The sequence below is a fragment of the Chaetodon trifascialis genome, chromosome 16 (assembly GCF_039877785.1).
Source record: "Chaetodon trifascialis isolate fChaTrf1 chromosome 16, fChaTrf1.hap1, whole genome shotgun sequence".
In the NCBI taxonomy this organism is placed as follows: Eukaryota; Metazoa; Chordata; class Actinopteri; order Chaetodontiformes; family Chaetodontidae; genus Chaetodon; species Chaetodon trifascialis.
This window is the reverse complement of record NC_092071.1, coordinates 1,788,337-1,889,446: the sequence shown is the minus strand read 5'-3', so window position 1 is coordinate 1,889,446 and position 101,110 is coordinate 1,788,337. Positions and strand designations below refer to the sequence as shown.

The window sequence follows — 101,110 nt, the reverse complement described above, 5'->3', positions numbered from 1 at the left end:
ATAAAATGAAACATTTACAGACCTCCTCCGGTTAGTAATTGTTCATTGGCGAATTCATTAATGAATCATTAGCTATAAAACAATAAAAGTATAGTTCATGGTCATCATAGATCTAAAAAAGCTTTAAGCACCAAATCAGGAAATAGTGCATCAGAATTATGCTTGATGCAATGTGCGCTGTGCTAAAATCAACACCTGAGCCATAAAGATAAAGGTAAACCATATCTCACCACATGAAAATGTTTAATGCTTGCTAATGGGCTCAAAGTTACTTCATCAAAGATATTTTTAGAGTTCAGCTCACCTCCTTGAACCTCAGTGACGTACACATAAGGAGCGCCAATGCTTTCTAAATGTCGCACAATATTAACATTTTATTTATTTTATTAGTTTTATTGAATTTACATACAAAAAAAAGAGAAAGGTAATGGCAACACACCAGACTGCCTCCATCACCTGGACTTGTTACGGTATCGTGTGGCAAAAACACAGCCAGGACCAAGGATGCAGAGACTTTGTAGCACAGTTTATTAAAGAACTCAAAGTTCAAACAAAAGGCAACGAACATCTCCACAATGTGGGGAAAAGGCAATGTTGGCTGTAAAAGGCTAAACTAAAAATGCAATACTGCAAGTCCAAAAGGATAACTATAGAAAAACACAAAATCACCAATACCGGGAAAAACTCGAATTACTCTAGGAACAAAAAAATCACCTGAAACAGGGAGAAAACGGTTCAATAAAGAATGACTAGAAAAACTCGAGAGACACAGGAGCTTGAAACGAGGAAGGAGGCGAGGCAGCCAGCGTGGTGAGCCACGTGTGAGCAGACCAAGAAAACCTGCACTGAGCAGGTGGAAGAGCTGGCTGAAGTAGCCAGAGGCTGATGAGTTGATGCCACTCAGGTGTGTCTCCAAAGTGGCCAGGAGATTGACCCCGCCCCCCTCCACGCTCCAGCGCTGCAGGGAAGGAGAATGAGAGGAGAGGGGAGAAACAGAGGGAGGGGGGCAAAACACCAAAACAGTGCACAAAATCAAGACCACGACAGGACTGATTACCTGAGTTTTGTTGCTCACTTGGTAAAAATTGGCAGCTATGACTCTTCCACGCCGTATCTGTGGAAACAGCAACTGTTTTTTGCTATGGATCAATGTTGATCGATCGATCGATGCTAGCTGGCTAGTTTAGCAAGCAAAGCCAAAGGGAGAGCTGTTCACTTTGTTTATGTAAACGAAGGCCTTGAATGTATTCTTATACATTTCTGGGGGAAGTACAAGGAGAACTATGTTCTGACACGTTTCCTCTTTGGTAAAGGTTTGATTCGGTTAAGGCACAAAAGCTTTTTGGGGAGGGCTGCACAAAGACTGCGCTCGCTGTTAAATGAATCTAATACTGACTGTTGACAGGAAACTGGACATGAAAGCTTTGCTGAGCCAAACATCCACCCCGACTTTACATAAAATAATATCATGTTACTTCCCCTTTTGCTTCTGAGACATAAAAGTCATTACTTATGCAGCAACAAGAGGTTCCAGTAGGGTCAAGGTAAACTGACCAGCCATTTTTCTCTCAGTTTTGACGTTAGGGTACGCTTCATCAGGATTGGCTTTTCATTAGGTTTTGATTATTTATCTTCCTGTTAAAGATGGTGCTGAAGAAGCGGAGCCAGCTTCCCATCACGCTGCCCACACCCCTACCTCCACTTGCTCTCACGCATCATGAAGAGATGTACTCCCTGACCAATGTCTACTGGGTGTGGCAGTTAGTGCGCCATAAAATCCAAATTTAGCCCGGTGGTAGCATTAATAAGCCTTTTAAATCAATACATGCATTGTGCTCCAGGGTGAACTGTGGAGACGTATCACAGCGTCAACACACATGCCAGTAAACATGGGAGGGCGGGAGATGATTGGATTGTGTGATAAAGAAGTGATAAAAGCAGGTGTTTGAGAGTCTTCTCAGGACTTCGGGGAAAGCAGAGCATCACCGACAGCCACTCAGGTGAGTGACATTTTCTCAAATCTGTTAGAGATAATCTGGCAGCAAAGATAAATCTCACAAGCAGGTAATCTTCGTACCTTCGGATAATCATGTACAGTAAACATCTTTTATGGTAAGTGGCTGTAGGTCCAAGGAATCTGTTCTATATAGATATAGATACTGTATGACCACAAAAACACAAGATTCAGTGTTCTGTACTTTTTTGCTGTATATTTATTGTTATTATTTTCTTTTTTGTTAGTAAGTTTGTTTGTTTTGTTTTTGTTTTTTTGTTTTTTTTGACGTGACAATGTGCAGAAGTGGGTTTAACTGATGTGGTCTGGGAAGCTCAGTGAAGTCACACCTTAATGAAAGAAGCCAGAACGTATTGCATGTCTGCCCATACAAAGGCTAATCGAGTCTGTGTGTTTGTGTTTCCGTGTTTCAGGCAGCTCAGCTCACCACCCAAAGAGCATCCAGCAGAGTTATCTCGTTTTTCACTCTTCACTCCAGAACGATGAAAGCCCATCTTCCTGTACTGACTCTTTGCCTTCTTGGCCTAGGTAAAAACGATACCCATGTTCATCCACAGCCTGTTTAAAGTATTCCTAATCAGTTATAAGCCTTTATTAAGAACAGGTTTGTTCCCAGGTTGTTAAGGTTTCTCACTTTCTAACAATGTGTGTAAGATAATAAGTCATTAATAAAGCATTTGTTAGTGTTGAGTTAAATTCTCAAACAGTGCTTAGAAGCAATAAACAAAACATTATAGTGCGACCCAATTATTTTCTACAATGTTGTCTCTAAGTGGAAATGATATCAGACAACTAAAAACTGGTCATTTTAAAGAAGCACACATGACATTTTGAAAAACAAGTCCCAAACTATCAACTGAGGGTTTGACCTCAAATGTGGGAGAAATCAGCCTGACATCCTGAAGCCGAAGTGTGTGCGGTGCAATAAACTGTGAAGAGGAAATGGCAAATAAATGTGTGGAGGTTGGGTGGAGTAAAATTGGATGTGTCCCTTTATCTTTTATCTTTCCTACAGAACGTTATAACGAAGAATTTTTTAGTTTATGATAATATGAAATTGTTCGAATTCATTAAAAGTTGAAGCCTTACCATGAATGTTTCATTGTTCTAAGCAACACAAACCTGTAACTTTAAGATGTTGTGCTTCATTGAGCTCAACCATTAGTTAACCTTTCGTTTGATGGCAGGATGATTAGTCATTTCAGTCGACAGGAGTGCAGTCTATTTCACGGACAGATGGAAGTCACAGGTTCAGAGTCATAAATGTTGATAGTGTTTGTTAAAAGGGTTTGTCGCCGTCACGTTGAGCTTTTTTAATTGGGTCAAAGATTAGAAGATTAGATTTGGTCTTAAAAACACTGTTATATATACTGTTAATTATTAGGAACTAAAAGGCTTCATCTGAACTCACAGAAATCATTTCCGCATGTTATAGATGAAAGCGCTGAAAATCTTGTGGTGAGAGTTCATCAAAAAAAACATGAGATGAAGTCAGTGCTTGTGTGTAGTTGTGAAATGCATTTATGGACTGTAGATCTAAATATAATAAAATATATATAAACATTTTAATCACACTGTATGTGGAACATTTTAACGATTCTCCTTCAATTCCCTTCCACAGTTGCACCAACAGGTGGTACTACAACCGCTGCCCCCACGGAAACTCCAACAGCTACACCAACAGGTGGTACTACGAACACTGCCCCCACGGGACCTTCAACAGTTACCTCAACAGGTGGTACCACGAACACTGCCCCCACGGGACCTTCAACAGTTACACCAACAGGTGGTACCACGAACACTGCCCCCACGGCAACTCCAACAGGTTCGACAGTTACTGCTACAACTGGCACTAACACGGCTACAACACCAGATCCAGGCACCACAGGCAGTGTCACAACAGTAAATCCGGAAGCCGCCACTGATGCACCAGCGGGTGAGCCACAGTTTTCACCAGGCGAAATAGCCGGCATTACCATCGGCTCTATTGCTGGGGTGGCCGTTCTTGGTGAGTACGATAAAAGCACACCCTTTACATAACAACTCTTTCCTCCTCCTAGAAAACATACAGTAGCATCCTGCTGACAAGGATTTGACATGATATCAACCTACCAAGACACACACACAGAAACTGGGGTTGTCGTCCTGCTGTCGAAGTCCACTCTCACCAGGACAAGAAAAAAGAAAAGAAAAGTTACGAACGACAACAATAAAATAGATGATTCAAAGCCAAAATTATGAGACATAAGCAACTTGAATTTGAAACGTTGACTTCCTGTTGTATTCTGTAATATTTCCTCATGTCATAACTTTTGACACAATATATCCACAGATTATTTTCATGTCAAACCGCAAGCAAGCACATGCAGTAAATTCTTGCACATTCATAAATTAAGCCTAATGGTCCAAACTGCACCTGTGATGAACCTTAAATGCATCTCTCTTTCTTCAGGTGGTGGTGTCTTTGGTGCACTGAAGTACACCGGGAGGATCTGAGACCAACATGAAAGGTTCTGGATTCTGAGCTCCAACAACATCCTCGAGTCAGATTAAATCCTGATCCTGTTAACCAGACAATGAAGGAGTCCGGCTGTGTTGTCTGGAAGGCTTCAATCAGAATAAAACTATATATATGTATGTATGTATGACATGAGGGTGATGTCATGGGCCAAGAGGATGACATAAAGGTAATTTTGACTACTTTGCTGTTTGATTGGCTGTAGGTGAGGAAGCGATCTTTAGTTGATCAAAAAAGGTGGTGGTTGAAAATATATTACAAAATATAAATATTATATGTTTTTTTATATATAAAATATATTACATTTTCATGTTTTTACTTATTAGCGGATAAAAAATGTGAAGTGCTTTTAATTTGAAGGAGACTCGGCATCTCCTGGGTTGAATGGATCACCAGGAGTGTAAATTACTCTTTTGGATTTCAATAGCATGGATTTGGTTTAACTATAATGAGCCAGATTTAATAATAAGAAGGGTTTATTAAACAATAGAAGTCTGTGGGGTGTGTGTGCGTGTGTGTGTTAGAAAACAACTTTGTAAATTAACACAGACTTTATTTTTAAGCAGAGTAATTTTAGTTGATTGTTTATTATATTCTATTCTAATATATTAAATATTATTATCTTGAAGTGGGCCTTTGAACCCAGGTTCTGTTTCCACTGAGACAAACAGCTTTGAAACCACTGTGTACATTTAATAAAATCATTTTTCCTTGACTGACTTCTGTCATGTGTTACTGCATCTTTAGAATTTACCGGTAGATCAGGATGTGCAGGTAAAGTCCAGGTGTTGATTAACTTTCCTGTAAACTGAGTTGTTTGTTCGTTTTATGAGCAAACTGAAGTTACAGTATAATAAGAAGAAAAGATGTGAGATAGAGGTGTCATCAGTGGTTGCACCATGTGATAATCATGTGCTAATTTAAAACAAACTGGTCTCAGCTTGTCGCTTTAATTCACTGCTGTCGTGGTTATATTTCACTTTTTATCTGTGCTTATGTGCGTTTGTATGTTTTCTTTTAATGTGTTTTATACGCCATCGACCGATCGATCAGCTAATTTACTTTACAAGTGCTTCCTGTTAAATTAAAAGCGTCTCACAGTTAACGCTCGGAGCTCCTCTTCATGATAATGTACCTGATCAAGTCGTATTTAAGTAAAAAATGAGACGATAATTGATTGATTAAAGCTCGATTGCTGTCTACCTGTGCACTGTATCCTCCAGGTAGCGCTTTAGGCCTCTTTAGGTCAAAAAAGTAAATGGATTGACTTCCTGTACTTGTCGTGACCTGTTACTCAGTAGACTAATGTTTCGCAGTAATGGATTACTTTTTGAGTAAAGACTACCATCAGCTAAAGCATTTAACAGTTACTGAGTCCAGTATTCTTCATTACTGCAACACTCTGGGAGGTGGGCTTGTCTTACCTTTGAGGGCCAACATCAGGGTTCATTGTGGTCCTGGACATTATCTTGGTGCAGGGAGTGGAGACGGAGGACAAGGGTTAACCAAGACGACGAGGAAGAAATCCTTTTATTTGTCACAGCACACAGAGAGTTACAGGGAACTGCACACGACATGCAAGTGAAGTTCTTTCTCCGCTTTTAACCCGTCCTGGAATGTCGTTCCTCCGCAGCAGACCAGGAGCGGTGGGCTGCCAGCCGACCGGCGCCCGTGGACCCAGTTTCCTTCCATCACCATTGGTCAGGTGGTGGTCTTCTTGCATGTTTTTAGTGGGGGTATTTGTATGGAGGATACCTCAGGTGTACATGGGGAGAACATGCAAACTTTCCTCGAGCAGCAGGCACTGAAGGCATGGTGGAGGACACGCCACCAGCACCCAGCACCCACAGCAGGATTCGAACCGGGACCTTCTAGCTGTGAGGCGACAGTGAATGTACCTTTAAGTCTTAAAGGTTAAGGAAGCAGCCGGTTAGCTTAGCTTTACACAAAGACTGAAAAAAGCCGGCGGCCTAGCAGCACCTCTAAAGCTCCCAGCTCACATTATATGTTGTTTGTTTAATCTATACAAAAAAATTTAAGTGTGAAATATTTGCTGGCGCTTTGTGCTGGAACATTTGTTGACTGAGACCAGTGACGTCCTGGAGCCTCCACTGGTTTCCTGGCAACTGATCTGAGCCCAGAAAGTAACACAGCCATTTTGTTTTTGCTAACAGCATGGCTGTGAGTCAAACATGCTGCCAGCAAAAACAAATAGCTGTGAGTTCGCTAACAATTGCCTTTTTACACATGCAGCAACATTAACATGAATTAGCTGCCCACCTGAAAGGGTCCATTCGTTCTCCTTTTGGCTCTGTGCTGGTCCCCACTAGCTTTAGCTGAACTCAAACTAGCTTGCTCAATAATCTAAGTTCTGAACAGGTAGTGTATCGTGAGTTTACAATATGTCGCCCGTTACAGTCATATGTGGAGCTTAAAGTAATTCTTAACCAGCATCAGTGAGAAAACAGAAGTAGCTACATCGAAAATTCAATGCTGAGTTAATTTTCAACAAGCAACGCCTTATTTATGGGACTGGTGAAATACAACTTGTAATAATCAGTTTTTTAAGAGACTGGAGTTTGTGACAGCTGATATAAACCACAGGGCAGGGCTGGGTAAAATATAACTTGTAATAAAGGGTCCGTTGGTCTGATGTTTTGGGTTCAACATGCTGGTACAAAACGCACTGATTGACTGCTGTAGATTGTGGTAACTGAGGGCAATTCACAATTTTATTGATGAGAGCAACAGAGGAGGGATCCTGCTGGGATGGACAGATGGATAGATCTATGTCGCAGAATTAAAATAAAATATGGATCCGGGAGAAAGCAAATCAACTTCTACATGCAGCTGACCAGATAAGACCTGAAGCGCATGACCTCCCCACCAGGAAACAAGCCAGATTAAACAAACACAGAGGAGGCAAAGATCAAGCACACCAGTCAAACAGATATGAGGGAGGAAGAGAGAGAGAGAAAGAGAGAGAGAGAGAGAGAGAGAGAGAGAGAGAGAGACAAAAGGACAGGCTGAATGTCCTGGGGGACGAAGATCCAGACCCTCAACATCTGGAACCAGGCAGATGCTGGTCCAGCACAGTGAAAGGAGAGGACAAGGGGGAGAAACTAGGCAGGAAACAAGGAGACAGACAGGTTCAACGTCTCATACTTGTGGGAAAACAAACAGTTATAGAGATTAAATGGATAAAGTCATAAAGTTTACAGTTTTCTCATCCGCAGAGCAAAATGTCAACAAGTACGAGACTTCAAAGATCCCTCGAGACAGAGACCAACCCACCGAAAGGAAAATGGTAACACGTACAAGGCCATTGGATTTTAAAGGCCTCAACAGAGTCAGACATCAGCAGAGGAAGCTGGTGTCAGTTTTATCAGGGTTTAAGAGCATTAAAATATGCGACAGTACAAAGAGAGAAAAGCAGAGGATCAAGACCAGAGCCCTGAGGAACTCCATATTTCACATTGTGTGATTTAAGGAGACAAACCATGTTCTTTCATATAAGTAAGACTTTAACCATGCGAGAGTCAGTCCAGGAGTATGTCCATCTATGTCCTGGATGTCCTGTCTATGGTGTATGGTGTCAAAAGCTGCACCAAGATCCAAATCCATAAGTAGGAGAGGATCACTCATCACTTCAGTATATGTCATTAACTCTATTTCAAAAAAGGATGCTAACAGAATGACCAGCCCTATTCTGCCTCTGATTGGCTTATCCTGATGGAAAAAAAATGGCGGGGGTTCAGGTATTAAGAAATACAGAGCCAAGAGTCAAACCAGGTCACTTAAAAGAACAGGTCTTCTCATCACTAAAACACAGTTGAATTACTGACAATAGATAAACCTCTATGACGCTGAAGTTGCTAAACAACATCATGCAAAAACATATGAGTCTGCATTACATAACATCCACCAAAGACAAATATTAGTGCCACGCCGTCCAGAGAGATGAGCATCAGGTCAAACTCCCATAATGTCATGATTGCACTTTAATGTGGACTTCAGCCCTCCTGAGGCTTCCCGGGTTTATGGTACGGTCATTAGCCGTGGCAGTGTCAACACGACCAGCAACAGAAAACAGCACTGCTCCCATGCAGGCAAATAGCTGTTAATGCCCCGAGCTGTGTGATCGGCCCATATGGTGCGCATGAGAGCCAGAGGGACTGTGTGGACGCTGGGGGAGGGGACGGTCCTGGCAGGGTGGATCTGCAAGGATGAACAAGACATGAAAATCACATCGAAACTCATTTGATATGATTCCATATATTCATATTTCTAATTGTGTCCACACAGCCAAGATATTGAATTAGCCCCACCCGTCTCTCCTCCTTTGTCCCAAACACACGTTTTAAGACATGAAAATAATCTGATGTCAATAATACTTTGTTCTATCTTCTGGTTAAAATTACATCGACTCTGTTCTCATACAGTTCTGGCATTGGTGCTACAGTTTTCAGTTAAAAAAACAAATAAAAAAACTTCTCTTGCTCTTTGAAGCTTTCAAATCTTAATATCTATGTCTATCACTGTATGGATAGGGTCTGGGTTCTTTCATTTCTTCTACATAAACTCCTAAAGCGTGTACTGTCATCATACTAAGTATATAATTATTATTATTGTCATTATTAAGAAGAAGAATGGGGATTTTACCACTATTGGAGGCATTTTACTAAAAATTACAATTATCGACCTCACGGTGGCGCTGTGGGGAAGTCAGTGGATCACATATTTCTGCAGGATTCATCCTCTGGGAACATCTGGACAGACCTTCTTTGCAGTCCAACCGATAGTTGTTGATATTAAGCGTTTATTCAGTTAGCATTGATGCTAGCTAAAAACATGAATGAAACTCAGGAGATATTAACTCAAAACAGTGAGATGATTCTGGACTCAGTCTCAGTATGCCAGCAAAGTGCATCATATTTTTAAATGGATTTAACTGATTGGATGATGACGGTTTGGTTTATAATAAACTGATAAACAGCAGCTGTGTGTGCTCTGACCCCCCACCCCCACCCCCACCCCCCCACCACTCAGTCAGTGTCACAGCTACAACAACAATCGGCCCGCTCCCGTCAAAATGGCCTCCTCACCAACAGATCATCTGTCTAAGCCCCGGAAACCTAATCACACACACACACACACACACACACACACACACACACACACACACACACACACACACACACACACACACACACACACACACACACACACACATCTTTTCCATCCGGCATTAACAAGCTGAGGCTCAGTGATAATCAGAGGGAGGAGAGAGGGATGCTGGGAGTGGTGTTCCCAGTAAACCTGCACTGGTTTGATGGGATGATGGGACCAGTGTGGCCAGTACTGAAACTTCAGGGAGCATCTCGACGTTTTCTACCTGACATGAGAGAGTTTCCTGTCTGACACTCAGTTTGTCTGATGATATGGATTCATGTCGAGCTACTGACCATAAAACAGCAGCTTTGACAAACACACACACACACACACACACACACACACACCTCCTAACCGATGCACACAGCTCCCTCTGGTGGCCGCAGTGTGAAACTGTCAGGCTGCCTTGTTTTAAGTGGGTCAAAGGTGTTTCTGACATAAATCCAATCCGACCATAATCTGCTCATTTAACCTGAAAGTTCACAGACGCACTCGCTGACCTCTGCTTGGTGTGTCGTAACAAAGGAAATGACACATTTTTACCTTTTTGTGTTGTTAATCCTGCATGAAGAAACCCGTTACGGCACATTTGAGTCAATGCTATTATTACACAATTAGCAGCATTATGTCCCTTTATGAAGCTGCTGGTAATCACATTATCCACAGGTTGCATATCTTTATCTAATAATAAATCAATAACAGGCTTTGCCACATTCCTTAATAAGCCTTACAAGTGCTACAACCTAACACTGCACTAGTTGATATGTCTTGTATTAAAATCACCCAGCTATCACCCTCAGCTTTATTTAGCCTCTTTCAGCTCGTTGTTTCAGTTTTCCAGAGCTGAAAAGCTTTGATTCAGTTTTTTTCCACATTTAAAGCTTCTGTTGATGTTTTCAAATGAAGCTTTGATTGTCTGTCATCACATTTCCCAGTTATCAACCTCACAAAGAAAAAATCCACAGTTTGAACGCGTCTTATTTTCTGTCCAGTCAGCTTTCTTTGATGAATATAAGCCATCAGTTTCATTAACATTAACACATATATTCAGTATATTTTGACTTGTGTTACTGGAAACAGCTCAGTGACACTAAAAATATCAGTGTGGCCTCGTCTTTACCTGCGAAACACCTGGTTTGAACAGACATTAAAAAAAGCTGCACAGCAGTCGAAGTCTGAAACTCAGCTTTTAACAGACGCTCGTCGAGTCTTTCATGAGGTATAAAATGTCAGATGTGGTTGCTGCCCCTGTGTGGTGCCGCTTTAATCTGTTCAACTGAACAGTGAACAAAATATCAAACATTAAATGTTTCACTGCTCTGACCCTCCTCAGCTGTTCCTCCTGAAAAAGGGTTAAATGGAAATGACACACGCGTGGCAGCTCAAGTTAACATTGAATTTTAATCATTGATAGAATCTGAACTGACTTCAGATATAAAGTCAGCAACATTATTGCTGGAAGAAGAAGTGTTGATGCATTTTTACACAGCTGCTTTGGTTTGTCTGGAGTTCCCACAGTACAGGTACATTCACCGCGCTGCGCATAAATACTGTACAAAAATAAAATGTGCTTTGACATAAAACATCCGTCTCCACTGGAGGATTCCCATAAGGCCTTGTTAATGACATATAGAGCAAGCACTTTCAGTTACTGGCATTATGTTAAATACAATAAATTAGATCTTGCAGTTGGTGTGTGAGGCATTTTTCAAGGCTCCTTCAGGTTAATATTCCAGGTTCAAAGTGCATTAAGAACCCACTCGAGGGGGTTTAGATTCAGGTCGAGGCACAGCTGTAAAACGTCTTCTGGAGTGAAGAGAAGACGAGCAGAAGAGCTCAAAAAAAGACATTTTAAGCTCGCCTCACAGCTGAGCCTTGAGCCGAACTTCTACACTTTTCTGGACGACAGAAGAATCATTTTCTCTTGACTTCCACCCAACTTCTGAGCTCAGCTTGTGATCCTGAAGCACAAACGTGCTTCCACGAACACGCCTCCCCCTCAAAAACACAGAGAGGACGCTCGCAGGGCGTCCTTTCACAGCCACTCGTCTTTGTGCTGCACACTCAGTCTGTAATGGCAGCACTCTCTCCACCAGGTGGAGCTCTCTCACAGCAGACAGTGTCTGACTCCTTTTTTAGGCCTGGTCTGGGGCGGCTTATCACCCCTCTGCAGCCTCTACAGCCGGCACGTCTGATATTTGCTGTTTGAGGAGGGGGCCAGTTCGTAGAAGAGGACGTAGGCGTTGCTGCTGCGAACTTGGCTGGAGGACACTGGGCTCACCCTGCACAGACAACACAGGACATACTGGACTTATCACACTGACCGCCACAGAGGACTCGAATTCTTTGATTAAATATGGCCACAGAGATAACACCACACAGCGGTCGCTCCCAGCCCTGCATGCCAACATGCAATCAGCACATTTAGTTTGCCAACAAGCTGATGCACCTTTATACATCCAGAATGAGGTCACTTCCATCTAACAGCAGGAGCGGCTGATAGCTTTCTGCCAGTCTGATAACATGATGATAATACCACGGTACCTGGAGTCGTTGTAGCTGTACCACTCCCCCAGCGCCGGGTTCCTGCAGTAGGCGGTGTAATGGCCCCCCAGAGCGTTTCCAGAGTGGTTGGACACAGCATACAGGTTATACACAGCACGCTCTGCATGGACAGACAAACACTGTGAGTCAACACCAGGCAGGCCTCGCTCAGCAGATCCAGCGGCTCGTCCTCGGCTGAGGCTTACCGCTGCTCTCGGAGGCAAACTCCCGCAGGTCCAGCTCTTTGAGGGGGAAGTTGACGAAAGTGGAGAGTTTGCTGGCTCGAGTGTTTGAGTCGGAGAAACGCTTCAGGTCTGAGAGGAGAGAGGAGTCAAGGAGCCGACACGGGTTCAAAGTAACATCACGCCACTGTCAGTCAGACTGTCGCCATTTCTGTGTCCTATGTATGTTCTACTTCAGAGGAAGCACATGAATTATTTAGACTTATTTACTCCACAGCACCTTATTTTAATCTGTTTTTAAATGTGTGTGTGCATTTAAAGCTGTAATGCTTCATTTGGCCACTTGGGGGCAGCAGAACAAGTCACTGTTGAATTTGTACTCATCCAGCAAACATGACGACTCTTTAGAAGTGCTGTTTCTGAACACCTGGTGGATCTGAGTCCAATATCGACTCCTGAGTGAAACATCTGGCTCTTTGGCTCCTTTATGTCCCTTTTCTCAGAAGCTAATCGCTAACTGTCCACCTGCCATCTGGTGCCGGGCAGGAAGTGGACAACAGGTTTATAAGTTTTATTGCTGAAGAAAGCTGCTGCTGCTGGAATCGAGGTTGATGAGAGCAGATTCTGTCTGAAGACGTCATCGCGTGCACCATAATATTCATTAAAGATCAGATAATGTGCGACAGGATGCTGGCTCACTGAGCAACACCAAAACCACCCACATACTTCTGGTGTATCAGTGACTTAGCGTATGCTAATATGCTAGCAGGAGGTCTGCATCACAGGAAAGGATACGAAGCACGAGGATCTGAGGGAACTTCTGGATGCTGAATCTTTTGGTGCATTTCCTTCTGGCTTTGCATTTGTTGCACGTCTGAGAGGGAGACAGAGCGGGCAGTGAGACGCTGCTGCTGTATAGTTCGTATTTCATCTTTACAAACATGTGGAGGGCGGTGTGCAGTGCGAGGCTTCTTACCGGCCTCTCCTCCCCGTCCAGCACGTCCTCTTTGGTAAACAGTCTCAAGCAGTCTTTGAGAGTCACTTCGCTCGAGCTCTTCTGTGGAGACAGAGCAGAAAACAGCTACAGGAAAGCTCCTTCACACCTGACGCCCGACTTATTTTCCAACACTATTCTACAAAATACACCTTTCTGAGGTGTGTGCGTGTGTTCTGACCTGTGCGACAGGTATGGATAGATCCCAGAATGGATCAAACACGGTGGAGCGGAAGCCACAGACGGTGCAGGTCACAGAGCTCTTCAGCTGTCCAACAAACAGATCTACAGGCACAAACAAGAGGTGGACGGTCACATGTCAGAGGACAACTCAAGGACGGCTTCAGGTCGTTATGCAGCCCTCGAGGTAACTCTCTTACCAACTACTTTGCTGTCTTCTCTCTCCAGGTACATATTCCACATCCGCTTTCCCTTCTCATCATCCCTGTGGATGAAACCAAACAGCAGAGCTCAAGTCAAACGTCTTATTGAATGAAATGTGTCTCTTTTCTGCGGATGGACGCCGCTTTGAGACGCCGTAAAGATTCTTCCGGAGGATGGCCGGTTCAAGCCCAGAAAAGCAGAATCAGTAAAGTGCTTTCATTGAACATATTTGGGCATCAGCTCTTCAAATGGCCACATACAACTACAAACGCTTGCAGGTAATTAATTACGTAGTAATTATAAATAAATACACAGTTTATTTCCATGTTTTCGAGCGTTGCAGCCCAATCAGGCATGCAGCAGAGCTTACTTTGGCAGCACGAAGTGTCAGTAACAGAGCGGGTTATGAGTGACTCATTAGGAGCAGAGGTGATGGGTGGTGCTGGTGGTGCTGGTGGTGCTGGACTTACGAGAGGTGGTCAAAGTCCTCGATGGACACCTTTGGGCGGACTGTCACTCTGTTCACCTCATTATGGAGCCCATCCAATAAGAAGCGCAGGAACTCCTGGGCGTCCTGTTGACTGCACAGACACAAACTGAGTGCTTTTTTATTTCCTGAATCATCTGAATGAAACGGCTCGCGAGCCGGAGGGAAAACTTACTTGCAGCCCACGAATTTGGGAGCGTATCTCTGGATCTGGCTCTTGAAATCTGAGGGACTGATGGCCTCAATGCTCACTGAAGTCCACAGGTTCTGAGTCAGCTTTGCAAACTCTGAGGCAGCAGGCGAAGGGAAGAGAAACAACAACAGAAAATTTAAAGCGGGCTCATTTTAAACAAGCTGGATTTTCCAAGACGTCATTTTGAGAGTAATCTGCCTCTCTGCCTCCCTGAGCGCCTGGATTTTTCTAATAGAGTAAAAAGGTCAATAATGGCTTCATCATCAGCATGCGTGATAAATCTCAGCTCGAAGTCCAGCTTTAACTGCACCTCACCAGCGAATCGGACTGGCTCAAGAGCAATCGTACGACTGTGACATAATGACATTTGTCCAAAGTAGGCCATGCGATAAGGCCGGAGTGATTTCAGCGCTCTGATGAGGAGTTATTACCTCGATGTGTTGAAAGATCTGGAACAGCGGAACTACAGTTGAGAATATTTTGCATTTAAATTACCGCAGACAACAGAGACGTTATGCAAATCATGATACAAAGGACACTAATAATAATAAGAAGAATAAAATAATAAAAAAATGTATTCGTAAAGCATTCTTCATAAAAGCACTGCAGCTCAAAGTGCTTCACATAAAAAGACAGGATGAGCATAAAAACACAGATAGAAAATTAACGATGGAGAATAAAACCCATTTGGCCTTTATGTGCACGCTCGTGAAACTCTGATGTAAACAAGCGTAACAGAGCCTCCCGGTTTCCCAACGGACACAGATTCATCGCCGGACTTGACTAACTGAGCCTATTTCAGCCAAACCCTGAACGTCGTCCTGCAGCTTTGACCTCACTGTGCTGGTTATCTCTGTCACAGCCCAAGCTGCCCTAGAAAAAACACCCTGTTGTGGTGCTGTGGGGGCTATAAAACACAACGCACAGCCTTTTATAAGGTGAATGAATAACATCAGATGGAAATTAAACCCACTGAATAGCAGTAATAAAAAATGTGTCCCAGCAAGGAAATGCAGCAGGAGAGAGGACACAGAGCGATCATGAAGACAGCGACAGAAAAGACATCCTTGAGCTAAATGCTGGGAAAATAAATGACTTTATTCAGACATGCACGCTGGAGGTAGAGAGAAGTTTCTGTGCAAACACACCCTTTAAAAAGCTGTGGAGGTGAGATATTCTCTCTCACTGTGCGTTGCAGTCTTATGTGGTCTGCTGGCTGCAGACTGCAGTGAGTTTGTGTCTGATCTGAGTGCGATGAGAGTGATGTTTTCGCCGACAGAAAGCTGCAACGTGCAGTTTAAAGTGTAGAAAAACTGACAATGTGTGACCTACTGTTGAGCCACAAAGTGACCCAACACGGACCAGGCGCTACAGAGGTCTACGGCGTCCTCGCGATCTGAGTCTTGGTCTACCTTCCATGAGGGCGGCGCTGGTCCTGCAGTTGTTGTTGAGGTCTGCGCGATGGACGTTCCTCAGGCAGTAATCTCTCAGCTCGGGAGTGTTACTCAGACACTGCAGGATCGAGTTCATGAAACACTGGAAACCACAAAGAGCAAAAATCACAACAATGCAGATCCAGACTCAACAGATGGAGGCACAGTGTCAGAGCACGAAGCGACGTGGAGGCACTCACAGTGTTGCCCAGGTTCCTCAGTCCCACCAGGCCTTGAGGACTCTTGTTCTAGTCGAACAGAAAGGGAGGAGATTTAGTTCCCTTGTGCAGGAGTTGAACAGATGAAGTGTGAGAAAGAAACACTTTATTTACAACTCAACAACAACAACAACAACAACAACACTGCAAACGTGGTCATCAGGTCATTGGAACGAATAATAAGAAAGATCTCAGCTGGCTTCACCTGCGGGTCATTCACGGGGTCGAGTTGGGCTACAGCTTTGTTTTTAACATCTTCTTTCTTCAGCTCAGGATTGAGTCAATGTGAGCACTATTAATCACTTTTAGGTGTTTGAGTCCTCCTGAACAAAACTTATCACGTGAATTTAACACGATTTAAAGTCCGAACTGAAACTATAAATGAATCATAGAGGCTGGCGGTCCTCTGGGAGCTGTCGTGTGTGTAATTAAGACGAACTGATGCTAAAGAGACACAATTTTCTAAAAGTGTTTGTATGAATTAAAGCAGGTGATGGATATTTACTGTTTCCTTGGTCAGATGAGCCTGTGCATGCTGTCAGTGTGACGACACTCCTCCAGTGTGAATAAGCCTGGACGGCCCGCGTGGCTTTCATTCACTGTGCAGCATCTGACGGTCGCATTGTTGGCAGCTCTGTGGATGTCAGCTACTGTTCCACGCTTTGTTGAAACAGCACACAGTGTCCTGACTCGTCCCGCACCGACGAGCCACCAGCCACCGCGGTGACATCACACAAGCACGTGATGCAGACCGGAGAGAAAAGCTCTACGGAGAGGCAGCAGGACGCGGCGTGGTGTCGAGTTCACGTGAGGAGTTTCGCATCACCGCCCGAGCTGACGGCCGGCTGGTTCGGTTTTTGACACGTCTGCTGCCACCGTCCAGTACTGTGGTGTTAATCAACGGCAGGTCAGACGGATGCACCACAGGTCTGCTGATGGTGGTACTTTAAGATCGAGACACAAGCAGCTCGCTTTTACAACATTTAGACCAGCTCAGTCATGAATGAAGCCTTTGAAAATGTGTAAACACTCAGATTAAAATGATCTAAATGTCGCTCCATTGGGAAAACACAGTCACTTAAATGCCGTCATAACACAGATAATCTAAAAATATTTCACTTTTAAACTAAGTTTAGCATCTTCTGACCTGCAGATCATTAAAAATGCTTCCTGGGCTGCTTTAATGTGGGCCTGGAAAGTGAATATATGACTAAAAAGTGCTGGTTTCAGGTCAGGTTTGGGCCGTTTTGTCTTCTAAAGCTTCAGGTTTGCATGTGTTTCTGGTTATTTTCAAGAGTAATTAAAGAAGAAAAGGTGTCTCTCTCCATATGATGCATCAAGCAGCAGTTTCAGATATCGGCCTGAGCAGCCGGGTTCAGGTTGAGTCTTAGAGGCACGTCTGAGTTTTAGGCCTTTGCATCGCAGAAGGTGAGAACAAAGCAGAAAAGAGTCCATCTAAAGTTCACCGGCCTAATGAGGATCATCCCTGATAAACACTTTCTGAACTGTTTTTCCTGTAGCGACGCCAGTTTTTGAGTGGTAAGAGGTGACACGTTGACCTGCAGCTCATCCTGAACGAGGGAGCGTAGTAACAGTGTAACACGATCAGTGTGGCACCGTCACGCGCCGACGCCTCTGCTGACGGACGACGAGCTGCACGTGGGAGTTAGAGCGCCGAGGCAGCGACACACCGAAACCTCCACACAAACATGGACGCACACAAACTGTGCACGGCCTCACTTTCTACCTGCGTTACAGCGGCCGGACTCGGTGATACGAGGTGTGGCTTAGAGTGCAGAGCTGAGCAGAAACAGTGTTGATAACGACTTGCTGACCCTTCACATTAGACACCTTGATTAAATGTGAACATGTCGGCGGGAACTGCACGTCCTAATGCGCCGTTATCTCGATCAAGACTGTCAGGTTTAGTGCCTCATGTTGCAAAAGCTTTCCAGCTCTGAAAACAGGCCTGTGACAGTATGAGCGACCAGCTGCCCTCTTGGCTGAAACCTGCTTTCCTTCTCGCCTTTGTGTTTCTCTTCTTCTCTGCAGTATTTGAAGGTGACCATATGGTGCGAGTCCCAATCTGCTGCGCCGCTGAGAATACTGACCGGCGGCACGCTCAGCAGGCGGCTTGTGATTTAAAAGACTCGTCCAAAAACCGGGGAAGTGGTGCGTTCAGGTGCTCCGAGCCACAGCCAGAAGGCTCTCCATTGGTTGGCCTGACTTCAGAGAGACGGACGGAGCTGGAGAACGTGATGTCCTGAATGCAGCTACGCATTCCTGCTTAAGGCCGTGTAACATGTGACTGTTGTCCTGCACTCGAGGTGCCGGCTATGCCTCTCCTTCCCTTCAGCAGCATAAACACTAAACCTCTGCTACATCCAGCAGGGCCGGGAAAGGTCTCAGAATACTCAAGTAGAAATACTAGTACTCTCATAGAGTGCAGTAAATAATACTGACTCATGCAAAATGCACCGTGAGTGAAGTTACCTGAGGAGCGAGGACAAAGGCTGCCATGCTAACAGCTCTGTGAGGCCTTCAGCTGAATGCTAACATGTTCGAAATATTAGCTCACTGTTTTTGAAGCTGACCTTGTTTACATCTTAGTTGAGCATGTTAGCATGCTAACATTTACTCATTAAAACAAAGTGCAGCTGAGGCTGATGGGAAGGTCACTTTGCAGATATTTGGCCATAAAATAAACACTGGACACGCTGATGAAGGCTGACTGGCAGAGCTGCAGATAATCTGCTGTTCTGAATCACTGAAGTCATTTCTCAAGCATAAATGCCAAATTTCCCTGATCCTGGCATCTCATGTGTGAGGAGCTGCTGCTTTTATTTGTCTTATGTGATGGGAAACTGAATATATCTGACAACGCCACTTTGGGCTTTTTGTGATGGGCATTTTTTAACCAAACCGGCCTGATGAGGTACCAAATGGAAAACACAGGAAGTCATGAGGACTAATCCTCTGGGCACCATGAACGTTCAGTGGCTGTGTAGATATTTCTGTCCAGGCAATACGTGCTGACGCTGATGTCCACTAATAACACCCCGTCAGTATCAACAGGGACTCGTGCAGCTGGTTACTTCATCCACACTTCAAACCCGCATGGACACAAAGCTGTGTGGGCAGCTGCGTGCTAACAAAATGCACAATCCCCACGATAAGGTGACAGCCTGAGCACATTGCTTATCAGCAGAGCCCTTTCCCATTATGCAACTCGCGTCACGCTCGAACTGTGCAGCCGTGTTGTGATCCTGCTTGTTTTTTTGTGTGCTTACAGCTCAGACCTCCACTTCAGGCCTGATGAGAGGCTAAAGGTCAGAGCTGGACCTCCGTCTGTGGCCTTCAGACGGCGTCAAAGCCGAACAAGACGCTGAGAAGAGATTTAAAGATTGTTTCTTGGTACATTTTCATGCATGAACTCCTGGCCTGACTCATGATGTTCTGAAATGTTGAATATATATTTGATCGTCAGGCCTCAAACCAAACATGAACACCGAACAAACTTCAAAACACAAAAACGCACAGCTGTCACCAAAGCTTGTAATATATTTGAGTGAAATGTGTATATTTGAAACAAGTGCAAGAAGATTTTTCTCCTCTCTGAAAGTAAAACATCCAAAATCCATTAAAATGGTTTAATATAATGAATGTTTGCGTCCTACAAACACACATCTTAATACACACATGTGAACTTACAAAGGGCCTCTGATGGAGTGTAACTAAGTACAGTTACAGTTACTGGACCTAAGTACAATTTAAGGTACTTATATGAGTATTCTGTACTTTTTACTCCACTACATTTAATTAGCAGCTTACGTTACTTCACAGATTCAGATTATTACTGCAAAACATAAAAGCACATAATAAATGATGGTGTTTTATAGGTTTAGTTACTCAGCAGCACATAAAGTAATCACACTTGGCCGCACCTTTATCAGCTGTGAGGCTTTCACATGAGTACTTCAACAATTACAGTCCGGTCACGCATTAAGTATTATTCTGAAATGAGTCATTTTGCACAATGAGCATATTTTTACTTACTAAGAAAATTTTGATGCTAATATTTTGTACTTTGGATTTTAAATGAAGGACTTTAACGTGTAACAGAGTATTTTCACAGTGTGGTATTAGTACTTCTACTTAAAGATCTGGGTACTTCTTCACTGCTGGTGAGTTCACACACAAAAAGACATTGTGAGTGAAAACAGGTGAGACAGAGCAGAGCTGCAGAGGCGGTGGACTCACCTTGGCCTGGTTGATGATCAGACCCATGAAGGTGGACACCAGCTTGGACCCGGACACCGCCGGACTCTTCCGCTGCAGCTCGGGGTCCTCTCCGGGTAAAGCGGCCGGTTCCTCCGGCACCGTCACCGTGTAGGAGTGTCGCAGAGACGGCATGTTGGCGCTGCTGATGGCTTTCCGAAGCTTCATCCAGTGCGGCTGAAGGACTCAGTGAAACCCGCCGACGGTCCAGCGGTCAGGTGAGAGTCAGTCGATGCTACTTCACCTGCAGACTGTCGCTCTCTCTGTCGCACCTGCACGTAACCGTCCTCTGCTGCAAAGCACGAAGAGGTGGCGCGTGTCGGATTTTTACTGCGTGCTCTGAACGTCCCCTCCCACCCTGTCAGCACGGACGCTGCCTTCGGGGCCTGTAGGAAATATCACAACTGTGGCAAGTTTTGCTCTTGGTGCTTTAAAGAAGCTGTGAAAAAGCAACATGACAAAAGTAAAAGTACTCATTAAGCAGAATGGATCGTTTCAGAATAACAAGTGTTTAATGGATTATAATCATTTCATGCGTTCATCACTTTAATGTTACAGCCGGTAACTTTAGATACTGCAGTGTAACTTAATCTATGAATCTATTAGTTATTTACTAGGTTTGAGGTACTTTTACTGAAGGTTTGAAATGTCTCCAGTTGTTTCCAGTGAAAAAGTCTGAGATATAATCGCCCTTTCAGACTAAATACATACTGTAGTGAATATTTTTGTCACAATATTTAAAAATTATCCCCCAGACGGGCAGCTAAAGACTGAAAGAGCTCCAAAACACTGAGTTTACTCACCTCTTCAGTCAGCGCATGTGCCGATTATGGAGAATCAGAAACTCTTTGAGGGACCATGTGATTGTACTCATTGGTGTGTTTTTTATAAGTCCACCCAACATTCAACAAGATGGCGCTAAGAACAAGGTGAGCCTTTGCAGTTTGCACTTTCACTGCACAGGTGATTTTAAAACCACAGTTTTTCTGAATTACTGCAGAAAAAGATTTGTTTGCTGGCAGAAAGTAAAAGCTCTCATCAGCTTTACTGCACCTTCAGAACGAGACATGCTGACCTTGACTTTGGTCTTTGGACTGTGGCTCAGACTTGACACAGAAATAACCTGATAGTCTGATAAGAAGCTCAATAGCTGCCTTGTAAAGGTCCTTGAACCTTCTACATTTCCTTTAATCTTTAAGCCATAACAGAGAACATTAAAACGATTGAGAACATTGCTTTCACGTCACGTACCGCGGCACGCTCAGCTAATGAATCAGGTTTTATACCCATGTATGTGGTGAAGGGTGACAACACACTGAACAACACGAAAGGTCCTGGAGGAGGATGGACTGAAGTGTGGACGAGAGCTGTTCAGATGTTAATATTATTATCATATTTACTTTGAATATTCATCGTCTCTGCACAATGAAACAGCTTCATTTTGGACACAGTTTAAACTTCCCTAATCTGTAATAAGTTTGACCCTCATGAAGCCACACTGGATCCAAAATATGTAGGAAATTAGGACGAGGTTTGTATGTTTTCACAGAAAATACTAAAAACCACGATGTGTGAGTTTAAAATGTCCAACATTAGTAATGTCGACTTCAGTAAAGATTAACACACAATGCAGCTGACATCAATATAAAAATGACAGGCAGTAAATGACCTCCATGGCCTTTTGTTTAACTCTGTTCTAAAGACAAACCTAAATGAATTATTAACAAATGATATCAATAAAGCTTTTACCTAAACAATAAGACATTTAGCTAAATGTTTATGGACTCGTTGAATTAGGACAGATTAATCTGGATGTGTTTCAGATAAGAGCAATGTGCTGCACACCCTGATAAGAGCTGTCGTTAATGATCACCCCTGAAAGCCACGTTACGTAACCAGAGAACATACATGCAGTAAAAATGATCTCAGACAGATTTCAGGTCGGTGTTGTTGTCAGTGACGGAGAAAATGACTGTGAAAGAACTCACACTGACTCTCCGCTGAAACAAAGACGATCCCTTCAGTCAAACTTTGCTCCTCCACCCTCAGGTGTGAGGGAATACCTGCAGCAGCATTCATGTTTGAGCAAACCCAGGTAATCCTTTTCCATATACAGCACAGTGAGTCACTGCCTTCACAAAGACAAGTGAATCATGCACAAATACCAGCAACATGACAAACAGAGCAGCCATTCACGTCATCATTTATGTACTAACGCCTAATTATTGCAGTTTTATTGAGAAAATGTGTTGTGTTAGATATTCTGTATGTTTTAAAAGGAACTCCTTTGCATTTAGTGCAAATTGTCCTTCATTTGATTGCAAGCTAAAAAAAGTTAGAGGAGAGCCAAAAGGTCCAGATGTAGATAAATAAACATCACATAAACTTTGCTGCTGATGATCTTTCGATGTATTAAACGAGCCTAAAAGTCCACGTCTGGCAGGACTGACACACGTCTTTTATCTGTTTCCTTTGTGCTCCTTTTACTACGGCTGTTTTCACTGTTGATTCATGATTTGGTAGAATTTAGCATTTTCATGATTAGCATACCGCTAACCAAACTAGCCACGATGCTAGTATACATTTTGATAGCTAACTGACTGTCAGCTCTGTGTACGTTTAGCTCTTAATAATCTTTGGGTGCCTTTGTTCTGACAGACCATTATCCCAATTTTCTGCACTTTTCTGGCTTTAGAAAACACAGATGTCTCATTTAATAGCTTTAAAACTGAAATGATGGCAGCAGGAAAACAAACAATACAACAGTTGTTTAGTGAAGCCAATGTTTAGCGTGGGTAATAAGTGATAATGATAAATAAAGTCTGACACACACTCAAACATACACACCCACATATTTTGTAACCATAGATACACAACATGATCAGTGTTAATCACAGAGGAGGAATCAAAATCATCCAATCATGTTAGCTCGTCTTCAGCATCAACACCACGATCACACCTGAGCTGGTTGAACACTCAAACCCTCCTTTTTAATTAATTCATTCATTCAGTGAAATCTTATCATGACACTTTATTTTCAGTGTTTACTCGGTCGGCTTGTCCTCTGCAGCCACTTTGTATTTTGTGTTTCGCCTGAGTTTCATAATGAGGTTTCATAATCTGCTGTAAACTGCAGCTGATAACAGCATCTCTGATTAGGAGCGAGTGTGATAAAAGCTTCTGGAGGACTGTTGATCTGATCCCTGTGTGTGTGTGTGTGTGTGTGTGTGTGTGTGTGTGTGTGTGTGTGTGTGTGTGTGTGTGTGTGTGATAGCAACATTGCTAACTGGTTGTGTGAGAACGTTGTTGCCTTGAAATCTGAAATTGTGTGTTGTTTGTCAGCCTAAACTCTTGTATTACTGCACGTGTTGTGTCAGAACAGTACAGCCTGTGCCAGATGTTGTTAATTATTGTTAATTTGTTCCTTTTAAATGTAGAAAATAAAATAAAACATGATTTTTTAACACGTCTTTATGATTAGCATAGTGCTAACCAAGCTAGCCGCGATGCTACATTTGTGATTGCAGCTTCGTTCTTGTTGCATTGATCTCGCTGTTCTCTGATTTCTCATCACTGTTGTCAAATTTGTTGATTTGTTGGAGAGTTTAGCTCTGCAGACTGTAACTGTGCGCCTACATGTCCCTAACGAGGCCAGAAGACTCGCAAAGGAAGCCTGCCAAGGACACAGTAACCACAGTATTAGCAGTAATTATATAATTTGTGTGTAGCTCATTGAAACAATGCGGCCCAGCCCACTTTCTGTCACCTCGCCTTCAGCTGCCGTCAAATGTCACTGATACCTGACGGATGATGACAGGACACTTGAACGCCTCAGAGGCACAGTCACTGCATGTTTCACTGCGGAAAGAATTTGATTTTGTAACTCTGAAGTAACTGAACACGACAGTGAGGCGTGGACCGAATGACGGATCATCTGATTGATGCTACGTTGCTATGAGACTGAAACGCTGAAACGAGGACTTACTGTGTTCATGGCTGTTTAAATGTTGACGGTTTTCTAAGTGACATAAAGGAGCCGTACCTGCTGGACTAACGTGGTCTTGTCCCCTGACTTCCTGCTTTGCATCAAACAAACATGACTCACGCTGACTTTGAGAACTTCTTCATTTATTAAAGGCCGTGGATGTGCTGCTCTCAAAGAATAAAACATCTTATGTTCTTAAACAACAAAAAAGAAACTGATTATTTAAAAAAAAAGTCATGACATAAACCACCAAACTGACAAGGACTGTACATTTGTACACAGAAGGCAGCACAACAGGTCTACCTATGAAACACTGCTACTCGCTGCAGAACTAATCCAAACTTCAGTCAAGAACACTGAAGTGTTTTATAACGTGTGGTGACATTTATGATGCATAAGGTGCCAAATACAAAACACTGACCGGGGATTGTACTTTAATCTATTAGCAGTGATACCATCTGCTCAGAATCAATTATTGGTCAATATTTATGGCAGGAATGTTATAAATCTACAACTGATTAAGACAGAAATGAATATTTGAATGGTTGATTGCTTACAGGATTTCAAAGCTGAAAACATCAGCCTACGACGGCAAAATGTGACGTAAAAATATCCGAGTTTTCATTTCACAAGGCGCTCTGCTCACACATAAATACTTCATTCATAAACTCCACTTTGACGTCGGCCATGTTTTCAGATTGTTCTCTCCCACTGCTTCCATTATGAAATCTATCACCCAGTTTAATCCTCACAATCTGTCGCCTTTTCGCTGCGAGCTGATGTAGATTTTGTTGGTCAGAACGAGTTTCAGTCAAATAGGAATTAAATGGATCAGCTGGTTAAAGTTAGCCAGTAGATCAACTGTCCAATAGACAGCCAGGAGCCCACCACCCCGCCCGCCGTGAACATGAGATCCGTATCTGCGTATTTTATCTGGATAAAGAAGAAGACGTACTGATGCAAAGCAAACGCGTGTTCTGATTGGATCTCAGTCTGGTGTCAATGCAATCTGTACGTCTGAGCACTTCCTTCACCAAATCAGTCAAATCTGTGCAAATGAACAAAATCAGGGAGACAAAACGCTCTGCTTCTGAAACGTGACCGGTGGCGTTGCAGCCGCATGGAGGACGCTAACTCAGGCGACGTCATGGAGACGCGTCCAGGGGAATTTTGGGGTTCAGGGTGGGAAGCTCAAATATGTAGTTTTACCTTGAGAACTTCACTATCTGAATCAGGAAGCTGTGAAATTCATACGTACGTAAATTTATACATGTCTATACGACATGCAGACTTCCCACCTCGAGCGTGTTGTCAGAGGAAAATGGCCGCCGTGTAAATATGACCTATGCACAGCATAATGTGCTCATAGGACTGTAAAATAAGGGTGTCTCCAACATCAGACACACCTTGAATCCAACATGTGTGCAATTAGAGTATTTCCGACTTTGGCGCCATCTGGTGGTAGTACAAAAAAACATGGCCGACTAACGCATTAATTTCTACGCAAACAAAAACCATCATAATGTTTTTGTTATAAACAATAAAGAAATCGCTCATTGTGGCTTTGAGATGTGCTGATAATAATGGAGGAGGTGAAACAGCAGGATCGGTCGTCCACGTGGTCAAAAACTGACCCACTTTTGTTCAGTTGCCTTCAGGTGCTGCAGGAATATGTGTACTCACACACGCCGGGTTCTGTCTAGTATCTGGACGACTGATCTACTGGCTAATCAACGCTGATACTTTGTGCATCTTCAAGTCTTTTCTGGGTTTTATCTTTTTCACGTGTGTTTCCTTCTGTTGCTCGCAGGCTGTTAGGAGAGGAGAGGATGAGTACGAGCCAGGAGGATGAAGATGACGGCGCAGACGCTCAGCAGAGAAACCGCCGGTGTTAGCTTACAGCTCGAGCTCACCGCTGGAAAAGAAGGAAACATTGATTATAACAGAGGCTCTCAGGTACTTTGTGTTTGTGAGTGTGTGGACTTTTGTTTACTGCTTTTATATCAATTAATCGTGTGAGTGCGACTGTAATGTTTTTTATTTGATAAGATAATGTGTATGTGCAAATTAAGCTGAGGTACAAACAATTATTGTAACTGCACATAGTACTACATTAATACTCAGGCTGACTTATTATGGTGAATTACATGTGTACATAATGTAGCAGGGGAAAAAAATACATCAAAATGATTATTTTCATATTTTTCTATTTAATTTTCTACCTTTTTTTGTCCATGTGTACTGATTTGTGAATATATTTACATATAGCTGTTCTACATTTTGTGTTTTTATTTTGTTTTTTAAATTCGTATTCATTAATCTACAACGGCAGGAGAAATATTCAAATAATGTACTCTTACATTAAGTATTAATACTACATGGTGCAAATACTGAAGGAAGTAAAACTTCAACCCTCAGTTTATCACAAACATTCAACACATCCGGAGATACGTAGTTTTTACTGGACAGGAAGTGGATGAAACAGTAATCTGAGAAGTAAGTAGTAACTGAAGATAAATGTAGTGGAGTAAACAAGTGTAGTACTCGCCTCTGAGACGTAGTGGAGTAGAAGTATGTATTCAGTGGAAATACCTTGAATTTGAGTAAATGTACTTCTTCTGCTTTCATTCATGTGTTCATTTGTGCAGTGACTCACTGGAACGTCTTCAGTGTGTTAAACTTATAAAACCATAAAATCATGATTGATCCGTTTATTGATTTACTCCCTCTGAAAACCTTTTGACACGTGTGGACGACAGTGATCTTCCCCCTCAGCGTCGCCCGGCGGCGGTTAACGTGGTCGAGCTGCTCGTGCAGAGTTTCATTTGAAACTCTATCAGCATCACTCGCTCAGCCGGCACAATGTACACAGTGACCATAAAGACTATTGGGCTAATGCCTTTATCACATCTCGATCAAAGCGTTCCGATAGCTGTCCAGGTGGTGCGCAGTGACACAGTTTGTAGGTTCTTAATGCCTCTGTTAAACATCAGATATTCAGCCGTGTTACTTATTAATCAGCAGACGTCTGGTACGTCCTGGTCCTGTGAAACGTCCACAGCAGAGGATGTGGAGGACGCTGAGACGAGCAGCCTGATGAGCAGCACAAATGAAACCGTTTGAGAATGAAGAGGGAAGCTTTAAGTGTGCAGGGGTTAGCGACATCTAGTGGTGAGGTTGCAGAGTGCAACCAGCTGAACACCAAGTGTGTAGGAGATGATGGCAGCTAAAGACGTGCCTCTCTGAAGCCAGAGTTTGTCCACTCTGGGCTACTGTAGAAACATGCAGCCTGCAGGAAATGAAGCATCTGACACTAAAAATCAAACCATTATTACTCATTTGGAGATTCTGTCCTCATATCCTGCTGATTATAAGTCTAATATTGACTGTTTCTGGCTTTTTAGCTCCATTGTTTTCACCTGCTAACTGCGTCTGTTTGCCGTTTGGTGCAGAGCAGCCAGATTTTAGAGCTTCTTCACTGCTGCAAACGCTGATAAGAGAGCAGTGAGAGTGAAGACAGACCTGGAAAGTAGCTTAACTGTGGTGACTTTGCTCAAAGAGGGAAACATTTAGAGATAACTTAAACTTTAAATGGCTTGTCTGTGCACTGTGTGTGTGTGTGTGTGTGCACTGTGTGTGTGTGCACTGTGTGTGTGCACTGTGTGTGTGCACTGTGTGTGTGCACTGTGTGTGTGCACTGTGTGTGTGTGTGGGTCCTTACTCCGGCAGCTTTTCCCATCTCGCTGCAGCATCCCAGTCACACAGCTGCAGACCGGTCCAGTCGTCTTACTGGTGCAGATCTGCTCGCAGCCTCCATTGTTGTCCTCGCACCAGTCTGACTCTACAGAGAGAAGACTTTGGGATTTCTGTTTGCAGTCAACTGAGGACTCTGATCCAATCAGAGAGGAGCAGAAGGCGAGCTCGCTACACCTGCGCTGAGGTCGTACTCACCTCTTCTTCTTATAGGTCCAACAGTCAGGATGTGCTCCTTATGGTCGCTGTCCTCGGAGTACATTCGTCTCTTGTGTGGACAGTTCTGGATGCACAGCACACACACTTTAATCCAGCGGACTCTGGTTCATTCAGTCTGATTAAAGATGAAGATTTTTCTCACCACTTTGCAGGCGTTCGTCTCGGAGTCGCACAGGGAGACGTCGCAGTGGAGGTGGACCTCGTCGTAATCGCCGATGAACTTGAAGACGGTGACGTGGAAGCGGCAGGTGAGTGACACGCCGTTCTCCGCCATGCCGATGGTGTTGTCCTTAATGTTGGGACACCTGGAGGGAGCAGATGTTAAAGATGACAGTGACAGTTTAGCGGTTGTGAGCTGGTGTGCGGCGCTTCTCCAGCTTACCCTCTCTCTATGATGATATAGCGGAGGCGGTCGCTGCTGTAGCGGGACGGCGTGGCCCAGCACATGTTCACTATGAGGATGAGCTGGTTTTCATCCGCCCCCTCCACAAACACGCCCACGAAGAGGATGTCCCGCGTGCTGAGCACCACCTCCCCCTCCCTGTACGGATGGCGGTACGAGGAGTTCTTGTACAGCGCCATCTTGGTGATGAAGTTTCCCTCCTGGGTCGGTAAGGTGAGGTTTATCACACTGGAGGAGGGAGGAGAAAGGGGAGACATGTAGCCTGCTGTTGTTTGCAGCTGCAGCATGTTATTCTACAGCGACTGCTCCCTCTGACCTGAGCATGGGCTTCAGGACGGTCTCCAGAGAGATCTTCAGGTCCAGCTCGTAGGCGCAGGAAAACTCCACGTTGATGGTTTTATCTCTGGTGATGACGTTGCCGGTGTTGTTCACGCTCTCGATCCACACGGTGTTTTTGTACATGATGTGTGTGCCGTTGGACTGTCGCACAGATATTTAGAAGATTCATCAGGAAACAGAAGCACGGATGCAGTCTGGCATTTTGAAGATAAACCTGTTTTCTATATTACAGGCAAAGTTTAACATCTTGCAGAAAGTCAGATGAGAAGAGAAAGACGTTTGGGTTACGCATCACACAAACAGACAGCTTAAAGGTACAGACACGGGTGTGACAGCTACAATCTGCTGATGCACCTTTAAAATATGCAGGACTGTGACCTTTAAAGACAATCATAAAATTAAAGTAAGCTGTTAAAAAACCCGATGCAGCAGCAGTCAGCGCTCAGACAGGACTGGACTGACCTGGACGATGGAGCCGCAGTGTCCCTTCGTGTTGTTGATGTGGAAGGAGATGAAGTCCTCCCCCTCAATGCCGGCGCAGTGCTCGTCGTTGATCCTGACGTCCTCCCGCTCAAAGCCCAGCTGGAAGAGTTTACACTTGGAGATGGACACCTCCATCTGAGCGTGTTTACAGGTCACCTCCGCCTGGATGATGTCATCATCTGCTGCCAGACACACATCCACGAACGGACACCAAAGTTATTATTATTATGACGATAAAGAGGAGAAACAGTTAAATGAGGAGACATGTTTTAAGACATCTTACTTGGACAACATACTAATAAAATAAGCACTGCAGGAGGATTTTACCAAGAAAAACAGCTGACAGCTGGTGTTATTGGTTTAGCTTATCATTGATAAGTATGAACAGATTGTTGGATTCTTATCAAAAACGTTAATGCTGTGTGTGTGTGTGTGTGTGTGTGTGTGTGTGTGTGTGTGTGTGTGTGTGTGCTACAAATGATTATTAATCAATATCTGCTTATCAGATGTTTTTAGGGAGCTGTCGTCTTTTTCATTTGTTTACATCGTAGCGTGTTGACAGCGTACAGGAACAGGATTAAAGCTGACATCACCATCCGAAGCGCTCACCTCCGGTGCTGGTGGGTAGCTCCGGACAGCCGCACAGGTCACCTCCGTTCTCCAGCTCGCAGGTGAAGTTTGTGCAGATCTCTCCTGCACAGGGGTCGTAGATCCATTCTGCTAAAGACAGGTCCACACACAACGTCAGCTGTCACACACAACGCTAGCAGACACCGAGCAGCTTCATAGTTCATCACCTGAGTCCGATATTCACGTTTTGGTCTCCAGCAGTTCCTGATTCTTTAGCTCTTTAGCTGCTAAACGCCTCGTACTGGCATTTTATTCATGCAGTTCTCAATGATACCACTACCAAAAAGGTGTGTCTTCTTCTATTGTCTCATCTGTTTGTACCTTATTGCATTACAGTGCAGCTTGAAGTGAAAGCATTAAACACACACACACACACACACACACACACACACACACACACACACACACAGCAGTGCTGGGTCCACAGTGGGCATCACGTTTTTTTTAAAACTGCGGCCGACAGCACGGACATGCACAGACAGACGCTGGTGCCTCACGGTGCCCTTACAGCAGTTTTCTTGGGTGATCCACTTGGTGGTGAGGGTGCCCAGGGAGCGGCAGGCCTCTGCGTAGGCGGCCAGCGAGCCACAGACCTGAGCCTTGCGGTGATTGTAGCAGCCGTCCAGGTAGCAGGACTGGTAGAAGGGACGGGGATCCAGCAGACCGTGGCAGGGCTGGAAGAAACCCTTCAGCTGGGTGAGCTTCAGACAGGCGTCTTCACCTTGAAGTGCCACCACCGCTGTGTTGTCACAGGACTGAGCCAGAGCCACGTACTGGGTTTCATCACAACTACAGGAGAAAGAGCAGCATCCAACTGTCAAAGTTACTGATTCATTTTATTATTCATTAGTATTTAATTTGCTTTCTGTCTGCAAACACTGGACAGACTTAAATACATTGGGAGGGAAGACTTTGTGGAGTGTTAATGTTCATTTTTGGGATAAGGTAAATATTCCACCGTGTCTGTCAGCCTCACCCACCTGTTCTGCATACCGTTGGTCTTCCAGCTCTGGGCCAGCTCCAGGGCGCTGACCGCCGGCTTGCCCCTGGAGGTGATGTAGTCGTCACTGGGGTCTCCGTTGAAATTCCCACAGAGGCCACACACCTTGTTCTGAAGCCGCTGGCCCATCGTGATGCTGAGGGTGTTGAAGTGGTTGTATCGGATCTGGATGTCCTGCGGTGTGTCAATGACGATGAAACCTTCGGATGTGGACAGACGTGTCATCAGCCCAGTTAGAAACGGTACTGATACTGGTGTACCATTGACCTGTGGAGACACGAGAGACGGAAATCTTCACATATTTAAGACACACAGTCACTTCACTGACCAGCAGAAGGTCCATTTCTCTGCCCTCACCTGAGGCTTGACCACATTCAGTCCTTTTCAGATGACTACATTGCTACGACATAGTGCCCTAATTATATTAGATTATTTTCTTATGTATTAGATTATTAGAGTTTGAGCTTCAACATGTAAGCTCCATCACCTGGTATGTAGATTTGAGTATCATCTGCATAAAATGATTTCATATTCACAAAGACAACACTGAGGGGGAGCATGGAACAGAACAGAGAGGAGACAGTAATTATTCTGGTGAACCGGACCTGAGCCATTTGAATGCATCACCACTGAGCCACAGTTCAAGGCAATCAGGGAGCCATTAACCATCTCTTTGAGTGGAGTGATATGACCTGGAGGAGCTCCACCGGGCTGTTAGTGGTAATTGGTAAATTGGACTGAGACTCTTTCAAGTGTTCTGGCAAGAAAAGGGAGATCTGAATTGGATGTTTGTTCAGTTTCTTGAGGAGAGGTTTGATAAAGGCGTCTTTGAAGAGAGACGGCAAATAGAGATGATAGATCTATTAAAGTGAGACTAAGGAGCATTTGGACGAAGACATCACACAAACGTCCTCTTACAAAAGAAACTTTGAACAACAACAACAACAACAACAACAAAACATCCCTTCCTCAATGCTACAGTAGAGCAGAGGGATGTGAAGGGTTTGCAGTGACCAGTAGCTTATGGTGGCTAACGTTAGCAAACCTAATAATTTGGCTTTAAAGCAAACAGAGCAACATTTGCACGGACAGAAAACAGCTGCTTCAGCTGCTACAGGCTCCATATGTTCACTCGTTTGCCTTTGTCTTCATCTGGCTGCTGTTTGCTGCTGGGCAGGTAGCATACAGCGAGTTTATCAGAAGGTTTCACTGCCTGCTGCAGCTGATAACACAGAGAGCAGCGAGACTAAAGCTGTGGCCCATAAAACCAAAACAATGAGCTGAAAGACACTAAAACGCTCTTTAGAGAGGAGTGATCTTTGTGGGTTCTTCACAATGAGTAATTCAAGCTAAACTATTACCAGGTGATCATGTTGTTAAAGGGGGTCACAGCTTGTGGTTTGTAAAGCTGAAGTGAAATCACACTGCAGAGTCATAACCAGGTTGGTCAGTAATGTTCAACAGCCTCACCTTGACGGTGCTGCCAGATATGAGTATGTTCTCCTCATTGAGGTAAAGGTAGACATGAGAGATGGTCGTGAGGTTGGGAGTGCTCCATTTATCAAAGTTAGCGATGAGCTGGAAGGAGAGGTCAGGCAGCTTGTGGCAGTTTGTGGACAAGACGAAGGAGCAGGAGGCCGGGAGCCGCAGCGATGCCCCGTCGAAGGTCCTGAAGACGCCGCCGCCAGAGGCCACGCAGTGCTGCGAGCGGCGTGCAAAGCAGCCGCGCACACCGAACCGTAGGGTGCACTCTTCCTCCGCCTTACATCGCCGCGGGTCGCACTGGATCAGGTTCCGCCCAATGCACTGACAGCGTTTGGAGCAGTCGCTGTTCCAAAACAGCTGCTTGGGCTGAGATAAAGAAAGATTTGTGCTAAAGGGCATTGAATAAAGAGCTAACTTTGGCTGCAGGTCACTGGTTTATTCCGCGTGGTGCTGGATGTTGGACTGACCTCGTAGTACTTGCCGTCCGTGTAGCAGCCGCAGTTCTGAGGCAGGATGCAGCTCTTGCCGTTGAGCACATAGCCCTGGTCACACTGGCAGCCCTCCACACAGTCCTGGCTGCAGTCTCTCTGGCCGCGGGCTGGGGCGCACTGCGGCGGGCACACCGACGTGCAGCTGGAGTAATGGCTGTTTGGTGGACAACCCTGGACTGGGAGCAGACAGGTCAGCAAAGACATTAGCAATTGCATCGCATTGTGCACACTCCATGATTGGTGGTGATTTTTCAGGGGTAAAAACTGGAGACACGCAACATTTTGGGGAACACGCTAATTCCTTTTCTTTTAGATATAGAGATGAAAAGATCAAAATCATTGAATACTAAACTGCATAGTATGGAGCTAGAGACAGGGCATGGTTAGCCTAGCTTAGCATAAAGACTGAAAGCAGGGATTCACTTGAACCAAAGCCTCCACCATGAACCAAAGAATACTTCTTCCAACACATGTGAAGCTCACTAATTAACATGTTTTCTCGAATTTGTTTATCCAGACACAAACAGAAATGTAAAAATGTAAAAATGACAATTTGTGGTAACAATTTCCATGCAAAAAAACTACTGCTGGAACTTTACTTATTACTTTGTAATGAAGAACTAGCTATACACAAAGGCTGTAGGGTCCACTACAGCTCTGTTAAAGATGCTGACAGTGTGCTCTGTGGATTATGAACAGCAGATATGTTGCCAATGATTTTAAAAGTATTTCTCCAACACTGTGAACATCACAAATGCAACTCCATTCATCTTAACTGTGTTGTGGTGGAGGCAGCCTGAACGAATAAATGTAAAACTATCAACCTGAACAGAAACCAGTGAAAATACATGTTTTAACTCAAGGGCAGACCTTTGCATTGCTGTGCACACACTTGCACTCACCACACGGTGTGTCACTCCTCCAGCCGGTAAGCGGCACTCCCTGGGTCTGACAGGTGCTGGCGTATATCTGCAGCCAGTTACAGATTGTATCCTGGGCTCCCTGGTCCAAACAGGTGTCCTGCAGGCAGCTCTGATAAAAGAACGCTGGCGCCACCTTACTGTGACAACGCGCAAACACGCCTCCTCGGTCCACAATCAGCCCGCACAGCCTCACGGCCTCAGGCTCCACAAACACATACAGTCCATCCCCAATGTGGAAGCGTATGCTCGTGTTGACTTCGTTTGCTTCGTCGTCACCGTCGTTTGCGTTGCCGTCGGCCACCATGAGAGGGGCGTCGTTTGACATGCTTTTCTCTGCCAGGCCGCAGCGAGGGCAGGAGTCTCCACAGCCCACCTGGCAGAAGGTGTCCCTCTCTGCCCAGGCCATGCCCCAGTCGGTCGTGGTGAGGGTGGGCGGGGATAAGGGCATGCCCTGGCAGAGGCCACAGGTGGTGTTGTAGAGGTCACGGGGCAAAGTCAGCAGGAGGAGAGTGTTCCAGTCAAAGGCCACCTTCAGGCCAAAATCCGTCTCCAGAATGAGCTGCATGCCCAAGGTGAAGACGTTGACCTTCCCTGGACCCAGCTTCAGAGGAAGGTACAGGCGCTCCTTATTCACCTGAGCGAAGAGAGATTCAGTGAAACTGGTTCTACTTTGAACAGGTTTAACTCTTATTATAGGATCAGCACCAGCTCACACACACACACACACACACACACACACACACACACACACACACACACACACACACTGTTCCAACAGAAGCACTTTTAACACCAAGTCATAGTTTCTAATCTAACCGACCTGCATGTTTTCAAAGTATGTGGGGAAACCCAGGTGATGAATGGATAACATGAAGACTCACTGAAAGGGCTTCTATGTGTTTCTCATATAATCTAATTGTATAAGAAAGACAGAAACAGAGAGAATGAAATTAACTCTGTGTGTGTGTGTGTGTGTGTGAGTGTGTGTGTGTGTGTGTGTGTGTGTGTGTGTGCGCGCGTGTCTGTTGGATTATGTGTGTCATTTCTGTTCCTCCTCAGATCTTTCAGTCGGTTTGTGAACCCGGTCCAAATGTCGCTCAGGGTCGGGGTTTTGTCTGAGCCAAATCCAGCCTGATAAAAGATGCCCATTGAAATTAGATCCACCTTAAGCCAATCAAAAGGAATTCACCCTCTGCCTGGTTATTCTATCGGCTTGATTAGAAATAACATCCTCACAAATACAACAACTACGACCTTCACAGGTCATGCATAACACTGCTGATGAGATAATTGTTTAATATTCATGTTATGAGCCTTATTTTAGGTGTTCATGTAATCACAGCCCTTGATTCATTCACTGTTATTCCTATTCATGCACTCACCGTGACAGTGTTTTTATAGCTTCGAGACACTTCGATCTCATAGTTGTAGACCTCCAGCACAAACCCCCTCACCCAAATTGCCTGGCCTGTGTCCCTTTCCTCATTCCGAGCTGCCAGTTTAAACTGAGGGAAAGTTCCACTGATGGTTGCGGGGTCCCTGCTGTCTCTCCCACAGTTGGTGGTGGCCATCCTGAGAGTGCAAGAGCTCTGCAGTTCAAATGGTACGCCCCCAAATGGCAGAAAATGTCCATAACCCGCCGCCACACACAGGGCCTCGGTGCGCGGCTGGCAGAAATACAGGCCGTCATTCTCCTGGCAATACTCCTCAAGGTGACAAGGTGCAATCTGACAGTATACACTGTTGTCAGAGCCGTTGCAGTAGCAGCGCTCCTGGCACTCCCAGTCTGTCCAGAAAGTCTGATTAGTGGCCAGCTGGCGGCCGTGGCTCATGCAGCCACAATCACTGCGTGCCACGCAGAGGCCGTCACGGAGCACGAAGCCTTCCTCACACTGGCACCCCTCCTGGCATGGCAGCGGGCATGGCTCTTCAGGTTCATCCAGGTTGGTGCAGGTCAGAGGGCAGGCGCTGGTACACTCATCAAAATGACTGTTCTCTGGACAGGGAAGAGCTGAGACAGAAGAACGAGGTCAGAGACAGCAAGAGACAAGACCGAATCAAGATGACAAGAATACTCCACCAAAAACGTTCCTGGATAATCCACCACTCGAGTGGCCATCCATACATTCAGTGTGTTGTTTACAACTTATTCATATCTTATTTTTGTTAAAATAGGATTAACTACAAAGCTTATCTTTGTTGCTAGCATGATCACCTGTGTCAGATGAAGTTTTCTTATATGAAAATGTGCCTCTCACCAAGTCTTGTTACATGTCCTAACTATATTTTACTTGTTTATATGTCAATGAATGGAAAAAAAAAAGTTTCACTTTGTTGTTTGAAGGTAGATGTTACCTGTCTGTTACCTGCTCTCTGTTCTGGACACACAGAGATGATTTATTCATCTCATTCTGTTTGATGCCAAACAACCAAAACATCGAGCTGTTCCTTTAAAGTAAAGATAAATCTACTTACGGCAGTTGGTGGCACTCCTCCAGGAAGTGAGGCCTACTTGAGCATCCTGACAGGCGGTGGCATAAGCCTGCAGTGACGAGCACAGGGCTGAGCGATTCCCTTCCTTCACACACATGTTATACAAGCAGTTCCTGAAGAAAGGTGAGGGGTTGACCACCGCATGACAAGCCAGAAATGAGCTATTCCCCGGGTCATTGATGTTGCCACACATCCAAGGACTCTGGTAGAGTCGCAAGTCTGTGCACATTCGATACAGGTCATCACAGTCACCGTTACAGGTGAGGTCATCAGCAATGGACCGCCAGCCCTCTGTGAACTGCTCTGTAGACTCCGCCAGGCGTCCATTTGGAAGGCGAAGGTCATCAGTGGAATTGCTGTTGAAGACACCACATAGACCACAAGTGACATTGTAGAAGAGGGTGGAGAGGGAGATGTTGAGGAATCCCTGCCGTGTGTAGCGCACACGAAGCAGACCGCGGGACTCCACCACTGTAGCATTGCCTGGTGCTCTGTAGATCATCACCGTGTCCATCGGATGGACGTATGGGAGCCCCACTGGTTCACCATTCACCTGGAAGACAAAGAGGTGTCAAACCCATGAGTCCTCAGCAGCTGGAAACAGCTAACAAAAATGTTTTTTGCTTTGCAGAGACAATACTAACCTTGACTGTATCAAAATCAATCCCTCCCATCTGAGCTTCCACATTAGCCACTGTAACTACTACCGGCCTTTTCCAAGAGGGGCCTTTGTTCACCAGCCGCCGGCCCATCTTCACCTCCACCACTGAGCCATTAGCTGGCACTGCACCACACAGCTTCAGCAGGTAGTAGGAGCTGTCATCCGGGAACAGCAGGAAGGTGCCATCAAAGGAGGATGTCACTGAGTTCTGGGTGATTGAGCACACTCCCTCCCTCCGAGGGTAGCAGCCCAGCAAGCCCACCTCCGCCACACACACCTCACCCTCCTTACAGGACTCGTTGAAACAGGAGACTTCCCCTGCAAGCCCACAGTTGCAGTGGAGGGTACATTCACCTTCTTCACCGCTGGGGCCGGCCCAGAAAGTGTTATTGAGCGGGTAATAGAGGCCGTTATGCTCACAGCCACAATCCTCACGCTGGACACAACGACTGCCGCTGAGGACATAGCCTTGGTCACATTGGCACCCCTCAGTGCAAGGGTGAGCACAGTACAGGGGGGCGGTGAGGTCCGAGCAGGAGGCCGGGCAGGCACTTGTGCACACTTGGTAATGGCTGAACTCCGGACAGGACAAAGCTGAGAGCCAGCAAGAGAGAAGAAATTTTGTGAGATGATGCAAGTAAATAAATGTAAGAGGAAGACTCTGCATAAACTGAATCAAACTGAATCTCACCGCAGAAGGTGCGAGATCTCCAGGGTCGTATTGTGACCCCAAGGGCCTGACAGGCGAGAGCATAAGCCTGGATGGCCTGGCAGAGCGTGGTGATATTATCCCTGTTGCTGCACATGTCATATACACAGCTATACACAAAGGCTGTAGGGTCCACTACAGCTCTGCAGTCCCTAAAAGGTCCATCGGTTTTGTTGATGAGGCCACAGTAGTCTGAGCGAAAGTAGAAGGCTTCTGTAAGGGGGTCACAAACGCTGCAGTTCTGGGCACAGCCATCTGTACACCTCCAGTCAGCGTCCTCTGCTCGCCAGCTGCCCCCCAACTCCACAACACTTTCTGCCAGAGAGCCGTCAGGAAGCACAGGATCATCAGCAGGGTCATCGTTATAGTTACCACAAAGGCCACAAGTGTTGTTGAAGTAGGAGCTGGGTAGAGAGATGGATGCATAGTGTTGGCCGTCATAGGTTACCAAGAGTCCAAAGTCTGTTTCTAAAGCAACGGCAACGCCAGACTGATATACCCTGACAGCACCAAGCTGGAGTTGAACCGGTAAAGTCTTCATCAAGCCATCCACCTAGAGAGACGGACAGAGGACAAATCAGAAAAGGAACAATGACGATGGTAGAAAGTGCAGCTGTCTGCCAGTGACAAAACTCTCAAAATGTGCATCCTGTATCATCAGACCTCACTTGGATATTATGGAAAAAAAACATGCATGGAAGGGTCATCCTATGAACCACTCACCAAGAAGCACAGACAATGAAAATATTGTGGTCATTCCCAATTTTAAACCAGTCTACAGATTCTCACCTGGACTGTTCCAAAACTGCCTTTGGGTAACAGGACTCTGTGACCATACACCTCCACTGTGACATCTCTAAGCCAAGAAACAGAAGCAACTCCTCGGTTCTCATTTTTGGCCTCCACACTGAAGAAGGGCAGCCCCGCAACCTCCCAGCAGGGCCGAGCCAGCAGGTAGGAGCAGGTTCCCTGGAAGTGATAGAGGAAGCCGTCGAAGGTGTGGTAATGAGGGTCACCAAATACCACACAAGTGCTGGTGCGGGTTGGCTGGCAGTAAAAGGCCCCTTCCTGCTGCTCGCACGTCTCCAGCTGCCCGCATGGAGCCTCTTGGCACTGCACCTCGTTGTCGATGTCAAGGCAGCGGCATCGTTGCGAACACTGGTCTGACAGCCAGAAGATTTCCCCTCGTCTGTAAAAACGCCCTGGAGGGAACGTAGGAAAGACAAGGGGGGATTTACAAGAACAGCTCTGCACACAGCTGAAGGATTTGATATCAAAATGTCACCGGCTGCTCTCAGGAGGAACCCGCATGGATGCTGGTATCAGGGTTTGACATTTGAACTTGCCATTGTAGCTGCAGCCATTGGCAGGATCTATCAGTTCAGTGTCTACGCGGAAGAACCAGCGCCCAGGTGTATTGACATTGGTGGTCTGCTCAATGTTCACCACATCATTTGACCGTGATCCTGGCAGGTTGAAGAAGTGACCAATGTCTCCACCATTAAAACCTGACTGAAAAGGGGAAAGGTGTGAGGGTCGTGAGGTGAAATGTTTATCGCATGATTACCATAAGAGAAAAGGTCTATCACACGTTAGGACCCGATCTTGAGGACATTGTGAGGATACCTGAGCCGTTGTCCCACCCAGTCCCGTTAGAGGATCTCCACCACTGGCAGTTCCTGTGCTCCATGTGATTTCTCCATAGTTGAACATACAGAAGGATGCTACGCCATCTGAGATCAGTACAGTTTGGAATGTGTTCACCTTTAAATTAAACGAGAGGTTTGAAATAGTTTTACAAAGACAAAAACAGACATACACATAAAACCAGAGGAAGTCAGTTTAGTCTCCCTCACTAAGCATGGTTTTGGTGATTTGCAGATCACAACATGTCTTGATGTCCACATGGGTCAAAACAAAGCTGCAGGATGAGGTTTTTATGCTCGTCTCTATTTCAAAGTGTAATTAGAACCTGCCTTCTCATTTGACACTGTGTTAGTCCGTAAACAGATGTATGCACATGAGTGTCTCTTCAATAACGGCTGCTGAGCTGCAGCTGCTCAACAATTATTTTGTGTGTTTGGACTTTACCGGGGTCGTCTGGCTTCCTCCGTAGAAGGTGACTTGGTGCCATGTTGCAATAAAGACCCAGGAGGCTGTGAAGGTGGGCATGTTTTTGAAGTATTTCCGGACATCTTGCGTCGCCCTTTCCAGTATTTCCGGTTCAGTGGACTCTCGGTAGTACACGTCTCCGCGGATGCCGTTGTGCACATCTGCCCAAAGTGGAGCAATGAATGATCTGCTGTCACTCAGGGGAAAAGCCTCTGGTGTAAACTGGCTAACCTGCACGTTGAAGGAGACCACACCATTGTTGTTGACCTGTGAACAGAACAGACAGGGTTGTATTTTCAGCACCATCGAAAAATTATTTTAAGATTGATGAATAACAGAGAGTTTGGGAGTTTTGGTCAAGGCTTACATAGATGGAACGGTAGGGGACATTGAAGAAAATGAAGTGAATGAGCAAAGAAATTTCAGGAGAACTCCCATCATCCATCTTGGGGGTCTCTAGATCCCTGTGGCCGGGTCCATACGGATACAAGATATCCTGAGTACGAGCTAAAAGGAGAATATTGCAAAAGAGCTCATTAAAGTGACTTGGAAACACTAAAAGATGAAGGAATTGATGTGGAGGATGACTCCAACATGCTCCAAGTGCGTCATACCTCCTGTCTGAACGAAGATGCTGAAGAGGTGGAGCAGAATGACTGGACAGCCTGGCCTGACCATTCTACAACAAACAGAGAAAGAGCATGAGACACCAGCAGTGTGATTAATTTGCTCATTATGTTACCTCCTCCTAAACCCTGTCTGAGAACCTGTTACATTATCTGTGTAGCATTTTGGCTAAAGCTAATGGAAATGCAGGCAGACGTGAGTCATAGGACAGCTTCTCATAAACAAGGCGGTCAGACAAAAGTAGAGAGGAGGGAGAACCAGCAAACCAACGTCACGTTACTTCTTTAAGATCAGGCTCCCAGGTCTCCCCTGAGGAGCCCTGAAAAGGCCCCATTATGCATGCCAGAACAATGTGCCAGGATCACATTTGCCTTACGGTCCCATGTGAGCCGGCAACAGTGGACTACGGGCCTCTCTGTGGCCCGGCTCCCTGCAGCTGACCAAACTGGCTCACTGTGCTCCAGCGTCTCTGTGTCTGAAGCCGCGAGGCTGCTTAGGACCTCATTACCACTTCTGTTTGGGAGCAATCCATGCCTTGTTGGCTAAAGGGAGAGGAGCATAAACACTGGGGCACTAATGGCTTTAAGTGAGCAGGTTTGAATTGCCAAGGTCCTTGCAGTGGCCCTTTGGGGCTGTTCAGTACTTGGCTTGGCATTCTTCCCATTGGCAAAGTAGAGCGTACAGCCAAGTTGGCAGATGTTACCTTCACCATATAGCGCTTAAACTGTTCAACGAAACAGAATGAAACTTCAGAAAGTTTTGTTTGTGCATTCTTTACCTATAAAGTCCCTTCTGGATATCGTCGAACTTATGAGACATTCTGCCATTCTCATCCTTTACTGTGTTTGATGTTTGGACTTGTAAAACAATTTGAGGTCCCCACCAGTATCCCATCATGCATTGTCCATCAATCAGCAGTAATGGAGGACGAACACGAGCCCACAACTCTTAGAAAGTTTGTACTAAAATTTTTGATTTGTCACCAGATTTAGTTTAGTGATTTTTAACCATAAAAGTTTCGTGTCTACTTGAAAATTTGGAGACGGGTTGATGAGCAGCTAGCCGGCCTGCTAGCTACCAGCCAGTCGGCGTCATCTCAGAGAGTCCTTTGGTAATTTAGCAGAATCACTGATGTTTCTTTAAACATAAGATATAAGACAGTTTCTTTTTAAAGGTTCATGTTTTTATTGTTTATTGTACAATAGTGCCGTCTCTGTACTGTTCTTATAGGAAGACTTTTATGACTTTAAAATGATCAGAAGCAGTGTGATGCATGATGTTGTCTTCATTTCTAATATCTCTACACATCACAATCTACATGAAAACAGCCGAAACCTAAACATTAACTGTCCTGAAGACTGTTGATCTGTTGATACACGTGAGGCCGTTTGAATTCTCCACCTAAACCTCCAGAAACTGTGAATCTACTCAGCTTGATGGTAAATTGTGTTCAGGTGTGCCATAGTGAGCACTGCTGAGAGAGGTCTGCTCCAGTGTCATCGGCCCCTCATCACACATTGTCAACACAAAGATTACCACAATTGCTCTTTTGACTCTTGTAGCTCACCATCTTATCTGCCTGCTGTTTAACTCTATGCCTTTCAGCAGGCCATTTAGATAAAGACATGAAAAAGACATGTTTATCTGCATGGTCCCACTCTTTCTGTATGAAGGCAGGCATGCTTTATCTAAAGCTAATTCACACCTGAAGCACATTTATTTACTTTTTCACTTGAGGCTTGAAAATGAGATGAAGTCAGACTAAAATTCAGCTGTGAATTCATGCTTCGGTGAAATAATCGCAATGTTAAAAGTTGAGGAATGACATTAATTATTTCTTTGACAGTCTTTATACAAACATTAGCTCAAATTTGAGTTTGGTCCTAAAATAAATCTGAGGGTTCAGAGGATGATTGAAGTGGAAAGGGACAGACTGATCTATTATTGTTACACAAGATATATTTAGTTTTATGACTTTTCTAAAAATAAAAGTATGCGAGACAGAACAAAAGTGACAGAGCTGATATCCACACTTACACCATCACCACACCCTGTGATGAGGTCAGAATATTAGTTTTTAAGGGGTTAGAAGCCCTTAAATTGAAGTAAAAAATGTTGTAAACACCTGTATTACATATCAGCAACTGTATTAGACCATGAAGCGATAGTGACCATTAGCAGCAGAGAACTGTTTCCTAAATAGACCCCAAATATCTGAGATACACACAGTCCATGTTTGCAGGATCAGAAAGTGACAAGCCAAGTAAGTTCAGCTTACTTTCTGCACACAGTCTGATTAATAATAAGGAAACTGGTGAAATGTGGTGGAGGAGGAAATGATGCACTCACCTGCCTTCAGAAGATGCACATCTAGCACCTCAATAGTCTAACCTGGCAACCTCCTCACAGCAGTGTCTCATCCAGCAGAGGACCATCCAGAGGGTGCTGCTGGTGATGGAGGGAGTAAAAGGAGGCGGAGGTGATGGTAGCTGATGTGTTGAAAAGAGGGTCTGTAGAGGACCTGGATGTCCACACAAAAGAGAACCTCTTGTCCAAGTCCAGATCCACAGGATGAGGAGCAAAAGCAAGAATCCAAAGGTTCGTGTTGAGTGTTTAAACGGTGAAGTCCTTAGAGGAGAGTAATGGAAAAGCACCTGTTGGAGCTGTGGAAGGAGCTTCGCCTAAAGAAGCAGGTGCAAACTTTACCTGGGATAGTGTTCAACTTAATCTGAGATCAGTGTTTGGGCAAGGGGGTAGGTGGGGAGGGGAGGGAAGCTGAGGGGAGGGACAGCATAGGAATCTGAGGAAGAGAGGGAGTGGAAACAGAGCAATATGTACGAGGGGGAGAGGGGAGGTCAGAGATGTGGAAGGGATGGAGAGAAGTGGAAAAACCAAAGAGAATTACTGCTTCACAGACATTTTAAACACAGGAAAAATGAGAGTTTTGAACAAACAAAGACTCTCACACAGGACGAGTGTCGAGCCTCTTGGCCAGGATCCGTCATTTACACCTGCGAAGTGCCAAATGATGATAGAAAATGTGTTTGGTGGAAAATGTGGAGGAAACACTGCAGCCTTTATCTTTTTGGAACAATGACGGTCTTTTTTAATGTTTCCCTCAGCATTGAAGCAGCATTTAAAAATATTTGTTTTTGTGAAAATGGACAGGAAATGTTTCTCTCCTGCTCAGTTATTTGTCTGACGAGTCCTTGGCAGGTGTAAGGTGAGACTGACATTAGACCCTGCCTTTGGATTAGGCCTCAATTGTGGTGAAGACTTTGCCAGGGTTCACTCAGTGCAGTTAAGGCTCAGGGCACCTGAGCACACACACTCACCTAAGTCGTACAGTCTCACTCTGGGGCATTTATGGACAAAACCCAGAAACGCACACACAGTCTGAAACCTCGCTTTTCAGGCTCTGTGGTAGGTAGAGTTACAGAATTAACATGAGTCACTTTGGATACTCTGTGTACCCCCTTTTTTAATTAGGAACAGCCTCATTTACAAGGTTATACAAGACACTTCATTTCCATAGATGCTGGAGAGATAACGAGGGGAAATCTCAGGTGGATCCACACTGATAGGGTCTGGGAAGGAGAGGGCAGTCAGTCGGGTCTTTGTTGCAGGAGGACAGTGGACGTAACTGGAGAGGCAGGGAGCAAGATGTGTGAAAGACTCCGGGGCTGGGGGCAGGCCCCGGGCTCCCATTAAGCAGCACCGACGATCTCTATGGAACCTTCTTTTGTACCTCCCACATCTTGTTGTGTAAATGGACACATACTCTTAAGCAACCTGTGAAAGACAGTGTCGCACAAAGACGGACAAAAAAATCAGCAGTTACAGACGACCTACTGGGCCGGGGCAGCTTCCCAATCTGGGGTTTGGGAAATGTTGAAGATGGGGAAGTGGGAAAGATCGAGATGGGCTGATACACCTGGTTTCTCTTCTCTTCACTGGGGTGGTCAACTTAAAGCTGCACTAATCAATATCTGTAAGTTAGCAAAGCATCAGATCCTTATGTGATTGCTTGAGTGTTTTAGTGTCTTTCAGCTCATTGTTTTGGTTTTACAGCTCTAAACTCTTCAGTTCAGTATCACCGCCCTCACTGAAACTATTCATTAAAGTTGTGATAAACCCACGATAGACCACCTGCCCAGCACCAAAGTTAGCAACTAGCTGGTGATGAAAGTCTAGCATTTAAGAGCTGAATATGGTGGAGACCAAAACAAAGCTGTCAGCAAACTACATGTCCATCCATAGCACTCTCACAAATCAAGCAAACTCACTCTCAGTCTCAGCATGCTTCAATCAAAGTGCTTGTTGGATTTCAGACGCTGCAATCAGGGATGGGTGTGTCAGGCAATCATGGCCATTTTACACAGCGACTGGCCAGCTGTGCAGAGGTATGAAATAGATTAACAGCTGTTAACAAGAGCAATTCCTGTCACTTTTGATGCTGAACGACTGGCCCGAGCAGAGATGCAGATTCAATGATGCTGCAGTGCTCAAGAACTCAGCTCCAAACAGAGTTTCCTCAAAGGCTTTGATCCCTGAAGAGGAGGCAACAGCACGAGAAGTCCTAACCAAACATTAAAAACCACGTCTTTGTAGATGAACAAGTGTTGCAGTATTGATTTGAATAGCACCGTCCTCCCTTGTTGGACACGGGAGTGGCTGAGTCTATCAGTGTGGTGGGTGGGTGGTCCCACTCTGTCTCCATGTGTTTGTGAAGCCAGGAATCACTGAGCCTTGTTGTTGAACGACATCCATAACAGGCAGTAAAATTCTTTCTCACACCACCGTTAAACTTGCTTGCAGGAGACAGAAATTGCATCAGTGCAGATGGAAGGTACTGTGTGGGAACAGGGTCAAAGTATCCAGCATCACAGGTTCTGGAGAATCCATCAAGCCTGACCTTCACAAAGAAGGTCCTGGACTGGATACCCGCTGAGCTCTGTTCGGCGGTCACCTAATCCGTGGAGTGGGCCACTCTAATTCAACCCGTATGCCCAGCGGTTGGCTCTGCCCTGCCCTGCTCTCCTTCCTTTCCATTCACAATGCTGAACCTCCTTCCAGTAACCTAAACCTTCTTACCCCAACGACTCCTTCACCTCAGCACACAATAGGCCCTGTTCAGCCCTCCTGCCCTCAATCCCACTTCATAATGCAATGGGGCAGATCAGGGGGAGATCAGAATAACAACTGCACTTCCAGGTCCTGTTTACACATCAGGGTGTGAGGTGTGATTGACACAATACAACCGCATCTATCCTCTAAACTTAGTCTGACTTTGCAGTGGCGAACAGCGACGGCAGTTTGCTTACAGGCATGTTCTGGGAACGATGCGCTGTTTGTGAAATTAGATTGGGTCCACACAGAAACAGCAGTGACTTTTAAGAAAGGCTCTGTTTCACTTCACACATGAACTCTCTTGACCTCACAGTGAAGAAATTGAATATGAATGTAAGCATATTGAGAAATTTAATATCCACTTTGGTGATTTCCATGTGGAACCCCGCAAAACAGAACTACAGACCTTTAGCTATGCTCGCAGCCCTGAGAGCCTGCACTTGTTAACTTTAACAGTGACAAAGCTGATGTTTAATAAGTATTATGTTTACAAGGTTCACTATTTCAGTTTAGCACGTTAGCATGCTAACACTTGATATGGCAGCGCTTGATGTTCGGGAATCAGCAGATCACCAACGAAAGTTCGGAGGCAGGAAGCAAAGGGATTCATTCATCTTATCAGAGACAGTCAAAGCATTCACAAATATGGAGATACTGAGTCAATAAGCTCATCAAACCTACTGAAGACTGACGAAACTCGAGGAGGATTTTCATTCTTCTAGATCAGGGAAGTCACCACAGTATAACCAGTATAATGTGAAGAGCACCCACGTGACTGGATGGCCTACAAACCTTGAGAAGGGGGTCCTGCTGGTGACGGTGTGTCGAGCGGTGGGTGGCATAGATATCCCACACAGGATTAAGAGCTGTGACTCTGGAGCGGGGGGGGGGGGGGGGGGGGGGGGGGGGTGAGGGAATGCCCCAGAAACACAACACCGCCTGACATGTATGGAATGGACTAAAACACGCCTGCCAGAATGAGAGAAGATCTGCAGAATCCCGTCTCCTCCACAGCCAAGTGTTCAGCCCGTGAAACAGAGCCGTGCATACTGAGCATGTGCACGTTCTGCCAGCAGCACGGCGAAGCCCCATCCGGACTGAGGGGTGGTCTGCAGAAGTTCACGTGGAAGCAAGCCGGTTCTTTCACACAATGTGTTTTATCACTGTACTGCCTTAGTGGTGGTTTGTTTTCCTGTGGCAGTTATGTATAAAGATACTGGTTCATCTGTCTGGCTAACTGGTCCAGAGGAACTCTGGTGTGGACATCCGTGATCCGCAGAGCAGTAATCACTGAGTGAATCTGGTGTCAGACAGGAAACCAGGCAGAAGGTAAGACATGCAACAATGCTCACCGCTGGAATCAAACCAGTGATGTTGAGGCGCTGCCAAGCTCCCAGGGTGCACCGCTCTCATCTCTCCATCCATAAAACCAGTATGAGATTTTTCCCCTTTATGAGAGGCTGAGGGAGAAAAACACTCCAACATGAGAGTTCATATTTCACCACAACATAAACCAACAGCATAAGTATGGAAGCTCTTAGAGGACTAAATAAATGACAGGGCAAACTTGTATTACATTTGTCCACATATTGTCTGTTTTAGAGCAGGTTCAGTCTTTGAAAATGAAAATTAATTTTAATTATGAAGTGGTTGTCAAACATCCATGTAAGTATGTAAAAATGAAAATGCATTTTTAGCTTTAATTTTGACCCAAATAACACAACATAATTTGCATTACCATTTTAACTAAGTCTCCAATGGGCTTCCACAATGATGTCTGAAAGAAAATGGACCGTGATGAACGAGCTGCAAACGATGAATTCTTCCTGAGATGACCCGACGTGACAGGCTGCACGTGGCTGCCTGCCTGAACTCGCTCTCAGATTTCACCTTGTGTATAAAAATGTAACACAGGAACAAGCTGAAATAATAATTAGAATTTATTTCTTTACGAGAAGTGAAAGCACCATAATACAGTACAGGCTGAGAAATGGCATCATGATCTGAGCAAAGAAAACAAGAATTCACCACCGAAAATATCAAGAAACATGAAGAAACCACAGAAAGCTAAGGTGAGATAAATTAAAGCACAAAGCAAACTGTCTCACAGATAAGCAACTATCTTTTATATTTTCTGTCAATAATCTTTGTATTTGGTTCAACTGAGGGATGAAGGTGAGGGTGAGAGGAGCACAGATAATATTTTAAGTGTCAAAATCACAAATGCCCATAAACAACGTTGTTTCCCTGAAATGATACATCGTACACACTTTAAATTACCAAATACCAGAACATGCATATCACCAGTTTACCGCAGTCCACACCAGAAACAGCTTCACGCTCATCCCACGGCCTCCCAGCAAGCCTCGTCATCATATACTGTAACCATGAAGGCGAGTCCCAAAAAGAGATCTCCAGTTATCTACTACGCAAAGTTTGTGACAGAGGAGCGACCCACCTCATCACGCTCAGCAGCACGAGGCTGAACTTCACTTGGTTTGGATGCGCTGAAGAGAAACATCTTCAAGCATAAACTCCCTGTTTGCTTCCACAGCAGAAACGTCTGTGTGAGCGTCTCATTGACAAATGCATGCTTGATTTTGGGCCCTACTTACATTACATGCACGCAATTCACATACTGTGAAACGTTTGAGCCTTTCAGGATCAGGCAGGCTGGAACATATCCCAGCATGCACTGAGAAAAAGGCCGACAAACATCAATCACTATGGGTTAACGGGTTGTTTGTCTAGTCGTGTCTGCGCGAGGTTCCCTCCGACTTCCTCCTGTAGTTTTAAGACGTGCAGGCGGGTTAAACGATCTACAGGTGGTGCTGGTTAAAATGCTTAAAATTCATTAATCATTGGCGTGTTCATGACCTCAACCAATCAGAGCGTCATCTCCTGTTCCCTTTAAAAGCCAGGTGAGTGGGCGGGAATGTGCCGTTCTGTCTCTGCTTTAATTTTGAAAACAATCAGCGCCAGTGTCACGAGCCCACATCCTGTGACAGCGGGCGCTGGAAGTGTCGGGTTTGGAGGGTGGTGGGCGAGGGGCTGTTGCACAAACCCGTTCTAACCTAAATGCGGCGGAAGTGTCGGTGACACGGCGGTCGGTGTGTGGTTACCATACAGGCCAGGCCGGGCCTCAGCGTCTCTGCAGGGACAGAGAGCTGCTCCATTCATGGGCGTCGCAGCCTGAAGACCAGCGGTAACCTGAGCACCAGCGCTCCGTCTATTCTCCGTCCCCGACCCGAGCTCACCTCAGACGAGTCTCGTCTTTCCGCCGGGGCGTCCGGACTGAGCGGCAGCCACCCATGCGCTGTTATCACGACACGGGGCATCAGCGGATGCGGCTTGGGGGTTATCCCGGGATATTTCACTGCTAACAAGAGTCATGAGGACAGAGTGATCTGAGCGGCAGGAAGAAGCAGGAAAAGATCGCTTCCCACAAAGGACGCCAGCAAATCTGCTCTGCTTAGATAACGGTCAACGTGTCTTGGAGTCACGTTAAAATGTAAACCATCGTTTATTGCCGCTCTGTTGGCTTTTAAGGAGGTCGGTTTAGGATGATTTTCACCCAAACTTTAAACTCCGAGGCATAAAAAGTTGCACGGCTCACTGCTGCAGGACGCAGCAGAGTGTGAACACAGTGTGAACACAGCGTGAACACAGAGCTTCACACAGCAGCTGGCATGTCTAAAATCTCATCTCCATTTGAACCTGTGTGTCATCTATGCTTTCATTTCACCCAATTTCAACATTTACACTGCTAAAATAAATACTTTGAGGGGCCATGTGCGGGGCAGCAGCATGTCGGGGAGGGAAGGGGAAAGTCTTCAGGCTAAAATCTCAGATCGAATCAAACACTCTGGTTCTAAAATGCTTTTAGGTTTTAAATCAATGTGCAATTTGTGCATTCACTTTGCACCACGTCTGTGTTTGCATAACGTTTTTCACTAAATGAGATGTAAACTGCAGTCCTAGCTCGAGCAACTCATCGTACAATCTTGGTGAATGTGGAACTCTGTGTGCAAACATACTATCGTAGAAATTTGTTCAGTACGGTGGACAGCAAACATCTTTACATTCATGGTTGAAAACCATCACCTCTCTGTTTAAATCTACAAAAGGCTCAAGTCATAGCTTCGTATCCAGTCAGTGTTCATGATCTAAAACTCTGTCCCTTTCATCCAAAGCCAGAGCGCCTCCCGGCTCACAGGTGTGAGGAGCTGCAGCGGCTTTTCGCTTTGGGCACCACCAGGATCTCGTCCCCGTCTCGAATGCTGTAGGAATGAAGGGCCCGGCTGCCGCACTTCAGCTCCTCGGGCCCCAGCATCGAACACATCTCCCGGTTGATGTAGAAGAGCCGGATCCCGTTGGTGGGCAGCTGCAGCAGAGCCTTCAGGTGTTTCTTCAGGTCGGCCACCGTCTGCTCCAGACGGAGGCTGACGGCCTCCACCCTGTCGCCCAAGCGGACGTCCACCATGGTGCTGCGGGGGCTCAGGTCCACGTCCGCCAGTGGGGCCAGGTGGCCATACTTGGACACTAGGATGTGGTACCTGGGAGAAAGCAGGGCTCATGTCAGGACACTGAAGGGCTTTGCTGCGTTGGTACTGATGTTGTAGCTCAGCTAGCGGCTCCGCTATGAGTCTGTGCTGAGGAGCGTTGGCACATCGCCGCAGCTCGGCTCTCGTCATGGCTGACGTTACTGTTTGTCAGCCCTAAACATCGTGTTAAACTCTAAATATAACACAGTTGCTGGTCGGCCAATGTGTCGTGTTTACGGCTACTGAAGAGGAAGAAATCTAGTTCTTGTCTCTCCATATATGAGGCCTGCTAACGCCTTCAGCAGCTGCTACGACAGCTTCAGGTAATTATCAGCTAATTTTGAGCAGTAAAGGCAGCTTTTATATGCGATGTGTATTTTATTTTTATCATGTGACAACAAGAACCTGCTCATTGGAGTAAAAAACCTTCTCTTTTCCGCCTGTTTCCACTCTCTTCTACGAGCACATTAAGAGGGTGGCAGGAACAGGCAGATGGAAACGTAGCTTGTGTGTTTCAGGGAAACACTGACTTCTCTGCCTCTTACCTGCCGTGAGAAAGCTCTCAGCCTCCTCAGGGGAACGCGGGTTGGAGATAAGGACTGAGGAACGATTAAATAAACTCCAGGAGAAAAGGCCTGTGCTTTCAAAGCTACTGTAACAGCTGGGCCAATCAAAGCAATTTCCCTTCCCTCCTCAAAACTCCCCCACAAAGCCAATCCCCTGGCCGGGGCTTTCTGGCCACAACTTGTGGTCCACCCTGGGAATTCTCCTCTAAGGCCACAGTGCACAAAGTGCCTTTCTAAGAGAGGCCATTTAGCTAAAAGGCTTCATTTAAGGTGGTAAGCTCGGTCTAATGGGGCAAACTGTGCTGCAGGTGATAACCAGTCAGCATTCCGACTGTCTCTTCCAGCATTTTTCCGTAATGGACCGTAAAGTGGCAGCTTTAGCGCAGGAACACAACAACTTCTGGAGCTAACGCGGACGCTATCGAGCCCAGATCTGAGCTGACTTCTCTCCGGCGTTTCACTCGAGCTCATTATCTCATTTTCTTCTGGTTGAAAGATGCTTAAAAAGTGAACATGTTGACTTTGACCTCGGACTCAGATTTCTTTTTCAACCCCGTCCTCTCTTTCACTCTTTCCTTGCAACTAATCCTTCCTGTCCAGCCGGGACGTCTCTTTCTGCTTCCTCGTCCCACAATCCCAAACCCCCTCTCCCGGATTACCCACAATTCTCTGTTCATCTTTTTTAAGAGATCACTGAGGTACTGTATCAGTGCCTATCAGTCTGATTTATGGTTTGAGCTGCGTTTACAGTTACTCAAAGCCGGGCCGTGTCAGGTGTGTTCACCTGAGAGGCTGTGACCCTCCCTGCAGGGCTCTGATCTCTCAGGGTAGCGGGACCACGGCCCCATCCGAAAGGAAAGAGGATAGCGGTGTGTTCACTGCTTACTGAGCGTGTCCGACACCCCATAACACCCACATGAGGCCACGATAATCCTGAACCTCGGACCCACACTGAGACTCCAAACCAAGACCACGATACGACGAGGAAGTGAAGAAACGGACTCGTGGAGCTGAACGTGGAGTTTTGGTAAAATGTGTGAAAATAAGCAGTAAAATGACCAAACTCATCCTGAACCTCACGAGCAAAACACCACTTTTCCTTCGCCACAATCAGCCCGACGATCACAGGCTGAAGTGCTTTTCCAGCTCCAGTGACATCAGAAAACAAATCAATCTCTCAGCTTCGGGCTGAGGCTGACAGAGTGGGCGCATACATATAAAAAATCAACCTGCTACCTCGTGTATCACTTTTCCAATCAGAGAATTCGCAGCACAAAGGACGCATTGAGCAGGGAGAGACTGGCGGCATTGTCTCCCAAAGGTTAGTTTCCCCCCGTCAGGGACTACACCTTCCTTCACAAATCCCTCTCCGGCATTCTGCTGAGGTTAAGTGGAATGCAGTCTGTGAGGAGCGCGAGCAATTATTTGACCGCTGTCGGCCCGACGAGGCCTTTCCAAAATATTATATCACATACCGTGAACGTGTTGAGGACAAAGAGCGGGCTGTTGCCATTGTTACGGCTGTACAGGTGAACACCTGTGGGAGCAATGTCGACACTTCACACTCAGGCTTTTGATCGGTACGAGTGACCGAAGACGGACAGAAATATTCATGAACTTGAGATGCTGGAACTATAAATCTCTGCTAATGTCAAAAGTTGTGGCTGTAGATACAAATACATAACATTAAAAAAATTGTAAATGATCATACTTCACATCTTTGAATTTAATCTTGTTTTAGGAGAAGAAATGTGGAAGACGTGGACAAAATTTTACTTTAAACGTAAAAAAAATGAACTAACATCAACAAGCTGTGAAGAAATGACAGTTCTGTGCATTGTGTTGCAGATATCTGCTGAAGTTAGCATGCTAACCAGGTAGCCGTGGCCCGTCCTGTGCTGTAATACCACTTTATACCTGAGGAGGCGATAGTGTACTCTGGGAGCAGCGAGTCTGCCACGTTTCACGAGCTCTCTCAGTCTAATAAACAAATAAAATAAACTCACAAAATGTCAAGAAAGGAAATATTCTTACACCTGTTTTAAAAGAAACCTTCTGAATTCAACTTTAAACACCAACAGTCGCTCTGAGCTCTCAGCTGAGGAAGACTCCAGCCAGCTAATAGCTACACGGCTAACTCAGCTAAGTAGCTAACAGCAGCTAGCAGCTAAAGCCAAAGAGCCTGGATTCTTTTAATGACTCTTACTGCAAGTTTATTTACATCTTAATGTGAATCTAGGCTGTTTTGTTAATATGAAAAACAGCTCATCCATTGGTGAAATAAAGCGATAAACAGGTGTGAGTGTGGAACAGATGCATCCAGCGTGTCTGAGTACCTCTGAGGAAGCTCCTGCTCCGGACAGTCCTGGTAGTACCGGATGAAAAACCTCTCAGCATCTTCTCTCTCTCCATCCGACACTGCACCTCCATTCAACACCCTGACAGACGGCAGCCTGCAGGCAGGGAAGCACGACGGTCAGTAAGAAAACACGCCGTCCTGCATGTAAAGGACGCGATGTGTGCGCAGACTCACTGTGCTAAGAGGAGGCAGCGTCTCTCGTGGGTGGTGTAAGGCTCCAATAAAGGGATCCCCTTTGCTTTGACTTCCTGCAGCTTAGGGAGGAAATTCAGCCGTTCGACGTCCTCCCATTTACTGAGCCCTGTATAACACAACGTCACAGAGTTTTAGGGCCAAACTGTTCACACCATGCACTCAATGTTGGACACGGACAGCCTTCATCATCCGTCTCAGACCTGTGTTGTTGAGGTTGATGCTGCGCAGGGTGGGGAAGAGGCGCTGCAGTGTTTCCTGAGTGTCACCCACAGAGTCCACGTTATTATTGGCCAGAACCAGCGCGCTCAGGCTCGGGTACATCACCCCGAACTTCCTCACTTCTGCCCATTCCTGCAGCTGGTTGTCTGTAATCTGCAGCAGGCGCAGCGACGGACAGGACGTCTGGGATTCAGACACCGTGTTGTAGCCGTTCAGGCACAGGAAAAGCTCCTCCAGCCTGGACCATGAGGGGAATTAGCTCAGCTTGAGAAACATTTTCAGGCTGAATCTGCTTCATCTGTTAGCTCTTTGAGTCTGAATCTGCTTTAAAATAATGTCATTCTGCAGACAACATGCCGCTCTCTGACTTTTCTATCCTGTTTATGGCACTAAATCTTTAAATACAGCTCAGAAATACAGCTTCAAAACTACTTTCTTCAGCAGACAGTCATGTTGGTTCATTGGATTTGTTGACAGTAATGTTATGAAGACAAAGCAAACTGATTTTATCAAAGTGTACTCTTCCTACATGTTGCTTCCAGCTACTGTATTTCTGTCTTTGACATGATCTCAACGGTTTAATCCTTCTATGAAGAGGACAGAAGCTGCAGTGTATCCTGCTCTTCAATCACTTCACTGCACAATGACTCATGAACCGCTCATTCACGTGCTGCATCACTCACTCTGGCGTGTGGCGTGTGAGCGTGTGCACGGTGTCCCAGCTGATGTGCGTGTTGATGAGGACCAGCTGTCGGACCCTGGAGAAAACCTCGGCCATGCTGGGCTCCAGCTCCACGCCGCTCAGAGGGTTCGTGCTCAGGTTGAGGAAGTCCAGGTGGGGGACGTTGGAAACTATGGTGCAGATCTGGCAACCCACAAGCATTGACATAAAAAAGAAGCAAAAAGAAACTTTGTTTATCTTTATCCTTCTATGTTTTTGTCTCTTTTAAGTTTTAACTTATCTTATCTTAAAGTGAGGAACACATTAAAGGAGCAGTGTGAAGGATTTAGTGACATCTAGTGGTGAAGTTGTAGACTACAACCAAAGGAACAAGCATGTAAATCAAGCCTTATGTGAGAGGTGCTCTCTCGGTTTGTCCTCTCTGGGCTGCTGTAGAAACACAGCGGACTCCATGGTGGAGGACCTGCTCCCTCTGCAGACATAAAAGCTCCTTCTGAACTAAAGAAAACACAGTAATTCTTCCTTCATCCTCGCAGCACCGATAAAGACTCTGGTCCTTCATTCAAACATGTAAGTGATGGTGAAGTCACTGTGAAGAAAAAGGCTCAGCTATCTTCAAGCATCAAGCAAAGTCTGCAAACTCAAAGCTTCAGGGAAACATCAGCGTCAGCAGAACTCCGCCTGTCAGCTGTCTGAGCACCGCGCCTCTGACGGACACCCACCTCCACCCAGTCGCTCAGCTGATTGTGGGACAGGTCCAGCTCCACCACGTGGGCGCAGAACACCGCGATGTCTGACCTGTCGCCGGCTTTGGTGATTCCACAGTGATTCAGAACCAGCGCGCTGGGCAGGAACAGGCGATCTGCAAACAAACTTCACTTTGAGCTGCTGAGATTTAGACGTGAACATGGAACGACGCTCTGCTCACAGGTGACGTCAGTGCTCACTGAGCGCGACCAGTGGAACCAATAATCAATAACACTTACTCACCTTTGACGGGGGATCCTGGCGGGCTGGACAGAACCACCACTCCTTGGCCGTAGGGGAAGTTCTCTGGATTGTACTTCTCACTGATGGCCTGGATGAAGGTGCGTCCCTCCTCTTCATCGGACGACGACTCCATGTTTCCAGGCCTGACGAAACAAAACTGTCAGTTTTTGATGTGATTGACGAATAATAATGATCAACGAACAGGAGCTCTGGTACCAGGATCAGGATCAGTGGGTCGTGTGTTATCGTGAACTCTATGACTCGATGTTATTGTTGACAAATCCGACAAAAAGACCCAAACTGACTTTTCGACCTCCGACCCCAAATCCAGATGTTCCCATTAAAGAAGTCTTTAAAAACCGGTCGCACTGTATGCTTCACTTTAAGGTTCAGCAGTTTTACACAGCAGCTGGGAACTTTAGTTTTTAGCAAACACACTTCGTTTGTTTGGGACTATTTTTGGCTGCAGAGCCGTCGTGAGTATTTATAGCAACCAGGAACGACACGAGGATCAAGTCGAGATCCACCACAGAGAGACAGACAACAGAGCGTCTCACTGATGTGTCCTAATGGTTTCTGAACAACAATGAAGCTCAACGGCTCAGAGACGACACAGCAGCATCAACTGATCATTGCTTTGGGTCTTTTCTGAGGACGCTGACAAACATGCACTTACTGAGACGGATCACTTTACGGCCAACAGACAACACGCATGTTTGCAGCCTCGAATGGCAGAACTGCAGCCGTAAAAGACAACGTAGTGTGTCCATCATATCGGGTGAAGATTTACAGACCTGAACGATGTGACGGTGTCATATCTGCTGTGTTAGACCGACACACCTGCAGTCTGAAGGCCCACACATGAAACAACACCTGTTGGGTGTCTCGAGGTGAACATGGAGGCAGCGTGAACAGATACAGCAGACTTTACAGTCCGCAGCTGCTCGCGTCCGTTTGGGAGTGTATTCAGGCCTTTGGGTCAGTTTAAAGGTCATTTTTCTGGACATTATTAAATAGAAAATGAATAAAAAATGCTGTTTTTCACAGTGTTCTGCACAAATTCAAAGTTTGGAGAATGTTGTTCACAATATTCATTAAAGAAAGAAGTCATCGTGTTTTTCCACCCTGACCCCGTGTCCTCACCTGAGACCGAATCTGACCGCTGCTGACGAGACGACAGCAGTGAGTTTTTGACGTTTCAGTCAGTTTCATGTTTCACTGACTTTGATCAGACAAACACCAGAAACACAGACGAGCTCAGCCGTAGTGTTCTGCTCTGAAAAGATTCATCTGTCTTCTGTTTGTTATCACACACACACACACACACACAGACACACACACACACACACACACACACACACACACACTTATCAGACTGCTGTCAGGGTGAAGCTGAACCTCTCGTATGAACCAGCGTCTGTGTTGAAAGTCCAACATGACGTCACTGCAGGGCTTAAATACTTTTCTTAAACATTTTTTTTCTAAAAATCCTCGGCTTCACTTGAATTATCTCGTTTGGATTACGTCGCTGTGATTAGAATTAGTAGAACTAACAGAAAAAGCTCCTTTAAAAGTAGTGTAATAATAATAGTAAACACAGTTGTAAACTGGTGAAATCAGCTGTTTGAACATTCACACTGACGCTGTGTTAAATGTCGGTTAACACAGTAAATGAACCAGTGAAGAATACAGGGGTGAAGCAGCAGAAACTGCAGTAGTAGTAGTATTCAAAGCAGCAGCAACAGGATGTATTTAGGTCTTTTTTCTGTATTTAACAGAGACGACATGGTCCGCTCAGTGCCAGAGGACCAAAGGGCAGCGGAGACATGCAGGACGTCTGTCTGAAGCTGCATGCAGACCCCTCCCCACACAGGCTTTCAGATCAACACAAAAACAGATAAAACACCGACATAAAACGCATTCAGACCGTCAGTTCAGGCGAACACAGACTGTACATTTTGCCTCCTGCTGCTCCTGTCTGCAGATATTTTCCTTCAGTCTGTTTTTCTGTGTTCGTCTGAGATAAAAAGGTCTAAAAATAACTCGACATCTCCGAACAACCGACAGGACGGAGCAGCAGAAACGTGAGAGGCGAAGCAGCACCGACACACTTCAAGCTGAACCACCTGTTCTTCCTCACAGCGTTTGGATTCATGCAGTACTGCATCGTACAAGTACTGCAGGAAGTAGCCGACAAGTAATTTAACAGAACAATTAGCTGAGACAATACTTTTCCAGTGTGTGGATCTGCAGCTTTCTGTATTTTATGTCACTCTGACATGAATATCTTTGTTTTCTACAGTTAAGCACATAAAAGAAGGAGTTTAAAGACGTCATCTTGGGATCTAGGAGGCTGTGATGGGAAGTTTTTATCTCCTTGGACATTTTAGACACAGAAAACAACTGATTCAGACAATTAATGACCAATTAACTGATACCAAAGAGACAGTTTTAGCTCCAAATGTGTGTTTCACACAGAAGCAGAGAATCAGAGTACAGTTTCTGTGTTTAAATACTTCATTCAGGCATGAAGACACAGGACTGAATCAGTCCAGCTATAAATAATGAAAATACACAAACCATCCTGTCAGTTTGGAAACAGCAGCAGTGGAAGAAGAAATGCCACAAAAAGCATCATTACTAACAGGTAGCAGTAGTAACTGCAGTAGTATCACATCAATGCTCGCTCAAGTCATTTTACAGCTTTAATGCTTAATGCATTCATCAGTTAGTACAAAAATGGTGTTTTTGTTTGTAGTAGTATGACTCTGTGAAGACATCGTCCACATCACAACACAAAACCTGGACCTGCAGAGTCCACACAGAGTCCAGGTGTCCAGGACTCACCGGCCCTCTTCAACCCTGATCAGGACTATCAGTTTCAGACAAACGGGGTCTGATCATCCTCACCTCAGGCCGCCTGAGGAGCCGCGCTCGTAAAACGACTGCTGTCAGATGTTTCTGTCGTGGATGGTCTCTGGTTTCACAGATCTCCTGATTCACAGCTCTGATGTGGTGGAGACCAAAGCAAAGCCTGTTTTCAACAACGCGTCACATCACCTGACTCCTCTCATGCTCAGAGGAAACGACGATGAGCGCTTTGATGAGACAAGAAGAAGAGCATCTGAGAAGGAGCTAAACGGAGAAAACTCATTTACATGCATGCAAATCCAAAACGTCTCTGTGGTCATATGAGAGGAAGACAGCTTTCACTCCACGTCAGAGGGGGTGAAGCAGGTATTATAAGACTGACAAAAGGTAGGCAGAATGACAGCTGGACACCTGGAAGGACCCAGAAAACACCTGAGGACACAGGAGCTACAGTTCAGAGCAGCACAATGGACAGACAGCAGCTTGAAAAAGGCCTGATGAACAGAAGCCAGACTGACAAGATCTTCCATTATTACATCGAGGAAAGCACCCGCTTTAAAACACGGCCATGATATGTTGTCTTTCTCTGGTGTTCAGTTATAATTTCTGGGTATTTTATGTAGAAAATAACTGCTTCTTCTTCAGTCTTTCTTTAAATCACGGAACAATTAACAACTACCTTTCCTATTAAAACTTAAAGCTTCTCACCACCGCCCTCCGCGGTTTGGTTCAGTGGCAACACCACCGAAGTGTTTTCAAGTTTTACCGTTTTACAGAAAACGGGAAATAGCATTCCTTTATATTTTAATGCCGAATTGAAGGGCGAGCCATTACGATTCTTAAAAGGTTCAAAATGTGACTGTACCTGTTACACACATCTGCAAATTATCAAAGCAACATTCAACTGCGCGGTTTCTTCCCCGGGTTCGGCGAACATTCTCGAAGCCGGAGAGCACGACAGGTTGGGGGGGGGGCTGCTTATGACCGAGGCCTGGCTGCTTAATGGTCGACTGACCTGAACAACACACTGAAAATGGACATTTTCACAGCGGCACAGGGGACATTTCACGACCACACAAGCTCACCCCACCGCCGTCAACCTCGAAACAGGGTGCAACACGTTTGAAGTGCGAGCCGCGCAGCCACCTTTACCTTCACGGAGGAAAGGTGCGCAGATTTAGCGGCTCGTCGTCCTGAACTCTCACCTGACGGCACATGAACGACTCACGCCGAATTTCTCTCACTCATGTCGTGTATTTTCACTCACCGTCCCCGGAACCCCCTCGATGTCGCGTTTGTTTTTGTTGTTCTTCGGTTAGTTGTCAGTTTAAGACACGCCCCCTCTCCCGGAAGTGACGTAGTTTAAAAGTCTTGTTTTTTTCCGTCTTCTTGAAGGTACAATATTTTTAGAAATGGAACAGAGAAAGTAATTAAGACAAAAATATTATTTATCTGTTCGTCACATCAACCCTGTGAGAGAAATATAAATACAATTGATAATAAACACCAGAATAAAGTGTGCTCAGTGCAGCAGGCTAATGGAAGTAACTCTGGTTTAGGATGTAAAATTTTAATCTGCAAGTAGTAAAAAGTACAATATTCACCTCTGAAATGATCAATACAAACATAAATGTCTCTGAATACAAATACTCTGCTAAGAGCACTTAAAGTAAATGTGCATTATTAGTAACTGCGTAAGTTACTGTTTTGTGTTTCATGTTTTGCATGAAACATGAATGTTAATTAGATTTACAGTAACAAAATCAGAAAACAACCCATTTAAAATTTGGTACAAATTAAATAAATGGACCTTGTGCTGAAGTCATGTTTACAACAGAAAATAACTGAACTGATGAAGTTCAGACATAAAAAGGCTCTATAAACTACTTATTTCATTGTTTTCATCATTTGTTTGAATATATATGTCTGTGGTCTAAGTTTGATTTATATTTGTATTGATAAATTTTATTTTATTTGCTCTATTTTCTCAATATAAAATGCTAAACAACAGAAATATTTCACTTTAACTTTGATGGAGTTAGTCTGCCATGCTGCCAACAGGGGGCAGTAATGTCAGCCGTGCAGCTGAGCCTCCTGGTTATTTCAGGCTGAGACAAAAAGAATCAGTAAAAGATCTCATTGTGTAAATTCAGTATATCATTATTAAATTATTAGATTGTTAATACTGATGCATCAATGCATCTATCAAGCACCGCTAGTCTGAACTAATTTATATACCTTTGTGTATTACTATACTCAGATTCTTGGTTTTGTATCATAGTATATATAGTTTGTTTACATGTTTACTGAAGTAAACAGTCTGAGTGCTTCTCACTGCAAACAATTAGTTAAATGTAATGAATTTCACAAGGTCGTGAGGCTCAAACAGACGGATCACTGAGGCTCAAACATTCAGGACAGCACTCAAATCACAGCCAAGACTTTCCTCTCGTGTTACATTCAAATCGTAGGAATTTCGGGACACAAGCAGTCACGATGGGATGTTGTTTTTAAATGAAAAGCTCAGTCTGAATTAAGACACAATGCTTGCACTGATTTAGTTTAGCTTTTAGCATAAACAACAATAGAGCTGATTGTTTGTCCACATCATCCACATGCAGTCGATTACGGGTGGCATCACTGCATCAGATGACCTTGTGTGTGCCCCCTCTACAGCGTATAGTGTCCTCTTCATTATTTACAGATGCAAACCATATGAACCCGATCCATAGTCACCTAAAAAGCACTGGATCGGTCGAATTCGTCTGTGGAACAATATATTCCGGATTGCATTATTTCTACAGTCTGAGCTCAAGCGGGAAGCTATACAGTTTCCGATGACATTGAACGCCCCATTGCACTCCATATTCTCCATCTTCCTCCAACTAGGAAAGGGACCAACCTGCGTCTTCCACCCACCGTAACATTTCCCGCTGACATACAAGCAGCCAGGTATCTGAAATATTTCACCGTTTTAAAATTTCTACAACGTTATTGCCATTTTCTGTGATTTCGTGTCGATCAGTGACCTGGCCAGCTCATCACATAGCGTTACATTAAGGTTAGCGTCGCTCCTGTCAGCAGCAACTGGGCCGCTGATCACTTTCCTGATCTGATGTCAGATTTACGTTAATGCCACAACGCTACAAATCACACCGGACTGGAAAAGCTTGCTGATGCCGGTTACCTCACAGCTGCTTGGTAGCGTTATGCTAGTTTGTCGTTATTCGCTAGCTAGCATCGCTCGCCCAGAGGTAGCGTTAGCGCCAGTCAGTGAACTGCATATAACGTTAGCATGCAGTAAGCTAACGTTAGCGAAGCTAACTGAACATCACACCCAGCTCATCATCGGGAATGTCACGACTAATAAAGACTCAGCTGTGATTTAACGAGCGGGTGGATGAGATGAACAGCAGCTGTATGTTGATGTTAAAGCCGTGGAATCGTTTGAGATGAAACGTTAGTGAGTTAGACTTCAGTTTTATGTACGTAAATGCAACTTGCAGATGTAAGTTACGTTAACGTTAGCTAACTTCCGTTCACTGGAATGTGTTTTGTAGTTAGCATCTGGAGTTAATAAGCTTGAAACATATAACCAGATGGTCATTCAGCACAGCTCTGTGGGACTGTTTGAGTATTTGACATTAACAGCATCCTTCAAACTGTACAAAACCGTCCTGTTGGATTTAGAGGAAAATCTCAGCTCCTCAGAGACAGCAGTCAAGAGGCTGAATCCACTTCACGCTTTAATCTGTGTGTTCACTGCTTGTGTTGTCTTCGTTAGTTGTTGATGAACTGGCATCCATAAACAACCTGATGTTGACATAAAGTCCACGGCCACGTGTATATACCTGAACATTTCACCTGTATGTGATTGGTGAATGTCGCTCCAAACCCACGGTCTGTTCCGCGCTGCTCCATCAGCCTCCACCCTGCTGGGACTCCTTTAACAAACCGCTGCGTCAGATCCACGGCTCCCAGCAGCACCAGTGAGGTCAGAACTGGTATTTGGGGTGAAGGTCTGGTGCCTGCTCATCCCAGAGGTCTTGAGGTTGAAGTCACACTCGTCGGCATCAGTCTGGAAACCATTTCTTTATGGATCCTGGTTTGTGCAAAGGGCAGTCGCGTTCAAACAGGAAAGGACCCTCCCTAAATGCTGACAGTTGGCCTAAAATGTCTCTCTGTGTAGGCACGCGGGGGATGTAGCTTAAACTACAAAAATCACTGTTACATATCATGTAAGTTTACGGCTGTCACTGAGCATTCAGCCGGGTGGGAATCAGCCAAACACAGACCCTCCATCAGACCGTCGTATGGTTCATCACTGCAGACACGACGATTCCAGTCCAGTGGTTGTGTTTTACACCACTACAACAGACACTGAGCACTGAGCACTGTGATCATATGCTGACAAGACCTTCTTCTTTCCTTCTGTACAGACGCAAAGGACCACAATCATGACGGACTCCAAATATTTCACAACAAACAAAAAAGGTGAGGAAGACAGGAAGTGATGAACTGTTACACTGTGCTGTTATCTGACTCATGAAGAAGTCAGTTAACCCTTAAACATTCGCTTCAAGTAGCTTTAAGGTTTGAAAAATCCTCTTATTTCACACTGATGGTATATTGAAACTGATTTTTCTTACAGGGGAGATCTTTGAACTGAAGGCAGAGCTGAACAATGAGAAGAAGGAGAAGAGAAAAGAGGCAGTGAAGAAGGTCATTGCTGCCATGACTGTCGGCAAGGATGTCAGGTACGGCGCAAAATTTCACCTCTCAGATAAACCAAACCATTCTATAAATTAATAACCGCCTGTGGTGTGTCCAGCAGAGGAGGGCGGTACTGTCCTAAAATCATATCACAGTATTTCAGAGTATATCTGAGATAATCATTTTCTTGACGATGTGACGAAATACAGAGTTAGTGATGATTGTTGGAACAGTGTTCAGATGAACCAAGAAGGTTTTGGTGAGTTTATGTAGTTTTTTCCACATTTGAATGAAGTGTAAAAAGTATCAGTAATAGATATTCGAATGGTTCGAACCTGTATATTAATAAATGGAGCTTATTGTTGTCTAGTTCTGACAGCCTTAGCACACGTTGGTCTTTAGGGTGATTTATTTCTCACTTTGCTCTCAATATCAAGTCTGACCAAGTCTTCCTGTTCGCTTCCAGTTCGTTGTTCCCAGATGTGGTGAACTGCATGCAGACCGACAACCTGGAGCTGAAGAAACTGGTCTACCTCTACCTGATGAACTATGCCAAGAGTCAGCCTGACATGGCCATCATGGCCGTCAACAGCTTTGTCAAGGTGAGGCCCTAAACGAACTTGTTTAATGCTGCCAAACTGTAACGACATCTGCACTCAGGAGATAAATCTAAATCTGCTGTTCTGTAATCTTTCTCTCGACATGTTTGCCGATTGTCTTTCCCTCCAGGACTGTGAGGACCCCAACCCTCTGATCCGGGCTCTGGCTGTCCGCACCATGGGCTGCATCCGGGTGGACAAGATCACCGAGTACCTGTGTGAGCCGCTGAGGAAGTGCCTGAAGGATGAAGACCCGTATGTGAGGAAGACGGCGGCTGTTTGCGTGGCCAAACTTCATGACATCAATGCCCAGATGGTGGAGGACCAGGGTTTCCTGGACTCTCTGAGAGATCTCATTGCTGATTCAAATCCCATGGTAGGTGTCGCTTCATCTCGATGTCATGCTGTGACAAACGGTGTGATTCAGAGTTTGACTAACCTCCATCCTTCAGGTTGTGGCCAATGCAGTCGCTGCCCTGTCTGAGATCAGCGAGTCTCACCCCAACAGCAACCTGCTGGACCTCAATCCCCAGAACATCAACAAGCTGCTGACGGCCCTCAACGAGTGCACAGAGTGGGGACAGATCTTCATCCTGGACTGCTTGTCCAACTACAACCCCAAGGACGAGCGCGAGGCCCAAAGGTAGCCACGCCCACTACAAACTCCACTCATTGGTTTGATTAGTTTTTAGGGATTTTATGACATTAGCTAGAGCCAGTGTGATGCTAAAGAAGAATGCTAACAGCTTAAACATGTCCGAGCAGACACGAGCCCATGCAGTCAGTCCACCGCCGTCCTTTTTAAAATGAACGATGCCGTGCTTCATGTTCACGTCCCTCGCTGACTCTCACCTTTATCTCCGTCCCTTTCGAAGCATCTGTGAGCGCGTCACTCCCCGGCTGTCTCACGCCAACTCGGCCGTGGTGCTGTCAGCTGTCAAGGTGCTGATGAAGTTCTTGGAGCTGCTGCCAAAGGACTCTGACTACTACAACACCTTGCTTAAGAAGTTGTCCCCACCGCTGGTCACCTTGCTGTCTGGAGAGCCTGAGGTCCAGTATGTGGCTCTGAGGAACATCAATCTCATTGTCCAGAAAAGGTGCGTGATCACAAACAGCAGGAGTTGGATTGACCCCCTCACTTCTGCAGTACAACCCATAATACTACACACTCTCAAAACAAAGCCCTCTTCCTGTAAGAGTGAATGTAAATGTTTGGTCCTCCAGTAGAACTTCCTCTTTTTCAAATGTAACTGTGACATAAAACCACCGTCACGCATTCGATGCTTTCGCCTTCTTGAACTCCACCGCTCCTGACGTCTTCTGTCAGTCTTTTGGATCAGGTCTTCCTGCTGTCTGATGTGTAGTGTGTTGCTCGTGTGCAGGCCTGAGATCCTCAAGCAGGAGATCAAAGTGTTCTTTGTGAAGTACAACGACCCGATCTACGTGAAACTGGAGAAACTGGACATCATGATCCGCCTGGCCTCTCAGGCCAACATTGCCCAGGTACCGAATATGGAACATGACTGGGAGCTTTGTTAGGAGGATACGGATAAGGTGTTCTCTTTACCAGCTATACAGACAGAGACTCTTATGTGAGTGTGTGTAGAGGGTGTATTCAGCATTAAGTCTTGTGTTCATGCTGCTGCGTATACTGAACAGCTGGCTTTTTATTGTTTATGTTGTCCTTTGTTAACAGAAGGTTGAGCTCATCATTTTAACAAAGACGTCAAACTGGACCACAATCTATGAAGTTGTGTTCAGTGTATGTGTGTGTGTGTGGTGTCGTGGACAGACAGTGTAAGTCAGTGCTGCTCTGTCCTTCCAGGTGTTGGCTGAGCTGAAGGAATACGCCACAGAGGTGGATGTTGACTTTGTGCGTAAGGCTGTGCGAGCCATCGGACGCTGCGCCATCAAGGTGGAGGTGAGAAATGCTTGTCACTGATCTCTGACGGCTTCTCATGCACATCGCAGCATGAGCATCTTAGTTCACTTCAGACTGTCAGCAGAGCATCTGACAGCACGGGCAACCACTGAATTTAACTCCACACAGAAAGATTAAAACTAAAAGTCATGATCCAGTGACGAATTCTTCAGGTGTGTCCCTGATGGCGATAGCTTTGCCCGTCTCATCCCTGTGAGGTTACTGAACAGCTGATTCTACCTTTCAATTTAAAGTCTTCTGTTTGTGGAGAAACCACTGAAAGCAAAGTGATGGTGACACGGTGCCTCTACCTGTTCCTCTCCAGCAATCAGCTGAGCGCTGCGTCAGCACCCTGCTGGACCTGATCCAGACCAAGGTCAACTACGTGGTGCAGGAGGCCATCGTGGTCATCAGGGACATCTTCCGCAAGTACCCCAACAAGTATGTTTCCCCCTGAACCCGAGAACAGCTCGACTCATTACGATTAACTAACCGCTCTGACGTGCTCTCATGCTGGATAACTCGTCAATCTGTCGCACGTCACAAGTTCCACTCTGACCAATCAGATCCTGGTGTTCTTCAGGTATGAAAGCATTATCGCCACACTGTGCGAGAACCTGGACTCTCTGGATGAGCCTGACGCCCGTGCCGCCATGATCTGGATTGTTGGCGAATACGCCGAGAGGATCGACAACGCCGACGAGCTGCTGGAGAGCTTCCTGGAGGGCTTCCATGACGAGAGCACCCAGGTGGGTCCATCGGAAAAAGCACACAGCTGGTTTTTACCTGCCAACAGGGCAGCCATAACAGCTTTCCACCTCCCACAGCGAGGATGAGGAATGGGAGGCTTTGTACTCTGAAGGTGTACTAATATAACTGTGCTTTGATTGACAGGTCCAGCTCACTCTGCTGACGGCCATTGTCAAGCTGTTCCTCAAGAAGCCGTCAGAGACTCAGGAGCTGGTGCAGCAGGTCCTCAGTCTGGCCACGCAGGTGAGTGGCTGCTTTCACTCTGAAGACGTTCGGCAGCTCGTCTGTGGTGGTCCTCAAGATCTAATAACAGCGCCAGGAAACACAGAAATATAATTCACAGCATGAGTGTTACCTCTCGTGTCGCTCTGCAGGACTCCGACAACCCCGACCTGCGCGACAGAGGCTACATCTACTGGCGTCTGCTGTCCACCGACCCCGTGACGGCCAAGGAGGTGGTGCTGTCAGAGAAGCCCCTGATCTCAGAGGAGACGGACCTGATCGAGCCCACCCTGCTGGACGAGCTCATCTGCCACATCGGCTCTCTGGCGTCCGTCTATCACAAACCTCCCAGCGCCTTCGTGGAGGGCAGCCACGGGATCCACCGGAAACACCTTCCCGTGCAGCACAGCAGGTCAGACGCTGCTGGAGATCCACGCTTCAGCTCTTCTTTGTTTAAACTCACACGGCTGCGACTGCCTTCAGCCACCTCGCCTCTCTTTGCACTGAAACATCCAAATATTTGTTTAAAGGATATAAAAACTTTGAATCAGCTTAAATGTATTTAACAGCTGTTTACCTGTAATATCCTGCTTGTATTGTGGGAAATTTGCAAATCACTGATTTATGGCAATGTTGGATTTTTATGATTTTGGCAGTTTTCCAGTTGATTTTTGCTTCATCACAATGTGTCAGTGTCACAGTTTGAAATGACATAAATGATGATTTAATCCATACTGCCCACTCTTTCTTAGCAGTGAATGTCCAAAGCCTGACTGAACTGCACTTGTTTAAGTAGTTTTTGTTCACACCAAACAGAACTTTGATCGACACTTTTCTATATTTGTTTCTGAACGCAGGAAGTCTGAGCTTGAGTGTCGGCACATTTCTGTTGGTAGCAGACTTTCTTGTTTCTCACTGTGCTCCTGCGTTCTCCTGTGACAGCATCGATACAGGCGAGAGCCCGGTGAGCGGTGGGCCAGCGGCCGCCATGGACCAGCCGCATGTGATCCCCAGCCAGGGCGACCTGCTGGGCGACCTGCTGAACCTGGACCTGGGCCCTCCAGTCAACGTGCCCCAGGTCTCCTCCATGCAGATGGGTGCGGTGGACCTTCTGGGAGGAGGCCTGGACAGTTTGGTGAGCTTGACACACACACATTCATTTTGCTGTGGAAGGAAAAGACCCGATGAGTCCAACCGGACCGCTGATGACCTGAACGATGGTTTGGCACAAAATCTCCACAGCTGGAATTAAACACATCCATCATCTGATGTTCACACCGCATTTCTAAATCTCCATTTTTTAAATTCAAAGTTTAAATCTGTGACCCATTTTTAAAGATTTTTACATGTTTAATCCCCCACTGGGATGGTCCTGTTGGCTTTGAGGCTGTGGTTTTAAAAAAAAAAAACTACGATTCAGCATTTTGTCAAAAGTTCCCGTTTTCTCCAGAAGAAAGCTCAAATGTGGACTTCCTCCCTCTTGTTCTTACTGTTGAATACAGAAACAACAACTGATCCTTTGGTATGAAGGGAAAGATCGCTTTTATCTTCTAAACGTACAACAGTAAAGATTTTTTTTCTCAGGTTGTGATGAAAGTATATTTATAATTAATAAGCATAAAAATGACGTCTATCTATTCATAGATCTATTTGTAGTTTTGAAATGTCTTAAAAGTTCACTATGCAGGAAACATTTACCATCAGCAGGCGCGCTGGTGCACAGGTATCTGTCGAGGTGTGTGTTTATCGTGTGTTAATGAACCAACAGCTGTGTTAACAGCTGGGTTGCTGCTCTAATTAGCCGTCTTCAGTGTAGCTCGCTAATAGGCAGAGCAGTAGACAACAGTTAGCTGTTATGATAGTAACTACAACAGCGAGTAATGTGTCGAGTTCCAGACAGCAGTCAACAAGCCATCTGCATCATCATCATCATCATCATCATCATCACCACCACCACCATCACTCATTAATTAGTCCTGACCTCAGTGGAGTGCTCTTATTGGCTGGAGGCTGCACAGCCACTGCAGAGTACACACTGTGGAAGTGAAGATCACTTCCTCTGAGTGTGTTCATTGTTTCTGTCCTGCATAGTGAACTTTTAATGTGTGAACATGACGTGTTTTATCCACATCGAGGGTCGGTACGCTTTGCTGTTTTTTCCTCTTTTAACGGTCACTTTTCCACTTCTCCAAGCCGCTGGAATAATCAGACTTCTCGATAAGATTTTAAAGTCTTATTTTAACCGTGTGGAGTTGCTGTTTTCCCAGATGGGCTGCGGTTGCTAAGGAAGCCTCTGTCTCTGTCTCTGTCTGTGTTCTGTGTGTTTGGTCTGTCTGTCTGTCTGTCTGTCTCTGGGGGCCTCTCTTCTCTCCTGTAGCTGGGGGGAGACCTGGGCGGAGGTGTTGGGGGAAGTCCAGCAGTAAGTCAAGCCCCTCTGTTTGGCAGTCTGCATGCTGCATGCTCGCTCAGTTTAACCCGCCGCGCTCTCAAACCAGCTTCTTCAGTTTTCACCTTCAAGTCTTCAAAGCTGTTTCTGTCTCTGTGCGCTCACATACTGTCAGCTACAAGACCAGACGGGGGTTCGGCGTGTTTTAGCCCATTTTCTGTCGGGAAAAGCCGCCGCCACCAACTTCCAGCTGGATAACTGAACAATTCTCACAGTAGGTTTATGTTGTTCCGTCAGCTTGGCATGGCTGACGGTCCTTAAGACTCCATTACCCATGATGCTCGGTCATAGAGAGGTGAGAATCAGAGCGGTAGCAAACTTAAAATGCTTCATCAGTGCAGTCAGTGACACGCAGTGCTGCTATGGCTGAATTTATCCAAAATGTACCCAGAATCCTGAAGTGAATTCTTTTACGCTGCAGAATATAAAATGTCACAGAAACATTCGTTGGTCGGTCCATCACAGGGACGGTCAACATATGACAGTGGACGCACTCTTTAAAATGTGGTAAGTGTTAATTTCTCTGGGTGTTGTAGGGCAGTGTGGGTAATACTGCACATCAATCACTGCTTTATGGAAATATGAGATAAGTCAGTGGATTAGTGGAAAACAGACATTCAAATCTGGCTGTTTGATTCATAAATAACTGCTTTATTAGAGAGCTTCATGAAGCTTTTATTGTTATTTCGTCTGCTGACTGCTCTGAAAAGTCAAAACCTTCAAAATTTTAAAGCCACTCGACTGACTGTGCTGTCTTTATAATAAATGGGATAAAACACACAGAACCTCCCGGTCAGGTCCTTTAAGTTCACGTCACCTTTCAGCTCGTTTACTCTCTCTGTCGTCAGCGCTTCGGCCAATCACATGAGCTTGCTGTAGTTGAGATGTTGTTTTCTTCATTATCGCTGAAGTGTTTTATTGTTTCCTCCTTTGGCCTCAGACCGTCTGTGATTCTCTCTGTAGGTTCATAGCAAAGTCAAGTTGCCAGTGATGCTCAGCAAAGTTACGCCTACTCAGTGTGTGTGTGTTGTGATTGCTTTAGGTGGGACAGAACTTCATCCCCTCATCCGTCCCCAGTACTTTTGCTCCGTCACCTACGCCAGCACCTCCAGCCGTCAGCAGCGGCCTGAACGACCTGTTTGAGCTTTCCACGGGCATGGCCATCACCACTGGAGGCTACGCCGCCGCAAAAGCAGTGAGTTGACGCAGCTTCAGTGTCAGCGGGTGGGCCGGGCTTCCCTGGAGTAATGGATGACGCATTCAGTCTGCACATTGCTCACAGTGAAGGCAGCACCACGGAGAAATGAAGCTTGGCCTAAACAGAAAGCTTTGTGTTGTTTACATCCCAGTGTAGAAATGCAGTGAGTGACGTGTGTTTGTCTGAGGTGTGTGTATCCTTCTTCATCAGCTGATCAGGTGGTTTACGCTCAGCACATGCAGAATTGATTGCTGGTGCTTTTGACAGGTGTGGCTGCCTGCGGTGAAAGCTAAAGGACTGGAGATCTCTGGCACCTTCTCTCGCCGCCAGGGCCACATGTACATGGACATGACCTTCACCAACAAGGCTCTGCAACACATGACCGACTTCGCTGTCCAGTTCAACAAGAACAGGTCAGTGAGATGACTCGCAGGAAAACGACAGCAGAAGCCGCCTTCACGCTGAATTAACACCTCTTCACAACAGTAGAGCTGCTGCACGAGACAGCTTCATTGATCTGTGGATTATATGCTGGAACAGCAGCAACTAAACACTGGGAAAGAACAAAAACACCTGTTTGGATCGTTCCACAGGTAAACAGGCTGATTGGTAACAGGTGAGAGGATCATGATTGGCTACGGCAGGGGCTCAGTCGATCCTAGAGGATGGAGCGAGTTCACCACTTTGTGAACACATGGACTCAGGAACAGTTTGTAGAGCTCAGTAAACACAGCTCATTTGTAATTGATTGTTTTTATTTAGCCTCTAGATGTTTTTGGAATCGTGGTTGTCTGTCGTACCTGAATACAGGTACTGAGAACCACCAATGTGTGATTTTTGGTTTGCTTGTTACCGTCGTGTAGTTTCGGAGTGATCCCCACCAGTCCTCTGCCCATTCACACTCCACTGATGCCCAGCCAGAGCATCGAGGTGTCTTTGCCCATCAACACCATCGGGCCAGTCATGAAGATGGACCCGCTGAACAACCTGCAGGTACAGAAGCAGTCACTCATAAGACGTTTGAACAGGCACCACATGTTCCACACCTGTTAGTCACAGCAGACAGGAAGTGTCAAACCTCGTTGTCTCGTGTTTCTCGTTCACAGGTCGCTGTGAAGAACAACATCGATGTCTTCTACTTCAGCGTACTCATCCCTCTCAACATATTCTTTGTTGAGGACGGAAAAATGGGTACGATTGTTATAGCTTTATAAAACAGCCTCACATCTTTCTACACCCTCACCATCACATCAGTGGTTAAAAAAACCATCCACAACCGTCGACGCCGCAATGAAATCCTGTTTGGAAAAATGTCATTTCTGTAGTTTGAAAACCATCTGTCTGAACTCTTTTTAATGTTTTCAAAGGTCGGTATCAACTTGAACTAAGATTCAAGTGGCGAATTTTCCAAAAGTTGCTCAGATTCAACCTGCTCAAGTTTGGAAATCAGACCTGCTGCATCATGATAGGCTAAAATACTCCCATTGTTTGTTTCTGTACGGATCAACCGTCCAATTGTGTGCTTCCACATCACCAACGTTTGTTTGTTTCCCTCCCTCAGAGCGGCAGGTGTTCCTGGCTACCTGGAAAGACATCCCCAATGAGAACGAGCTCCAGTACCAGATTAAGGAGTGCCACCTAAATGCAGGTAGGAAAGGCTGGCCTGAGTTGTAAATGATGCTTATGTATTTGTGCTATTGTTTGTGACTGCGCTCATATTTCATGCTGCTGGAGACTCTTTGGGTGTCAAACGAAAGGTCAATCAGAACATGATTTTCTTCCTGATGCCTTCATTCCTCACTTACTTGCCACTTGTTTTTCCAGCTGATCTGTCTTAACTCGCTCTGTTCAGAAACACACGATGCTCTAAAGACAGCGAGAGGCAACAAAAAGGAATAGACAGCCTCCTGACTCTGCCTCACGAGTCTGCAGGCCTGACACTGGAGACGTGTACACTCATACCAGTACTGGCCCCAGTATCACTACTGGACTGTCCACCTCCCAGCTGTTCCTCCAGCCACAGCTCAACCTTACGCCTCTGTCTGTTTTCTTTCTCCACCCACATGTCTGTCTTTGGATACTTCAGCTTTTCTTCTTCCTCTGCACCTGAAGGACGCCTCCATCTTCTTTCTCTTTAGGAGCTGTGCCACTATCGTCCTGTCATGCTCTTAGCTGGGCCCAGTGTTGTAGATGAACTGGTCTGAAGGTTGCCAGTCACAGTTCATTAAAGTCTTCGTAGAGCTCATTCTGTCAGTTCCCTGAGTGGCCAGTAGTCGTTTGCATTAGCTCAGGTGTCCGTTAGGGTTAGTCCCTGTCGCCATTACAGTTCCAGTAGTGATTACAGCCGTGTGCGCGTGTGTGTGTGTGTGTGTGTGTGCGTGTGTGCGTGCGTGCGTGCGTGCGTGCGTGTGTGTGTTTCTCTTTGTTCAGTGTGGTGTTAATGGCTTGATCTGGACTCTGGTCTTGCAGACACAGTATCAGGGAAGCTGCAGAATAACAACATCTACACCATCGCCAAGAGAAACGTGGAAGGCCAGGATATGCTCTACCAGTCCCTCAAGCTAACCAACGGCATCTGGATCCTGGCTGAGCTCCGCATTCAGCCCGGCAACCCCAACTACACGGTAGAGTTTTCAGCAGTCTGACAGCAGCTTTTAGAGTTATGCTGTCAGAGTGTTTATTTAAGACCTTTATAAGATGTCAGCCAATAGAATTTAAGACCTGAAGAAGGTCAGAACATGGTAACCATGGTAACCACTACTCATCAGCTGTTTGCCTGTTATAATTGTACCCTGAGCAGTAGATAATCATCCACAACCAGTTTTGTTTGAGGACCTACCTTTGAGTCAGGATCCGTCCTCCTGTATCTTCTCGTCCTGTTTGAGCAGCACCTTTCAGATTGAGTGTAAGTCTCCGTCTCCTCCGTCCCCACAGCTGTCTCTCAAATGTCGGGCCCCCGAGGTGTCTCAGTACGTCTACCAGATGTACGACTCCGTGCTGAAGAACTGACCGGCTCGAACGCTCGCCGACGCTGCTTCACCCTGACAACACGCAGCAGTGTTTTATCATTTTCTGCCGCCTGCAGCTGCCAAAACAAGGGAAGCCTAACAGTGACTGATGGACGTGAACTCATTTGAGGCGTGTTGTTGCTCTGAGAGCTCAATGAGGTAAAAATCAGTTAATGTCAGAGTGCTGAAGGTGATCACCACGCTGCACTTCTGTGTGACTGAAGTGAAACAGCACAAACACTGTTGATGTTTCCTTTATTTTGGCAGTTGAAACATTGTTCAATCCTCTTATTCAACTCTCCATTTTTGATTTTTACCTGCCAGTGAGAACATGTGACCATTCCATCCTTAACGTAGTGTCTTCATGTTGTGAAGGTGTAACTGATGGTGAAGCTGTGCTGAGTGGAAAGAAGTGTGTTTTATTTCGTACTGTGTGTCTGCTCATTTATTTTTGATACTTGCTTTGCTTCACTTGTACCTACAGAATAATGCCAGTGTTGATCTGTTCCTTTGGCCATAAGCGTGCGAAGAGTCGAATCCAATAATGTGTTTGTCTGTGGCTGCTCGTGGTGTCCACAGCAGTTTTGTCTCCTGGACAAGCTTACAGTTCCTGTTTGAGACATCCTAAACGGACAAACGTACATCACACTGAGCGGCACGCGTGTTGCTCTTTATCTTATCACGACTTAAACACGGCTTGTATTTAATAGGATTACTTAGAATTTGTGCAGCATTTAGATGGAAACTTTACTTTTTCCTTCGTAACTATGAAACTTTGTACAGTAATTAAAAAACTTTGAGTGAAATTCCAAAAAGTTGGACAAAGACCAGAGATTACGTAAGTAAACTGACGTAGCCACTGAGTCCTGGCTCCTCACTGCTGCTCCACACCTGTGAATCCTGTCTGTTTTCGTCTTTACTGGCTCTCCACCTGTCTCACCTTCCTCAGCATGTCTGGCTCTTTTAAAGCATTTTCTTTGAGGTCTTTTAATGGTCATAAAACACGTAAAGAAACAGATGATATGGATGCATTAGAGAATTTTAAATGCAAAGAGAAAACAACTAACAGTCTGCAGGCTGAGGAAGTGAAGGGATGCTAAGTGGAAAGCACAGACGTGTTTAAATTCTCCATTATTTTCAGCATCCAGTCTTTGCTCATTAGCTTGGAACCACGAGCACAAACCACAGCAGCGACTGATGATGCGAACACACCAGTGCCACTCCGCTGTAAGAATGAGAAATGCTGACGTCACATGCAGCTCCCCGTTTACTGTGACCACATAGTTGTACACGGCTTGATACGCCTGTATTTTCATTCCTATTTATTGTGCATCTACCTCTGTGTGCTTCTTTTTTAACTGGCTTCACTGTTGCAGTAGCTTCAGTTTAATGTGCTTTAAATGCTTCCAGCTTTTCTTTCCATAATGTTTTTGTAATCTTTCATGCCATTGTTGTTAAGTCAGTCTCACAGGACCAAGCATCCACTCCAGTTTAATGCCAAGCTTATGTCCAGTGTCAATATAATCTTCTAATGATGGCGTTACTCGTCCTATAGAACATTAGACATTAAGGCCCGAGTTGCTCCAGTACAGTCTAGTCCAGTGATGGTGTAGTTTGTGTAGCTAATAAATGAAAAATGTTTGGTATTACCCTGAAAATAAAATGAAACTCAATCTGTTCAACAGAAAAGGCCTTTTCACTGAGTAAGTTGTGCTATTTTCCTACATGGTAATGTAAAAATATATATATATATATATATATGTGCCTGCATGAGCCCATTAATCCTTTGTCATTCAGGATTTGTTCCATTTAAAAACTCCCAACTTCACGTCTGTTATATGTAGATCTCATGCTTTTCAAGCAGCAGCCCCACAAACAAACCAAGCAGGTGCCAGCAGCACAGAATGCATGGAGAGAGCTAACAAAGCATCTGTGCTGTAACCTTGTTGTAAATGAGTTGTTATTGTCACAGTACCACGTCAATAAACTGTTAAACACACGATGCATCGCTGTGTGCAAAGCTAAGCAGACTTCACATTTATGTGGAAATTTAAGCATCCGGTTTTCATGGAAATATTCCCGCCACAAAACTGAGAGACAGACTAACACAGTCCTGATTTTGGCGTTTTCATGGGACATGAACAAAAATAGATTGTCATATTATCTCATGACACATCCCGTTTATGCCACGTTCTCTGCATGCCAATGTTTTTCTTGTAAAGAGCGAAGGTGAGGTCCTGCAGTAAATATGGCCCTGTACTGTACCGGAAATGGACCACATGTCCAAATCCACTTTAAATACTTAATTACTTTACTTTAAACTGGTTTATGCTGTGCTCACATGGTGCATATTACCAGACTGTACTGTGTATGCTGCAGAGTGGAGCGTTGGAGGCAACAGGGTCCACGCACAATGCTCAGAGGGTGGGAGGTGACGGGGGTCAATAGGGGGCCCCTAACAGCTAAGTCCAGCCCTGAATACTGCAAAGGGACTCATTCCTGCACAATAAAGGGGCAAAAGGCACACAGTGACATGCAAACAGATGTTTTTCATGAAGTGAACATTCATCACTGAAGATAAAGGAGAGAAAAACATTATTCTTTATTTGTAATAGAAGGCAAAAAAAACCATCCTACAGATTATTTACTGTTTAATCCTTTCATTTTTTTAATGCATTAAAACGTTTCTATTTTCTGAAGACAAAAGACAGGACTAACACTGGAAATCAATTTCTTTTCCACAGTGACTCTGGCCTACTGCACATGCTGAAAGTGCAGTCGATATTTTAGAAGAATTACAGAGTTTTTACGTAATAAATTTTGACTTTGAGGTATTTCTTCTGAAAGAAAAACAATCATCATCGGCCACGACCAACAGCCATCTGTCTTGCTATAAATTAAGTGTATATTTTATGCTGGAACATTTATTACACATTTAAAAACTACCACATCAAAATCACAAAAACCACAAACTCTTTGTCTATACTGGAAACACACCAACAATGTAAAAAGACATTGTACACCAACTAAAAACACATCCTTCGAGCCGGAATTGAACCAGCGACCTAAGGATAACTGCTATCATCAGCCTACAGTCCTCCGCTCTACCAGCTGAGCTATCGAAGGGAACAAACAGCCACAAATTCCAGCGAGTCGAAGGGACGTGAAAACAGCAAGCAGTGGAAGTCATCGCTTAAACACAGCAAACACCTGCTGAAAGTGATTTCAGAACACCTAAAAAAACAATGACAACCTCTCTTTAACTACTCTGTACACACACCAACGTCGACTGACCAGTGACTTAATGTACAAATCAAGCAATGAAATCCTCGGCTCTGAGAACAACTTGTTTCACATCTGGACAATTGACACACACAGTGGACACCAACTAAAAGCACATCCTTCGAGCCGGAGTTGAACCAGCGACCTAAGGATAACTGTTATTATCAACCTACAGTCCTCCGCTCTACCAGCTGAGCTATCGAAGGGGACAAACAGCCTTAAATCACAGACAGTCGAAGGGCATGAACATGGCAGTCACCTGTCTGACGATACATAACTTATGTAAAAAGTTTTTATTTTACCCAAACAAAGTAAGCAATGGAAGCAACAGCTCTGAAAATAATTGTCTTCACATCTGTCCAATCTGGACAGACACCAAAAAGACAGATGAAAGCTATTACCCTCAAGCCAGAGATGCTTGAATAATAAATGTTTAATATCTGACAAAAGTAAATTCAGAACACCTACAAACACCTGACACAACCTCTATTAAGCTCCTCTGTCAATGCTCCAACGTGTACATGGTCCACTTAATGTACCATGACATGGTCTCCAACATAATGAGACACACCATTGAACAACAACTAAAAGCACATCCTTCGAGCCGGAATTGAACCAGCGACCTAAGGATAACTGTTATTATCAGCCTACAGTCCTCCGCTCTACCAGCTGAGCTATCGAAGGGAACAAACCTCACAGAGAGTCAAAGGGACGTGGACATGACAAACAGTCACCTGTCCTCCTCTGCATACATGCTCGTTCAACACTGGTACATTCATCATCACTTAAAAACAGCAAACACCTGCCGAAAGTGATTTCAGAACACCTAAAAATACAAATCATGTCTCTTTAGCTACTCTACACACCAACATCAATTGACCAGTGACTTAATGAACCACTGGATGTGGAAATCTTTTTCTGTAAGAACAAATCAAGCAATGAAAGCTCTGAAAACAACTTGTTTCATATCTGGACCATTGAAACAGACACACACAGTGGACACCAACTAAAAGCACATCCTTCGAGCCGGAATTGAACCAGCGACCTAAGGATAACTGTTATTATCAACCTACAGTCCTCCGCTCTACCAGCTGAGCTATCGAAGGGAACAAGTAGTTAATAAGCACAGAGTCAAAGGGACTTGAACATGACAAACGGTTACCTGTTCATGCTCGTTCAACACTGGTACATTCATGACAAACTTACTGCAGACTGACGCCAGCCCCTTAATGTATTTTTGTCCAAATCAATCATGATATGAAATTCTCATTTCTGAAAAAATTGGATTGTGCGCTGTGTCACTGTGCTAAAAGTATAGCGAGCCCAGTGCTCTAAACCACAAAACACATTTAAACATCACTGACTTCCTGTGACTGCTTGTGGTTGCTTTATGGAAGCTGTGCAAGGTAAGAATTACATTTAGTGAAGTGGAGCCAGCTCCTAGCCGTTAGCATTAGCTTAGCTAACCCTACTAGCTAACTCTGGCTTCATTCAACATCTCACAAACACAATGATCACATACAACGTCATAACGCATTTCTTCAACATTTCACATGAATAACTGATGACAGCTGGATGATTAATAAAGAATTTTTGCACACATTTGCGTACCTGTGGATCAGTGAAGGTAGAAACGCAGGAAACTCCTGTTGTCAGTTTGCAGCAGAGTTATCCTGAAGTACGCGGGAGCGCGCCTGAGTTTAATATTCCCTCGTTGTCCATGCCTACAGTGCCACCTGCTGTTCAGATGGTGTCATGCCTGACCTTTTTACAAGAGAATAAACAAAAGAAAATGAAAGTATGTATGTAACGGATGTATGTATTTAATAGATTGATTTTTCACCAAAAACCCATTTCTGTTCACATTTAATCGTTTTTCAATGTGTATGAGTATTTCTATGCGTGTATTTTGCGGAGCTTTGCTGTGTTAATTAACTTTATTTTGATGAGTGACCTTTTACACTTCGATGTCGTCACTTCCTCTGTGTTCGCGCCGTTCGGAGTAGGACTCGAGCAGAGTTAAAGTTGTACGAGCACTTATCATTTAGGTAAACAACAAAAAGTAAAACGCTCAACAAAAGTGATATTATTACTGTGTATAGGCCACAAATATTGTGTATTGTTGTTGTAATTTTATTGAAGTGTGTATATGTGTTTAATATTGTGTACAGCACCGTCGTGTAATATGTTAGCTAGCTGACGTAGAGTTAGGCTAACAGCAGAGAGACGGTTTCTAATGCAGTCTGTGCTTCGCCCCCTTTCCCCCAGTGAAAATGTGTGTAGAGAAGCCTTCACGTGAAGTTTGCTGTACACGATATATGTGCCACACACAGGTATGTAACCTCCCTCTTTGTTTTTTGTGAATTTGTTTTGTAATGATTTAATTGATCAAGTATTTTTTTCTTGTAACATACATTTATGTATGTTCACGTTTTAAAGATAAAATTCATGAGAAAAATTGCCACTGGTGGGGGAGAAAATATTTTTAAAGGAACGTCGAAGTCGTAGTCATAGACCATCAACGGAGAAGTTGTCCTTCTCGCCTCACAGGATTTCTGTAGCAACACAGAGAGTTAGACCAGACCGCCTGCATACAACAGCGTTTTGCCTTCGTCCATTCAGCACAACATGCTGAGAAGATTAGGGGGTGTCTGTTTTCCTTGAAGATACAAATAAAGGTCCATTTTCAATGCTCTACATGGACAAGGAAGGAAATCTTCGACATGGAAAACAACTTCTTCCCCCTCTGTCCAGTTAAAACAGACACACATTGTACAACAACTAAAAGCACATCCTTCGAGCCGGAATTGAACCAGCGACCTAAGGATAACTGTTATTATCAACCTACAGTCCTCCGCTCTACCAGCTGAGCTATCGAAGGGAACAAGCAACCACAAATCACAGACAGTCGAAGGGACGTGAACATGGCAGTCACCTGTCTGACGATACATGACCTAGAAAAGGCTTTTATTTTATCCAAAAAAATTAAGCAACGACTTTTATTAAGGCCAATGTTAGCTTCACTTCATTACCACAAAATGTGGACAAACTGTTCGTGTACGAGCAAAGCAAACAATGAAATCCATGGCTCTGAAAAGGATTGCATTAGCAGGTCTCCAACATCATGATACACACTCAACAATAACTAAAAGCACATCCTTCGAGCCGGAGTTGAACCAGCGACCTAAGGATAACTGTTATTATCAACCTACAGTCCTCCGCTCTACCAGCTGAGCTATCGAAGGGAACAAACAGCCTTAAATCACAGACAGTCGAAGGGCATGAACATGGCAGTCACCTGTCTGACGATACATAACTTATGTAAAAAGTTTTTATTTTACCCAAACAAAGTAAGCAATGGAAGCAACAGCTCTGAAAATAAATGTCTTCACATCTGTCCAATCTGGACAGACACCAAAAAGACAGATGAAAGCTATTACCCTCAAGCCAGAGATGCTTGAATAATAAATGTTTAATATCTGACAAAAGTAAATTCAGAACACCTACAAACACCTGACACAACCTCTATTAAGCTCCTCTGTCAATGCTCCAATGTGTACATGGTCCACTTAATGTACCATGACATGGTCTCCAACATAATGAGACACACCATTGAACAACAACTAAAAGCACATCCTTCGAGCCGGAATTGAACCAGCGACCTAAGGATAACTGTTATTATCAGCCTACAGTCCTCCGCTCTACCAGCTGAGCTATCGAAGGGAACAAACCTCACAGAGAGTCAAAGGGACGTGGACATGACAAACAGTCACCTGTCCTCCTCTGCATACATGCTCGTTCAACACTGGTACATTCATCATCACTTAAACACAGCAAACACCTGCCGAAAGTGATTTCAGAGCAACTAAAAAAAACAATGATTAACTCTCTTTAGCTACTCTACACACCAACATCAATTGACCAGTGACTTAATGAACCACTGGATGTGGAAATCTTTTTCTGTAAGAACAAATCAAGAAACAAAATCCTCGGCTCTGAAAACAACTAGTTTCACATGTGGACAATTGAAACAGACACATACAGTGGACACCAACTAAAAGCACATCCTTCGAGCCGGAATTGAACCAGCGACCTAAGGATAACTGTTATCATCAACCTACAGTCCTCCGCTCTACCAGCTGAGCTATCGAAGGGAACATAGAGCCAATGCTTACAGAGAGTTGAAGGGATGTGAACATGACAGTCACCTGTCTGATGATACCTGACCTACAAAAGGCTTTAATCCAAAAAAATTAAGCAACAGCTTTTATTTAGCCTAAACAATGAAATCCATGGCTCTGAAAAGGATTGCATTAGCAGGTCTCCAACATGATGACACACACATTAACAAAAAGCACATCCTTCGAGCCGGAGTTGAACCAGCGACCTAAGGATAACTGTTATTATCAGCCTACAGTCCTCCGCTCTACCAGCTGAGCTATCGAAGGGAACAAACAGGTGTGTAATTCAAAGAAAGAAAGGGACCTGAACGTGGTGGAAACAGCCTTAGAACCAAAGCTGGGGAATATAAGTCTGTTAAAGTTGGTGCGAGGAGGGAGTAAGAGCCAGAAACATTAAGGAAAATGGAAGGAAAAAAATCCAAGGGTTGAATTTGAAGGTTCGAGTCTCACTGCCTTCCTCTTGTCCTCTTGCTGGCAGCTCCATCTTCAGCATCCTTCTCAGTGTGTGCAGCTTGGCTTTGGAGGATGAAGCTGATGATGATGAGGCTCCACTGCCCCTGGCCACGCCTCAGAAAGATGCATGTATTTGAGCAAAAGAGCAGCCTGTTGAGCCTTCGGGCATTTGTGGTGCCACTGTGTAAGCGATGTGGTTCACTTCAATTGGCAGAGCAGCCTCCACACCTGTCTACCTGCCTGTCAGTGTTATGATGTTAGCATGTCCTGCACACAAGCACGAATGCCACCTGCTGGAATACTGCTGTTTGTTCCCAATTACAGTCTGGGCTGTGTACAAACACAGAATGGACAGCGAGCAGACCATGAGGAGATATATTCACTGAACTTTATAACCTTCATGATTAAAGCATTTAATGGAGAGGATGTTGAGAAGCAGGAGTCCTGAATATGAGCCAAGAGGCACAACTTAAAAGACATGAAGACTGAAGGAGCAGAAATACTTCAACACACTTGAGAAATTTTGAGAATTTCACATTTTATTAAAGTTTGTATAAAACGTAAATACCACGGCCCCCCTCCGCAAACATGGCTGTCTCTGTTCTCTGAAATTGTTGTGATTCTGTGTATGGTGGCCAGCAGAGCTCAGCACACTGCAGCTCAAGAAAACAAACTGACAACAAGAAAATCAGCGTGACAGCACATGCACCGCAAAAACAAGACAACCAAATGCAGAAACACGCTGCGAGTAGCGCAGATGACGGTGATATGAAGGTGATTTCTTCACTTTTATCTATTTATTGTGTTCTTTCGAGCTGCAGTGTGTCGAGCTCTCTCAGCCACCGTATGGAAGAACTGAAGTAACAAAATATGACAAACCGCTTCTGAACACGTCACATGTAACAATGTAACAGAATCACATTTCAAACTTGAAATTATTTTTAACTTTATAATTTTTTTTAACATTTTACATTAACAAATTTCATCTTGTGCAGTGAGGATCTTGAATTGACAGTAAAGCATAAAGAGACGTATCTTTATCACATGACTGACATGGCTGGCTGACCTCAGCTTCATGCCTTCACATTTCTCTACAGGCTGTAAAAGCAACTCACCCTCTAAGTTACAGTTTAATAAAAACAGACCAAGTGTAAAACCAGAAAAAAATGGTTTTAAGAGCTCTCACAGACTGCTGGCGGCTGTGCAGGAAGTCGCTGAGTCAGCAGTAAACAGCAGGACGGTCTGAGCCACTTGCCAAGGTGTGCTGAGTTTAAAGTGATGGGCCTTCAGGTATACCTGTGGGAGGAGTGAGCAGGTGACCCCATAGACCGGGTGAGAGGATCGGTGAAGGTGGGGGAACTGGTGTAGCACGGTGGGTTGTCGAGTTCAGAAGGGGAACCGATGCTGTTGCTGGACGAGTCATCCACAGAGGGGTCCTGCAGAGGATTTCAGTCAGTCCAAATGATCAGCCAATCAGATCAGAGCATTCTGTGACACAGATACTGAGCTGGCTCTAGCAGGTTAAATTATGTATATTGCAAAGTCATACTGTAGATTTAAGCTGTTGATTTGGTACAGATAATGTTAATCTAGCAATTGTGTAGTTTTCCTTATTATGGGTTTATGTCTGAAATAACTGCACGAATCCAATAAAAAAACTCAGTGTGTGTTTTTCCAGCCCTGCGTACTGTCTGCAAGGTGTTTCCTTATGGCTGCTACAAACTCCAGCAATAATGTAAGGCACCACCTTCAGATGAAAGTTTTTAGGGAGTCGATGTAGTCCACCGTCTATGTAGCCTGAGAGGCGAAACGCAGGGCAAAAACCAACCCAAAGAAACATTGCTCAATAACTGAAAGAGCCTCCAGGGGATGTTGGTGTTGCTTCAGATTTTGAGCCTCGCTTCCCTTTGACAGCCACAGAGTAATGAAATCACAGAGATATCGGGATAAATACCTTTTGCTGCAGGATGTAAAGTGAAGTTACTGCTTTCACTCCATTATGCTCAGTCATTTTTGGAAGCGCATCATCTGTGGCAAAGGACAAAACATCAGGCTGTCTGTAATATACATTTTTCCACAGAGATTCCAGTTTAATCTCAGATTATCTGATGACTGTTTGCATTAAATGGCATCGCAGTGGATTATTAATTCAGTGCAACAATAACGTACCCGTGTGGTTGAATGGTGAGCGACGAGAGCGGCCATAAAACCTGGAGAGAGGCTTTCTGGATATATGCTTTGGCCTAACAAAGACAGAACGTTCATTTTACTTTAGAATCTTAGTTTATTTCCTCTGTAAAATCTAAAACCTGTCTTGTTATTTTTGTGCTGTTTAGGTTTGATTTAAAAGCCATTTAGCAATTCTTACTTTTTGGGAGGCGTCCAGCAGGCACATATTGTGACCAAGGTGATGAGGAGGAAGATGCCTCCAGTGGAAAGGATGATGTAGAGGGAACTTCTTCCTGGTCGGATATGCAAAAGTACAAATAATTAGATAACGTAAACTGTGAACAGAGTAACAAGAAAGTATTTGACAGTCTATGATTGTTGGATAAATATTTCCAGATTGGTTCTGAGGATGAATCCTCATGACTCTCATGATCCTCTGACTTTTCCTCTGGTGCCACCATGAGGTTGATCCCCCCCCCCCCCCCCCCCCCCCCAATGAATTGTGGTCAGAATTGATCGCATTGATCAATTGTCGTCGTCAGGTCAATGTCCAATACTTTGTTTTTTTGTTGTTTTTTTTTAAATTCCTGTAAAACTAATGAGATTCCCATCAGCCTCAAACATGTTCTTTGTGTTTACTGCTAATAAGCTAATGTCACCATGCTAACATGCTAAGTGAAGCATTGTATTTGTTGAGTATGGGCATTGTTGGCATTGTCATTGGGGAGCTTTGAACACTCTTCTGTGCTCCCCTGATAAACGCATATAGACTTTGTCCAGCATGTTTGGCAGCATGGCTTACTGTAGACCGTCAGTCTGATGGGCAGGCTCGTCATGCTGCCCACGGGATTCTCCACCGTGCAGGTGTAGATGTCGTCGTCTGCCATCAACACCCGTGTGATGGTCAAGAGCTTCTGGTCAGGCGACAACACGAACCTGGTCACATTGGTTAGCGGCTTCCCGCCTTTGAACCACCTGTATGTAGTCCTGGTCCCGTTCTCATGGGAGCAGTTGAGGAAGACGTTTTCACTGAGCTCCAGCACTGATGAAGACTCCATGTGGATGAAAGGCCGGGATATAGACTCTGGATAAACGACAGTGGATATATTAGTTTGATGCATTATGTACGCTGACCCTAAAACAAATCAAGTCCCAAATCTGAAAGTACAACTAAAACTGTAGCGCAGTGTTGTGGAGGTTGAGGACAATTGTTATGTTGTTGTGTCATAGATTTTGGAGGATTCATGACATTTGGCTGATGGAAAGCTTCAGGGATCAGTTGGCAGAGGACGACTGCATTCTCAGCTGCAGAGTAGGAAGACATTGCTGCTCCTTCCTCTTCTTCAGGATACAGGCCTTCACACAGGCGTCTGTGGGCGGGGCTGATGCTTCCACTGTCACATGCACCACTGAGCTGTAACGGGAGGTGTTTTCCACAAAACGTGCTCGAAAGCTCGCAGCTGAGATCTGTCCCTGCTGGAGAGGTCAGAGGTGAGCGTGGGGCCACAGCAGGTCCTGACGCACGGGGTATGAAGATGTCTTCAGGGGGATTCACGAGGTCAGCATTGCAGTTTCTACCACAACTGTTGACAAGTTGTCGTGAAGTGCTTCCCAGAAGACACATGCCCCTCGTGATGATTGATGCTACATTACATAAGCAGCACTCTGGCATGGACAAATGGACCCCCTGTTACCTCGTTATTCCCAGCATGACACCTTCTACCTACAACCTGAGTTCAATCAGCCAAAGTGAATACACCTGTGTGGGTGACCGTGTGAATCTATCAGGCAGGATTTTTTAAAGTTTACTTGAGCCCCAGTCAATGACAGGCATATGCTTTCTGTGACAGACTAAAGAGAAGTAGGTGTGATTACACTCATTTTGGAATCGAACAATAGACTTTGTCCTCCTACCGTCCACAGTGAGAGTGATGCTGCCCTCTCCTGTGAAGGTGTCATCTGTGATGGAGATCTCCACGTCATATGTTCCGTCATCAGAGAGTCTGAGGTTGTGGAGGAGCAGAGTCCCATTCTCAAAGACCAGGATGCGGTCTCGATACTCAGGCCTCAGGGTCCCAATGATGTCCGTTCCAATCGACTGGACAACAGTGACGGACTTCTCCCTCTCGAGCTGCCACTTGATGACCGGCAGGTCGAGGCTGAAGCTGCTGTAGCGGACGGACAGAAGCGCCTCCCCTCCTAATGTACCTCTGATCAGAGTGTTGGGGATAGTCATATTCACTGCCAGCACCCCACCTGCAAATACAAAGAGATGCTCCTGTGTTAGATCTTCATTTTCATGTCTGTACCATTCCAGCAAAGCTCAGTGGGACACAAACTCGGTCTACTGCATGAAATTCAGATAAACCACGCGCCCGTCCACCACCGTGACCTCCACACTCAGCATTGTGCTCTGTTGAGTCATCGGGTATGAATGCAGTGTGGGGGGGTGCTGGGCTGTCTGAAAAAGCTTCAGTTATAATTATGAACATTTCTTGCAGACAGGGAAGGTTTAACTAGTATTCACGAGTCACTGTTCTTACTGGTTTTATTGGTTTTTCTACGACTGTGAGTGATACAGCAGTTAGCTGAAGGCTGGTGTGGCCATCGCGCCCCATCACTGCTGTGCACTGGGGCCAGTCTGCATGGCAGATCCACATCCAGCATGAGCCAACAAAAGTGGGGATTGTTTGTTCAAATTTCCTTCTTGGCAGTTCATGAAAAGAGCACTGGGAGCAATCCAGATGCCATGCTAGCTCTGCAGAAACAGAGCGGCTCAGTGACGCTGCTGCTCGCCTCGACAATGGCCGGACAGTGAGGAGGCCCAGCTGAAAATAACTGAACATCTGAAAACGCTGCTTCTGCTGCAGCCTGTGGGCACAATTACTGTATTACTTACAAAGGGTGGGCGCAAGACTGTAACAGCACCCACGCAGTCTGATGTAACCCAATACCCCGACAACAAATATACCTTTGTGATGCTCGATTTAACTCTGGCTTTTCTGACACCATTGTTTGTGGAGACGCTGACCATGTTTCAATATCATATTTTATACAAAAATAACCATGAGCCTCATTTTAATTGTGTCAAACTCTGCAGATGTTCCAACTGCATTTATATTAAGGCTGCAACTCTAAAATCAGGATCCAGTGAGCTACACAGAGGAGCCTCTGACTGTTGCATCATCAAAACAACAACAAACAAAACTGACAATAATCATACGTAATGAATCAGCTGTTAATTATTTGCAGCAGGGTAAATTAAGCATGAGCATAAACACGCAGGTGAAATATCAAACCACTGTTTGGTAGAACGATGTGCTCAGCAAATTTTAAAGCAAACTGCGAAGTAGAAGATGCGACCTTACCTGAAGTGAAGGAACCAAAACACAGGAGCAGTAAGATCTGCGACGTTATTTTGGCTTTTGAAGGAGCGTCCTCTTCCCTCATTTTGGGTCTGAAGCTTTGTTTTCGTCCCAGACAACCAGCATGATTTGTGACTCTGGGCAGGACGGAGAACAGTCATTCATTCACACTCTGCTGGACTGAGCACATGTTGTTCTCACAAGCCAGAGCTGAACCCTGTGTGTGTGTGTGTGTGTGTGTGTGTGTGTGTGTGTGTGTGTGTGTGTGTGTGTGTGTGTGTGTGTGTGTGTGTCCTTTTTATATGTTTACTCATCTTAAGTTGAAATAATAACTGTTAGAGTGTGAATCTCTATGGAATACACACAGACCACAGAAGCTAATACACCACAAAAATGCTAAACTATAAACAGGATAATGTGCCTCATAGATTCTAAAACTGTGCAGAGTTGTTGCTAATTCACCATGAGCTCAGTCATTACAGGAGAAAAACAGCAGAGTGGTGTTTGGTTGCATCAGAAATGATCGCTCTTTGAAGCTTTACGAGGTTTCTGAGGTGAATTAAGATTGAGACTGTAAGCTGGGGGGTCCTGACAGCTAAAGCCTGGTCCCCTTTGGTCTCGATCCAGGATCCGGAGGAGACATGCCTCCAGCAGCAGCTAAAGAATTTTTAAAACAACAGGTGCACATGTGAACACTGGTACACTTTTCACTTGCTTTAATTATTCCTCCTGTGAAGAGACCTGACATTAAATCAGATTTATTTGAATAAACGTGTTATTTATATGCTGAGGAAACATGTCGCTGTGACTTTAAGGCTCTGCATCATCACCAGCCACCAATGAGGGAAGACGCTGAGTTGCTTAGCAACAGAAACCACACAAACAACAAGTGTGCTCTGTGAAAACAGCTTCATGAGACGAGCTGCTGGTCTGCAGGTGCTTTTCCTTTCTGCCCATGTTCATTTGGATGTTGGTGCAGCTTTGATTTATTTTTCTAGTTTTTTGTTTTCTTGTTGTCATTTTGTTCTGCAATGGCTGACATCGTGATGCTCGAGCCGTTTGAGCTCTACAACCTCCTCAACCAGCGCAGCCGAGCGTCCAGGCTGGCAGAGATCAACTACCTGTGTCTGATTGGTGAGCTCGGCTTCGGCAGCTCGGCTGTGCGAGCGCTGGATGTGAGCTGGATCTGCTTCACCGCTCTGCTCTGATTCACTTTTACTTTGCGTTTTCTAGATGCTCGTGAGACACAGGATTACAGAACGAGTCACATCATAACAGCCAAAAATGTCAAAAAGGTATAGATACCATTGTGTGGTCAGTTTTAGGTCCGTCTGTCCCATCAAGCCCAGACTGTAATGCTCAGTAGAGGTGGTTCAGCGGTGTGATCCACTCCAACAGGAAATCCTTTAAATAGACTCAGGAAGCAGCTCGTGTGGCACTTCAAGATCCTTCAAAACACCTAAAACCCTGATCTGTAGCTATCTTTAAACAGCCCGCCTCTTCCTGAGGAAGAAAACCAGTCCTCCCATTTAGAACAAGTTGACTACAGAGCTGAATTCAGCTTTAATGCATTTCTGGGATCATTGTGTGCGTCAGACATGTTTCTTGGTGACTCTTTCAGGATTCAGGGGGTTCATTCCTCCCTCCAGAGGCCGTGGAGGTGGACAGCATGCAGCACGTGGTGGTCTACGACGGCAACACGAGCTGTTTGCAGGAACGAGGTGATTGTCCGACTCACCAGTCCAACATGACAAAGCGATGCTGAGGAGACAGTTTTCCCTGCATTGCACCAAGTCTCCTGCAGTCGATGCTCCCGGTGTGTCGTTCAGCTGCAGGTGTCTGCACACTGTTAGCATCGCTGCTGTTTTTCAGCTGGTTTCTCACTGTGATCGCAGGCAGAGCAGCTGAATGTGCCCAGGCCCTCGCTGAACAGAGCCTCCACCCAGTGCACATAGTGAGAGGAGGCTTCCAGAGGTTCTCAGCTCTGTACCCGTTTTTAAGGACGGAGAAACTCATGTATACCATCATGGTAAGACATACACACACCTGAGCTGACACCTCATTCGCTCATATTTAAGCTTCATCTCAGTCCTCCAGGTGGAGCCTAAATCACTGGACTGGACTGAACTTATCATTACTTAAAATGTCAGCTGATTTAATGACTTTTTAAAATATTTCTGGAGAATCTCAGGAGCTGGAAAACCTGAAGACTTACCCAGTGGAGGTCATGGCAGGGCTGCTGTATATGGGTGCCCAGGACCAAGCAGAGGACTCCAGCATCCTCAGAGACCTGAAAATCAGCTCAGTCATCAGCATCTCACAGAGCGACACTCTGGGGTGAGGCGGACTGGATGTTTCAAACATCATCCCAGTGAATTATGGAGGTTGTGTGTCATCGTTTTTTGGGTTCTGTCTGATGTAGATCCACGAGGGGGAGGCAGACCGTCCTCCACGTCCCTGCAGCCGACTCTGCGGGGTCTGATTTATATTCAAGCTTTGAAAGAATTTGTAGTTTTATTGGTAAGTCGTCCACAGACGTTACTCAACAAGCTGTTTTAAATCTTTGCAAATATAGTCTCATTTAAAGAAGAAGAGATTTGACTTTCATGCAGTAAGTTTTACAGCTGGTTAAACAGTCGCAGAGCAGAGGTGACATCCTGTGCAGTCTGTCCTACAGGTTTTAATCACTGAAATCATCTGTTGTGTGTTTTCAGCTTCACACATCAGCGCTGGCTCTCGAGTCCTGATAGTTTCCAGGTGGGGCAGAAGCCGCTGCAGCGCTGCAACCACCGCCTTTCTCATGCACCACCTCAAATACACACTGGAGGCAAGTGGGGTTCATGCAGTTTGGTGTTCGGCTGCAGAATCGAACTAAACCTCTGAAGCGTCTTTGTCCCACGTCAGAGTCAGATGAGGAGTTTTTAAAGGCAGTCCACGTCTTGATTATTCTTTAAATGCTTTATCGATGATGGTGAGAATGTGAAACACGACACTTACAGGACACAATGCTGTTGGTTTGATTTTTTCAGGAGGCCTGGAGGTACATGCTCAAATGCAAACCCAATGTTAGGCCAAACGCGGGGTTTCTCCAGCAGCTGTCCGACTGGGAGCTTCACACCTCGGGAACAAAAGTGACCAGAATCTCTGAACTGTGTTTTTAACAAAGGCACCAACACCAGTGACCATTATGTTCTGTTATGTTTGTGGCAGCGATGAAACCTCCGTGATGTGGAGGTGAGCAGCGTTAGAGGGACATCAAAATGACTCTTCAGGATATAGATGGACATAGTCACGAAATGTAAGGAAACAAATGAAAAACAGTGACGCTGGAACATCATTTGGGCTCTTTTTTTCTTGTTTTTGACTCATAAACAGTCATTCATGAAGCTCAGTCCTCGCACGGCTCTGCCCAAGGTACTAACATTACTGAAGATGACACTTTCCCCTGAATGCAGTTACACAACATCGGTTCTAAAAATGCAGGCCCAGTGCTTCAGGTGTGTTGCCCCCTCTGTTACCTTGCAGGGGAAAGAGTGCCTTGCTTGCAGAGAACTGACCGACCGGCCTATGTGATGAAAAAGTCTGTGTTTCTGTTATAGATTGGTCAGAACCAAAGTCTGGAGCCCTAATACCTCCATAGGTCATATGGTCAAATCCTGCTAGTGTGTCGTACTGTTGCCTGCCAGCCGAAACCCAGGGTGAAAATATTACTCGGGCTTAACTCAGGCTTCATACTTTGCGATTCCACAAGTGTTTTTTAAAGGTCCTGGTGCTGATTGGCTGAAAGGAGGAGCCAAAACTGTATTAATCACCAGCTGGACATTTGATTGGGCCAAGCAGATGCAAATTAGGAGCACGACGCACAGAGGGGTTGTCGTCAAGTGTGAGAACATCGTTAGCTGTGACATAAATGGATGTTTTGCGTGAGCTTCAGAATAAAAGCACAAAATTCTAATCTATATCTAAAATTGGACTGTAAGTTATGGGTAAACTTCACAATTCAACTGGTGCACTTTCTGCATCAGGTCACAAAATGGACAGTTTGTCCACAGACAAGCACATTATTCAGCATGTAAGAGGAAGAGTTCACAGAAATAATTAAATGAAGACTGCATTTTTTTTAACGGGTTAAAATTGAGCCGCATCGAGGATATAATGCTTTTATTATGAAGGCTTGACAGGAAGTAACGTTTGTTTCTTCGTATAGTCTTGACAGCGACCCAACTGTTGCACAGCGGAACCTGAACACAACTCCATCAAGAGGCTTCCCGATGTTAGAGTAGAACATGTTGTTCAGTCCGACGGGTTTAACGGAATGTTTACGGGAATGGGAGGATTTAGAGAAGAACTACCAACAAATTCAGGTGAGTGAAACGGCGTGTCTGCTGTGTCCCCTGTGGTCCGCCCGTGGAAATGTGCCCAGCCCGAGGAAGAGAAGCGAACGGTCGGACTCGGCGGGCTCTCAGGCGGCGCTGGGGTCCTCCAGCTGCGGCTAAAGATCGTTTTACTGCGACAAACTGAGAGAAAAAGTAAACCTCAGGCGAAGTGAGACGACAGGACTGTGTTCAGGTGAAGCCGGAACCATTGTCACGTTGTCCCAGCACGGCACTGTTTTGAGGAAGCACCCAGCTAATATCATAAACCTGTCAAACGCACAGTCATGTGGACCGTATGTGAACGGACTGTCCCGGGACTTTGCCGTGTTGTCATTCGGTCGTTTATGTCCTTCAGAAAAAGTACTAACACTACGTTGTACAAATACTCTGTTACATGTAAAAGTTCTGCATTGAAAATGTCATTTAAGTTAAAGAAAATGGGTCCTGTGACTGTTATTCTAGATATTATCATATTACAATATGTTATTACTCATATATTCATATAAAAGCAGGTTTTACTGATAACTATCTTGTATATTCTTGATCAGTACATTTATTTTTTTGGTTTGTGGTGATAAAATTCCCTCACAGTCACCCAAAGTGACTCAAAACACAACTGAAGAAAATCTAAATTATTAAAATAATTAAAAAGAAAGCAGCACATTTGTGAAGCTGGAGTCATGAGATCTCCTCCTTGAAAAATGAATTTTAGATGCCAGTTAATTTTCTTCCGGTGAAATAATCGATTAATCGGCTCTTAATTTCAGCACTGCTTCTATCAACTAGTTTCATTCAGAACAAAACATCATATTTTAGAAACTCTTCATGTGTTTTTTATCCATATATCTTCATTTGTAGAGTAAAAAATGCCCTACTTTCCTCTGAAAGGTCATTAATCAGATAAACAATATGACACCAGTTGTTCAGCATCCATTTTTCCAAACCTTCAACGAAGCGTTTTGTCCCGTCAGGTGTCTCACATTTCTTCATAAATAAAAGATAAAATGATCTGACATGCTCCCGCTCTCACCTGCAGGACACCCATCGTCTGTACAAACAGAAACTGGAGGAGGTGACCAAACTGCAGGACAGCTGCTCGGCTGCGATATCACGCCAGAGGAGGAAGCTGAAGGAGCTCGCCGGCTCGCTGAGAGAGTCAGTATCCATCAGCAGCTTCGTGTGGTGGTGCAGTGAGAAGCCAGCAGCGTGGAGCTGAAACCTCAGCTCACATGTCTGAGCTGCTTCTTTACACTCCTGGAGTTCACAAGCATTTTACTGAGCTCGAGTCCATTAAGTCCTTTGATCCCTGATTGGATTTTATGAGCTTCACTTTCCAACATTTGTGAGTAATTATAGCCCAAAATACGACAACTGGAACATGTCTGATCGCCTTCTGTCGACTGAGGAAGCAGAAATAAGAGTTTTTACAGGACCTGCACCTCCAACCTGGTCTAATATATGAAATGTCTGAACATCAGCTGTAGCCCTCACACAGTACTCTGATTACTGTGTAGAATAAAATGTTCGAGTTTAACGAGGAGATCCTCAAACTGAAGTGAGCCGATCAGCTGACGGCCTCTCCAGAGAAGAGTCTGCTCTCTGTTGGTCCCTGCTGAATGAAGGCATCAGCTGACTGACCAGAGAACAGCCAAAGTCTTCATCACAGACACGATCAGGTTTAGCGGCGCCAAGCTTTTCACTCGAGGAATCTTCTCAGGAATTCTGCTGACAATGAACGCAGTCAGAGAAGTTTACAATTAAAGACGTAAAACATGTGTTTGAATAATGTTGAGTGAAGACTGAGTTCTCAGTCTGAAGGATTTGCTAATGTTAGCCATGATGGAATTAATGTTAACGAGACAATTTCCCATGGGGAAATTTTGAAAGGGCCACGGGGGTTACTGCCGGAGTGTGTACATTATGACAGTGCTAAGCTAAGAAGCTAACAACATTCATTTTGCCGTAGGTTAGCATGTCAGCATTAGCATGCTAATCATTAGCATATTAGCACAACAACCTGATATCACAAGTCACACCTGTATGCACCAACAAGTTCATAGGACCTCATGTTAGCATTAGCTGCTGTTAGCATTGTGACTAATGCTAACATTAGCATGTCAAATAACACATGAAAAAGATCTCAAACACCATTAGAATGCATTTAAGAATCATTTTACTGTAGGTTAGCATGTTAGCATTAGCTAATTAGCGCTGCTGAGCTAGCACAAGAGGTGTGATAAGAGATTCGTTAGCATCTGAGTTTCTTGAATGGGTATTATTCTGACTGGAAACTGGATCAGATCCTCTGACTCCTCCTGGGTGGGACACCGGTGAGGGATCCTGTCCTCGCTGTCAGAGGAGCTGCAGAGCTGTAGAATTAAAAATGTCAGTGTTTCCGTATGTGTTTGCCTGCTGTGTCATAAACACGCTCTGGTGTCTCTTTCTGTGATTAGATGCAAAGAAAATCATCCAACGTCCAAATTAAGTCCGGAGGAGACGGACGCCATCGCTGACATCGAGGACTCCGTCAAAGACCGAGCGGATAGTTTCTCTGAGATGGAAGCGTTTCTGCCAAAGAAGAACGGGTTCGAGTCTCTGTCACGGTTCATCGTCACTGTTTGAAATGATGAAAACGTGTCTGCGTTATGAGCGGCTTCTCCTCTTCCTCCTCAGGTTGTACCTCACTCTCGTTCTGGGAAACGTCAACGTGACGCTCCTCGACAAACAGTCCAAGTGAGTCGCGCCGATGTCGGTTTTCTCTCAGCCCAGAAGCGTCTGTGAGAGTGAAGTCGTGTCAGCATCACCTCTGTTTGCTCCACCCAACAGATTTGCCTACAAAGACGAGTACGAGAAGTTCAAGCTGGTCCTCACCGTCATCCTCTTTGTCTTCTCCTTCACCTGCATTCTGTTCAGCTACAGGTAAAACCACCGCGTTAGCCTTCGCATGACTGAAGCGCATCAGCTGTTTTCATGGATTCATCCACATTCAGTGCTCTGATCAGTGTGATCAGAATGAAGGAGCTGATGCTGCTTTTCTGAGTAACAAATCCAGAAACAATATCCTGTTTCATGTTCTGCACATGTGCACTTAACATAAACACAACTTTTCCATCCTGAACCTTTGAATCTGGTTCTGGAGACTCGAGGCCGATCAGGTCCGGAGCAGATGGACGTCATCATATGTGCGAATGAGGTTTTGTGTTGTTGTTCCAGAGTCCTCGACGCGCTGTTCAACTTCCTGTTGGTGTGGTATTACTGCACGCTCACCATCCGGGAGAGCATCCTCATCAGCAACGGCTCCAGGTCTGATTCGAGCCAGAAACTGCTCTCGTGAGTCTCACAGCACCTCACGCTCTGCGCCCCCGTCACCGTCTGTCCTCCGTGTTGTTTCAGGATCAAAGGTTGGTGGGTTTTCCATCACTACGTGTCCACCTTCCTGTCTGGAGTCATGCTCACCTGGTGAGTGGTTTCACCTGAACGGGACGTCACAGCACCACCCGACCGCTGTCCGTTTGTGCTCCACCCTAACCACATGCTGTGTTTGTTGTCAGGCCTGAAGGCGCTCTCTACCAGATGTTCAGGAACCAGTTCCTCACATACTGTCTGTACCAAAGTAAGACTCTGTCTGTAGAAACTGTTCGTTTTCAGGAAGAACCCACAGTGACGACCTGTCCTTTGTCCTCTGCTCTGTCTCAAAGGCTTCGTCCAGTTTCTGCAGTATTACTATCAGAGCGGCTGTTTGTACAGACTCCGAGCGCTGGGAGAAAGACACAACATGGACCTGACAGTCGGTGAGCGCAGAGTCTGAAATGATAAGACAAGCAGAAGGAGCTCAGACGGTCCACACCAGTCTGTAGCATCGAGCTTGTGTGAAATCTAACAGTTAGTTTATTGGGATCATGTGTTGGACCATCGTCGTTTTCGTCAGCGCTGCATTGCATTGTGGGATATTTGAGTGGTTTAGTTGTGGCTATGCTAGCAGCAAGGTCCATCGCTTTGACTTTCATTGTCCCCAGAGGATAAACTCTGACGTCTTCAGTGACTTCTCATCTAAAAAAAACTCCCATCAGCCTCAGCTGCACTTTGTGTTTACTGCTAATTAGCAAATGTTAGCATGCTAGCACATTTACTTACTTACCTAGCATTGACATAGTGAGCATGTTAGCATGTAGCTAGCAGCAGCTAGCAGGGCTCTTGTTCAGTGTTTCTCTCAGTGCAAACGGTTTGTTTCTTTTTATTTATTTTGAGGGATTTTCTAACAACATGTTTCCTCCTCTTCTGGTGCTTCAGAGGGTTTCCAGTCCTGGATGTGGAGAGGTTTGACCTTCCTCCTCCCGTTCTTGTTCTTCGGCCACGTGAGTCTCCTCCCGTTCGTACACCTGGGGCTCGTTAATTTAGGTTTCAATTAAACAAGAATTAAAATCAAGAATCCAAAATTACAAATACAGAACCATTTTTACTCCAAAGTTATGGTTTCAGAGTTTTTCTGACTGCCGGCTCTTCCTCGTCTTCACAGTTCTGGCAGCTCTACAACAGCTTAACGCTCTTCAAGATGTTTCAGCTCCCAGAGTGCAAAGAGTGGCAGGTTCGTACGCTGGAAACGTTTTTCCGCTAAACCCAGCTCACTGATGACATGATGTCCAGTGAGGATAAACGTCCAGAAACCTGTTCAGAAATCATAAAAAAGGTTTTGTAAGTTCAGATCTTGGCTCATAAGTTAAAGATAATCCAGTGATCCAAACATGTAAACTACTAGATGTGAGTAAATAAAGGTCCAGGCTAAAAACACACGTCACCATTCAGGACCTGACGGTGGACATAGAGGAGACAAAGTTAGGGATCGTCTTCAAAGTGCCTCCAGTATGGCCTCATGAACTTGTCACTAACCTTTGTCTTCGTGGTCTAGGTCCTGATGTGCGGGTGCTCCTACATGGTGCTCTTCATGGGAAACTTCCTCACCACGCTGGGCGTCGTTTACCAGAAATACATCAACAACCAGGAGAAGTCCAAGAGCTTCTAAGACTGGAAGCATGAGGAGGACAGAATCCCCCGAAATCCTCTTTATGAATGTAAAACGAGCAAAGTTACGGCAGCTCCCAGCTTCTGCTCAGAGCTCCTCGTCCACGTTGTCCTCGTGGGCCGTTTGCTGCTTCTAGAACCGACGTTCTCTTGATTTTCTGCCTGTCAAAGCAGCGTGTTGTGGGTCGAGACGCTCTCACTCCGACCTGGAACGCTGTCACTTTATTTCAACTGGATTTTCACAAGCGCACAGCTCCAATAAGAAGGTGTTACTGAAAGATTTGCATGGTGCTGGAGGAGATCTTTGGTTTGTTACTCAGCAGCTGTAGTTTAACTCTGAATAAAACACTCCACCAAACTCCCCGCTGTGTTTCACTTCACTATTTCCTCTCCGAACTCCTCACACGGTTTCTTTTAAATAATCGTTCGAATCTTCAATATTGTACAAAAAAGCAGAGATCAAAGAGGAGGTCGAGGTTTTTCTTCTTCTCTGCCTCCTTAAACATCTCACGACCCCTCAGAGTGAGACACTTCAGAGGGGCCCGACACTGAGGTTGGGAACCACTGGACTGCTAACTGGTTAACTGGTTTGTTAAAACTGGCTCCACTGGTGCTTTGATTCATCAGTATCAATAATAATATGATACAATGATGATTATGAGAATAATGATAACTGAATTCACAGTACTTTTACTTTTGATGACTGAAGTACATGTTGATGCTGATACTTCAAAGGAGCAACTTGTAATGGAGTACTTACACATTGTAGTATTGGTACTTTTAGTTAAGTAAAGGGTTGAAGTACATCTGCTGCTGATTGGATGATTCTGTGACTGAACATTCAGCGTTTCATACCTTCTGATACTGTTTGTACCTTTGATGTGTCTTCACAGTTCTTCTTAAAGATTATGTGTCTGTATGAACACTGAAGCTGATTTTTCATGCTTAGTCATCCTCCTCTTCATCCCTTCCTGCTTTGCTTCATGACTGAATGAAGTTATTTTCTTACTGCATTACACTAAATGACCACAGGGTGGCAGCATCAGTCCAGGTCCCGCTGTGTATGTGAGTAACACTGAGTAGACTTCTTCCATCTTTTCTTTCTTTTTGGACAAACATCATCACACTTGTCTTCCTCTGAAGTCTCGGGGCTGGTTTGTCCAGATGGATCACGTCTCCTGAGCGCGGTCACAGTCCACCATCTGGTGCTGCAGGACTCCGGCGAGGAGGAGGAGGAGGTGTTGAACTGTTGGGGTCAATCTTCAGTTTCACTCAGTGACTGATACTCATGGGAGAGTGGTTCAGAATCATTGCTGCAGATTTAACGAGACCTTAATCAGGTCTCAGCGGGAAGGCTGGACTCAGGACTCAAAGGCCAGGTCCAGAATCAGGACTGGGAAACCCGCCTTCTCAATGCTGAGCACATGAGCTGCCGGGCAGCGACGACAGATGGAAGGAAGAGTTTATTTCTGGGGTTTTTTCTGTAGATTATCTGGTTTTGCTGTCAGTGCCAACATGTACTGTAATATTAAAGGAAACCAGACAATAAACTGCTAATCAGCGACGCACAGTTCCTACCTGAACTCTAGTGCAACCACAACCAAGTCAACTGTCTTCAGTGAGGACAGAGGACTGACCCAGAGTCCTGAGGGGGGCGCTGTTGCTGGTCTCTGCAGAGGTTGGAGCTCATAATGTACACATGCTGTGATCCTGTGGTGGTGGGGGTTTCTCTGGTTGGATGGGGGCAATTTGGAAACCTCTAAATGACTGATAGAAACGTTTACGGCCTGTTTATCGATATTTTCTTTAATATGCTTCATGTGGTGACCCATCGCAGACACTTTCTGAGTATTATTGTTCTTCTTTCATTGTTTTTTGTGATATCTGTTTTTTGCATGTTTGCCTTTGAAGTATTTGGTGAACTCAAAAGCGTATAAATCTATGAATATAGCACTCATGTGTGCACGTGTGTGTTATTTATGCCTTTATTTGTCAGTGGTCAAAAGAGGGAGAACACGCAACAAAGCCTCTCAGCTGGAACAAAACTGCACACTGTGCAGTTAAATGTCATTCACCTGAACTGTTCTGCTACCAGGATGCGTTTTTCATCTGATTCAGCTCATTAAATATCTGAAATTCATCAAAGCATTGATGCAAAACTCTCATGCAACTCCAGTACGACCACACACGTGTCCCAGAACACCCACAGATAGTGAAGGCACAGATTAATGTTCTATCAGCATGTTAACCAGCCCGAGTTCACAGGTGTGCGTCATCATTGACTTCATTCAGGTGACGTGTGACGTGTCATCACAGCTCATCTCCTGCACGTGCACAGGTGTGCTCACACACTCACCTTTACCTGAAGAAGACCACAGCATGCAAAATCAAAGAAGAACGGGCAACAAGACAAAGCTAACCCTTTTTATATCCTGCCAAAGAGATTTATGACCTTAAATCCAGAACGAGGTGTTTTTAATGGACCTGGAACTGGTGCTTTTAATGAAGCAGCTGAGGAAGAAACATGGAATACAGTTTTAATGTGTTATTTCATCCAAATAGGAAAAGAGAGCCGGGTGATCAGTTTAATTGATCTGTGGTGTCGTGTAAGCACATGTGGACAAGCATGACCCAGAAACTTCACGTATATCATCATTAAAATCGTGGATCCTGTAAGAAAAGAGGGTTTCAATAAGGCTGCATTCATTCCTGCTTTATGATTTAAACATCTCAGCCGAGCCACAAAGAAATAAAGTATGGGAAGGAATTTGCACATGAGATCAGAGGGAATAATACCTGAAAAATTTAAAATGGAAACCAGCCTCAGTCCCCATTTATCCCAGCAGAACTTCCCCCACCGCAGCAGAAAGTCTTGGAGGAGTTAACGCTGGAGGCCAGCGAGCGCGAGGCCGGGCTCCTCAAACGGGCCGAGGAGCAGAGTGAATGAAGGAGGAGGGCTGGGTTTTCTCCCAGCCTGCACCTCTTTCATCTTTCTCATTAAAGCCGGAGCAGCGGGGGCCGTCAAGAATGAGCCCAAGGACATGGGGATCGGGGACTGAGCCTGAGCCTCCCATCAGGAGGTGGAGGAGGAGGGAGGGAGCATCAGCAGCGAGCAGACAGGCTGCCATGTCAAACCTTCACCTTAAACTCAGTCCACCTCCTCCTGGGAGTCAGATAAAGACCTCTTATCAGCGCTCACCTTCTCTGCCGACCTGGGGAGGGCGTCTCTGGTCGAGCAGCTCCAAAACACACAAGCTTTCTGTCAGAGGGAAGGAGGAGGCCAGCGCTGATGAGCCTCCATCTGAGACAGGCTGATTAAAAGGGAGGCGAGCGGAGGAAGCTGCTCATGATGGAGGAGGTGATTCTGAAGAAGGAGCCAGGAGGGAGCATGGAGGTCTTTGTCTGGAGAGCTCAACGCTCCGCCGAGGCCTTTGATTTATGTGGTTTTTTATTGTTCTAATGTTCAACTTTACTGTCCAACTTCTCGAAAGTCGAGTATTTTTCTCAAGAAATCAAAAATCTTCAGGTTGAATTAGTTTTTCCACCACAACGTGCTGACACCAAAGAATTTTTAAAGTTAGAAAACACTCGTAGCTTCTCTCTCGATACCAGTGGTAGAAAGAACATTCACTCAAGTACTGCACTGAAGTACAGTTTTGAGGTACTTTACTTTCACTTCCATTTATTGATGCTTTATACTTCTTCTTCTTCTTCTTCTTCTTCTTCTTCTTCTTCTTCTTCTTCTTCTTCTTCTCTACATCTCAAATATTCGACTTGTTACTTCTGTACAGTTACGTTGCAGCTTTAGTTGTCTGTTAATGCAAAACATACTTTCACTTACATAAATCATGATGCATTAGTATGTTAAGATATCTGGCAGCACACTGAGATGAGTAACAACATTAAAGTGATTAACACATTAATGTATTTTAATTATAATCCAATAATATCATTGTAAAATGAGCCATTCTGCATTGTAAGTATTTTTACATTTTGATGCCAGTACTTTTGTTCTTTTACTGAGGAAAAGTTTTGAACACATGACTGTAACAGAGTACTTCTACATTGTGATATCTGAGTACTTCTTCCACCAGTCCTGATACACAACAAAGTGTTTAAGGAATAGTTTGACTTAAGGAAAATGTTCATTTGCTGTCTTTCCCAGAATTAGAAGAGAAGATTGGATTTACTGTTTGTACCATAAATATGAAGCTACAACCAGTAACCAGTTAGCTTAGCTTAGCTTAGCTTAGCACTAACACTGAATGAAGTGGCTAGCCTGACTCTGTCTGAAAGTAACCAGCTGACCAAAGCTAACTGTTAGCATGCTGTTTGTTTCATTTGTGCAAAAATTTAAGTGTAAAAACAAATCTTTTTGGTTTTATGTGGGAGCTGGTTCCTCAGTTGATGTGTGTCGGTGTAAAACTGACGCATCAGCTGGCTATTTAACTGCTATTCGCTATGCTGGTGTGCACTTCACTTTGACTGACAGCGTCGCCATCTGCCCGAATGATAAAACCTGAAGGAGCAGATCCTGAAGAGGTCTGGATGGATCCAAGCAGGTGCGAACGTATCCTGAGGATCTGACCGTGAAACTGAAGCGAGCTTTACTCTGACCCCCAACTGTAGCACATGTGCTGCTGTCTCTCTGCAGAGCAGCCGGGGTCGCAGCCCAGGCCGGCCGGCGTACATGTAGCCAATCAGCAGAGGGGAAGTGAAGTGCATGCATGTAATTCAAGTCATTGATTGAACAAAATAAGGGCTGCATTGAAAACACAGCCCTGCGCAGCTTTCAGATCTTTCCCCTCTTCGTTGGTGAATTAAGTCCCACGACAGCAACTCCTTCACCTCCTGAAAGATGAGCCGAGTGGCAAATTAAATATGCATATTTAATAAGAGGGGAACATGATTACATCCACTTTTTAAATGAGAGCATGAGGAATGAGGAAATCTGAGAGAGTGAGTGAGAGCTTCATGGCCTGCAGAGTGAGAGAGAAAAAAGAGAATTCATCTTTATTTTAACGCGCCTCTTTGGGAGTAACCCTAGCAGGACTTCCCCCACGCTGCAGCGCTGATTACACACAGACTGGCTTTGTGGTGGTTTGCACTGCGGGTTCCTATA

The 101,110-nt window shown here is 45.1% G+C and overlaps 7 protein-coding genes and 9 non-coding genes across 19 annotated transcripts; 3 read left to right on the top strand and 13 right to left on the bottom strand.

Annotated features, from left to right (window-relative positions):
• Positions 1 to 11,086: 11,086 nt before the first annotated feature.
• On the bottom strand, positions 11,087 to 22,440 carry LOC139345171 (ubiquitin carboxyl-terminal hydrolase 2-like). The gene is made up of 12 exons (XM_070983689.1): positions 20,400 to 22,440; positions 16,122 to 16,169; positions 15,901 to 16,024; positions 14,471 to 14,582; positions 14,279 to 14,389; positions 13,805 to 13,869; positions 13,606 to 13,709; positions 13,407 to 13,487; positions 13,226 to 13,304; positions 12,455 to 12,562; positions 12,249 to 12,369; positions 11,087 to 11,986 (listed from the first exon to the last, which is right to left on the bottom strand). Exons 1-12 carry the CDS (start codon positions 20,583 to 20,585, stop codon positions 11,881 to 11,883), a joined length of 1,245 nt encoding a protein of 414 aa, XP_070839790.1. The 5' UTR covers positions 20,586 to 22,440; the 3' UTR covers positions 11,087 to 11,880.
• A 3,776-nt stretch (positions 22,441 to 26,216) lies between these two features.
• tecta (tectorin alpha) lies at positions 26,217 to 40,781 on the bottom strand. The gene is made up of 23 exons (XM_070982602.1): positions 40,718 to 40,781; positions 40,471 to 40,610; positions 40,083 to 40,370; positions 39,618 to 39,755; positions 39,338 to 39,503; positions 38,781 to 39,193; positions 37,974 to 38,544; positions 37,266 to 37,876; positions 36,604 to 37,174; positions 35,511 to 36,139; positions 34,108 to 34,762; positions 33,182 to 33,381; positions 32,700 to 33,080; positions 31,210 to 31,496; positions 30,738 to 31,018; positions 30,209 to 30,319; positions 29,579 to 29,781; positions 29,094 to 29,257; positions 28,757 to 29,005; positions 28,517 to 28,679; positions 28,354 to 28,438; positions 28,124 to 28,243; positions 26,217 to 26,317 (listed from the first exon to the last, which is right to left on the bottom strand). Exons 1-23 carry the CDS (start codon positions 40,779 to 40,781, stop codon positions 26,217 to 26,219), a joined length of 6,591 nt encoding a protein of 2,196 aa, XP_070838703.1.
• Positions 40,782 to 47,782: 7,001 nt separating this feature from the next.
• On the bottom strand, positions 47,783 to 59,609 carry LOC139344943 (tubulin-specific chaperone cofactor E-like protein). Of its 2 annotated transcripts, none has more exons than XM_070983385.1 (8): positions 59,554 to 59,609; positions 55,416 to 55,558; positions 55,148 to 55,287; positions 54,427 to 54,608; positions 53,725 to 53,981; positions 53,504 to 53,630; positions 53,307 to 53,423; positions 47,783 to 50,416 (listed from the first exon to the last, which is right to left on the bottom strand). In XM_070983385.1, exons 2-8 carry the CDS (start codon positions 55,546 to 55,548, stop codon positions 50,071 to 50,073), a joined length of 1,302 nt encoding a protein of 433 aa, XP_070839486.1. In that variant the 5' UTR covers positions 55,549 to 55,558; positions 59,554 to 59,609; the 3' UTR covers positions 47,783 to 50,070. The 2 variants fall into 2 exon arrangements, with proteins under 2 accessions (XP_070839486.1, XP_070839487.1); XM_070983386.1 differs by having other exon boundaries at positions 59,492 to 59,598.
• A 1,502-nt stretch (positions 59,610 to 61,111) lies between these two features.
• On the top strand, positions 61,112 to 74,832 carry ap2b1 (adaptor related protein complex 2 subunit beta 1). Of its 3 annotated transcripts, XM_070982533.1 has the most exons (22): positions 61,112 to 61,238; positions 62,726 to 62,780; positions 62,938 to 63,043; positions 63,466 to 63,601; positions 63,729 to 63,974; positions 64,051 to 64,241; positions 64,474 to 64,695; positions 64,981 to 65,101; positions 65,424 to 65,519; positions 65,845 to 65,960; positions 66,103 to 66,268; positions 66,414 to 66,512; positions 66,644 to 66,903; positions 67,434 to 67,626; positions 68,869 to 68,910; positions 69,980 to 70,132; positions 70,403 to 70,548; positions 70,999 to 71,128; positions 71,242 to 71,326; positions 71,697 to 71,783; positions 72,605 to 72,759; positions 73,070 to 74,832. In XM_070982533.1, the coding sequence occupies exons 2-22, from the start codon at positions 62,744 to 62,746 to the stop codon at positions 73,142 to 73,144; spliced, it is 2,862 nt and encodes a 953-aa protein (XP_070838634.1). In that variant the 5' UTR covers positions 61,112 to 61,238; positions 62,726 to 62,743; the 3' UTR covers positions 73,145 to 74,832. The 3 variants fall into 3 exon arrangements, with proteins under 3 accessions (XP_070838634.1, XP_070838636.1, XP_070838637.1); XM_070982535.1 differs by lacking the exon at positions 68,869 to 68,910 and having other exon boundaries at positions 61,135 to 61,238; XM_070982536.1 differs by lacking the exons at positions 72,605 to 72,759; positions 73,070 to 74,832 and adding an exon at positions 72,222 to 72,352 and having other exon boundaries at positions 61,135 to 61,238.
• Positions 74,833 to 76,180: 1,348 nt separating this feature from the next.
• On the bottom strand, positions 76,181 to 76,269 carry trnay-gua (transfer RNA tyrosine (anticodon GUA)). The gene is given in 2 exon segments: positions 76,181 to 76,216; positions 76,233 to 76,269. It is a non-coding gene; the product is annotated as a tRNA-Tyr (tRNA).
• A 273-nt stretch (positions 76,270 to 76,542) lies between these two features.
• trnay-gua (transfer RNA tyrosine (anticodon GUA)) lies at positions 76,543 to 76,631 on the bottom strand. Its single transcript is given in 2 exon segments — positions 76,543 to 76,578; positions 76,595 to 76,631. It is a non-coding gene; the product is annotated as a tRNA-Tyr (tRNA).
• A 389-nt stretch (positions 76,632 to 77,020) lies between these two features.
• On the bottom strand, positions 77,021 to 77,109 carry trnay-gua (transfer RNA tyrosine (anticodon GUA)). Its single transcript is given in 2 exon segments — positions 77,021 to 77,056; positions 77,073 to 77,109. It is a non-coding gene; the product is annotated as a tRNA-Tyr (tRNA).
• Positions 77,110 to 77,442: 333 nt separating this feature from the next.
• Positions 77,443 to 77,531, bottom strand: trnay-gua (transfer RNA tyrosine (anticodon GUA)). The gene is given in 2 exon segments: positions 77,443 to 77,478; positions 77,495 to 77,531. It is a non-coding gene; the product is annotated as a tRNA-Tyr (tRNA).
• A 1,686-nt stretch (positions 77,532 to 79,217) lies between these two features.
• On the bottom strand, positions 79,218 to 79,306 carry trnay-gua (transfer RNA tyrosine (anticodon GUA)). The gene is given in 2 exon segments: positions 79,218 to 79,253; positions 79,270 to 79,306. It is a non-coding gene; the product is annotated as a tRNA-Tyr (tRNA).
• Positions 79,307 to 79,581: 275 nt separating this feature from the next.
• On the bottom strand, positions 79,582 to 79,670 carry trnay-gua (transfer RNA tyrosine (anticodon GUA)). The gene is given in 2 exon segments: positions 79,582 to 79,617; positions 79,634 to 79,670. It is a non-coding gene; the product is annotated as a tRNA-Tyr (tRNA).
• Positions 79,671 to 80,059: 389 nt separating this feature from the next.
• Positions 80,060 to 80,148, bottom strand: trnay-gua (transfer RNA tyrosine (anticodon GUA)). The gene is given in 2 exon segments: positions 80,060 to 80,095; positions 80,112 to 80,148. It is a non-coding gene; the product is annotated as a tRNA-Tyr (tRNA).
• A 342-nt stretch (positions 80,149 to 80,490) lies between these two features.
• On the bottom strand, positions 80,491 to 80,579 carry trnay-gua (transfer RNA tyrosine (anticodon GUA)). Its single transcript is given in 2 exon segments — positions 80,491 to 80,526; positions 80,543 to 80,579. It is a non-coding gene; the product is annotated as a tRNA-Tyr (tRNA).
• Positions 80,580 to 80,784: 205 nt separating this feature from the next.
• Positions 80,785 to 80,873, bottom strand: trnay-gua (transfer RNA tyrosine (anticodon GUA)). Its single transcript is given in 2 exon segments — positions 80,785 to 80,820; positions 80,837 to 80,873. It is a non-coding gene; the product is annotated as a tRNA-Tyr (tRNA).
• Positions 80,874 to 81,578: 705 nt separating this feature from the next.
• LOC139344318 (hepatic and glial cell adhesion molecule-like) lies at positions 81,579 to 86,775 on the bottom strand. The gene is made up of 7 exons (XM_070982379.1): positions 86,597 to 86,775; positions 85,143 to 85,484; positions 84,031 to 84,312; positions 83,428 to 83,521; positions 83,229 to 83,302; positions 83,014 to 83,087; positions 81,579 to 82,495 (listed from the first exon to the last, which is right to left on the bottom strand). Exons 1-7 carry the CDS (start codon positions 86,676 to 86,678, stop codon positions 82,346 to 82,348), a joined length of 1,098 nt encoding a protein of 365 aa, XP_070838480.1. The 5' UTR covers positions 86,679 to 86,775; the 3' UTR covers positions 81,579 to 82,345.
• A 738-nt stretch (positions 86,776 to 87,513) lies between these two features.
• styxl1 (serine/threonine/tyrosine interacting-like 1) lies at positions 87,514 to 89,788 on the top strand. Its single transcript, XM_070983609.1, has 8 exons — positions 87,514 to 87,727; positions 87,827 to 87,888; positions 88,215 to 88,314; positions 88,489 to 88,622; positions 88,785 to 88,930; positions 89,016 to 89,113; positions 89,308 to 89,420; positions 89,623 to 89,788. The coding sequence occupies exons 1-8, from the start codon at positions 87,625 to 87,627 to the stop codon at positions 89,752 to 89,754; spliced, it is 888 nt and encodes a 295-aa protein (XP_070839710.1). The 5' UTR covers positions 87,514 to 87,624; the 3' UTR covers positions 89,755 to 89,788.
• A 974-nt stretch (positions 89,789 to 90,762) lies between these two features.
• Positions 90,763 to 96,346, top strand: LOC139344319 (ion channel TACAN-like). The gene is made up of 12 exons (XM_070982380.1): positions 90,763 to 90,957; positions 92,006 to 92,124; positions 93,423 to 93,554; positions 93,643 to 93,702; positions 93,796 to 93,888; positions 94,183 to 94,272; positions 94,363 to 94,428; positions 94,521 to 94,582; positions 94,668 to 94,760; positions 95,260 to 95,324; positions 95,486 to 95,554; positions 95,876 to 96,346. Exons 1-12 carry the CDS (start codon positions 90,880 to 90,882, stop codon positions 95,987 to 95,989), a joined length of 1,041 nt encoding a protein of 346 aa, XP_070838481.1. The 5' UTR covers positions 90,763 to 90,879; the 3' UTR covers positions 95,990 to 96,346.
• Positions 96,347 to 101,110: the final 4,764 nt, after the last annotated feature.

What these genes read in the sequence shown, in the direction of transcription:
- LOC139345171 (XM_070983689.1), bottom strand. Translation starts at nt 20,585, where the DNA reads ATGAAGCTTCGGAAAGCCATCAGCAGCGCCAACATGCCGTCTCTGCGA. An exon ending in CAGCGCCGCCCTCATGGAAG is followed by an intron (nt 14,583 to 15,900) that starts GTAGACCAAGAC and finishes CTGCTGCCTCAG; the next exon opens with AGTTTGCAAAGCTGACTCAG. An exon ending in AGAAGACAGCAAAGTAGTTG is followed by an intron (nt 13,710 to 13,804) that starts GTAAGAGAGTTA and finishes TTGTGCCTGTAG; the next exon opens with ATCTGTTTGTTGGACAGCTG.
- tecta (XM_070982602.1), bottom strand. Translation starts at nt 40,781, where the DNA reads ATGGTCAGGCCAGGCTGTCCAGTCATTCTGCTCCACCTCTTCAGCATC. An exon ending in CATCTTCGTTCAGACAGGAG is followed by an intron (nt 40,611 to 40,717) that starts GTATGACGCACT and finishes TTCTCCTTTTAG; the next exon opens with CTCGTACTCAGGATATCTTG. An exon ending in TATATCATCATAGAGAGAGG is followed by an intron (nt 28,680 to 28,756) that starts GTAAGCTGGAGA and finishes TGCTCCCTCCAG; the next exon opens with GTGTCCCAACATTAAGGACA.
- LOC139344943 (XM_070983385.1), bottom strand. Translation starts at nt 55,548, where the DNA reads ATGGAGTCGTCGTCCGATGAAGAGGAGGGACGCACCTTCATCCAGGCC. An exon ending in GCCAGGATCCCCCGTCAAAG is followed by an intron (nt 55,288 to 55,415) that starts GTGAGTAAGTGT and finishes GTTTGTTTGCAG; the next exon opens with ATCGCCTGTTCCTGCCCAGC. An exon ending in CATCAACCTCAACAACACAG is followed by an intron (nt 53,631 to 53,724) that starts GTCTGAGACGGA and finishes TGTGTTATACAG; the next exon opens with GGCTCAGTAAATGGGAGGAC.
- ap2b1 (XM_070982533.1), top strand. Translation starts at nt 62,744, where the DNA reads ATGACGGACTCCAAATATTTCACAACAAACAAAAAAG. An exon ending in CTCAGGCCAACATTGCCCAG is followed by an intron (nt 65,102 to 65,423) that starts GTACCGAATATG and finishes CTGTCCTTCCAG; the next exon opens with GTGTTGGCTGAGCTGAAGGA. An exon ending in TGTTGAGGACGGAAAAATGG is followed by an intron (nt 71,327 to 71,696) that starts GTACGATTGTTA and finishes TCCCTCCCTCAG; the next exon opens with AGCGGCAGGTGTTCCTGGCT.
- LOC139344318 (XM_070982379.1), bottom strand. Translation starts at nt 86,678, where the DNA reads ATGAGGGAAGAGGACGCTCCTTCAAAAGCCAAAATAACGTCGCAGATC. An exon ending in CATCACTCTCACTGTGGACG is followed by an intron (nt 84,313 to 85,142) that starts GTAGGAGGACAA and finishes TCGTTTATCCAG; the next exon opens with AGTCTATATCCCGGCCTTTC. An exon ending in TTTACATCCTGCAGCAAAAG is followed by an intron (nt 82,496 to 83,013) that starts GTATTTATCCCG and finishes AATCCTCTGCAG; the next exon opens with GACCCCTCTGTGGATGACTC.
- styxl1 (XM_070983609.1), top strand. Translation starts at nt 87,625, where the DNA reads ATGGCTGACATCGTGATGCTCGAGCCGTTTGAGCTCTACAACCTCCTC. An exon ending in CAACTACCTGTGTCTGATTG is followed by an intron (nt 87,728 to 87,826) that starts GTGAGCTCGGCT and finishes TGCGTTTTCTAG; the next exon opens with ATGCTCGTGAGACACAGGAT. An exon ending in AACTCATGTATACCATCATG is followed by an intron (nt 88,623 to 88,784) that starts GTAAGACATACA and finishes GGAGAATCTCAG; the next exon opens with GAGCTGGAAAACCTGAAGAC.
- LOC139344319 (XM_070982380.1), top strand. Translation starts at nt 90,880, where the DNA reads ATGTTGTTCAGTCCGACGGGTTTAACGGAATGTTTACGGGAATGGGAG. An exon ending in AGAACTACCAACAAATTCAG is followed by an intron (nt 90,958 to 92,005) that starts GTGAGTGAAACG and finishes TCTCACCTGCAG; the next exon opens with GACACCCATCGTCTGTACAA. An exon ending in TCTGGAGTCATGCTCACCTG is followed by an intron (nt 94,429 to 94,520) that starts GTGAGTGGTTTC and finishes GTTTGTTGTCAG; the next exon opens with GCCTGAAGGCGCTCTCTACC.